Source organism: Ornithodoros turicata, chromosome 3 (assembly GCF_037126465.1).
Source record: "Ornithodoros turicata isolate Travis chromosome 3, ASM3712646v1, whole genome shotgun sequence".
In the NCBI taxonomy this organism is placed as follows: Eukaryota; Metazoa; Arthropoda; class Arachnida; order Ixodida; family Argasidae; genus Ornithodoros; species Ornithodoros turicata.
The window spans coordinates 17,899,685-18,043,863 of NC_088203.1; the positions used below are offsets into that span (position 1 = coordinate 17,899,685).

Sequence of the window (144,179 nt, forward strand, 5' to 3'; positions counted from 1 at the left end):
GTCGGGAAGCTAAAGTAGATGTTAGAGGACGTATTATGCCCCAAAATTTTATGTCGATACTGCCATTTGGTCCGTTCCTCTGCGGATAAATCGTGAAAATTAGAAAACGGCCGCTGCCTAGTGTTTCAGCCTATACCTGTGTTTCAGCTCCTTTCCGGAAGATGGCGAAACGGTCGGACGCGGCATTGCAGACGACATCGAAATCTGAACAAGTGGAACTGAATGCAGAATCGTACTCTGCAACGCCGCGTTCGACCGTTTCGCCATCTGGCGGAAAGAAGCTGAGACACAGGTATAGCCGTTTAGGCAGCAGCGATTTTTTAATTTTCACGATTTATTCGCAGAGAAACAGACCAAGCGCCATTATCGACAAAAAAATTTTGGGGCATAATACGTCTTCTAACATCTACTTTGGCTCTCCGACACTGTTCTAATTTGTTTTATCTTCGTTAAAAACCCCGAAGTTTATCTTGGCGAACCCTGTACATTTTGCACACGATAACTTAATTTGTAACGGGTTCTTTTTCAGGGGCAACTTCTCAATCCATGGTGGTTATAAACAAATCTTTTTGTGAAGGAGAGTAACGAAGAAAGTATCCGTAACAGTGTTGACCCGTGCTGTAGTGTAGCACAACAACAAAAAAATCTGCTTGCAACAGAACCTATCCAGTACCGTACTTCCTAGCTTGAATAACTGCGCCTGTCCTAAGCAAATGCACCAGTCTTGCACTGCGTGATATATAGCGCTTTATGCTGGCGTTTGCAACGCATTAATTTCCCGCTCCCATGCAGCTGGCAGAACAGTTCCGAGAAGGAGCTGCCGATTGTGCGCAACATGCCTTTAAGCGACAAATCGAGAAAATATCTAAGTGTTCGGGTCGGATAATAAACCTCCACCGCGGGTGCCTGCCACCAACAGATGTTAACCAATGTATATGTGTTACGTGCCTCAGTGTAATATGACTCCGCATTCTGCCGCTTTATTCGATGCAGTGTCTGCACATCTCAGTGTCAAGAACTCTCCTCTCGCCGTTTTCGTTTCTCTTGATTTTCCGTTGAAGTTCACAACAATGTTCAAAAAATTCAAAGAAAACAGCCGTCGTTGCACCAGAATGTATATATCAGCAGTAGGGCAAAGTAGATAAGATCAGCCTCTCGTTCGTGGTGGCCCCAAGGTCGTACTGTAGACTGCGGGAGGTGGTGGGTTCAAATCTCACCACCAGGCTGAGCTGTCTGAGGTTTTCTCGCAGACTTTCGAGTCGGATGTAGGCACAGTTCCCCCTGAAGTCGTCCCAGGACGCTTTCTATTCCCTCGTCTCCCCTTTCTTCCTGCTGTCCTCTGTCTGTCCACGCTGTGTGCCGCTCATAGCCACAGTTGCTTCGTGGCGCTAACACGGATTCAAAAAAGAAAAAAAAAACACGTGGAGCACAGGCGCGGAACATCGTTCATGACAATGTCCATAGTCAGTGTTCCATCTAGATCAGGCTATCCTAAAAGATTATCAACCCAAGCAGCACAATGTACTGAAAGTCGAGTGCAATAGGGGTGGAGGGTATGTGTCTTATCAATGTTCTTCATTCTTCATGAGTCTGTTCAAGGCCTTCCACCTACCCGTCCACCCCTACTGCACTCGACTTTCAGTACATTGTGCTGCTTGGGAAGTCTACAGTTCAAACAGCGTCCTTTTATCGCGTAATCGCTTCAACAAAAATGCACACACACGCTGACGTAATGAAAGTGCAGCGGTATCAGGGTGACTGACAGGTTTGGTACTACTGTGATGCTCCATTTTACAGTGCTGTGAATACAAAAAGAAAGCAGACGTGCAACCCGTTCGACATAGGCAATTGACACTTTCAGCATATTGCGCTGCTTGTGTCTCCGAATCAAACCTTGACTTGTGTCTTCTTATGTATATTTGGAAGTAGAATAATTTTCCGGTATGACTTGTGCAAAGTTCCAAGCCAGTGGTCGCTGCTTGTCGACCGGAATAGCTTGAAACCTCAATTATGATATGGATGAAAAGGATTGAGGGGGCGCTACTTTGACCCTAGCAGACACCGCCGCTCCGCACCTCGAGACTGCACTTGAATTTCCTAGGCGTGAAAAAAGTCGTGGGTGGTCGTCTAGCTTAGACTTGTTTAGCCTCTTCGTCACGCGATGACAACACACGCGGTTGGTTCTGAAATGAAGGTAGGTAAGTTAGGTAGCTGGCAGTGTTACGCAGGAGATTGATCGCGGTACTGAACGGAACTTCCACCTCGAGAGGACAAAAAAATGCTGGAAGTATAGTATAAACATTAGTGTGCACAGCGATGACAGTTTGAAATGGAGTGTGTTGAAACTAGTCGTGTGGCGGCAGCAATTGTCCCGTAGGTGTATCGGTCGCTCCTTATAATAAGCAGAACTTCACAAAAGGAATGCGTTTATCTTTCCACTTATTTAATTACACTTCTCATCCGCTTATCTCAGTATCAATGGATTATCATCCCTGCATGAAATAAAACAAGCCTTCGGGATTCTTCAAATAGCCAAGTACTCAAGCAGAAAACAGCTTACAGGTTGGATCTTTTCTCATCGAACTGTTCTTCGCGCATCCAAACGCTTCGGCAAACTCATCAACGTGTCTTAACGGGTCGTTACAGAGTTCCCTGGAGTTGCCGCCGGTACCGCACAAGACATAGCACCATATCACGAAAAAGGTCTTGTCCGGTGATAGTGTGCCTATCCCTTTCGCATGGTTTGTTTTCCTCTTGATGACCGATAAAAGAATATCTATTGCTGCTATTGTAGCGATAGTGTGCATGGTTCGCGTATCGTTTCGAACACCTGTCTCAGAAGATGACTCCTGTCCGGTCAAGCATTGAGCTGTCTGATGAATCCTTTTTCTCGAATTTTCGTGCCATTCTGGATACGTGCTCAGGAGCAGCTTCGTCAGCGACTCTGCAACTGCCGACCCAAACGCAGCGTACTTCACACACAAGGGGACCATCTCGTCGTAGTACGGCAGTTCGAGTACGGTAGGGGCCAGTATAATTTCGCCTTTGATGTGATCAACCACTGCAACTTCACTGTCATCCGCTGTTCTGTAGTGATGAAGTCTGGTGTACTGAGTATACGTGGTTCTCCTGACGCCTTCACAGCTGATCTTGTAGTTACCGACAACTTTGCTAGCCATTGTGCTATAGTTGGCGTAGTACGCTTCGACGTTCTGCACGAGGAAGGTGTCCAGATACGTTAGCACAGAGTCTGTACGCAGATTCGTTGCTCTGAAGGTATCAGTCTGATCAAAGTTCTTTGAATACAGATCCCCCAATGTTGCACGCACGTTATCCATGATGTTACTAATGTCATTTTTAACAAACCGTGTGTATATGCCGGATACGTATGTCGAAAGGAGTGCAAAACCCATTTTTTCTTGAACCATGTGATAGCAGAAAATCCTGTGGTTCAACCTAGCAGCTTCCAAATTACCGTGGTAGTTCATTACGAGCTTCGCGTTGCTGAGCAGGATCAACCTCTGCACGACCGTCCAACTGAGGTACAGATGAAAGTTTTGTTCCCCCATTCTTTCGATCAGTATCGGTATCAGTTGAATAAAACGAACGTGGTTGACGTACACTGCAGGGTTGGACGCAACGAGGTCGTAGAAGTGAGTCTTCAGACCTTTGAACCAGCGCTCACTCGAGATCTGTGGAGCGGTGTAGTTGAACTCACGGACCGTAGTCACAGCCCTGACTTGATCGGAATATATTCTGGCTTCAAACAGAGGAACTGCATCACGTTCGACGGATGTGATTTCCTCAAACGCTGAATTGGCGGTCGTATTGGATGGACTGAATGATTCGTAGATGGTGGCAAAGTAGTCATAATATTTGTTTGCCCTTAGGACGGTGTTTCTTTGCCTGAGTAGAGCCGGTAAATGGGGTGAAGGCCCAACTTCCAACGCTGCGACTACACCAGAGCTGATAGTCCATTGTATTGTAATAAAGGTGTCCCACAGCCAATACGAAGAAAGACGAAGCATGGTGAACAACACATCAGGATTCCTTGAAGGTGATGGCCAAGTTATTCCAACGTCGTGAAGAACGAGCTTTACCAGGGGTAACTGTCCGTCGTCCTCGTAGTTCAAGACGTCTTCGCAGCTCCGAAAGAAAAGGACTGCCTTGTCGACTGCTGTCTGCTTGGACAAATGCGGTACGTGTAACCTGGCCTTCTCGATGATTTCGTCCCTGAAGACTACGACTGTGTCTTCGGCTATCGAATACGTGCGTGATATCTTTCCGCACACATAACCATAAAAGTTATCGCACGGGTTAATGGTCTCATTCATAGTGCCACGTAAGTAAGTTGCGTACTGTCGGCAAGCAGTGGTGACGCAGTTCTCAGCCATTAGGGGTTGGGACTTCAATACTACCTTGAGAAGAAGGGCCAAGAGCATGACCCCCACGATGGCAAGGAAGGCAATGCTTTTGAGCGTGGAAGACAACTTTTTGTGTTTGGTTCTCTTAGAACTGCTCGCGAGGCGCTCGGTGGTAGATATGAGCGGCGATAGCTTCGTGGTCGCGGATGACGGACTCGAAAATTGTGAGGAGCCTTCGCCGAGTACTGTCTTTGACGGTGATATGCCCGGAGAGGACAAGGAGTCACGTGGCGATGTGTCGTGCTTTCCGCTAGGGCGGTGACTGTGGGTTGGTGACAGACGGTGCGGGGAATGAGCCGCAGAGCCGTGCAAATGATGGTACCGACGGCGATGCTTCGCATCCTGTGAGGAGAAGATTCATTGCTGCTATAATTTGGGTTGCAACAGGGACTACAACAGCATTAGAGTACCGGAACTGTGGTATCGTGCAGCATCAGGAGAAATGACCGGAAGAACAGACTCATCTCAACGTCTATAAAGAAAGCTTCCTTCATAAAGGAGGTATTTTTCCCTTTGACTTGTTTTTTTTTAAATCTTTATTATGGAATAGCAAGCAGTCTTTTATGGCTGTCGATCAAACACACCCTAACCCACTCCCCAATAACTTGGGGAGTGGGTTAGGGTGTGTCGGTATGCGTGCTTTGCAAGTTTGAATTTTGTTGCAGTGTGCCAGGTAGCGCTACGTAGTGGACTCAGTACGCCCTGTGCATGTAAATGCGTCAACCTGTCATGCGATTGTGTCAGTATAATGACTCAAATACATCTTTGTTCATTACAACACTTTTCAGAGTTGTTTGGGAATCACGGAATAATTGTACGGCGTGCATGAAAGCTAGTAGACCTAGAAGTCATTGGTTAGCGAGACCGGCCAAGCCAGTATGGCCTACGGCGGTATGGAAAGCAGAAGTCAGGAGAAGTTAGCAAGAGCCAGACCCGGTCAGGCTACGAGCTGGGCGGGAAGACTTCTTATTGGAGGATTCAGGGAGCAATCGCTGCCTTCTCATTGGTCGTGTGCCCAGTGTTGAGAATTTTCTTATACTATGGGCTCTATGAGGAGTTGCGAAGGCCTGGCGCTGCGCCGTTCGGCAGCAGACAGACGAACTTTCGCGACAAACTTTCGCGAACTTTCGCTTCGTCTCCACAGGGTCCTAATCACGTCACTCGTAGGCATCGAGCCGGGACACCAAGGTTGCGCCGCGATACTCGTGGTTGCCTTTTCTTTCTGCATTTGTAAATACCATTGCGCAATGACAAGATAGCGTGCACCGAAAATATTTTACATGGTCGTTCCTCACAGACTCCTTCATGTATGAAGCCGTGATTGCAGAAATGCTAAATGTCACTTCCGTGCTCATTTAACACATCCCTGCGCGGGTCATTGACCTAAGCCATGCACGATGACGTAGAGCGGCATAAAAAGGTTGCGGATACGCGGGTCCCCCCCTCCCCCCCCCACGGGGGGTACTACACTTTCAATTTACCTACTTACCACGGGAAACCCAACATGTTTGAACGCGGGGGAAGCGGTGTGGCTGGTGCGACCCTTCAAGCTCGCCGGAGAGGCGCGTTTCTCCATAATCTTGATAAGTGTTCCCTGAACGTTAGAGAGCTTGTTGGAAGCAGAGCCTCCTCACGGATGCAGAGTGATGACGCTTGACTGTTCGGAAGACGAGGTATGATGGCCTAAACGATGGTCACACACGTGAGGTGCGTGCTGCTTCTTCTGCTTCTTTGAACTGCAGTGCCACAAGAGTGTACGCGCTCGCCACACACCACGCGGATTCCGGTTGAACTATTACAACAATTCAATATGCGGCATATTTGACCATGCTGATGTGAAAAGATTTTAGACATTCAAGTTGTTGGTTTACATACCGTTTATATTCGTTCGGACAGAATTGTGTTTGAGTCACGTGACACGCCGTGTCGTCACGGTAGCCTAGCTAATGATCACGCGAAAGGAACGATATCGGAACAGTGCGAAGCATGTGTGTTCAGATGTGGTGAAAGGGGTCGCGACTGACGGCCCTGGAGGAATGCGCCTCCTGGGCCGACTTCTAAGGGAACTGTGCCCTGTGTCTGAAAGCGTCTGAGGAAAACCCAGGAAAAATCCCAGACAGCACAGCCGGCGCCGGGATTCGAATCCGGGTACCTGCCAGTCTTGACGTGACATGGCCAGCACGCTAACCACTGAGCCACGCGAGCTGGTGTGCTCAGATGTTCTTTATCTTATTCATCGAATAAGGCGACAAGCGCAGTGTACGATAGAAATGAGCACTTTACGGCTCGACTCCCGCCCACCTCGTCTCCCTCTTTTCTTCACTTTTTCGTTTCCGTCTGAGGCGTTGTTTGCTTCACGTGTGTTTTTAAGTTGAAGACTTCAGTTCAAAGATCGAAAGCAACGGACCTGTAATCAGGGCCGGCTTTCTCTGACAAGTTACAACTGTCAGCAGAGGCAGTCTTTTAACAGAGGCAACGTTGAAATAACAAGGAACGTTATTAAATTTTGTTGACTTGACTTTTTTTATCATGCTTGAACCGTACATGGCTGATATAAATGCTAGAAAACGCGCAAACTGAAAAACAGGGATCGAAATTCTAGTGCCTTTGTGTTTTTCACATGCTATTTCCGTGCCGTGAGAAAGCTGCCGTGATGCGGGACAATACTGGGGAGGAACCCGTGCGCGCCGTCCCAAGGAGGCAGTGTAGTACCAGCAACCAAAAGGAAGTAACGGAATACCTTTGCCCGCTAGTAGCGCGTCAAGGTAAGGTCCCACAAAAAAGAAAAAAAAAAGCAGACAGCGCAATACAATACTCGCGCGTCACTACATATTTGAAGAAGTAACGCGGTACCACTACCACTCTCCAATAAGAGTAAGGTAAATATTGTGCAGCTACTTTTCCGCTGTACACTCTATAAAAACTGAGCTTCACCCAGAGTTGTGCCTAACTCGTTACAAGTAACTCGTTACTTGGTAACGGTTACTTTTTTTGGTAACGAAGTAACGATTCAGTTACTTTTTAAAATATGGTAACAGTAACGGAATCAGTTACAAAAATTGGTAACTCGCTACTGACGTTACTCGTTCCTTTTCTTCAGCACGGGGGAGCCCATTTCGGCACTCCGTGTGGCGCAATGCGTGCAAATCTGACCTGCGTGACCCACGACCACGTGTGACTCAAAGTATTATTGCAATCCCTCGCTGGATGTGTTGTTGTATTTTCTCTTGTTTCCATAATCTCTGACCATCACTCCTTCCCAAGAATGGGCACCAATTGTGCATTGGCTACAAACGTTTCGACTTCTAGCCTTTCCTTGTCTTTGCTGAGCTTCTGAGCGCCCTAAATTATGACGCAGCCCCTCGTCTGTTTTCGGGAACCGTTGGTGATCGGTGGCACGAATACCGGTGTCTTTTCTTGTGTTCTCATAGTCTCCAACCACCCCCACTTCGGAAAGAAGGAAGGGTCCAAGCAAGCTGATATAGACTCATGGTAAGGGGCCGCGAGACACGGAACACGAAGGAAGGACGACAAATTATCAGACTCAACAAAAGGTTTATTACAATGACCCATACCTAAGACGCGATGCAGAGGGGCAACAAGACAAAACGAAGGGTCACTATTCACGTTGCCACGTTTGGCGGCATGTTTGTTGGCTCCTTTAACTATGCGGCGGTAACGTAGAAGTAACTCGTTACCTGTGAGTAACGAGAACTCGTTACTTTTGTATGTCGGTAACGAGTAACGTATTTAGTTACTTTTTTCGGAAGTAACGGGTAACGGTATTTAGTTCCTTTCTTTTGGTAACGGGCACAAGTCTGGCTTCACCGCATAGCACGCTCTGTGCCACCCATTGCCACGAATGATAGGGCTATCGCTTCTGATTCGAAAAGAGAGGGAGGCGTACGCCTTTTTGTGTCAGTTATCATATATCCAAATGGACACAAAAAGGCGTACGCCCCTCCTCTCTCTTCGAATCAGAAGCGATAACTCTATCGTTCGTGGCAGTGGTTGGCGCGGAGCGTGCTATGCGGTGAAGTTCAGTTTTTAGAGTGCAGGCATCTCATTGCCGAAGACGTTCCAATATTTATGTTCCCTCTTCGCCTGCAGGAAGGTCATTTCAGGCCAAATGATGCAGGGGTGCCGCTCGCCTCCCCTTAGAATTTTTTTAATGTCGTCCGCAACGTCGAACATATTTTGCGACTGTATCAGTTACTTATCATCTTTACATCGACAATGTTCTCACACAAAGAACGTTGCTCACCAACTCTTAATCGAAATTGTGAAAATGAAGCTTTAATTGACGAGTTATTCCATGAGGACAGCCTAAGCATTCGTCCGCTATAGTCAGGACAACGTCTTCGCTTAACAAAAAATCTATTATTTTATGTATCTAATTCATATTGCTTGACATGCTTTGTAGGACTGGAACTTCACCCACCCAGCTCTGCATATTCGGATAGGAATGAAAGTATAAGACGCCCCATGTAGCAATATTCTCGATTGGTAACACTGAACATTAGTTTTCAATATCAAAATTTGCAAAGTTACATGACCGACCACACTCATTAATTAAAATGTAAAGACAACGTTATCATGCATGATAAGCAAAGTGGGGTGTTAACGAAACGAGCCCACCAACGCTCTGCGCTCAAAGCTCTTTTAACCTTTCTGGACACAATCGGACTTCGATCCTTATTGTGAAGGGGCTCATTATTTCGTTCCCCACAGCACCACCAGCAATGGGGTAGAGTATCGCCACTGGCGACGAAACTCCCCATTCATCATCTTAAAATAAAGATGTTGTTGAACGAAACGAGTGTGATAAGGGAAGGCAGCGCGGGAGTGGAGTGCAGGATGCCCTGAGCACGAAGAGGTACGACTTACAATAATGTTTTGTGGGATCATGTACACCGAGGACCCAGAAACAAATTGATATTATACGTTGTCATTCTTATTATTTTCATTTCCTTGTTTCATCGGATTCATTACTCTACCACCAACTCTGCTATACACTGACCTAGAAAGTCCTATCTACGCTTCTGGTTCAGTGTAGATTCTGTAAGAGAAGCAGCGTAGCGAAAAAACGATATCTGTCTAATGACTCTCTTGAAAGGCTTTCACAGCTCTGCCATGTAGAATCCCAAGGCACATTGCACTTTCCAGAAGTTGGAAGTAGGGCACCTTCATACTAGTCCATTCCTGTCCGCGGAATGGATGCCTTGATGGCCTTCTGCCTCTTATGCGTTCAGCTATTCGTCTTGAGTGACTGATGCTGTTGGGGATAACCACGATAGTTGGAGTCGTGGAGCGGTAATCGTATTCAGTTCAGTCATACGGCTACCTGGCTAATGTGGCAAGGCTCGTTACTAGATCGTTCATCGAAGAACGGGCCTGTAGGCTCATGAGCTTGGGCGACACGGAGGATTAGGACCACAAACACAGAGAGCTCAAAGAATAGGTTGTCGTTTCATTTATCTAAAAACAGTGACTTATCAGGATCCCCCGTACACCTCCCTAAGACGCACCTAAAAATGTGCATGTTGTGACGTCACACACCCCCAGGGACGATTACCAGTGGTATAAAAATATGCCGAAATTGCTTTAAGTCGAGAAAATACTGCACCATTCATGCATTGAGAGATGTTGACATTGGAATGCTGGTTAGTTGGTGGATTCTATTACGGAGCGACCTGCGATGTCCACTTAGAAGGACGGAACCGTTTTATTATAAGCACCGTGTCGAGACACACATGACATGAGTGTGAAGTAGACTCTTGAAACATTTACTTGTATTTGACATCATGATGGGACGACGCATGGAACATTCATTACGTTTTTTTGACCTCTATAACCCCGTATCCACATGTGGTTGCCATGCTTGGCAGACGCCTAGAGTCTCTACTGTGTAGATGCCTACTGCTCCATGCCGCCTATAGGACCGCTGCTGCCATCTGTCCGCATAAAGTTGACTTATTTAAGAAATCGATAAAACGCGGAAGCAGATAAACGCTGATGAGCTCCATAAAGAGAAACTTCGGAACGATTGGAGAAAAAATTGCTGCACGTCGTAGTTGGTGCATAACATCCACTGTATACCTACCATCAACTTTGTTTCTTCCTCATGTGACGAATTATGCCTCAAATAAGAAATCAATCAAATCGAAACAGGAACGTGGAGAGGAGGCCGGCAGAAATTTTTCCCTCTCAAGGCCACCGCGTTGACGTCACACTGCATGAAGCGAAGAAGTAGTAAACCACGCCGGTCGCAGAAGCTTTGTTACATTCCCGAAACAAAACAATGGACCAGGATTCGGAATCAGAATACTCAGACACTGATTGAAAGAAAGAGCGTTTATTCGGCTTCCACGAGTAATGAAACAGTTCATGAATCGTATAATTAATGCACGGTGGCGTTAGCCGTCCAGAGAAAGAAAGAAGTACTTCCGTCGACGCTCGGTGGAAGCCAGACTTTTGCAAATTTCAAAAGACGTTTTTATGATTTCCCCTTCGTTTGCAAGTGAGATATTTCACAAGTGTGTTCTGTTCGTGTAAATGATTGTGAGAATACCACAAGCTTGAAATCCGTTTATTTAGAGACTGTAAATGTACAGCTTACCAGGAACCTGTGCCACGCACGCCGCGTGCCATGGAATCGTTGGTGCACCGCCTTCGACTAGACGTCCCTTTCAGCCGTACCCTATTGTTCAAGATGGGAAAGGTGAACTTGCCCAACTGCCTCACGTATGACGAAGTTGAGAACACTGAGCACATATTAATTAACTGCTCCAGATGCACTGCGCAACGCAATGACATTAGAGCCGCCTTGGAAATACTGGACCACCGTCCTCTAGACTTAGCGAAGCTCCTCGGAGCATGGCCTTATTTTCAAGTGCTTTGCAGGAGCCACCATATTGCCACGAATCATCTTCGAGAAACTTCCAGGGCGGGCACGAAACGGTACATCTCATCCCGGCGCATGCTGAAGAAGAAGAAAGAAGCTTCCAGACACATCGCCTGCTGCACGTGCTGTTTCTACACTTTTCGGCGAGTTTCCATCTAACAAAAGATGGCGGTGGCCCCGGAAACAAAGCTACAACAAAGTAGCTTGAGGGCATCCGGGGGCCGCACTGACACTAGGCAGCTCTATAATTAAGGCACAGAAGTACAGTAAAGATAATCTCACACAATAATAAGCACAAGAATCTAACACACAATAACCTACGCTACATATTCTCATACCCATAAACTTTCTGTAATAAGTAGAAATATGACACAGGAGAATAGTGGAAAGAAAAATTATAAAATAAAAGCACTCAATACAGCTCAATAAGTAAAGAAAAAATCATGCAAAATTTACTGCAATATCCATACACTTTCTGTAGTAAATAGAAAGAGGAGAACATTCAAAAGAAAAAAAAAATGATAAAATAGAAGTACTCAATACAGCTCACTAAGTAGAGAAAAAATCACACAAAATTTACTACAATTATTTTTAGAATTGAATTTCAGAAGGAATTTAATTATATTAAAAAAAAATACCACGACATCGTAACTGTTTACGCTTGCATGTTTTCAACCCAGTATAACCGGAGTCGCCTGTTAGTGATGTTTCTGAACTCCTGGTTGACAAAGATTTCCTCATGCTTGTTTAGGAGGAACGGCAGCTGGTGGCGTAGCATGTGTGACCCATATTGAGTTCGGCAACGGGGTACTTTCCAGGTTTCCCTGGCACGGGTTTGAAGAGTCTTAGTATTTTTCACCAGTTGTGACATAGCGTATAACTGACGAGGAGCTGATCATAACAGAGTTTTAGCAGAGCAATGGCACTATATTCGTATAAGTACTTACCTGATACGATGCCTAGTCGTCGTAACGGCGGCTCTGATTATGCCAGGAAGGTTTCACTGGAAATAGCGCGTACCGCCTTCTTTTGAATTCTAGACAATATATCCTTATTAGTTTTAGTTGTGGTTCCCCACACTAAATGACCATAACAAAGGTGAGAGAAAAAAAGGGCGTTATATAATTTCTGTTTGACAATAGTTGGAAGTGTAGACCTAAACTTCCATGAAATCCCAGACACACGGGATAGCTTAGTGGAAAGTTCACTGACGTGCACGTCCCAGCTCATATGACACGAGAAATGCACACCAAGTATTTTGATGCCATTTACGATTTCAATTTCCGAGTTTCCTATTTTCAAAGGAACGTTCTATGAGATTTGCTTCTTTTTTTTTTTTTTGTCGAAAAAGTACAGCTTTCGTTTTCTTGCTATTTATTTGCAAGCAATTATTGTTGGCCCAGTTATCTAAGGATAAAAACACTCCGTTGGAATGCTTTGGAATCCCAATGAAGGACTTCATTGAGATCTGTCCCGTAAAAAAAAGGCTGCCGTCGTCAGCATAGATGACGTAGTGAACGTTGTAGCTAACCTTAACAATATCATTTATGTAAATATTGAACAGGAGAGGCCCAAGAATGCTGCCCTGAGGTATACCAGAAGATATATGAAGGGGGGAAGATAATTTACTATCGATCTCTACTGACTGTTGTCGAAAAGCGAGATAGGATTTCAATAGGGAAAGAGGTAGTCCACGTATGCCATAACGATAAAGTTTCTGCAACATCGACTGCATGATTTAATGAATCAAAGGCCTTTCGAAAATCAACATAAACCGCTAATGTAATTTTTTATTCTCCAGGTAATTTAATATAATTTATTTTTGTCTAAGAGAGTGCGAGCTCCGTGGAGCGCCCATTTCGAAAGCCGTACTGAAAGTCCGTTATTATAGAGAACTTGGTAATAAAGGAATCGAGCTGTAAAAAAATAACCCGTTTTAGAACGTTTGAGAAAATAGGCAACAACGATATCGGCCTATAATTTCCCAAGCTACCTCGGTCTCCGCCTTTGAACAGGACTATCACTTTTGCTATTTGCATACTACGTGGAAATTCGCAATTTGATAGACATCTGTTAAATATGTGAGTAAGTATGGGTGCGACTAAGTCGGCAACATACTTCACAGGTGCTACCTGGATACCAAAAATGTCGCTGCTTTTGCTATTCAAGCCGCATAATATAGAGTAGACTTCATTGTCATTTACTAGATTCAGAAAAAAAGAGGCATTCAGAGAGTCAACATCAGGTGCAGAGATTGATTGCGACCGAGTATCTGTGGCAATATTTACAAAATGTTGATTGAAATGATCTGCTAGAGCACTTCTATACCACAGCACCATTCACTTCGAGCTCCGTAATCGGTGGCGAGATGTTCCTACGATGCAACACAGAATCGATCATTTCCCATAGAACACGAGAGTTACTTAAACAAGAATCATCAAACAGTTGTCGGTAATATGCGTCCCTAGCGCCGCGAAGCTCAGCATTTAACCTGTTTCGGAACCTTTTGAAATCCCGTAGTTCTTGTGGGTCGTGTGTTTTCACAAACTTCTTATACAGGCAATCTCTCTTACGCATCTTCTGGATATCGGAAGAAGTAATCCAGGGCTTTCTGATTGTACTGGATTTTCTTCTGGCCTTGCACAGAAAGTGGGTAACATCTCATTACGGCCGAAGTCTCATTACGGCCCAAGTCTCATTACGGCCGAAAGTCTCATTACGACCGAAAATCCTTTAATCCCCAAGTGTCTCGTTACGGCCAAAGTCTCAATACGGCCGAAGGTAGTCTCATTACGGCCGAAGATGTCTCATAACGGCCAAAAAGAAAAAAGAAGCATCCACCATATTAGCTGTGTATATACTGTGTTTTATGCTTTCCAAAATGTGTCCGAGGCGGTGTGCCCCCACGGCTTGTGTCACACACAATGGTTCATGCACACAATATTGCGACAGTGTTTCATGCATCCCTCGTGAAAAATGTTTTTATTGTCATATGTGTCACATGATATTTGTATGTGTTACGCCATTTTCTCTCAGTATTCAAGCAACATCCTACTTGTTGGTTCTGTGAGCGAACTGTGTGTGTGTTCTGAAAAGTACTCTACAAGGGAGCCCACTGGGAGCTCCAGGAGCCATATGACCTATGACCATGATCTTCTCCCCCACTAGCTGCCTTATACAATTTACGTCCACCTGAAATTTAAAAAAAAGTACATAAGGCACACAACAAAATGACATATGCTTTTGTTTGATGATGACCATGAGACATATGCTGTCAAGCAGATTTTTTTTTCCATATATTCAAAACATATTCAAGAATTATGGACAACAATGACAATTACGTCATAATGATGAGCTGCATAGCCAGGAAAGTACTTCAGGAGGTGTTTTATGAGGCTTGACATGGGGTGGAGGAGTCGCCCTCGTCAGTGCTTTACCCAGACCCCCCTACACCCCCTAACCTTCTTGCCTGTGCACCCCCTACAGGGGGTGCCCTTGTGATTTCAGCTTCAGATACGTCTGTAATGATATGTTAAGCTGTAACGACGTAACTATAATGATGACCTCCCCCCACAATTTTTTCTAACACCCCTCTCGTGCTTGGGTTTCTGGATAAACCACTGCCCCTTGTTCATTTTCGTGGGGCACTACATTAGGGCTTATGCACTAATGTCACAATGTTATAAGTGTGTGTCACTCTGGGCATTCGGAATTCCTCTAAGCTACAATATGTAAATTCAGAATACCCGAAGGGTAAGCATCAGATGTTACCTGCAGGCTTCATGCTGAAACGCGTGTACGCAAAACACTTCCGCCGTGGTGGGCGACGTCGTTAGTGTAATCATACACGCAAGACAATTGCGGGCACATGGAGTAGTGGCAGCAACCTGAAAACGATACATTTTCTTGTTATATATGAGTAATCAAAAATATACATTCCCACATGTTTCGTTTTGTCGTTTGCAGGAAGCGCTAGTAAGGGAACAGCACTTGATTGGTCACATGCAAGCCACAATGCGAAAGGTGCCGATATTTCGATTACGCGATCCAAAATTAAAAGTCTACAACCATGCACACTTCCCCATGCAACTACTTCCCCAGCATCGTGAGACACGACACCCATGACATGACACCATGTATTCACGTATAATGTAATGTGAAATGATATGCAGGAATGAAAAAGATGCCAACATACCTGTAGTCCAGTGTCCCATAAGCTTGATTCGATTTTCTGGCAGCTACCATGAAGAGCAAATGCACGATTCACAAGTTTCGTTTCGCCATTTTCATTGCTGTTAATTTCGCAAACGCCAAGCAATCCCACGTGACCTCCTTTGGATCAGTGAAAAGTGAAAATTACTCGCGTCATGAACATATATGTTCATCTCAGCGCAAATCACGTTTTGCATGCTATAGAAGGGAGGGGGATAAATACTCTTCCTTTCGTGTTTTGATATCTTGTTGTTTTGCTACTCTCACTTTGGAGTTCGGCGGATGGTGTCTAGCAACGTTGGGTACCTCGTTTCTTGTGTGAGCGAGTGGTTGCTGTTTACGACGTGTTCATATATTGATTTGTAGTGCTGTAATGTGCAAATTAGCGGACTTTATAGCGGCTCTCTATTTTCCGTCGTTGTCTTTCGAGCAGCGCCTGTTGTTCGGTAAAAATCGAGTTGAATGAATCGCCACAGCCCCAACGTATATCGCGCAGTGTTGACCAAGTCCAGCAGGAATTCTGGTGAGTAATGCTTTCGTAGGTTGTCTGGATTAGTAGTGTGCTGTCCACACATAGTTGGATTCTCCTACGAGTAATTTAAATGAATCAAAACAGCCGAAGTGCCTGTAATAGATGTAACTCGGTATCTGTTCGTAGGTTTGCGTTGTTTCTAGTTGGTTGCGCGTTTAGGAACAACAAATTTATTCGAAGACGATAAGATACCGACAATGCATCACCGTACAGCAGCATTTACTCGTATCATTGTGAGCCATATTTAATTTGTTAAAATTTGTCGTCGTATTTCTTCAAAAATAAAAGCGCAAGTCGGCGTACTTGAATTGATCTCCTTGAACTGCTTACGTCGAACGTCTGCAAATGTTGTACTTATGTGCCTTCGCGCACCATACTAGGCACAAAAGCATATCTGATTAGAATAAATACTTCAAGAGGAAGTCATTCAAATACATTGTTATTTATAGCTGGTTTTCCATTCCAGGCATGGTATGTGGCTGCACGGAGGATTCCGAAAAAGAAAAACAACAACATGGCTAATAGGATGTTGCTGCCCAGGGAGTCCTGGCCGAAGAGGTGAGCTGTTAAGATCATCATAAGGTTCTGTTGTGAAGTGAGAAATTTTGTAGTAGTGCACAAATGTTAATTAGTGCACTACCTTTATAAAAAAGAAACCAGAAATGGAAAGTTATGCATGCATCATTTCACGAATTGTAATGTATCACTATTTGATATTCACATGTTTCCATTAAAGGAATGAACTACTGAACCTATATTCATATCATGGTCATGCTCTGTGTTTACCTGGAAGTCACATTTTTAAGGCTTGTCATTCTTTTGTCTAGATGAAGATTTATGTTAACCTTGTATGAAATAACAGACACGTATCAACACATGTGCAGCTTGTGCACATTAAAACCAGCCATGTAGAGACAAATGCTTTTTCTTTTTTTTTTATATATTCTAGTTTATTCATGGTTGCTCTTCGCTTCTTGCAGGTTTGCTCATTCCAGAAGCAAGCATTGTACAATTATAAGGCGAATGGAAATAAACTGACATCGACTGAGATAGGTGTTCCGTCTTGGCCAGTGACTGTAGGATGGCTCCAAAAGCGTCACAACAAAGCCAATATTCATCTAGCTCTCTACAAGTAGCTAACTCCACATAGTAGCCTGCTTCACAGCAACTTCAACACTACCTTGTGGGAGTACACATTACACAATATGTTGCATTGTGCTGTGGTATGATAACATACCTCGCAATATGTGTATATAAATATGATAAGGGCCCTAAGGGCACAGTGCATGCCTTATACCCTGCTGAATATATATCCATACCTGGCTGTGACATTGCATATCAATGCAGGTTACAATACACATTTTCACATTTGGCCGTTATGAGACATCTTCGGCCGTAATCAGACTGCCTTCGGCCGTATTGAGACTTTGGCCGTAATGAGACACTTGGGGATTAAAGGATTATCGGCCGTATTGAGACTTTCGGCCGTAATGAGACTTCGGCCGTAATGAGATACAATCCAGAAAGTGAGCTTTATAGGCATTACTAAATTTGTTTAGAAAAGCACCATATGCAGCGTCTATCGTGACTTCAGAATAAGCGAAATCCCACTTTATATTACTGATAGCTTCTCGAAAACTGTCCAGTGCGCTGTCATTTATGCATTGATATAAAAAGTTATCCTTAGCTACGGGTATGTTACAAGAGTTCTCAACAAACAGGGATATAGGTAAATGATCACTTATGTCAGAGATTATAGCGCCTCCTTTCAAGAGAGACGTATCTTCATTTGTAACAAGAAGATCTAACAGCGCTGATGAAGTTTGCGTTATTCGAGTGGGTGTATTAATGACATTTGAGAAACCATATGAATTGATCAGGGATGGGCAGTATTTAAATACATTGTAATTAAAATACTATTTCAAATATAAATACATATATTTATATTTTGTATTGAAATACAGACTCGAAAAATGTATTTATAATTATATTTAAATACCAATTTTGGGGTATTTATTCTTGTAAATACTTTTTAAATACTCCTAAATACAGTACAAGGGGTGTTTGCTCTAACATATCCAGATATTTTATTTAAAGCGAGCGATAAAAGAGAAACCAGCGCTAGTTTTCAGCTACTTGACTAAGAAACAGGAGCTACTAGTGAAGCAGTATCTGTTTCTTACTCAAGTAGCAAAAAAGTACCACTTGCTTTCCTTTTATCGCTCGCTTTACACATAATTTCTGGACACGTTAGAGCAAACACCCTGTATACTGACTCATATCTTAAAGTCTCCTTGCTTTTGACCTTTCGGGAAGAAGGGCATGTTTGGGGCACAGTTATGCTGTGTTTGCGCTAGCATGCGCATGCGACAAACCATTTTAGATGGCAAGTTTTGCACTGTTGTTGCGGACAACGGTCGCGGCTACGCAATTACCTTGTTGTACGAAGCATCTTCGTCAAATTTAATTCAAGCATTTTTTCATCGGCACTTGTGGCGATGCTGTTCTCCTTTACAAATTTGACTGTACGGCCGAACAGAATATGCCTAAATGATGCTGTCTTCGAGAAACTTCTAACATTAAAATTGCCATGAAAATCTAACAAATAAATGCTATTGTTCGTTGCTGATTTGTCGTTATGATCATTGTTATTTCTGTAATTCCAGATGACATTTTCCTCACAGTATTTATGGTAGTAGTTACGGTATTTAAATACTGTATTTATATTTTGTATTTAGATACTCATGTTGAAAAGTATTTATGAAGAGTATTTAAATACCCCTTTCAACAAAGTATTTTGTATTTATATTTAAATATTGAAAAAATGTATTTATGCCCATCCCTGGAATTGATCATATTCTGGAAACTCAAACTCTGTCTGGTGTCGCCAAAAAGGAATCGAATCACTCAGAAAAGGAATCGATTTTTTCTCCTCTTAAATATGTCCTTGTGAATTATGCTACTCCGCCGCCCCTCTTAGCCTTCCGACCGACACAAAAGACATCGTGCGTTGCAAAAAAACAGCAATTCCTCTCTTTCACCGCACCACGTCTCCGTAACCATGATAACATCGAACCCTTATTCATACTAGAAAACAGTGTTACAATGCGCTCTCCTACGTGCGTCCACCGACGAAGACTTCGAATACGTGACGTGCCGCATGAGACTGAACAACGTCTTCGTTACTGTGACTAGTGCATATATAGTGTCCAACGCAGAAGTCACAGTGGAACAGGTAAGAGACTTGTTGAGTGGTGTTCCTCCTGTCATCGTGTGTGGCGATGTGAACGCCCATAGTGTATTGTGGGGGAGCAGGCACAGTGACGCTCGTGGCAAAATGTTTGAAACACTATTAGAAGAATTACACCTCACCTCCGTGAACGTTGGGTCACCACTTTCTTCCGCGGACCGCGTTGTCACAGCTCAATAGATGTTACGATCTGCTCCACGGACATTGCACGCCACATCGAATGGTCTACGCAGGTTGACTCCTTGGGGAGCGACCATATGCCCATTCTCGTTAGACATCGTATGCTCGGCTCTGAGAAACGACATCACCGCGTCCGTGTAGTGGAGTGTAGGCTTTATAAAACCGAATCAGCTATAGATGTCGCAGATGCAACTACAGGGGAAGAGTTTGTCACTGCTGTGAAGAAAACAGCAGACGGAGCCTCAAAGGTCGTCATAGCTCCTAGCACGCACACGCGCGTGGACGCAGAGTACGAGAGGCTACGAGCGATTCGACGCAGAGCAGAGAGGAGGTTTCGCCGAACAGGAAATCAAGTCGATTATAGGGAAGCATGTCGACTGCAGCGTGTAATACGGCGGCGCTTACAACGATTGTCTCAACTACAGTGGACATCGTTCTGTTCATCACTATCACCATTCACACCTACGACACGCCTATGGCAGATAATGCAGACACTCGGAACAGTAAACACTACGCAATCGTACCCTTTCAGGGCGCTGTCTGTTCACCTCAATACCGACGATAGGTCTATTGCAAATGAGTTTTGTAGCCTACTGGCGAAGCCATCTACCTCCTGTCTGACGCGTGCATACAAGGCATCTGTGGAAAATGCTACAAGGAGCACTGTGCTAACCGATAGCACCCTGTGTACGTCCTTCGACAATGATTTCAGTCTAACAGAGCTGGAGCCAGCTATAGGATCAAGGCGAAGCAAGTCTTCCCCAGGTCCGGATGGTATTAATACAAACACATCGCTGGCTTAGGACCCTCCGCTCTGAAGGCATTGTTAGGTATCATTAATAAGAGTTGGAACGATGGCAAGCTCCCAATTGGCTGGAAAATTTCTAAAGCGGTACCTTTGTTGAAACCAGGAAAATCTCCCAGGAATATAGCATCTTTCAGACCAATTACCTTATCAAGCTGCCTATGTAAGGTCATGGAAAAAATGATCCTAGGTCGAATAGAGTGGGTCCAACAAAGCCAGAAGATGCTTCCGGAATGTATGTCTGGTTTCTGACAGGGCAGGGCCCGTCACTTTTGTTGAACACGAACGCGCCCAAAACCGAACTACTCTGGCAGCTTTCCTTGACATTAAACACGCATATGATACGGTGAGCTACGGCCACGTGCTAGATGATCTGTACATTCGGGAGATAAGGGGTCGGGCTCTGCGGTGGATTGCTGACTATCTTCAAGGAAGATCTGTGTACATACAGACCGAGGACGGGAACAGTGATTATCACGACCTCGGTAGCGGAGTGCCGCATGGTGGGGTCCTGAGCCCTCTGCTGTTTACTGTAATCATGGCAGATTTACCGCACCGTTTACCCAAGAACGTCTACATCAGCATTTACGCTGACGATATATGTATATGGACGTCTGGGGCGCAATTGCTTGCTTTGCAACAGCGAATCCAGAATCCGTTAGATTGCACGGTATCCTTCCTCTCGGACAGAGGCATGGACGTATCTGTAGAGAAGACTGTATTTCTCCCGTTTACTGGGAAAAGAATGGAGAGTCTTCAACTGACTCGCAATGGTGTACCGATTCAGAGGGTGTCTCATCACCGCTTCTTGGGAGTCGTTATTGACGCTCGACTATCATGGTCTGCTCACATAAAACATCTTCAGGAACGGTCTGAGGCACGGGTCAACGTGCTTCGTCGTCTCTCCGGCCCCCGTTGGGGAATGTCAACGAAGTCCCTACTTACAGTACATCGGGCGTTTATTCGGCAAATGGAAGGCTTACCATCTACCTGTACTATATGGGATAAGCAACACAGCAGAGAGGACACAACAGGTCTGAAAATCTGCCTCGGGGTACCTCGAGCCACCTCCAATGTTTTGGCACTAGCAGAAGCTAGAGAACTGCCTGTAGAGGTGCTGAGAACGCAAGAAATAGTGCGCCACTATCTGCGCCTGAATCTGCGCCATGACATGCACCCCCTGGCACGGAAATTTAGATGCCGAAATTCTGATTCTACAAAGCCGTTGCTCCTTACCAGCGCAACTTGCCAAAAACACAGCCCTCAAGAGCGACTCAGCATCCCCCTTGGACTCTAGAGCTACGACGGATTTGCATCTCCGTGCCTGGAGTACACCATCCCAAGTCCACTTTGCCCACGACAGTGCTGAGACAGCATTGTCTATCTATGATGGAGCGTCACTGTAGCAGCATTGCTATTTTCACTGACAGATCGACGACGGCATCAGGCTCAGCATCTGCTTTTGTGGTTCCACTGCACAGGAAAGAGGGAATGGCACGACTGTCGCACAAAACAACTTCAACAACAGCAGAATTGGTGGCCATCCAGCTGGCAATGCAGTGCGTAGTAGCACAACAGTCACCTGCCGAGTGGGTGGTATACAGCGATTCAAAAGCCGGACTCCAAGCCATGCTTTCATTCTTGGGAAATGGCTGTATGACACCAACAGTTCGCCAAATACTCCATGAATACAACAAATGTAGAGTCGCCGGCCACAAAGTAACTCTGCAGTGGATTCCTGGACATGTGGGTATAGGAGGGAATCAAACAGCAGACGAACTAGCGGACATAGCGCACCTATCTTCAACACTACATCCGGTGACGTACTCAAAGTCAGATGTTACATCTTCATTAAGGTCATTGTCGCAGGAAATGCGCAGACAGCGATGGTTGCAATTGCAGAGTGATTCGTGCTACATCGCATAGATCCGGAGCTGAAGTTCTGTGTTCCGTCTACGTTACCGCGCTCTGTTCAGACGTTTTTACACCGGTGTCGCTTGAATGTGCCTTATGGCCGTCATTTTCTTCATAAAGTTGGAAGAGCCGACTCATCGAATTGTTCGGTTTGTGCAACGGTGGAGGATAGTGAGCATATTATAATGCACTGCACTAGGTATGCAGCTGAAAGAGCTACACTGAAAGCTACACTTGCTCGGCTAGACAGCAGGGTCTTCGATATAGTGAAGGTGTTGGGACTTTGGGCACCGAACACGATTGATGCTGCCTTGGCGGCACTTGTGAAATTTTTCTAGAGCTGTGGGATGGATACAACCTTCTAGCATCCTCTGTGCATGATCTTGGGATAATTGTGAATAGTGTTTAATTGTGGACTTCTAGTGAACATGTGGATAGTGGACTTCTGAATAGTGAATAGCGAACTTGCGAGGAGAGCACCTGAGAAGTAGTTTTTTGGGGGTGGGGGTTGGGGTGAGAATTTTTGTAAGGAGCAGAACAAGTCGGGAGACGAGTTCAATTTCTCCTTGTTTTTTTTTTTCTTACAAACAAACAAACAACAAACAGCGCTACAATGTTGTCTTCCTTGTTACGAACAGAGCATACATCGTGATGGAACAATGATAAAGAACTGCCAGCAAGATTGGAAAGTTCAGCCGGAAGATAATGCATAAAAAACTTAGATCAACAAATAATAGCAATAGAAACTAACATATCTTTTCCAAGTCATCACTAAATACAATTTGAACAACTGGCGTGTTTTCTGTTTTGGGTGCAAAAATTTTCCCGTTTTTTGTCCATACATATTTCCATCCGATTTCACGTTTGCGTGCAATCGCAGAACCAAGGAGACGTTTCATTGCTGGACATAGATGTTCGTTAACAAAAACAGGACATGTGGGAAAGATGTCCAGATCACTGGTAGTGAGCCGTTTTTTCTTCGCTTTTTCTAAAACAGTGTCTCGTTCAGTTCGACTTACAAACTGCACCATAATATTGGCTGTTTCCTTATGGTTTTTGATTGGCACTCTGTGACACACCTCGAAGTCTCCGGCGTCTATCACCTCTGTACCGATTTTAGTTACCATGCTTATGATATTTTCATTTGGGAGAGGAGGGATGCCTTTTATTTCAATATTTCGATTTCTGCTATACTGTTCACACTGTACAATCCTTGATTCATTTTCTCTAGTCTGCTTCTTCAGGTAGGCACATTCCTCCTGCAATTTCTTGTTCGCTTTCTTTAGTTCACCGTCTTCCTTTACGGGCTCATTCACAGTGATCTTGAACTCCTCAAATGACTTCTTTATGAACCCCAGACTAACGTTGACTTCACAAATTTCCCTCCTGAAGTCTCTTTCGATTCCATCCCGCAGTTCCTTTAGCTCATTTCTCAAATCTTGCTTAAAATCCGCAAGTAGTTTAGAGACCTCTTCTGTCACAGACATCATTACACATACACACACGGTGGCAGTGCTGGCAGCAATAAGAACAAAAAAAGGAGTAAGAGCCTGCTACGAACCTGCAAGAGTTCAAGAAGAGGAATCAGTCGTGATGCGCAGGCTGCCAGCACTGCCAAGTGACTGCGGTCGAGCTGCAGTGGTTTCTTAAACTGGTTTCGAGCGATGACGTATAATCCTGAATGCAATGTTGTGCGAGACGATAACGCTGTTCTCGCTGCGTACTCTCAGATAGGTAGGACTGGACGTTGACGAATAAGCTTCTGTTCGATGCTGTGCACGACGATAACAATGCTTTCTGCAAGAGTTCAAGAAGAGCAGTCAGTCGCAGTATGTGCAGAAACTTAAAAAAGCCTTTGGGGCTCGAGGAACGAACCGAGGTAGTTGGAAGTGTAATGAAATAAACCAGCTTGCCGCAAACAGGTTCATTCCCCATTTCCGACTACCTGGCGTCGTGCCTCAAATCATAAAACCACAATGGTCTTCTGGGCGGGTGGCACACCAGGTCGGGCCCCACGTTGGGCGCCAGTTTGTGCTGAAACTTAAAAAAGTCTTTGGTGCTCGAGGCACGAAGCGACGTAGTTGGAAATGTAGCGAAATAAACCTGCCGTCTTGGTAAGCTGGGGCGTTGTCTTCTCTTGGTCTGGGTGATACGTGTGGGTCGGTGGGTAGAACCCAGTTGACACGGAAGATTTCCCACACATTTCTAACTTTCATGGTGTGCAAGTCGATAACAAAGCTAGATCTCTTCATCTTGGGGTCAGGCACTTTCTGTTGCTTATTTTTCATGGGACCCCGTATGGGGCTACAAAAGTATGACCGCTCGTCTGGATGCCGGTTCAGATAATGTTTGTTTTTGCGTGCCAATGCGATCAGTTTACACCTCCCCTCGTGCCGGTGGCTGTCACCTGCTGTACCCCTCATCTTCCTCAACATCCTCCCGGGCCGCCAGTGACACGATGTCTGCTTCCAGACGGTGCACAAGTTGTACTGGGCGGACGATTGACGATTCAATGGCTTGCCTTCAATCGCAGGCGAGCCTTGTGCCTTTACATCTTCGAATCAGTCGTATCGCCCAACTACGTCGCCAGAGCATCCGGGTTACACCCCTCTCCTTCATCACAGCAACGTCACCCGGCTTCAGCTGCGAAGCTTGAGCGCTTCGAAGCTGCAGAAGGTACTCTTTTCGCCATCTTGAGCCGAACTGCAGGCGCATCTGCTCCAACATTCCGAAGTACCGCCGAAGCTCCGGCGCATTATGTGGTGCAGCGACCTTCAACGTGTCGCCCGATTAAGAAGTCAGAGGGTGTTAGGGGATCAAGATCGCACACTTCTGAGGAGACATACGTTAATGCCCGGCAGTTGATGATGGATATCAAAAAGACCGATATTATATCTTCTTTTGTTCCATATAAACTCGCCGAACTAGGAGTGGTTAGGATTGTTCTGCAGATGTTGTGCTCTGCAAGACTGTTGAGCGTATTATTAATCGGCGACTTCTTTCCCATATGGAATCCCGTGGCATTCTCGGTGCCCACCAGATAGGCTTTCGCCCTCATTGCTCGATATGGCTCGCCCATACGAACACTGAGAGCTAGATTCGCCTTGCACGGGAGATGAGACGCCTTTCGGCACTTGTTACCCTGGACATTGCCAAAGCTTACGACAGTGTCATACATGCTCTGCTCGTGCAGAGGCTTCTAGACACCGCCACTCCTCCGTATCTGCCCGCTTGGATTGCGAACTTTCTCTCGGGTCGCACCTTTTTCTCTTCGGACGGCCGATTTGTCTCCTCAGCGTAACCCCCAGAGTAGAGGCGTCCCCCAGGGCTTGGTTCTGTCCCCCATTCTGTTTAACATTCTCATGAGCTCTCTCCCTTCTGACCCTGAAGTCCTCACCATAACGTATGCCGACGACATTGCGTTTTTCGCTTCGGCATCATCGTTGCCAGAGTTGTATGCGAAGCTGCAAGCCTATAGGAACACCTTGTCCACGTGGTTAGATTGTGTCCATCTGTCGCTCAATGTGGCTAAGTCGGCTATCCTCGTCTTCCCGCTGGCTACGGCCGTCTCTATCGATCTAAGGGTGGGGCTCCAGTCTGTCCGTCAGTTGCGCCAGCTAAAATACCTGGGTGTGTGGTACGATGACGCCCTGTGCTGGTCCCATCACATCGACTACTTGAGCGTCAAGGCGTCAAAAGCTCTCAGCATACTTCATCGCTGCTGTAGCCCTCGCATTGGTATGCGCAGGACTGCTCTGCTATATATTTATAAAGTGTACATCCGGCCTATATTAGAGTTCGGCTGTGTTCTGTTTTCTTCTCTTCCTGACTGGCGCTTGAGTAAGCTATACCTCTTAGAGAGGCGGGCCCTACGGCTCTGCTTAGGTCTCCCCAAATATACGGCAAACGACGCGTTCCTCTCTGAAGCTCGTCTGCCTCCACTGAAAGAACGCTTTCAGTTTCTTACTATCTGTTGCTACCTCTCACAAAGACAACACACGGTTGCGTTGGGGAATAATGGGTCGATGAGAGACTGTCAGTAAACAACGAGATTTGGCCGAGGCAGACCACACTTAGGGACGACACAAACATGTAAGCCTCATACGCCCGGAAATCAATGAATGCAACCACAGGGGTGACACAAACCCGCCATTGTTGTAACTGCCCTCAAGCGGGTGCTTTTGGCAGAACTGCCATCTTGTCCTGGTCGCACGTCATAGAAAACGTCATTTTCAGGTCATGTGACTTTGTTTATATGTCGTTTTGCCGCTTACCGACATATTTTCGTCGTCATAACACCAAGAGATTATCGCATTTTGCTAGCGTAAACTATGCGGTGCTTCTTCCGCAACATGGTAGCCCATTTCTCCTTAGTTTAAGTACATGGCATCGGCTCGGTAGATCTTAACGCGCAGTCGTCATCACATCTTTGGAAGTCAACAATACGAGGCTTTGTGTGCAAAACTGCGCGTTTTACTGCAAGATTATCGGATAAAAATAATTACCGTGATCGAAAAACATCCAAAACGTCGTCCAGAAACAACAACCGCATTGTTTACAAACGGTTTGGCCGCCGATCACGGGCGCCGCCATCTTTAAGGTCACGTGCGCCTTGACGTTTGCTGTAACGTGCGACCAGGGGGCTTAATCGCTTCATCGTCGTTACGGTCGTTACAAGCTAACGAGTGGCGGGAAATTCAAAAAGGCGGGCGGGAAATTTAAAAAGGTGGGCACGTGATAAAACACGTGCACGGCGCTCTTCGTGCGATACGTGAAGCCCGTGGTACACGTCACGCGCAATGTGTCACGTGCCCACCTTTTTAAATTTCCCGCCACTCGTTAGCTTGTAACGACCGTAACGACGATGAAGCGATTAAGCCCCCAGGACCTGTCCAGGATGCATTGCGTTCGCCCGGCACGCTTTCGTCTACAGAGGAATACATTGGATGCCACCAATGTGAATGCAACAACTCAGGGAGAAGAGGCGCTAACGCCAGGAATCGAACCTGGGTCTTCTGATTTCCGGTCAGATATGCTACCACTACACCACACCAGCACGCCGTTTCCCATTAGTCATTGAGTGCCTCAAGTACGGGGGGGACGGACAACCAACCACGCTATTCCCATTCTCTCTTACATCTTTCTCACTCACTCTCTCATTCATACACGGCCAGGGCGATCTGTAAACGACGTAAACAACGAGATTTGGCCGGGGCAGACCACACTTAGGGACGACACATACATGTAAGCCTCATACGCCCGGAAATCAATGAATGCAACAACTAAGGGAAAAGAGGCGCTGACGCCAGGAATCGAACCTGGGTCTTCTGTTGTGTCGTCCCTAAGTGTGGTCTGCCTCGGCCAAATCTCGTTGTTTACGTCGTTTACAGATCGCCCTGGCCCTGTATGAATGAAAGAGTGAGTGAGAAAGATGTAAGAGAGAATGGGAATAGCGTGGTTGGTTGTCCGTCCCCCCCGTACTTGAGGCACTCAATGACTCATGCGTACTTGATCCTCGCCGGGATGCCCCCTTTTTTCAGGTCGTTGAGATATTTCATGCGGATTCCAAGAGTCTTCCACCGATCACTCTACAGAGGACATTGACGGCCCACCTAAGTCGCTACGCGCAGTACTTGATCGTTGCAACGGACGCGTCGGTTTCTGAGGGGCGCGCTGGAGCTGGCTTGTTTTCCCCACAACTTGGTTCCCAGTTTCCTGTTCGACTTCCTGACTTTACCCCATCCTTTGACAGCGAGTTCTTAGCTATGGCCATTGCCCTTAGGAGGGTTCCTCCTGCCTTCGAAAGGGTTCTCTTGCTGTCGGACTCCCTCTCCGTCACTTCAGCTTTGGCGTCTCCCTCAGGTTTCCTGCCGTCCTCAGAGTCATTGTTGTCCATTTTGGTACATCCTGCCCCGCATTACACTCGCGACGTCATCATTACGTGGATTCTTGGCCACTGTGGACTCAACCTTAACGAAACCGCTGACGCCGTCGCTAAAATGTCCCTCTCCGGGGAGATACTTCCTCTCCTCCCAATACTTGGGCGTACTTATGTTGCGAGGTATAGACGGCTCACAAGTCTGTCTCGAGCTGCCCCCTCCCTCCCACGACCGCCCTATGAACATCTCTTCTTTTCGTAGAACCCTAACGTCTGCAGCTCCAGGCAGACAGAAGTCCGGGTGACGAGGGCTCGATGCCTGGCGCTACCGCTAAATGTTTACCTTCACCGTGCTGGACGGTCTTTGTCACCTGTTTGCTCCCATCGTGGCCAGGATGAAACAACTGAACACTTTTTGCTAATCTGTTCTCATTTTGGCCAATTACGCCAGAGGTATACGTGGACCCCTTTGCGTTTGTTAGGAGCCCCACTCTCATTGGCTTCAGTGCTGTCTCTTGGAGCATCCCACACTGCGCTATGTCATAGGTCTGTGGTAGCGGGTCTTGTATCGTACATCGTGCTCTCCAGTCGCTTCTAGGCACTTCCTTCCTACTCTCATACACTTTCACGAACAAGCACATTCCTACATTCATACTTTTGCCCATGCATATAGTCGTCATACGCATATTCCTACATACATGCATACCCACTTGTTCTTGCATTAGTCGTCATACGTCATATATATGTCATAAGTCCGTGCGTCTGACACTCCCCACCACTACCACACAGACATAGTTTGTCCCTTTTGTCCTGGCCAATCTCCCTTAGTCGCTCACGGCCATCTTCTCATTGGTAGAAGAGGAAGAAGAAAAAGTAGGATCGAAACTGAGGCACAGGAGGGTTAGTTTTACAGACCACAACAAGCTTGAGGTAATCCTCAATCGCCACATTGACCGCTTTCCTGAACACCTGGTGGTAGCAACTGACGCGTCCGTCTCTGGTCAGCGCGCCGGCGTGGGCCTCGTTTTCCCCCGTCTTGATGGTCACTTCCCCATCCGCCTCCCTGATTACATCCCAGTCTTTGAGAGCGAATTCCTCGCTATTGTTCTGGCTCTTAGGATGGTCCCTGCCCGCTATTGCAAGACGCTGCTCCTATCAGACTCCCTATCAGTCATCTCATCTCTGGCGAACCCGTCTAGCCCACTGCTGCAATTGCTTGCCTCCCTCACTCCGCCCCACATCTCCGAAGTCGTGCTAACGTGGATCCCCGGACACAAGGGCCTCACGCTCAATGAAGCAGCCGACAGCCTGGCGAAGATCTCCCTTACTGGGCCCATCATCGATACCTTGCCACCGCTTCCCCAAATCATTAAATCCAGATACCGGAGATTCTTGGAGCTTTCAGCGTGCCGCTCACTTCCCCCCAGATACGACCACCTGTCATCTCCATGGCAGCCCGACTGCTGCTCCTCGCGCCTCATAGAGGTACTCTTAACGCGCGCCCGGTGCCTTGCCCTCCCCCTAAACTTCTACCTGCATCGGGCCGGCGTCCACGATTCGCCATTGTGCCCACACTGTGGACAGGACGAAACAGTGGAACACTTCTTCCTCCACTGTCGCCTCTACGATCGACTTCGCCAGAACTATCTGGTTCGCCCTCTGAAAATGCAAGGCGCCCCCCTCTGCCTAGGCTCTCTTCTATCGTTCGGGTCTTCGCATGCTGGGAGGTGGAACTGGACGGTAGCATCTAGTGTGGCTGCCTTCATGACTCTTAGCCAGCGCTTTTGAGCAGCGAACGTATCTTCGCCTTTTCTCTTGCGCTTAACTTCACGGCTATCCTCCGCGAGTCCCACACCTATCGTTATTCCGACAAGCCTCAACCCCCTCCTCCTCCTCCTCTCATATATAGCTAGCGTTCAGGAAAATCCACGCCTATGACCCCCATCTGGTACTGGCCAATCGCCCTTAGTGGATAACGGCCATTTCCCCGAGAATGAAGAAGAAGAAGGAGGGTTAGTATGAATCGCAGGCTGACCTGAGGAAGAACTGTGCCCTCTGCAAAGTGTGCCTGTGGGAAACCCGTGGGATGCCTCAGGCATAGCATGGGAGCAGCAACTGCCGGTATTCTATCCGATACAACTCCAAACGCACGAGCACCTATATGCCAATGTTTCGCTGTGTTCCAAGTCGCTACGAGCTGAACACTCAAGGTAAAGACGCTCACTCTCCGTATTGTTGCTACCTGTTTAATAACGATGTTCAGACATTCGTTTCGGACAAAGCAAAAACGATCTCTCTAGCAGCAACGCCAGAAAGACGACAAAGATGCAGTTTATTTTATACAAGGTGGGGTGGCACGGTTATATTCTTCATCTAAATGCAAGGCCGCTGAAGAAAGCACTAACTTCACAAGAATGCACCAAGTGTACTGTCCTTAGCGCATCAAATATGTGAGTAGACTGGATTTCTCTGTCCAAGTACAGCGAAGGGAAATCTGTATCTGCTGTTCCGAACATAGTTCTTCTAGACCATGTATTGCAGGTTCTGGGGAAGAAGCACTATTTCCTAACATGATTTGGAGACAAACGAAAGCGGCACACTTCTCTGTTTTGTGGTCCTCCAAACATATCGCGGAATAAAACATCAGCATGTGATCGTCTTGTTTTACCAAGGGCAAGAATGAGTATGCAACAACACCATCTGGATTGAAGAAGGGCTACTCGATACTTCCATCCGGCACGTGCACCAGTAATGTTCGTGTTGTTTGCTACAGCGAATCACCGCGAACGATTCCAACGGCCTAACGATACCTATAGCTACATGAGGCTGCCCGTGCTGCTGAAGCTACTCGTATTCGTGACAACGATCGCTGAATGTGCGATTCTGACTAGAGAGACTACAACAACGTGGAATATCCAGTAGGCCTTGCTTAATCTTGATGGCGACGATACAGGCCTTATGTAATCCAATACACTGTCAAAGCGTACCGTCAGCTTGTCGCATAGTGAAATATCTATGTTCTTGTTTTCGAAGTGTATTCTGTCCCAAACTGTTCCCTGATACCGCGCCCAAACAATGGAATTTAATATATTTGACTAGCCTGTTGTTCCTGCATTGATGATGTGATAATAAGGAACTCGGCTAAAAAGCAGATACGTAGGTAACGAGGGCACGAATTATACCACGTAACCAATTTGTCCACCGTGAATGTTTCCTGCACTTTTTCCCACTTGTAGTCTGGACTGGGCTATCATATTCCGAGCATAGGTGGGGTCCAAACCTGAATGAGTGCGGCACAAACTTGCCAGAGAACTACCCCTGTTTAAAAACACCATACAGGATACTCGAGGTTACCCAAGACAAGGTACGGGACTTCAAATGAAGTTAAAATTAATAAAATATTGTTTGGAAACTGAATTATGTGTTGGAGGACGTGATATACGCTAAAAATTCATATGAAGTTCTCATTTGGTCCTTTGTTTCGTCGTTTCTTTCTCTGTCTTCGTCGACAAATCGTGACAATTAAAACACTGCCGTCTTAAGATTACCCAATGCCATATACCGCTTTTTTTTACGGGTTTGCATAGTTTCGTGGCACTATAAACTTTATTACGATATTTATTTTTCCCGATTTTTACAATTTGGGAGCATAACATGCACTTCTGTTATGAAGGGAAATGCCTGTCGTCCCTTCATACTCGTAGTTCCTTACCGGTTCCCTGGATTTTCTACCCTTCTATGCCCTTCTGTTATTACACACTTCCAATGAATATCCCTTCTAGAAATTAATCTCGAAGAGTCACCGATGCCCCGAGAGCTCTAGAAAATGATGTAATAGGGTATTCACAATGTATAGGAACGAGCGGTTTCTTTTTATTTTTATTATTTATTTTTTGCATAACAAGACTAGGAATCTGGAAATTTTTGACAGGATTTTCGAACACTACATACAGCGTCGACGAGAGTTTCGGCCTCCGCCGTATCCTGCAGCATTTTTTTACGAAAAGGCAAACGGAAGAAAATACGGCACTTTCATTTGGGTAGCCCTGTACTTTGAAGAAAAAAAAAATCTGCTATATATTTATCCTCTACAAAAATTTCTGCTCAACTTTCGACAGGGAGGCGTCGCCGTTGCTCAAAACAAGGAACCGTCCTGTCATTTACACAGTTCTGTCCGTTGCCCCCGAGTCAATCTTTACTCAGCATGCCCCTGTTGTGGTAAAAGCAGCGTGACTTGCAAACATTTTACGCCCTATACCGTTCGCATAGTTCATCCCTCTGCCGTGGATGTCGCTCTATCCTGCAATCCCTACATTCGCTTTGTCTTGAACTACTTGCCGTGCTGGACCTGCGAGCAACTACGATACGAGAATATATTCTAATGGCAAAATATGTCATCGAGCGCAAGCAGAAAAATACTTTTAGACAGCATATATTACAGGGTTGACGATGCAAATGGACAGTTTCCGTCAAACCGTTCAAACATTAGATGTCGAGCTAAAGCTACAAAGGCAACGTCTCTGTAGACTTTTGGGTCCGCATGGAGCTAGGTGATTACTTTGATGACAAAAACACGCGAAATATTTCTGAGGTTTGCACGCAATCTTTCGTGCAATCTCTTTTTCGTGGTATGCAGTGATGACGGGAGTGATTAGTCACTCTGTATGCGTCTTCCTGTCTAGGTTACGCTTTCATGTGGGGCTTGGAATAACAGTAATATGTTGCGAAAATGCCATCGTTTCTAAGTTTCTTTGGCATAGCGGCTGCAATGCCATGTGCCTGCTGAACGAAACAGGCTTCTTCCTGCTGGGTTAGCTTGTAACTCTAAACGTGCTGCGTTTAGTGTGCGAGTAATGATTACACGCTAACCGTTTACGCCTTTTTTTTTAATTTTCTTTTTCTCACGGCAATTAGACTACCGCCTTGTGTGGCGGAGGCTCTCGCTCCTACAGTCGAGTGGCAAGATGTCAGAAGAGGCCACGACAGAAAGTAAGCCGTTTGAAGAAGGCAAGCAAGCGGTTTGACGGATATTTTATAAAATTGTTATCTCCGTAACTTCCGTTTAGCGTGGCTCAAATCTAAGCTGGGTAATAAAAGCTCCGGGTTTTAGTGTGGTGGGTGTAAAGCAAAGCAGCATAGCTGGACTTTGTGTTGCTTGTAGCACCTATGGTACGGTAAGGGTGATGGAGCTCTAGGTAACGTCGCGAGAAATAAAATGTCGAAATGGAGCACCCAACTCTATATAAAAGCTTATTCGATTATCGCACTAGTACCGCACCGTATTGCTCTTAAATAGTGACTTGATAAAGAGTATCGGTGCTGATAGCAAAAATGAGCGCGAACTACGACGACGATCAATAAGTTACCCGGTGACACATTGGTCACAAGGCGCAACTAAAGTTCTGCAGTGTAAATCGCAACACTACACCATATTGCTGAACTGTGAAGCTAGGTTGTAGCGCTTAATCTCCACTCCCTTTTTCCTCGTGACGTTCCCGCAATGCCCCAGCAACAAAGGGAGCCTGATCATTCAATGGTGACTGAATGACCATTGATATCAGTGGTCATTGGACATGCGGTGTGGCGCCATCCGGCGTGTAACGTGTTCACTTCTCGAGCAGCATTGGATCCAGTGATTCCTGGGTGGTTGACACGTTGTACGCTGGGCGGCGCTACGCTCATGTTCAATGCCCGTTGGGGTTAATGATCATTGGGACTCCCCATGTGACCAAGTCACCCTAATAGGTCGACTATCAGGAGTATCATAACCAGTGTACGTTGCCTACCACACCTACTTCCTACTGGAAAGCGTTCATGGCAGTGCTTATTTCGCACACATTTCTGATCTACAGACTTCTCTGATAGTGCTCCACACTTTACAGAAAGCGATTTGATATCTCTACAAATTCCAGGTGAGCTCGACAATAAATAACTTTGAGCCGGGAAAGCTTTCGGAATTCGAGTGGCGGCAGTGACTGAAGCACCTGACCTGTGTCCTTCTGACTAATCCTCTCGGTGTCAATATCCTCTGAGTGAATACCGTACGAGTGTCATTTATGAGGTGCGGTGGTGAAAAATTGTGGCCATACCGCGATAAATATGTCTAATACGTACAAAGCTTGCACGATATAAAACTGTTAGGGGTCAGTTTGCGTTCGCAGTAATGATACTTACGACAGGCTAACCCTAGCTTTGCGAATGCTTTGATTTCGCGCATAAATGTAGTTCGCGGAAAACAGCGTAAAGTGCAAGTTCACTTGGAGTGCATCATTGTAAACCACGCGACAACCCGCAATAAGATTATGAAAACCATGCGAATATCATATTTCCATTTTATCAGTTACCACCAGGAAGCATTGCGTATTAGTTCATAAACATTAAAAAATCCCACTGTCGAACTTCACTTCTAATCAACCTAAGTGAGCATATGAATACTATTGCTTTTTTTTTCTCATCATCCATCCCAGATTTCCATAATTCCTAGCACCAAGCCTCTGTGAGAGGCTTTGTGTATTATCTATTCGACTATATCGAGAAGAATATGTCGACATTTCCTAAAGTTAGATGTGGGCCACATATTTCTTACAGGGCAGTGGATAACAGCAATATATCAACAACGTCTGTGATGGACTCGCTTTGTGTTTCATGCATGCTATCACGGAGGAAGCTCGTGTGAAGAATGTTTGGTCTGAAGGCTTTGGTGTTTGACTAAATCTGTATGCATGTCAGCCAGCCACGTCCACGACTTTCAGGGACGAAACCAGAATGCAGTTCTTCGCTTGTACTTTTTCTTGTCTTGGCAGCGCCTTGGAGCCTCTACACTGCTGCTACGCCTGTGGAAATAAAATAATATTAGGATTACCAATTGTTGGAGCTATTGAAAGCTAATTGAGGATGATGACATGAATCTACATTAGCCGCAGCGGTGTCAACGCCCTACCGCATGGTACATAATTATACATACATTATACATACATTACACATACATTATACATACATTATACATACATAATTATACATACATTACACCTGTACATTGAAGTTTGCTAATACTACTGTCACATTAGCGCCCCAGGCACAGTTGAGTTCAACTGTAGTTGCATCGGTGGACTTTCAAGTGAACCCTTCAATGACATTTGCACATGCACAATGTCTGCCCCCATGAACAGCTGCTCCGGCGATTCATGGTGGTGGTGGTGCCGAAAGAGCTCGCCGTTGTCTGTCTCATAGAGGTGGGAAACGTAACGACTAACGCTCTGGGGGGATGTACGTCTTGGGCCGACTTCTAAGGCAACTGTGCCCACATATGTGTGACAACGTCTTAGGAAAACCCAGGAAAAACCTCAGACACCACAGTCGGCATCCGGATTCGAACGCGGGTACCTCCCAATCTCGACGTGACATGGCGATGACGATTCATAAGCTTCTGCACAATAATACTCCCAGACACTGTGCCGTTGACCAACAAGAGTTAATGTGGGACGATGACGATAACACTTGTAGTCTGAACGCCTAACGGAACTAAAGAGTCAGAAGCAGAAAAGTATCCCTGCATTATCGTATATGGTAGCAGCTTTAACAAAGCGTTGTCACGGTAAGACTTTGGTCCTTACCGTCTGACGTAGGTGTTCCATTCGTTGACGCTAGGGGAGCGAAACTCTTCTTGTTGCCTGGAGATTCTGTTGGGACTGTTTCCATTACGAAGTCTTCAGATTTGTCTGCAGAAGTCAGTAACGTTGGAATATGCATCTCTTTAGTACACAGTGGAACATCAACAACAGATACATGACGATGATCATGACACTGACTCTATCATGACATGATTGTTTCACTGCAGTGGAACAGCAACAACAACAAATAGATTATGGCGAAGACATGGGGCGCTGTACCCTGCCCCAGTGCAAAGTGCAACAGCACCCAATCCAAATTCGATTTTCCACATTATATACCTTAGTGTCAGAAAGCAAAACAAAAATGCACGAGCACATTTTGCTTTCTTTTTATTTTCGTGTTAATTCATAAAGCACAGATGAGAATTAACATGAGAAACCAACACGGCCAAAGGTTCGCTCTACTCAAATTCTTTTTTTGTAGTTATTTTTATACGTGTCGTGGTTCGAGAGATGTAAGCCCCCGAGCACACGCAGTGATTTATCCAGTGCCCCCCCCCCCTTAAATTTTTGGAGTCACCCCCTAACTTTTCCTTTACGACATAGCTATAATGATAACTTCCCCCATTTCTTTTTCTCTCTTGTCTTTTTTTTTTTTTTTTTTTTGCTACACACCCCCATTTTTGCGATTCTGGATGAACTACTGAGCAGACGTACGCTAGCGGGGCGAGAAGTAGGGATATTCCTTATTGGTAGTTTTGAGCATATGACCTCTCCCGCGCTGCCCCACTGGTGTAAACGACAGCAGTGACGTCAGTGGCTAATGAGTATCGCGACACTATGCACGCTTATTACCCTTTTGCTGTGAAACTTGACGCACAGGTCTACAATGATGCAAATATAATTGACTTTTAACATTTATTTGGTATGACTTAGGACGAGTTATCCTAACCCGTTGAAAGGCGTACTATAGAGTGTAAAAATTTCTCCTCGGGGAATGAAAGATGATGTTACCTTGACACCAACACAAAAGGAAAGGGATTCATCGGTTGAGTCGTTCGTGATTTATAATCGATAGAAAAAACGCAATGGACCATTTCTGGGTACGCGTATGCGCATGCCCAGCCACTTCTGGCGGCAGCCGCCATGTTTGATGACATGAAAACATGCTGTAGGTATGGTGAGCTAGAAGGACCTTCTAGCTCACCTTCTAGCTCACCATACTGTAGGCTGTGATGCGAGCTGGCGAAGCTTTTTCTCGCAATGCCTATAATGTGTCAACTGCCGAAACATGAAAGGCATAAATGTCGGCCGTATGGTTCTTCCGTTTCCCACAGTACAAGCACCACCGAAAGAAGCGGGAGCCTTGCATTCGCGCTGTTGGGCGCATGAAGAAAGATGGTTTCGTGTGGATGACGACGAAGCACTCACGTGTCACGCTTTCCGTCCTCAACATCTTTCTCTTTGCCGGTGTTGGCGCATGCGCTTTGAAGCTTCCCCCCAATGCCTGTAATGTGTTCTGTCGAACTGTACGAGCGTCGCCATGATAGTTGGCATGAAAACATGGCGTGTTATGAATATGCCTTATCAAGTTCTCGTGTGTTTTTTGGGGAGCATCACGTCTTGTGTGCTTCCACAGGAGCAGGCTATACCATACAAATGTTATCCTGCTGTATCGTCAAAAAATGCCAGCTACGCCCACGTTGTGTTAATTTGTCGTCGTCTTTTCATCATGTCGTCTCTCGCCGCCAGGAGCGACGCTTACATGGAAATGGCCCATTGAGGCTTTCCCTCTTCCTCTTCTAAGCAAGAGGGCGGAACAATGCTGTGGCGGGCTCTCATTGGTCGCCCCAAACGATCTGTGCAATGGTCGCGGAAGGATCGTTTGAGGAGGCCAATCCGAGGCCTCTCTGCATTGTCGCACTTCTTGAGAAGGACAGGAAGAGGGAAAGTTCCAATTGCGTTTTTAATGCGTTAGCATTAGACTCCTCGGTACGCAAGAATCGCGGCGTGGTCTGTCTGTAGCCGCATGCGCGATGTGTGGAGAAGGAAGGATAGAAGGAGAGGGCGCGTGGAGAATGCACGACGCTTCGCACCGGCTAGGGCAGCTGTGGTGGTCGACAGGTTCGGACGTGTCAGAGTGGTCGCGCCATGGGTTATGAAAGCTGTGCGTAGGAGCACCGGCGAAAAAAGGCAGAGGCTGCGGGACGGCGCCGCCAAGCTGAGTCGGAGGAAGCCCGAAAGGCTCGTTTGGCTGCGGATGCCGTCTTGCGTTAGCGTTGTGAAGAGTCGTTGAAGGGATATGTAGCATTGTGAAGGGGAGCTCCAAAGGGGTTTTCAAGTTTTTTTCTATCGATCATAAACTACGAACGACGCAACCTATGAATCCCGTTGCTTTAGTCTTGACGTCAAGATAATAACATCGTTCATTCCGCGAGGAAAAACTTTTTAACGTTAGTGTCCCTTTAAGTAATAGCAGTAGATCGTTTTCCTTAGCAGACTGAAGACTTACCGAGACTGATGCCTAGAAGAAATATATGTATACAGTGCGGTTCGGGACAAAAGTAACAGGGTAAAACAGCTATATAGCGTAAATACGTATTTGACACTGTTTTCCTCCTGCCAGGTTTGGCTGCTTTATGTGCGTGATAGATACCTGCCGTATATTTTTCATAGTCACATCTCGGTTCATGCTGAAATTCACTTACGGTTTGGAATGTCGTGGGAATATTGCGATCTGCATGCGCTGTACAATGGACAGCGCGCCCAGAAACAGCAGATTATGACGACGAGAGTTAGCACGAAGCACGTCACTGTCACAGAGACTGCGATAATGGTTGCCACCCTGAAAATAGAAGGAACAAACCGAGTTGTATGCTGTTAATGACACGGTTGCATGTAATCTCCAGCTCGTGGCGGAGCGATCCACCGGCGGTGTCGCGCACGATGGACTTACACCAGAGCCGCATATTAAAAGGGAGTCTGGCCATTAATGGGTCATGCCTATACCTGAAGCTCCATCCGCTTTTTCAGCTTTCTGACCAATGACGTCTTGAAATATAGGACACTATCAATCAACCTACCCTCACTATTTGTTTCACTATCCGACATGGGCAGCGCCATTATGGGTGGCAAGTGGATTGTATTGGATTGAAATGGATACCTCTCGCTATCTGCAAAACTCGTGGATATTTGGTGCAAATTTGATGGACGCCACATAGGCTGCGCAAGGCACGTTGGGATTTTCGTCTGCTTCCGTCGTTGTACCGCCGCCGGCAGAGCCACCTGCTGGTACACATCCTGTCGTCGGTACGATTTTTTAACTTATCTACATGAATAGTTAGAATAAAAAAGGCAAGTGTAGCGGCGCTAGTGGGATGGTTGGCGGATACCGAGAGCACGGCCTCAGTGATTCTTCTGACTGATTCGTCTGGAAGCACAGCTTCCAACATGAACTGCTTTGTTCCTATTTCCTTTTATTAGGCTGTTGTTATACCGCGCATATCGGCTCAACTGGCGACGAGGATGGGATTGCTGTCTGGAAATGCGACGAAATGGGGACGAAACTCTAGCGCCTACCACGGGCACAGGTCCCGATGGTGCTGTCCGAAGGTTTCGCAGTCCCGGGAGATTCGATCCAGAGAAGAAGACTGGAAGCTTTATGAGATTCGTTCCCAGGCATCGCTACAAGTAGCAAGGCTCACTCACACAGACGACGCAGGGTCACAGACGAGGCGAAGGGTCACAGACGACGCAGACAAATGTGGACTTCTAATTTCGGCGCTCAGTCCGGATGTCTTCAAACGGCTCTACAACTTGTTGCAGCCTCGAAACATCACAGAGGTATCGTTCTCAGAGATTACTCCGAGTTGTCTGAGCACCTTACGCACGAAAGCTTAAAGGAGTTTGAAAGGTACAAACTCTTCTCCACGCATCAACAAGATGGCGAATCAGTCAGGGACTTCGTTCAGCGATTATCTGCAGTCAGTTCTCGTTTCGAATACGAAAAGGAAACGGATGTCCGAGCATGCTCATTGCTCACTGCGTTCATCATTGGCCTTAATGACACTCGTCTTCGTGTCCTGCTTGTGTTGGAAACGAAATTGACGTTAGAATCGGCGATTAGGCTGGCTGAATGCTGCTTAGCCGCGGAGGCTGAATCCAAGCGACTACATATGTGGAGACGGATGTGCACAAGGTGGCAAATAGGAACGCCAGCAGCGCGGCTTGCTACAGATGTACCCAACCCCCCCCCAACCCAACCCCCCCCTACCCAACCCCCTCCAAGAATCACGTAGGCTCCGCACAGAAGAGTGTCATGCCGGTGGGAAGACGGGCCATATTGCAAAAATGTGTCGTTCTTCTGGACCACAGATGAAACAAAAGAAGGGTAAAAGGGTCACGAAGGTAAAGCTTGTGCCTGATGTGTTCCTCGCTGACGAAGAAGATGGCAAGTTCCTGACTTGCAGCGTCGAGGGCAATGAGGTTGTGTGTTGCAGGTAGATACTGGAACCCGAGCAACACTGCTGGACGACCGCACTTAGAAGAAACTGGGCGAGCCATGGCTACGTTCATCTCCATACTGCTTACGTGCTTTTAACAAGGACGAAATTCCACTTCGTGGAGCGGCGGACCTTAAGGCTCCCATCGGTGGAAAAGAAGAGATACTGCAAGCTCTCTTCACCAGAATGCACCATACCAACCTTCTTGTACGAGAGTGGATTCGTAAGCTTGGCGTAAACCTCAACGAGCTATTTCTATTTCTATTTATCTCATTTCCAAAAATACAGAAATGAGGTCCAAGTACAAAAGGCGGAGCCTGACGAGGTACCTGGACCGACAAACAGGAATGCATACAGACAAACATAAACAGTCGGCGGATATCTGTGCGCCATTACAGTGTCTATTGCAACGTGATTATGCAGTAGTAACATTGATAACATTTTTCACATGTACAGTACAAGTACTCCACTGTTCGTGGATGTTCATCTCTCACCTAGATGGTACACACAAAAGAGAAAAAAGAAATACAGCGCTGTGCAAAGTGTCCTTTAGCCAAAGGCACACGCAACCATACTAAGGTTTACCATTTTAAAATAGCTTAATGTTATAATTGACATCTAAATATGAACGGAAGAGTCCTCTGAACTGTGCCTGTGTGTACTCAGGCTTTACAAAATTTGCAAATTTGTTTAAAAATTGAGGCACTAGATAGGCCATGGATTGATACCCGTAGTTGGTTCGCACACATGGCGTTCTGTAATTTCTGAAGTGCCTTAGCCCATACGTCGTGGTTTTAGTTGTAAGGTTTATGCGATTTTCCTTAACTTCTTTATGAATATGAATTCCGAGTTTTAAAATGAACATTTGTTTAACAGTAAGAATGTGAGCGTCGGAAAAGAGGTCTGGAGAAGGAGTAAAGAAGTCGGCATTTGTTAGAAAACGTATTGCTCTTCTCTGGAGAATGTGTAATTTGCCTAGGTTATTTGCTGATGTGTTGCCCCATACTAACAGGCAGTAGGAGAGTTTGGAATCGACAAGTGCGTAATAAATATTGCTCATGAGCCACCTTGGCAGTGCTCTTCTAATACGACTGATAGCACCGATTACCTTGGATAGTTGTTTTGTAAGGTGATCAACATGCGTATTCCATAATAAATTCTCGTGAAACCATACGCCGAGGAATTTTATCTCAGAAACCTGTTCTAAGGGAATCGCATTAATGCTTAGCGAGAACGTCGGGTCGGAGACCTTGTTGATAGATCGAAATATTATGAATTTCGTCTTGCTGACATTTACCCTTAATCGATTTGCTGCTAGCCATCTGGAAAGGTGTTCTAGATAGCTGTTTATCAACGTGGCAAGGTGTGACAGGCTATGGTGGGAAAAAAAGATGTTAGTATCGTCGGCATACAAAATTATATCTGGTGTGTTAGGAATGGAGACGATGTCATTGATGTAAAGAAGGAATAAGAGTGGACCCAGAATGGATCCCTGGGGTACCCCGTACTTTATTAAAAGCTTATTAGATTCATAACCATGAAGCTTGACGTATTGGAAGCGCTCAGACAGATAGCTTTTTATTAATTCGTGAATCTTCCCGCGTAAACCATAGGAATAACATTTTCGCAGTAAAATATCATGCTGTATCGAGTCAAACGCCTTTCTTAGGTCTAGGAATATGCCTACAGTATACCGGTTATCTTCTATATTTTCCACAATCTGGTCTCTGATTCTCATTAATGCGGTTTCAGTGGATTTCCCTTTCTGAAATCCATATTGTGCGTTTGTTATTATGTTATGTTTCAAAAGGAATCTGGTGAGTCTGTCATTTATTATTCTCTCCACCACTTTTGAAAAGAGTGGCAAAACGGATATTGGGCGGTAGTCATTGAGGTCATTTCCATCTCCTCCTTTGCAAATTAGTGTAACTTTGGCCATTTTTAATGCGTCAGGGAAGGTACCCGTTTCTAAAATATTATTATACAAGTAGCAGAGCTTGTCACTAATAAGTGGCAATATGTGCTTTATTGGCTTTACTTTAAGGTCGTCGACGCCAGCAGCCAGCGAATTATCTAATCCGCACAATATCCCCTCAATCTCGGCAACTGTAGCCGGATAAAGATAGACAGAACTCACAGGGAACCAGCCAACGAAGGTTGTAGAACTGGGATCTGCGCTATCTGTTGCCCCAACATTGACAAAATGGTTATTAACCATGTTAGCTAGTTCTAAGCCCTGATACGATATAGAGTCAATGGTTAGTTCTGTAGGGAGCGGTGGTGGGGTGTTACCAAATGCTAAGCTCTTCACAGTTCTCCAGACTTTCTGTGGGTTGTTCCGCTCATTTGTAAAATACCGCGCGTAGTATTCTTCCTTCGCTCTCTTTGTATCCGTGGCTAACTGGTTACGAATGTGTTTGAATTCCTGCCATATCATGCCATCACGCGTTTTTAGGAACCGTTGAAAGAGCTTGTTCTTTGCGGTGATGCGTGAGTAAAGTTCTCTAGTTATCCAAGGCTTCCTTATTTTTTTGGATCGGTGTCTACGCGTTAGTTATTTGTTGGCAAGATATCTGGAGGAGTGGGAGTTGACAAGATCAGTTCGATGTCGACGTTGGAGAAACCTCTGGCAACGTAGTCCAATTCGCAGTCAGCGGGGAAGATGTACTAAAACGTTAGTTCACCTTCATCTCAAACAGGACGCCCGACCAAGGTTCTTTAAGTTCCGCCCCATTCCATTTGCGACTCGGGAGGCAGTTGCAGCTGATCTGGATCGTCAAGTCAAGAACGGCGCTTTGAAACCTGCCGAAGTCTCGGAATGGGCCACTCTCATTGTAGTCGTTCCGAATCCAAATGGGGCTGTAAGAGTTTGTGTGGATTTAAGTGTTACGATGAGTCCCCTGATCGAGATTACGCAGCATCCCATACTACGGCCAGAGGAACTCTTGGCAACGCTAAACGGGGGCGAGAAATTTTTCAAACTAGATTTGTCCAAGGCGTTCCCCCAGATGCAAATAAACTCTTGGTCATCAACACTTATAAAGGTCTATATCAGTTCAACCAAATGCCGTTCAGAATCGCGTCTGCACCAGCGGTGTTTCAACGTATCATGGAACAGGTGAGTACCTTGACCTTGACAGGTGAGTACCTCTGACACCCGCCGAATCAAGGTACGCCCAGATAGAACGGGAAGCTCTCGCCATAATTTCTGGTGTCAAGAAATTTCACCAATACCTTTGGGGGAGGAGGTTTACGCTCTTCACAGACCGCAAGCCTCTAACAGTGATTTTGGGTCGTCCAAAGGCATCCCCGTTACTACAGCCAGCCGCTTGCAACGCTCGCCTATCATCCTTATGAGTTACACATTTGGCGTCCAGTTCAAGTCGGCATTGAACATCGCAAATGCTGACGGTCTTTCAAGACTTCCAGAAGGGCCTGATCTGCAATTTGATCAGCAAATGCAACATGGTATTTTCAACGTCGAGGATGAAGAAACAAATGCTGTCCAAGATTTTCGGATGTCAACCCTTCCGGTCACCACGAAGCGGATCGCTGAAGCCACACAAGAAGATTCATGTTTAAAAGAAGTAATACAGTTTATTACAAACGGCTGGCATGAGAGAACCGAACCTCACTTCGCACCATATTTTCAACGACGAGCGGAGCTGACGACTCACAGAGGATGCATACTTCTAGGATTACGTACTGTAGTTCCTGACAAGTGTCGCGTGCAGCTACTGAACACTTTTCATGACTGTCATGTCGGGTAGACAAAGATGCTTGCCCGCTCATACATGTGGTGGCCAAGCCTCGATAAAGATACCGAAACCACAGTGAGACGTTGTCATCAGTGTGCAGCCATACCAGCCCAGGAGTCCCCGGTTCCACTTCATCAGTGGGAGCCCCCCGACAAACCCTGGTTTCGACTACATGCAGACTTTGCAGAGATGCATGGGAAACATTACCTCGTAATAACAGACGCATTCAATAAGTGGTGCTGCCTATAGCAGCATCTTGAGCAACGGGGACAATAGATGCAATGAAAGACATTTTCGTGCAGCATGGGCTTCCACAGGTTCTGGCGACAGATAATGGACCTCCCTTCACCAGTCAACAGTTTAATGCCTTCCTTGCTGAACTTGGAGTTCATCACGTTCGGACGCCTCCGTATCATCCTAAGTCCAACGGACAAGCCGAGAACTTCGTACGAACATTCAAGACAGCGCTATCTCGCTCAGCAACGGAGGGGAGAGAAACCTTCAGTAAGTTCCTGTTCAAATACCGAGTAACGCCGCATGCATCTACAGGACGTCCACCGTGCGAGCGGCTCAACAGCATGCACTATTGGTCTGTGTTGAGTGATGTTAGGCCCTGTGATCCTTTCTCGATTCCCAATGCATGGATGCTGGTGCCAGAGAACGAGAAAAGCGTTGTCATGATAAACGGGCACGGGAGCGATCGTTTGCATGCGTGTGGATGTTTGACCTACAGAGAAAAGGTCACTGGAATACCGGAAACATTATTGTAAAGGAAGCGAGAGTGATCCTCCACGTGCGGAATGCTGATGGGAAGGTTCATCGTGTAGATAAAGACCATCTTAAGCTCAGAGAATCTTTGGAATCGTGAGAAAGCGAATTTTCAAAGATAGTGACAGATCGACATCTTGTGCTCGAGGAACCGGAATCTCCTTTACCATTTCCTGAAGTGGAAGACCCGCCATTGGATGACGGAAATCGTCATACGTCCTTGAGTACCAATGGATGGGCAAGCTATCGCACCTTCGAGTGAGGCAACACCGACAGGTGGCAATACACGCCAATACCCCTTGAGAATCCGTCGTCCCGTTGACCGCTATTTCTCGACCTAAAGGGGGAGGTATTGTAGTGGCGCTAGTGGGGTGCTTGGCGGACACCGAAGACGATGCGCGAGAGCACGGTCTCAGTGATTCTTCTGACTGATTCGTCTGGGAGCACAGCTTCCAACATGAATCTTGTTCCTATTTCCTTTTATTAAACTGTTGTTATCGCCGAGACTGGGAGGTGACACGGGTTCGAATCCTGTCACCGGTTGTGCTGTCACAGGTTTTCCCTGGGATTTCCGAAGACTTTCCAGATGAATGTCGGCACAGTCCTCCCTGAAGTCGGCCCAGGACGCATACTAACACCTCTGTCCCCCACTGCTTCCTGCTGTCCTCTCTCCACCTATCCACGTCTATACGCCGCTCATAGCCACAGTTGCTTCGCGGCGCTAACAACGAAAAAAAAAAAGAAACTGTTGTTATACCACGCATATCGGCTATCTCAGCAAAAATGTTCATATCCATCAGCTTCAGTAATTAATTTTAAAATTGTGCAGCACAGTGCCGTTTTTGTTGTGATTTCCTTGTGATCGCCGTGTTCACTAGGCCTAACATTGACGACAAAACCTATTATTTTTGGTTGTACATCGATAGCGGATATCAGTTAAAACTGATTTTCGAGAAACGTATATGATGATTTAGATCTGCAGCGTAAAATCAGAGTAGTCTGTGATTTTTTTTTTTTTTTGCACGAAATTCCCGCATCACCGTTTTTGTTTTCATCGCCATTTTGGGTAGTAGTAAGGTGTCATGGCGACCCCCGTGGTTACATGCAAACCTATCAGAGGCACGGAACTGTGACTGACAGGTCGAGCCTCTTTTTGGGACTCCTCCCAAAGGCCAGACTCGCTTTTAATATGCGGCTCTTACTTACACCAATATCGTCTCCTATATAGGGGAGGCCGCGCGCAGACCCGCACGCCTTAAGGATCGTCTGTTGCGAAGATATATGCTACCATGCATCATCTTTCCAATAGGTGACGATGTGTGGCGCAGGGGTCCGCGCGACCACCTCTCGGAAACTGTATTGGCATAGCTGTAGGCTGTGGCATATACAGTGGCATATATTACTGACATCAGGGATAAATCCTTCAGTTGCAGTGTACCGTCTCTCATGTCTGTACGGAGACCGAGCGGTACCGTTAGAAAAAAAAGCTAATCGTTTTTGCTTCTATCCCGCCAGCTTCAGCGTAATCCCCTCATGTAATATGCACCCCTTATGCCCTCGGGCCTTGAAGGGCCTAATTAAATGAAATGAAAGTCGTGTACTGGAGCTAAAGTTGATTGCAAGGCTTCTCTTACGTAACGCTGTCAATGCATGCAAAAGAAAATCTAGGGGTGCAGACCTTGCGCTGACAGTGCGATGCCTTATATGCGGGATGTTGAAGGCAACGGCAGGGCATCATGTCAAGCCTATGCCTTGCGTAGCCATGGAAGCAGTCGTACACGCTGTCGTATTTACTATGTTCGTCCTGTCAGCGGAGGTGGAAGTTTCAGTAGAACCACCGATGATACAAGTTAAGAATTACAGTCACGCAGGTATATTTCTGCCAGCGGAGAATGAAGTCTGCTCACATTGAGAGTGGGACACACGATAAGATGGCGGAAGCAAAGGAGAAGGGTAGCCAATACACACATTTCCTTAGCACGGATATTTTACGCGTTTCCTTTTAAAGCATGCAAATCTGCTCCAAGTACGTCATCTCCGACGAGTGTTAACGGAACATGAGCAGTGTATACGAGCAGCAGTGACGCGCATTGGCGCCGTCACGAGGGGTGGAGGTGGGGGGCAAAGGGGGACGTTGCACCCCTGGCTTCCAGAAACGTAGGGTTTCTGAGCTAAGACAATGTAGGTGCGGGCGCAGTTGACGCACCACCACTCCAAACATTCTGCCCTACCACCCCTCCCTGAAAAAAATCCTGGCAGCGCTCCTGGTCACGTGCCTCTCTAAGCGAATCACAGACGGCTTTGGATTTGTGGGCGGAGTTGACCTGTAGCAGTTCGCTTGTATAGCAGCAGCTCGAAAATCTCCTACGCAATTTACACGCGAAAGTAGTTTCCCTTTCAGGCGTCCGCACATGCGCGTCTTATTTCTCTCTGTCTCCTCTATGCCTTCCTAACGTGATAATCCCAGGAAGAAACCACAAGCAGGCTCGAAATGAAATGTAATTCACGAATACAAGTTGTCTCGTCCTCCCCGCTTAGGCAAAACAGCACGCACGTGGAAGCTGCACTTAAATTCGTGTTGACAGGAGAGAGCCAGCCTGAGCGTCTATCCAGGAACATCGGACGTACAGAAAACGCTACATAATGCAGGTCCTCACAAAAGAGCCTGTCGAGAGCACAATGTAGATAAAGAGTAGGATTATGAAGTACCTCTCGGCGAAACACGCCACTTTGCATTGTTGACTAGAAAGCGCGCGTAGTTCTCTCAGATAGAAGATCACACATCAAGAGGTTACGATGATAATACAGTGCTCTTGGGTACTGATTTACATTCCTTCTTGCAGAGTTGTTTAGTGCACGAAATACCGTTTGATTCTATGTTGTGTTTAGAGGCTCAGAAGCCTGAGTATGAAGATTTTTTGAGGCAGGTGATATACGTACGTGTTATCAATCTCGTAGAACCACTTGTCTGCAGGGCAGCACATTGTGGGCTGCTCCGGACCACAACATTCTGTATATTCTTCCGGGTGGTATATTCCAGGGCAGTGGTAGTGGTAACGGCGAGGTCCCGTTCCGTTGGAGCCCACGAAGTCTCCTTCCACGTACCTCGTGCAGGTCCGCGCTCCTGACGTGTGGCCAACATGGGGGATGAAGCGATAACAAACGTGAGGAATACGCTTCATACATATCTGAGCGCCATATAGTCAAAGTGGCTGTATAGAGTGAAGAAAGAACACATCAAAATGGCATGAACCCCAACGGAGATTCACTTGAGCAAACAAGACTCTTCGAAGACCTGTTTTTCTTTATTTTCTTACTTAAAGTAGTACAGAAGTCATTTTTAGCATCCTGTTTTCTTTCTACAAAACGGTTAAGTAGGCCTTTAAAAAGCACCATGAGAAGTAATTCACCCCACAGAACCATAATTATCGCAGAATTTGAATTTAGCGTACGCCGCAAAAAACGACCGTGCGCAATGGTGGTGGAGAGCAATACCAGCCTGTGACCTTCCGCTGACGCTACAGGGTCCGGGCTCACTGATTGGTTTAGAGTATCGTCTGCTAGTCAGCTCTTCAGGGCTCTGAAGAAGCATTGCCCACAAGGAAAGGCACGCGCGACAAAATGAAATCCATCCATGCCCATGGTCACCTTTTCAATTCCTAATCCCCCCCCCCCGACGGAGCCCCCCCCCCCCCCAGGTTTACCAACTACAAAAAAGAAAGCCCTCACACACAAAAAGGAAAAGAGACACGCAACCAAGAAAGAGGAGAGACCCCAGTCTTGCTATAGTGAATACCGAGAATCCGCACCTCATTCCTAACAGGAATCCCGAATGGAGACGGACAGGAGGGAGTGACATTAATGAACAGCGCAGCGCTTTTTTCTCTGTTGATTCGCGCATTCGATACTCGACCGTATCTCTCTAAAATAACGAGAACACGACCTATCGAGTCCTCGTTACTGAGGGTTAAGGAGAAGTCATCTGCATACGCGAAAAGAGGGAGGTTCCACGAGCCTGGCAACGGAAACATAACAGGTCGAAGGCAGGTTGCTAAGGTTTCTAGGAGAGGACTAAACACCATGGCATACAACGCCGGGGACAAAAGACAGCCTTGCCGCACACCGGTCATGATGGGGAACCTACCGGAAACGCCCCCGTTCACGCCGACAACGGCAGAGGAATCTCTGTATAGGGCCTTAATCCAGCCCACCACTACGGGAGGAAAGCCAGCCACCTCCAGTACACCGAACATATACCCATGATGCACCCTGTCAAACGCCTTATTCTGGTCAAAAGACACCAGTACCGCGGGTTGCTGACGCCTGTGCGCCCAGTAGATGGCGTCACGCAGGGCCTGTGTGTGCAATTTGATTGACCGACCAGGAACAGCACATACCTGACAGGGGTGAACTACAAGACCCAGGACTAAGGAAATACGCAGAGTTGCGGTCGAAACTATCTTGTAGTCCGTATTAAATATGGAAACAGGCCGATGCGCAATCGGGTCCCGCTTCCTAGACGGGTCTTTGCATAGTAACGTTACCACACCCTCTCGCATGGACGGGCAGAGGAGGCCGTTCGCCAAACAGCCATTGAATAACGCTGTCAGCGGGCCAGAGAGCGTACGCCAGAAGCACTTATAGAATTCGGCGGGGAGACCATCGGAGCAGGGAGACCTTCCAGTTCGCAGGGCCTTAACGGCGGCCGTATACTCGTCCAGTGTAAACGGATCTGCGCTAAGGACGAAGTGCTAGTGTGTCGGCAGAAAGCTTTGCGTTTCGTCATCAGCAGGCACGACTGCGCCGTACAAGGCGGCGAAGTGGTCACGAAAAATTGACCGAACGGCTTCTGGACTAGCCTGAACAGACCCGCCAGACGTCACCAGCTCCGCAACAGCATTTGGAGGGCGACGAAAAAAGCGGCCAAGAAGAAGGCGGGAGCAGCAGGACTCCTGTGACCAGCACTCAGCTGCATGCAACGCCGCAAAGTGTTCCCAGGCACGCATCTTGTATTGTTGACTCTATGAGATGAGCCACAGAAGATTGTGTACTCATCTTCCTAAGCTTTCCCTAACCATTTATCCCGCTTGTTATCCCACTTGTTATTCGTATCTCGCCTATTTCTATCCGTTATCTTTAGAGAGGCAAGACGTCTCAGAACGTCCTGGATAGCATCGTCGTTGCCAGGTCCCCCCGACCCCGGAAACAACACCACTTTTACTAATGGCAGATCGGATCTGTACCATAGTATCCACGGAGCCACCATTACGTCATATATTCGCCGTCGCATACTTTCGACGGTGTGGTGTAATGGTCGCAACCGCGAATGATCAATTCATGGTGCTTGGCTTCCGGAAGACATTCCGCGGACCAGACGATAACTGTAGCGGCTTACTTGCATAGACATTTTACCACAGCTCCTATCAGCTTCTGCGGCCCGGTTGTAAGGTGTACCCCACGTGCGCGGGGTCCAGGGGGTGACTCGGGTTCCAATCGATCAACTGGCTGCCGTTCTTGTCAGAGTGTTTACGCTGGGATTTTTGATAACCGTAGATAAAACTCTTTGTTGCTGTTGTTTTTCGTGTTTTTTTATATTGATGTCACTGTTTCTATCACAAGCAATCGCTAATTAGGTTTCTACTTTTAAGTTTTTTTGATTCGGCAAAAGTCGTGAAGCGTCCACCGGTGCCCTCAATTTTTGGGAAATTTTCGGGAGTTTTCGGGGGTTCTTCAAAAGGTATCTCAATAAAAGTCAAAAGTTTTCAGAAATTGAAAACTCTGCTAAACACTCCCCGACCAAAACACCGAAAAGTCGGAACCCTAAACTAATGTGGGACAAAAAACAAACAAACAAAAATATATGCACACCCGCCTTGGGAACAGCGCCCTGCTCTATTTACGGTTATTTGCTCCTGTATGAAATAACTATCCACCTGGGTAAGCTATATTTATACCCTGAACTCCCCTCTTTACGTTTGCGAACAAATCGCAAAACTTTCCACATGTAACGATGAAGGCAGCACGCCGATCACTAAATGCGGTCTTCAAATCCACCGGATGCGCTCTGACGTTCTCTGGTAACGGCAGTTGAGGAAAGTGCAAGAATAGTCACATTAGGAATCAACCCGAAAATAACGCACGATTCCAATTTGGTTTAATGGTCAGCCCCATCGTTAGCGCTATTCATTAACGATGCGATTTAAAACGCTGGCAAGATTCCATATCCATTCGCCCGAATTTTACGACAGTTTCTTCATTAGCTCGGCCACAGTAATGAAGCCTGGTTTTCTCGGCTTTCGTTTCCCTTAGGTGCTTACGGGCAATTACACCTGCTTGTAGGGTGCGTGTTTGCAACTTTAATATATGCAATGTGCTTGCTTTTGCAGTGAATGTTTTTTTGGCCATGGTATGTTGCGTTTACAACAGGAACTGCAGACATCGTTATAAGTTTTACTACCCATGCAGAGTTATTCTGCATGATATCGTAACATACTCATAAAGAGAAGATTCGATGAGGGCTTCCAAGCACCCGTGTATTGAAGCGATTACTTTATAGGGCCAATCACCACGTGACGGCCTTATATAAGCCCATCACTTTATACACACATTTGAATGAGTTCGGCGCAATGCCTGCCCGAATATGCAGCCACCTTTTATGTGTAGGAACGTCGCGACACTTTTGACACTTACAGTGTATTCACACGAGCGATATTCGCCCAGAAGCGGAAGATGCGAAAACGTCATAGCATCCTGCTGTCACGTGAGCCCGAGCGCTCGACGTCGTGCCTTCACGTACACCGCTAATCGTGGGAAATCTGCTGCGACACAGCCACAAGATATTCCGTAGCAGACGACAGGAAAAGACGCTGACGGTGTCGTCTGCTAAGTGCGCAGTACGCCACTCCCGATATTCCGGCACCGTCTGAATGCTCAACACAACACGAGACGGAACTTCGGCTCAGTGAGCAGCGTTATCGCTTTTTCTTCCAGTAGGATCTTCCGTGAGGATGTCACTCGCGTGAATACAGGTCCGCTCGCCACGAAATATTCCTTACTCGTCTGTTTGCGTCGTCTGCTATAACAGTATCGCTTCGAGCTCTCTCCCTCGCGTTTTCTAACGGATGTTCCATCGTTCCTTCGAGCGTTGTTCGCATACTCTTACCATTTCTTCTGCCACACCACCTTGACGTGGGTTTTCCTCAACACTCTTCTCCTCTGTCATCTCGCCCGATTAAGTATGCAGATACCAGGTCATGAACTAAGTTCTACATTGCTTCGAAGAATGTTCTTGTAACAGACAGGCAGGTGGATCGGGATAGAGTCCCTTTACCGGTCGTGTTTCTCTGTGCTTTCCTAAAACGTCTGGTGGCAAATGTCGGCACAGCATCATTTAAATTCAGCATAGGACACAGGTCCAGGATGCAGCAAAACGTCGCCATGGTTACCAACTCGTTAAGTTTCAATATGACTTTCGAGCGCAATCGAAGGAGAAGACTAGCTCTTTCATCATCAATATCAGTGGCTCCGTAATTTTTGGTTGTGCATTTTATGTTACAAAATTCAGTTACGTGTTCGCTTAAATATTTTATATAATCCTTTATCCCTCCTTTATACTCCTTTATCACTCCTATAGAGGCATTGTGCATTATACAGGGAACCACATTCGTTACCTGAGGTCACACCGCATAGACATTCTATATTCTTTATAAGATTGTATATACAGAAAATTTATTTGCATACGACCGAATATTGCTGGCGATATTTACAACGCATAATGAAACGTACCGAGCCCAATAAACTACACAATGATGTATACGAATATTCCAAACAACAACACTAATTCAACAGTTGGTCAGTTATTTGTACAAAATAACTGTACAGTTATTTGCATGTACGTACGTATACCCATTGGTGTGCAGGGATAAAATCTTCCCGAAGATGTGCGTCTATCGCAACTGGTACATTGGCTGAGCACTCTATACAGCACTTTCTTTTTTTCTTAATAAACATATCCCCCCCCCCCACTCTATGCAATCTCTCACTCGCAGTATATTCTGGTGTTCCACTGTGCACAAATTGTTCGCGAGCAGTTGCACCGTAATGGGATAAACCTTCATATTCTTGCGAACGTGTTACGTTGAGTTCATCCGAGCCGGATAAGCGAACATTTATAACTGCCGACGGTTACTTGTAGATATAATGAGTTTCCGCTCAGCAGTTAAGCTTCGGTGGCGTGCAATGTGCGCTAATCCCTGCATAATGCTTTTTGATAGATGACGCTTCTAACTTGGGCTGATGTGGTTGTAATCTAACGCAATCGTGACTGCTTTGTAATTAAGGCACAGATAACTCAGTGAACTTAAGGAAGGCAAACTGGGTAGTTTGCTTGAGTAATTCGGTGAATTGCAATAAGCACATATATCTTAAATCAATTGCTCTGCTCATGATTCCGTGAAATATACTTGCAAACCTACCCGCGAATTCATATGAAGGCAATTGCCTCAGGACATAGATATGTATCGCGACTTGACTTGCTGCTGCCTTGGGAGAGTGTCAATGCACTTCAGGGACCCGACTCGGCTTGAAGCGTTCTTACGCAGCACTTGACACGTGTGGTGAAAATTTCAAGTCAGCGGTCGGGCTACCTTGAACCCAACCTGGGTAGCGCTCCAGTATTGCAGCTTCTGGAAGCTACATGACACTCAGAATCTTGACTTGTCTTGGCTTTACATGAGCGGATGCGTCATCAATTTGCTTACAGGACCTTTGCAGAAGTGTTGGTGCCAGACGACAGGTGTAACACATATTATGAGTCCTGACGCTGAGAAATGTCGTGTGTTTCATACTGCAAAGCAAGTGCAGAATTGTGCGAAAATCCTCCCAGACGCAGTTACAGTTAATATGCAGCAGGTAATGGGTACAGTAAGTAATTCTCAAATAAATCAGTAAATCAGGGTTCGTGAAACACGCAGACAGTCTTGAGCGAAGGTAGATCTTGGTCCAGACTTGCACAAGTCAAGATGGAGCTTCAAGTCAAGTCACATTTATGAATTCGGGGGTTGCTCTGTGTACATTCACTTGCAGTTTGTAGTGCAATAGTGCACTACAGTTTGCAATCTGGTCTCCTATTTCGATTTTGGTGCATGTTACCTGAAGTAGTGCGTGCAGTTCTGACGCGGGTTTTATTTTATTTCGATATCTTATGATTTACTGACCTCGAACTCAGCTCCTTGGTCCTAAGCGTTGCTAAGCGCTTTGGTTCATTTGAGCTGCGACAGAGTTCAACAACCAGAATATTCTTATTTTTCCACGTGTTCAACGCTCTTCTATGTAGTGACCTAACAGTGCCACTAAACATCTGCCGTATTACAGCATCATCAACCGTCCACATCAAGATCTCGACCTCATGCACGCGCGCGTTCATCAACGTAAGCGACAACCCCAGCCGGCGCCAAATTCCCACGCGGTTATTCAACCTGAGCCTTAACTGCCAACTCGCAGTTCCCTCTAATCAATCAATCGATACGTCACGCGTGACATCATAAGGGTCTACCTTCTGTAAATGGAACGCTACGCTATCTCCTTCGTCGCACATGGACTGTGTGCACTGTACACTTTCCAGACCGTGTACCACGCCCGGTCGGGGGCTTAGGTCTGCCCTGGCGACAGTGCGGCTGGGACGCACTGGCGCCGGGGTGGCGCTCGGCGGTCGTGACTACCGCGTAAGAGACAGAGAGAGAGGGGGAAGTGAAAAAGGGGATATGGAAGTCGCTTGCCATTTGTTGGCTGCTCCGAAGCGCGCGGGTCGGTCTTCCTCTTTTCCGCTTTCCACATCGATTTGTTCCCCATTTCCCCTTTCTTTCTTGTCTATTTTCGAGACGAGTTGTTAGGATCTTCCCCTGGAGGCAATCGTTGAAGAGAGATATTTGCTGACGGCGCTTTTGCGCCAATAACCGTCTCTGAAGTGCAGGTGTTTCGATGCTCGAAAGGAGACTTTCTAATTCTTGGACGGTAAACAGATTTGTTTTGTCACTCCATTAGAGGACGTGCCAGATTGTAACTGCTGGCTTTTCAGACGTTTCTGCTTTCTCTCTTTATTGGCAGGATGGGGGATCTTTTTGGGGGGATGTCGTAAGATCTTTTGGAGGAGGGTGTTAGTGGGTGTGGGAGTTAGTGGGTGTTAGCTTTACCAAACGAAAATTATGTTCCTGCAAGAAGTATGTTGCATCGCGTACTGCCTGATCTCAGCAGTCCCTGCTTGTGTCCCCTGCACCGGGGTTTTATCGCTTTTGATCTCAGCCTTGTACAGATACAGGTATATTGTGCGCTGCTAATTTCAAATGCTGTCATTGCATATTGAGTTATGAATCTTGTTGTTCGAAAGCAAATAATGTCGTAACTTGCAGTACAAATTAAAGCAACGTGGCCGTTCAACTGCGACCAGTTTTTACTAATATTGCCACTTGGTGTTTTATGTCTTCCAATCACACATATACAATCCCACACGAGTCATGCGTAATTTTACGCATTTCGAAACGCATGCGTCTACAGCAAAGGAACGGGAAGTTTGAGAAGTTCAAGATGTCCTGTACATTAACATTGCAATGTAGACGAAGCTATCCCGTCCATCTTTGCATCCGAAGCAGAACAGAAACACAGGTCATGTGTGCTTTTGATCATTGCGCAGCTCCACCATTTCAGTGCCTATGCAATGAGTAATTTCACGTTTAGTGCGCATGCGCTCCACTACCTCATCTTTAAAACCACCAGCACGCACAGAAGGAGCGCTTATCATGAAATGAAAGCTCCAAACGCTATAGCGCCACCAAACGTCGCTGCTTGCAGGAGGGGATCTATGTTTGAGATCTTCCAATAGCCATACCGGAACCGACAACACAGCAACACTACCCGTGATATCAAGGAATTATTTTCTGTACTGAGAAGGCGCGTAGCGTGCAGTGCGTACTTTCTAACAGGCTTCGCAGTGATGAAAAAAGTAGGAAAGTACAACGTTTTTTATTACAAAGTACAGCGTGATTTGGACCATTTATGAAATGTGAACTACCCCTTGCTTTATCAAAATGCCTGCTTGCCTCTTCCTTTTGGTCCTCTTTATCTTGTTTCTTTGTTTTGTTTTTTATGCCCGCATGTTTTACGATCTCTAAGGTAACCCCTGAGGAAGTCGATGTGTAACAGAGCACGCTCTCAAGAGTGATTGTGGGTCGCCGTCTCACCGTTTCCTGCTGAGCGTCATAAAAGTTACCGTGCATAAAACATGGTCCACCTGACCCGCGTAGAACACTGAACAAGCACAGACTGTCGCATACGTATTCACGAGAGATATATTGGCGCGGTTCACTGGGAGTGATCTGTCTTGTTTTTTTTCTCTCTCCCTTGATGCAAAGAAGCGCTGGAATAGCAATACAAGAAGCAGAAGTGTTTGGACATGAGGATTTATAGCGCTGGCGAAGGTAACCGTTCGTTTGCGGAGTTTATGGGGTGTTGCAACCGAAGGTCCAAATGGTTGCGTGCAGGCAGGGAACCAGGCAGAAGAACGTCTCGGGTAACAAACAACGTTTAATCACATGTTGAGGCAATGATGACAGCAGAATGTTCGGGTCCTCTGGATCCCGCGCTTAAATATATTACAATCCGGAAGCTGATGTCACAGTAGCTGATTGTATACAAGTCGAGACGTCAGCTCCGGTCCAAATAGTGCCTGGGAATGGGGCCAAACTTTCGTTGTTTCGTGGCGTCGTGTCCTGAGTCTGTAGGTCACGATGCTACCCCGTTATTGTTGGAGCCTCCAAGGTCCGGCTGGCCGACGGGATGAATAGGTTGGTTATCCGCTCGTGACCCGCTTTCCCTAAATGTTGCGCTGCAGAATGTGGGAACGGGTTCACGTGGCATGGCGAAATCAAGCGAGTCGTAACAGCATCTCCGCCGCCGGGCTGGTCATCGCTAGAGGTGCAGTTCCTGTCGCTGCTCCGCTGAGTCGATGAGTAAGTTCTCTGGAGTATTCTGTTTCCTGCAGTGGCCTTGTCCAGCAGCTCGCACAAGCTGGCCATCTCCGATGAGTTATCTTTGCTGCGGCTGCCCTTCACTGTCTTTCAAACAAACACGAAGCAAACAAAAGGAAGTACAACGACAAGACAAACATTCATCAAAACATAACCCTAGCACAGACGAGTGCCGGTTCTTCCTGTCGTATACCAGACTTCATTGATATGTGGCAGTACTCGCCATATAAAACCCCGCAAATCCCAGAATCGTTAATGAGTTCCTTCAGTGAGAGGTGTAGCCAAACTACAAAATGAAGGATATTTGTCACACAGTTACTCGTGCCATTCTGTTATATGTAAAAATTCATACAATTATGTACATTTTCCTATTTACAAATTTTGGAAGCACAACAATGACTCATCTGTGAGGCTAAAAACAGCGACTGAGCCCGTCTGCGTTTCCGTTTTCGCTCCCTCTTTTGTAGCGGATTTCGAAGCTGTATGACTGGAGTGCTAAGCTCCACCGGAGCAGGCGACCATTCTTTGAAGACATATTTTGCAGCCAGGTTAATGGACAGTGATCGGTTTCCACGACGAATCTCGATCCCGCAAGGTAGCATGCCAGCTTCTGTATTGCCCAGACCAAACAAGCGCATTCCTTTTCTGACGCGCAATACGCCTGCTCCCGACCAGTCAGCTTCCTGCTGATGAACAAGATCGGACGTTCACGGCCTCCTTCGTCGAGTTGGCAGAGTACTGCCCCAATTCCCCGATCACTAGCGTCGCATTGTACAATGAAAGCGCGGTTATAGTCCGGCGCATTCAGAATTGGCTTGTGAGTAAGTGCATCTTTTAACCTACGAAAGGCATTTTCTTTTGTTTCATCCCAATTCACCTTATTGGGTTCAGATTTTCGAAGGGCATCTGTGAGAGGGCTCGCTATATCCGAGAAATTCTTGATATAGTGCTGATAATATCCTGCGAGTCCCATGAATGCCCTTATCTCTCTTTTCGTGGTCGGTCGGGGGTAGTCTGTAATGGCGGCAATTTTGACGTCAGCTGGGCGGCGATGCCCCTGGCCCACAACGTGCCCTAAGTAGCTTACTTCCCCTTTTCCTATTTGGCATTTCTCTGCCCGTACCGTCAGTCCTGCTTCTCTAAGCCTTTCTAAGACCACTCGCAGGTGTCGGACGTGGTCTTCCCAGGTGTCTGAAAAAATCGCGATGTCATCTAAGTATGGAAGCGCGAATTCCCCGAGTCCGCCAAGAACGCGATCCATAAGATTGGAAAAACAGAACGGGGCATTTTTCAACCCGAAACTCAACATCCGTGGGCGGAATGTTCCCAATGGTGAAACAAAAGCAGCGTAACGGCTAGCGCGGTCTGACAGGGGCACTTGCCAGTAGCCGCGAACTAGATCTAGTGTGGAAATGAATTTTGCCTTACTTACTGTCTCCACCCTCTCTTCAATGTTAGGTATAGGATACGTTTGGTCTCGAGTAATGGCATTTAGCTTCCTATAATCGATGCAGGGCCTAGGGTCTTTTCCTGGTACTTCCACCAATATCAGTGGCGAAGTGAAGTCGCTTTCTCCTGGTTCAATTACCCCTAGATCCAGCATTCGCTTTATTTCCGCTTCCATTATTTGCCTTTGCCGGGGAGACACCCGGTACGGTTTAGAACGAATTGGTTCATTACTGGTGACCTCAATATCATGTTTTACCAAGGTAGTCTTTCCAGGTCTGCTCGAGAAAACACTATGAAACTCTCCCAGTACGCGCTTCACATCGCACAACTGTTCCTTTGGCAAACTATGGCAGTTACCCATTTTAATCAGCAGTTCATCAACAGTGAATTCCATGTCGTCCCCTAAAGAGGGTATATCCGTGGCCATTTCTTCAGGCACATTTAACGTCAGGTTCACAATCGCCTCGCGCTCTTTGTACGGTTTCATGAGGTTGCTATGGTAGATAGTGACATCCTTGCGCCTACCCTCCATTTTCACGGCATAATTTGTTTCCGAGAGCTTTTGTATCACCCGTGCTGGCCCTTCCCATCGTACATCGAGCTTATTCTGCTTCGATGGTTTCAAGATCATCACTTTGTCATCGACTTCGAACGTCCTGGCTTTTGCTGATTTATCGTAGTAAGACTTCGATTTCTGTTGAGCGCTCTTCATGTTGGATTCTGCTATTTCCCTAGAGCTATGAATTCGGTTAAGCAGATCCAGTACATACTGCACAACAGTCGGATCCTCCCCTCGTCCTTCCCACGTTTCCCTCAGCATGCGCAACGGCGTCCGCAACGCGCGTCCGTACACTAGCTCAGCGGGGCTGAAGCCGGTAGCCTCGTGAGGAACCGAACGGAGGGCAAACATTGTGGCTGGGAGACACGATTCCCAATCCGACCCATGCTCAAAGCATAAAGCTCGTAGCACTCGCTTTAAAACTGAATGCATCCTTTCCACGCTGTTAGTCTGAGGGTGGTGTACAGAGCTGTGGATTATTTTTATCCCGCACTTTTCAAAGAAAGTCGTAGTCAAATGGCTTGTGAACACGCTGCCGTTATCACTTTGTATTTCCGCGGGGAAGCCTACCCGTGTAAATATCGACAACAACGCGTCCACCACTTGTGTCGAACTAAGCTCCTTGAGCGGCACTGCCTCAGGGAATTTGGTCGCCGGGCAAAGTGTAGTGAGGATGTAACGGTGGCCTCCCTTCGTAGGAGGTAAGGGCCCCACAATATCAATTACCAGCCTCCGGAAGGGTTCTGTGATTACCGGTACGAGGCACATTGGTGCTTTTAGTTTGTCGGTAGACTTCCCTACCCGCTGACAGGTGTCACAGGACTTCACCCAATTTTCTACGTCCTTCCAGCAACCCGGCCAGTAGTACTCGGAAGTTAAACGCGCCTTGGTCTTCCGCACACCGAGGTGTCCCGACCACGAGTTACCGTGTGACAAGTGCAATAGGTCCTCTCGGTACTTCTTCGGAACAACGATTTGCTCAAACAATCTGCCGTTCTTATCGCTGTATCGGCGGTACAGTAGGCCTGATTTCTTATAGAGCAAAATATTCTTTCTGGCAACTCCTTCCTTAACGTATTCTTGAAGGTCCTTCAGCGACGGATCACTGTTCTGCTCTGCTATGAGTGTAGCGCGATTCACATTTGCTAGAGTTTGAAAACTGCTACAGACGGGTGTCAAAATCGCGGGTTCCTCCTCCAGGCTATCTGTGTTACTTCTGTCAAGCAAAGATGTGCTAACGCTCTCGGCATAGTCACTCTCTATCCTCCTATCTTCCGCATTTATCCGTTTCTCTTCAGTGCCTGACACTTCCGCATCTTTAGCTACCTCAGTGACGTTCTCTGTCTGATCATACGTCATCTGTGCAGCGAGCTTGCGTGCCCTGGATCGTGTCAGCGCTTGCACGATTTCAACTGAAAAGCACTGGCCCCTATCTCGCAAAAGCTGATCCGATTTATTGGAGAATAAGTACGGGTAATGCTTAGGTAAATTACGGGAAACCGCTGCCTCTGTCTTAAGGACGCCGAAAGGCCCCTCTATGGACACTCTTGCCACTGGTAGACAGACACTGTTTTCCTCTACTACCTGTCTAATCCAGGCGCAATCACCTGTAAGGTCTTCCGGCCTAACGTATGACGGGTGCACAACGTCCATTGTCGCAGCTGAATCACGAAGTACTCTACATTCTTTGCCATTCACTTTCAAATTTTTCGTGTAAGGCTCCAGCAGCTTCGCGTTATCTTCATGCTCGCTTACGTACGAAAAAACCACCTTTTTCTCGCACTGCGCGGCGAAATGACCCGGCTCCTTGCAGTTGTAACAAACCTTGGGTTTCCTAGCTTCGAATATCCTGTCACTTTCCCGCTTTGGCCTGTCTACAGTTTCCCTTTTTTGGGTCGTCACCTCGCGCGCACTTTCGTCTTTGTTTGCAGGCCTCCGTGGCTCGTCTCTAAGCCGTTCCACTTTCTTGAAGTGTTCCCCTTTGTACTCCCTACCGTTTTTGGGTCGACTGCTTTGGTCCTCTCTTAAACCCCTTCTCGTCGCGTACTCTTCTGCCAGCTCCGCGGCTTTTTGAATATCAAGTTCCTCTAACCTATCCTGAATCCAGAACTTCGCTGGTTCAGAAAGACAACGAAAAAACTGCTCTAGCGCGACGCATTCTATGACCTTTCCGTGGTCCCCATAAGCCTCGGCGCTTTTCAGCCATTCCACTAGATTCGCTTTCAAATTGTAAGCAAACTCAGGGAAGGATTCGTTTACCTTTTTAGACGCGTTACGGAATCGTTGTCTGAAGGCCTCCGTTGACAACCGGTACTTTTTGAGGAGCGCGGCTTTCACCTTCTCATAGTCTTCCGCGTCCCGTTTGCTTAGTCGAGCAATAACATCGGCTGCCTCACACGGGAGGAGCGTTAACAACTTTTGCGACCAAGACTCGCGTGAAAATCCGACTTTTTCACATGTCCTCTCGAAATTTACGAGGAATAGACCTATATCCTCTCCTAACTTGAAAGGCTGCATGAGGTCTTTCATCTTGAATTTTTCTGCCCCTGTCTCACTAGACGGGGTGTGAACACGACTGGCACTCTCAGCTTCGAGTCTCTTCATTTCTAGCTCAAGCCTCTTTACTTCTAGTTCATGTGCCCTTTGTTTGTCTTCTGCCCTTTGTCTCTCTTCCCGTTCGTTCTGTTCTGCCTCCCGTTCCCGCTCCCGCCTTTCCACAATCAACTCCCAACATTCTAGAAGCTCACTGTCCTCTGCATCTGTCTCACGGATGAGTTCTATAATATGGGGTTTTCTTTTTGCCTTTCCTACGCTTATGCCCATTTCCTCGCACACAGCTAACAGATCTGGCACTCGCAACTTGTTTAGATCCATCACGTTCATTGAGTCGGCTACACTCTGCACTGTATTGTTTTCCTCAAGTAACACTAAGCTTCAAAGGAATCAACAATCTCCAACCGCAGCTAAAATTTCACACAGTCCTATATAGCTAACAGTCTGGCAGACGAATGGAAAGAACCAAACACTCACCCAAACCAGAAGTCATGATCCGACGAAGTCGATCCGACCGCTGCCAACCAGTTGTTGCAACCGAAGGTCCAAATGGTTGCGTGCAGGCAGGGAACCAGGCAGAAGAACGTCTCGGGTAACAAACAACGTTTAATCACATGTTGAGGCAATGATGACAGCAGAATGTTCGGGTCCTCTGGATCCCGCGCTTAAATATATTACAATCCGGAAGCTGATGTCACAGTAGCTGATTGTATACAAGTCGAGACGTCAGCTCCGGTCCAAATAGTGCCTGGGAATGGGGCCAAACTTTCGTTGTTTCGTGGCGTCGTGTCCTGAGTCTGTAGGTCACGATGCTACCCCGTTATTGTTGGAGCCTCCAAGGTCCGGCTGGCCGACGGGATGAATAGGTTGGTTATCCGCTCGTGACCCGCTTTCCCTAAATGTTGCGCTGCAGAATGTGGGAACGGGTTCACGTGGCATGGCGAAATCAAGCGAGTCGTAACAGGGGTCACGAGAGAACTGATGTTCTGAGGCTGGAACAACATAGAAGGGACAATCATATACAAGGCCTCAAGTTGCTAAGAAATTAACGATGAAAGATGAAAGTCACTGAAAAGGTTAGCCAGCTGGCTAACCTTTTCAGTGACTTTAATCTTTCATCGTTTATGGGGTCGTTAATAACTTATACGGTGGTATAATATTTCAAGTTTGCTTCTCTTTCTTTATTATGTCTGTACACGAAGGGCTAGCGTATAAAGCTCACGGTTTGGTTCAACAAAAGGGACTGATAGTACCGTTGCGGCTATGACGAGGAATGATACACAGTATTGGCAGAGGCAGCTCAACATACTATGAGGGCTACCTTCGGATAGTCACGAATGCAAGCGTATAGATACAGGACACAGGTTTCGCATGTACTTTCACACGTGTAATTTTTTTTCTTATGAGTATATTTTAGCTCAGAAACTATTGTCTCGTGTTTCTTCGGCATGGGAAGCATATATCATCGTCACGGAGACTGTGTGACCTTTGAAGTTTTCAATGAACTTTGAAGAAGGCGTGACTACTTGAAGAGTGTCGCTAAGCGGCAAATTCTAGCACGAAGCACGAATGATAAAAAAAAAAAAACAGCAGCATGTGATGAGAGCCAGCATGATCTAGACTAAGCAAGGTCGACTCAGTGGTGGTGGTGGTGATGGTGAATGGGCTCGCCGTTGTCGGCCACACAGATGTGGGCAACGTCACGACTGACGCCCTGGGGAATGTGAGTCCTGGGCCGACTTCTAAGGGAACTGTGCCGACATATGTCTGAAAGCGGCTGTGGAAAACCCAGGAAAGACCCCAGACAGCACAGCCGGCACCGGGGTCGGCCGGCGGTAGACTCAGGAATTGGAGCAAACGTCGGACTCTAGCCAATCATAATTATGTCTCCAGCACCTGCAGCTTGGTCACGATCCGCCATCAGCTGCGTATACGCAGCCGGTCGTAGCCACAGGATTGGCGTCTGTTCTGTGCCTTCTCTAGAGCAATTCGCATTTAAAAATAAAAAAAATCGGGAGAGGGGGATATGTTTATTGAGAAAAAGAAAGGAAAGGTCAGCCAGACGAAGGTCGGCTTGCTATTCCAAACAAAAAAAGGCAAAAGAAGGGGAAGGGGAAGGAAAGAAAAGGGGACGAAACGAAAAATAAGAGAAGAAAAGGGGAAGAAAGAAGGAGAAAAGGGAAGAAAAGAAGAAGAAAAGAAGAATAAGAAGGGGAGGGACATCTATCGTGTATTCGCAGAGCGACGTTAACCAAAATATTCCGGAATGGAAGATGCGCAAAACGTCACAACTTTGTGCTGCCACGTGAATGCGGGCGGTCAACGTCATGCCTTTCGTGCTCTTCTAACCATGGGTCTTGCGGCCCAGCCGCAAGATATCAGACGACAGTACCGTACCAGACGACAGGGCTGATGGCGTCGTCTGCTATGCGTGCCGTGCCCCCCCCCCTCTCTGCCCCCATATTTCGACGTCGTGTGAACGCTCAACACATGACATGAGGCAGCGGAACTTCCGCTTAGTGATAAGTTTTTTTTTCTTCTTCTTCTTTCGTTCTTTCTTCCATTGGAATATTCCGTGAGGATATCGCTCGTGTGAAAACCCAGGATTGCTCCAAATGAAATACTTCATTCATCAAGCATTCTATCGTGACGGACCATGAAAATTATTCTTGCTGAACGGTGTCTCATCACCTTTGTGTGACCTTTGAGCCGTAGGTCGAGCTACTGCCGTGGCGTAGCAGCAGCATATCGAACGTGGTTGTGAGCTCACATTTCCCTCTGAAAAGTCGTCCTTTTTGCTCTAGCTACCTGCCATTTAATGTTCATCGTGCATCTATTGTAAAGTTTTGTATGCTTCTGCAAGGAATGCGCTTCATCACGCGACCTCCAACAATTGGCAGTGGGCAAAGAAAGACAGTATCTCAGAATCTCAGCAACGTTAATTTTGAGATTTATCCGCTTCGTGGAACAGGCAAGAAAGAAAAATATTGGACGAATGAAATGATTGCTTACTGTAGGATACTTACTACTCGTACATCTACGAATCTGGTAGATGCTCGCAACATCACCCTACTTCCTTTCATATTTGCGTGTTCTGAAGTAGCCTCACATCTTGATATTTTAATTATTTTAATCAGAGAACGCACAACGCGTGTCGGACCGGCTCAGTGTGTGCCCTAATGCGTCCCTCCCAGCTGCCACCACTCTAACGGAGTCCAATTTCACTCAACATGGCCCCTAAAGCACGCAATCCACAAACCGAAACCGAAACCAGAAACAACGACATCAACAGATACATGAAATAAGGTTAAAATCCGGGCGTGTTGGTGGCACATTCTAAAATCGATAACATCCTAAATATAAAATCCTTCCACTCGTGGTTTTATCAATATATAACACATGCATGAAGTCAGGATGGGTGATATGATTGGCATTGCAAAACTCAAACAAGCTTCGCAGGCTACCCGATACCCTTGCTATTCCCTGTGCAAGCGATATCCTAGTCATAACATGTCCCGTTTTGCATGCATTCTAGTATTTCCCCATCTCCCTGAAGGCGTTCCCCGCCCTCTCCTCTCCCTTCTTTCCGCATTTTCATTCCCCTTCCGGAACCCAAAGTGTGCGATCTCTTCCGCCATCCAGTATAGTCTTACAGTAATCGATATGTATCGCCGATCTTACTTTTGTGTGTTTGTATCCATGAGGCAGAAACGTACGTCCCTTCCAGTGGCAGCCCTGAACTATTGTTTGATGCCCTTTCAATGGGCGCCGGCCGGCCATTTCCTTTCTGGGTCATGGAACGAGGGTCTCAATTTGTACGTGTTTTGCTGGCGTGTGAAAATATATACGAGAGATGTGTCCATTGAATACGGTTTCACTTGATACGGAGACTACAGCTTCTGATGTTTTGTTTTCTCCTTAGGCTCCAGATAGATGCGGGGGGAGATTCAAAAGGCAGGAAAAATCATTTGGGCGTAGACGGAATGGCACTTTCATGAATGGACGTGCGAAGATTTTGTCATGAATATTTCGCCGAGAGAGTGTGGTTCTGTCGGTGCCAGAGGTCTCCAATAGAAATAGAATACGGCAGTGCATCTTGAAAAGTTTGCTCATCGGTGAGATTTGTTCTTGACAGAGAAGGGAGGCAAGTCCGTTGGCCGTGTTGTTCTCATAAAATGAGAAAGCATGGAGCTAACATCTAGTAACTAGCTAAGAGCCAGTAAACTACGTAGTTACATTGCCTCAGCTACACTGTTAAAATAGCACCTTCACCGAATATCACCATCCCCAAGGACATCACGGTCTCCCCTGTTTTGTTGAAAACGAGAGGCGCGCGCTTTTCTTTTCTTTATCCTTTTTTTTTTGTGACACGTATGTAGCCATATCAATTGTCACAAAAGGGTCAGAAGTGATAACGGTATCATTCTATGCAACAATTGCCCTTCAACGTGTTGTTCGGTGAAGATGTCATTCAACATATTTCTGGCTTCGGCTGGAGCTGTGATCAACGCTCCCGCTTAGCCGTTGACGCGGCTTTGGTGAGGGCGACTGTGCTTTACAGCCTTCCAGTCTTGCATAGGGTTTCTACAACATCGTTCAATACCCTTAGGTCCCTGTTCGCCCGAAGCCTTCGTCGCTGCCTTGGCGTTCCAAGAATGGCTGAAACACGGCAAGTCCTAGCTGAAGCTGGAGAGCTCCCGGCGGAGGTCCTCCGTGAGCGGGAAACGGCTCGACACTTCCTACGTTTGCGTGCGAACGTTCCCCGTCACCCACTCCTCAGGAGAATTCGACACCGTCCTGAAAGTGATTTCCATCGCGTGGCGCAGAGGACATGCCACGCTCTCACCGGCTTCACACCTAAGACTGTCACACCGCCGAACGCCCCCTGGTCTCTTCCTGTGCCACCCACCTTCCCACGTCTTCCTGACCTCCAGGTCCGCAGAGCTCAGGTTCCCCCTCAAGTCCTTCGAGCCCATTTTTATGTTCTCGTCGACGCGAAGTTTTCCACCTCACCACCGCTTACACCGATGACGCATCTCGAAATGGCAAGTCCGCGTCAGCATTTGTCATCCCCGACGAAAGCGTAGTTCAAGGGCGTCGCCTTTGGCATTGTACATCATCCACAGCTGCGGAACTCTACGCCATACTTTTCTTTTTGGAGCACATCGTTCCATTCCCACCCCGAAATTGGGTGGTCTTTACTGACTAAGCATCTGCGCTGCAAGCAATTGAAAATTCTGGCATCCGAGGCTACTCCGCCCCGTTGGTTATGGATGTGTTAACCGCTTACAAACTTGTCTACGAAGCAGGACATTGGCTCGCTCTCCAATGGGTTTCCGCCCATTGCGGTGTCGAAGGTAATGAACTGGCGGACAGCGCCGCCGAAGCAGCTCTCTCGTCTCGGACACGGACGCGTCTTGCACTGCTGAGAGGCGATCGGCGGTCCATACTTCGAAGCCTTGTGACTGGCTACCCGCCAACAGACCGCCGACATACTACCCCCCGCCATGCTGAGCAGAGTTGACCCAGCGCTCGCTTTCCGCATGCCAGCACATATCTCTCGTCAAGACACCGCATTAGTTCATCGAATGCGCCTCAACGTGGCCTTCACAGCACAGTGGCGCTACCGCTTGCGACAAGTTAACTCTCTCCACTGCCGTCACTTCGGTGCTGTTGAAGATCTCGAGCACATTCTTCTCTATTGCCCACACTACCACCCTTCCCGCTCCGTACTCTCCGCCTCCCTCAACGAGCTCGACTCCCGTCCCCTCTCCCTCACCAAATTGCTTGGCCCCTGGCCGCATCCAGCTCACCAACGCTCTGTCCTCAAGGCTCTCTTCGCCTTTTTGGACGCCACAGGACTTCGATCCTCATTGTAACGGGACCCATTCCTTCATTCCCTGCTTCACCTCCAGCAATGGGGTAGAGTATCGCCCCCGGCGATGAAACTCTCCACTCATGATCATGAAACAAAGTTGTCGTTGTTGTTGTTCTTAGTGAAGATGCTTCAAGAGTGCATGACAGGTATGCTTCGTAGGTCCCTTTCATTATCAAATGCTTTGTGTTTTTGCGACAGACATATATACACCAATTATAAGAAAACATTGGCTAAGTGCCAATTACCGAGTTGCCGCTTTCCATGTTACACTGCAAGTGTTCAGACACATGGCTCGATTAAAAACATGATTATACAAGTTCTTCCCGTAAGTTTGCTACAGTTGCTCGTTGCATTTTCGTACAAGTCAGGCGCAGCCGCGCACGCGTGGCTGCGCTACCTGGTGTGCGTAGAGCAGACGACGCCCTAACTTGCCATCCCTTGAGCCCTGACCAGAAGCCAAAGGCCTCCTCGACGACATATCATGCAGCCGTCGTCAGGCCTCTCAAAGAAACACTAGGTGCATTCCTTTCGCTTGAACTCCTTGCACCCGGTGTGACAGGGAAGCACTTTTGCATTCTTGTTGCAGAGTCCAACTTACGCTCCTGCACTTTCGCGTTCGTTTCACGGTGCAAATTGCTCCGTTTCTGCACCGAACCCGAAAACCACATTCGGTAGAGTAGGTGCACGGGTGCAGGGCAGAACGAGCAGACAACACACACAGCAACGTGGATGTGCAAAGTGCACGCATATTCGGTGTCTTTATGAAAATGGGAAAACCAGCGGCATGGCCGAGCGGGTTAAGGCGTCCCACTCGTTGGTGGCAGCCAAGGTCGTGCTGAAGACTGGGATGTGCTGGGTTTGAGTCCTACTACCGGCTGTGCTATCTGAGGTTTTCCCTGGGTTTTCCGAAGACTGCCCAGACAAATGTCGGCACAGTTCCCCCTGAAGTCGGCCCAGGACGGTTACTAAGCCCCCGTCCCCCACTCCTTCCTGATGTCCTCTCTCCAGTTGTCAGCATCTGTACGCCGCTCATACCCACAGTTTCTTCGCGGCGCTAACGCTGAATCAAAAAAAAATGGGAAAGCCGAGGATGACCAAAGGCTGTTACAAGTTTGTACCGTCGATCTTCAATTCAATTCAATTGTTTATTTTCATTCAGCTTCTTCGTGTGTCCCCGCTAGTTAGTGCAGTTTCTCCATGTTGCTTTTTGCTGCAGTTCCATTGTCTTCGCTGAGAACATTGTTGGGATTAACCGTTAGGCAAGGTGGCAAACGAAGCGTGCGCTTGTATTCGGTTAGAGTACTGTGGAGCCGTACCTTCGTAGTATGTTCCGGAACCGTTCGCGAAGCGCTACGACTGCAGTTGCTGCCTTTGCCAAACCTGTATATCAAGGAGCCGAAGCACGACAGCTCCAGTACATGCTCTCATAGCGACTGTGAACAGCGTGCAAACAACGTGTGAGCTGCAGTTCACCCGTGCTCAATGGCAGACGACGCAGCAAACTGCACCACTTGAGCTCTCGCATTCTTTTCAGGCCGATAGGTGGCTGCACGGGCCGAAACCGTTCCGTCATTTCTGTTGAACACTTAGTGAAACGGGCAGCACCTCTTGGGAGAATGGCCCACCACATCATCATCCCATTTATGTGTGTGTGTGTGTATGGGCGGCAAGATGCTCGAACGGAAAAGACGAGATAGGAAAGCAACAAAAGAAGAAGAAGATGAAAAAAACTATGGACGTTCGTTAAAGTTTGATTACGATTAACCTGGCAAAAGTTGTTCTATGTTCATGTTCATGTTCATATGTTCATGTGGCACATCAAGAGGGAGAAAAAGATGCTAATGAATAGGGGGACTCCAGGCAAAATGCATATTTTGAGAATGCGTCCTAATGGGAATCTTAACTTTTCTCCACTCCACAACGGCCCAAATCTACAATCTCTCGTGTGCCATATAATTGCATATTGCGGCACATTTCTTCCTGATCGTCATATAATATGCCTGCTGCATATTACGTCATGCGCTATTTGGTTCCATATCATGCCATATTTCGGAGCCATTTGAATGATTTTTTACGCATGCCGTTCCCTTCGTTTCAGCCATTGCCCACGCTATTTAAGACAGGAGGTCATCGGCCAAAACCCGTGTTCCAGCGACACATCTAAGCTACTACGTTGTTTTTATTCTGCGTCGTGCTACGCAACCAATGGGCTCGTCTACCACCACTAGCAACCAGAAACAGAATACATGGCACGACAACTAGACAGCGATTTTAAAAAAAAAACGATGAAAAAAAGAAAAAGAAACGATGTCATGCTAATATTTAGGGCGTCTCCAGGCACATTGCTGTCTCTCTCGCGGGCGACTCTCTCTCATTCCTCTAGGGCGCAAATTTCTCCGACGCCGTCTCCAGGAAGGGTGACTTCAAGTGGTGTAGCCAGTGCTCCGGCACGCAGGTAAATGGCAACTCCGGCCGCTCGGTTGCCTTTGCCACTGCGACGCGCCCCACAGCAGCACTTGAAGCCGTCGACTTGTATCCGTCTCTCCGTCTTCATCCACGTCTCGACAATACACAGAAGTGATGTCTTACGGAGGACATAGTCGTGTGCAAAGTCTTCTGCGTGGAGCTGTACGGAGCGTACATTTTGAGCTGCGAGCGTCAACGAGCGGGGCTTGTCTAGTTGCTCCACGCACAGCGTAGTGATGGTGCGTAGGCGGTGCTTTTGCAGTCGATTGGATTCGTCCGCCGAAGTTCTGTCCATATTCGTCTCTCCGTGATAGAAGTTGAAGTCATTGCCAGCTCAGTCAGCTATCTCACTTTCCATCGATAGCAGTTGTAAACTGGCGGGATTCTCCTCCTTACTCCCAACGCCGAGCGCACATGCGATAAGAGTTTTGTGCGGACATGCGAATGTCGACGACGACGACGACGCGATCTCGGGAAAGTCTCCGCTAACAGCTGACGCTGTAAAATCACCGAGCGAGTGACCGAGCTGACTTTCTTGAGAGATTCGGGTCTTATGAACAGCCTGTGAACTCAGTCGTGCAATCTCATTCTTCTGTGCCCCACTCTCATCCTCAACGCATTAACCTCATGCTTTCCTTTTAAAGTCATCTTTTGTGATCCATCTCATCATTCTTTCACCGTTTGTTAGTCATCTTTTTTTTGTCATCTTTGTCTTTAATCTACCTCATCCTTCTTTCATCATTTGTTAGTTTATCCTTTATTTCCTAATTCCTTTTCTTTATTTATTTATTTCTTATTACTTCCTCTTTCTTTCTCTCTTTAATTATTTTCTTTTCTTTATTTATTTATTTATTTCTGGAATAGCAAGCCGACGTCCCGTTTTGCTGACCTTTCCCTCGTTTTTTCTCATTTACGTCTAATAAATATATCCCCCCCTCCCCCGAGCGAGTGTTGCAGAGGTGGTGGACATCCCAGGGAAAGAGTAAGGAAGAAGAGGCCTGGATTGTGAATAAAAAAAAAAAACTCGTGGGCTCTCCACTATGACAATGCGCCAGCTCACAATGCACTGTCGATGAAGCAGTTTCTTTCCGACAAGAAGGTTCCAGTGCTGGACCACCCTCCTTATTCGCCACTCCTTGCGACTTTTACCTGTTTGAAAAGGTGAAGTCCGCATTGAAGAGGGCCCATTTCCAAACTTTCCCCGAATAGAAGGCCAGAACGGCAAACACTACTGACGTGGATGGCACATGATTATCTGGAGCCGTGCTTCCATCCATATCCATCGCTACATAGATAGGGGAGGAGAGTATGTTGAAGTATGTTATGTAGCTGTTAATTTGGAATGATGTAATAGTCAACACGGTTTTTGCCTCCAGTCTCGTTGTTTAATAGCCACACCTCGTATGTATGTGTGTACATAACACATATGTGTGCTTCCGAAAGAGCTCGCAGTTGTCGGCGCCACAGAGGTAAACAACGTCACGACTAACGCTCTGGGGGAATGTGGGCGCTGGGCTGACTTCTAGTGTCGCCATATGTCTGAAAGTATTCGAGGAAAACCCACGAAAAACCCCAAATAGCACAGCCGGCACGGGGTTTCGAACCTGGGTAACCCCCAGCCTCGACGTGACACGACCAGCGCGCTAACCACTGAGCCACGCGAGCTGGTTTCGAAACCGTCAGAGTAAAAATGAGAATCCAGAGAGCCTGCGAATCACCTTACACAAACTTTGATTTATTGCATGATTCTGCCTGCTCGATGTCACAGAATGGACTACCCCTCGAAAGCCTTCGAGTGGCCCAGCACTCTTCTCCGAGAGCCGTCGTTCGTCCCTTGGCGATGGGGCTACCGAGGCCAAGAACGGAAACCGTAACAGAACCGAGAACCGCTTGGAACCCAATTTTTTTGAAGAACCGTAACCGGAACGTAAACCGCAATTCACCATTGGCAATTAAACGAAACCGTAACCTGGACCGAAAAATGTGATTTCGGTTACCGGTTCATATGAATCGGTTCAAGCGTGAACGCGAACTTAATTAGATGCGATATTTGTATCACTTTACAGCTCTTATTATAGTGGTGCAGTATGTGCTTCTATTCAACAACAACAACAACAACAAATAAGTAATGATGATGTAGTGTGATCTTTCGCCGCTGAGGCGGCACCCTATCCCATTGCTTAAGGGAGAGAAGCTGGTGAGTGATGAAGATGAACGTTCAGAGTTCACGCAGGAGCCCCGTTGCTGCTAAGAAGGAGATGAGGGCTTGAAGAGCTCGTAGCTGATGCTCCGGATTGATCGAAGCCCCAAGCAGTTGAGGAAGGGCAAGTGAGGGTGTCCTAGTGGATTCATGTTGGCGCTGAAGGACGCGTCGCTCAGTTGAATACTGCTGACAGTCGATGAGAATGTGCTTGACAATACTTGGAGTGTTACAGCAAGGGCATAGCATTGTGTTACTATAACCCAGCTTGTGGCGAAAGTATGGGGTGAATGCGACGTTCAAGCGAGATCAACCGATGATAGATGTAATGATGCGACGAAGGGTAGAAGGGCTTCTGTTCAAGTAAATCTCTTTGCCATGCGTTTTTCATTCAGAAGTTGTGTACTCGACATACCATCTTAAGCGCTTGGACCCATTATGGGATGACATGCGCTTCGTATGACATGTATTGCGTACGTCCCTTATCAGTTATGAACCCCATTATTGTGATAATTCCGATAATTGTGATAAGATTCCAAGCGTTGCACGGTGTTTGTTTCCACATCTGTCTGCTTAAGGGCTGAACGCGCGCAGTTTTTCTGACCTTGTAGCTTGTTACATCACGAGCGAAATGCACGAGATAATAGAGACCGCAACAAATTATTTTACGGGGAATGTCGCCAATGGCCAAACTGCGTACAAGAAAGAAATCACTCTTTCTTCGACCTTGCAGATAGCACTGCACCACCCTTTCGGAGCGCAACAGATAAATATGTTCGTGTTTACCCGTTTGCGTTTTGTAGCTCATTTGGCGACATCCACGCAGCATGGAGATACGTCGCAGAGAAAACCGAAAAAAATAATACCGGTTCAACTGTATACCGGTAACCGCAAATATTTAAGCAGCGCGTCCCGTAACCGTAACCGAAACCGCGTTCAGAGTTCTGACACAAAACCGTAACCGTAACTCCAATATTCGTTTCGGTTTCAGTCCCTGACCGTGGCACCGTTACCACTCACACCACAAGTTCGTTAGTATACCGACAGAGGCATCTAACGTACGACACCAAGATCCGTCCACACAGTTGTGCAGACGTCTGAATAAAGAGTTAAACACCACGAAAGCACTGCAAAGCAAAGCACAGAGTGAAACCAAACCCCCAAAGACTGTAGAGGAGCACACAAGCCAGAGACAACCAGAACCTCTCGCCCACCCAAGATGCACAGTCACACATAAACCCTGCCGGTGCAATCCCAACCTGTATTATACAACTATTATTATACGTCACACAACATTATACAACAATTAGCGAAGGCTTCTTTTTATAACGCGTGTGGTTCTTTTTGCTCTCCACTTTCTTGTCAACATAACATTTCTTCTCCAGGGAGTCTAAGTTCGTTCACTGTAGAGGTAACTGGATGCGTCGAGAAAATCAATCAGAACGCGTCTATTGGACAGCGGGGAGCACCATGCGCAACGCTGTCCAATAGGCCATTGTCAACAACCTGAAACAATTGAGCATATAATGCGAGACTGCCGAGCATACTATTCTGCGCGCGAAGCCCATCTCCCTCACTCCCTCACTCTGCCGAACGTTGCGCTAAAGCAAGAAACCATATTTTCTTTCTGCAGAACGCAGGTCTTGCTCAACGACCCCTCTAACACTTTACTCTCCCCGACGAACTCATGCACCCTCTAAGCATCTCCACCCTTCATCCTCTATCCTCCATCCGTCTTCCTGTTTTTTTTTGTTTGTTTTTTCCTATAGTTGTGACGACGCCCACTTCTGTGTGGCCAACAACATCGAGACGATCCTGCCATTAGCCCCCCCCCCCCTGTCTAATAGGCGCTTTCCAATTACTTATCTCGACGCATCAAGTTATCTCTACCATGAACCAACTTAGCTTCCCAGGCGCTTCGCCCTCTGCCCTCGATTTCGGAAAATAGATACTTGCACTCTCTCGCAGAGCAGAGCCTTCGTTGCAATACTTGTTATTGGTGGCTGCCGGCGTAATCGCCCTGTTGCCCTCATCCTCTTGATCATCTCACCACGATAGGCTTCAGTATCGTTGCCCACTTGAAGGACGACACGGATCTTCTCCATCTTCTGGATTCGTGCTGCCAGGGAGAGCGTCACCTTACGATGCGTAAAACAATCTGTCGGCTGAGGTCTGAGACTGAGCTTCTTCATGGGGATTGCCTGTCTGATGAACAAGTAGTTGTAGTCATCCTGCATCAGTGACAGCTTGTGGGCGTCAAATATCTCAGAACCCAAGTGAACAGATGTGCTTCCGTCCGACCACCTGATGATGCTGGCATTGCCCTGCCGACTTCGATTTCCCATCATGTAGTAGTCGTCACGCCACCGTACCGTATTTTCAAGCTTGAGCCTAGCTTGTCCCTCGTCCAGTAGTTCGTACTCTTCAACATCATCGACGTATCCTGTCACTGAGAGCCAATGCTTACCGTTCCACAAAGATGAAATGGGGACGTGACAACGTCGAAGCCGCACGAATCAGGGAAAAAGGGTCATTGTGTGTCAGCTTCCCGTCCATTGAGTTGACCAAGAACGAGTGGGAGTTTCAAGGCCAAGTTCCGACGACAGCGCCCCTCTACGTCCGCCCAAACCTATACGATGTTTAAAGAAACCTATGTCTTTAGAAGGCGGTTGTACGCGTTGCGTTCGCCTGTCGTTTTTGTCTTCGGCCATGTCCGTCAATGCGTTAAAGCTGCATCTCAATATTTTTCTCTGACTCTCTGTGATCACGATACGGATGTTTCTTTTTCTACTGTACCACCGACTACATTAGAAGAAATGCTGTTTTACATATTTTGTTCTTGGAGAAAAAGATGTCAGGACCGCAGCAAGCAAATTTGTTGCGCGAAATTTCCGCTTGGTGACGCCGAGCGCCGAATTTTTTAAAAATTTCAACCTTTCTCGCGTCGTGTTGCACCGTTAAGTTAGTCGAAGAAAAATAAGAGACACGGTATGCGAGCGTCTTTATCCACGTACGCGACACTGTCCACCTACACTTGCACATAACTGAATAACTGAATTTCATTTGGCTCCGGTGACAGAAACCACAGGGAATGAACATCAACCTCTAAAGCGTCCTTCACCTACTAAAGGGTATTGATGCGGCAAAGCCAAAGTGTGAAGAATAATTTCACTTTGAGATGAGCAGGATTTCCCTAATGGACACGATAAAAGCTTACTCTTTTTCTTTTCTTTTTTCTTGTTACAGGTACATATTTTTATTCTATGTTATCTTTTTGTTGGCTTTACTGTCCCCTTACTTTATCAATAGAGAGATGCAGAGAATTATAAAGTGGAAACTTCGTCCATCACTGTCCTGTTCCACAAAAATAAGCGTGGAAACGAAAATTCACTTTAGCGCTTGAAATGAAATGCAGTCACACTTCAAGGTGCGTGGATTAAGCAATAAGAAGACGGTGGTAGGTCGCTGCTACTTTAGTTCCGGGAACCGTGGAGATTATAATTTTCCTGTTTTTGTTAACTTTGTTTTGTTAATTTGTTTTTGTTCGAACTTGTTATTCGATTATTTCGCACGCGATGACACGCATTTATTGTAAAACAAAATTTGTTATACATCTATGCGTAGAAAATAGACAAAATAAAAACATAGACATCGCAACGATCTCAGATTAAAAAGTCATGCGTTTACACATAACCAACATATATGTGCAAAATGGTATTGTGGGAAGATGGGCTGTGTGCATGCCTGTTGCGGTATGTGTAAGTAAATCATTTGCTGGTTTCTGCTGTCTGTGAGCTTGTATGTGCCTACCCTGAGGTTGATTGATAGGGAGCCGCTCCTCCAGTTCGTTCAGCATATATTTTTATGTTCAGTACGCTTCAAGATGATCGTTTACCGTCTTACAGGGGGCACACACCGACGAGGAGCATTTGTGTGACGTCGTGTATTAGCATATTCGCATGTGCATCTGATAGGAAGTGCAAAAACGAAACTGTATTTCCGCTTCCACATGAGCCATGTAATAGAGCTACTGGAATATATTACTGAACTTCCTTTGGAGTAATTCGCCCTATAATTGAATACTTACAGGAAATAACGGTATAAGTGCAATGCAGTCTCAATACAACGTGTACGATTATGCCCCGCACCATTAACTCCTTGCACTCCTTGCGTCCTTGTGGACACCGTAGGACTTCGATCCATTCTCCATTTATCATCTTGAAATAAAGTTATTGTTGTAGTATTAACTCATTCGTCCCGTAAGTCTTTCAATTGACCCTAATTCACCTGTAGAGGAACAGTCTCTGTTCGAAATACTCGTCTCGCGTACTGAGGTTCTTCCCTCAGCGTCAACTCTATAATTGACCTTTGTCTTTTTGTAGCTCGACACAGAAAGCACTAATAATACCGTTTGTTGCTGTAATACAGTGTACGTAACTCGCGTTTCTCTCTTACTTTTTCAACTTATTAGGCTACCACATGAATATAATATGCACCCTCGCTAAAGAATTAAAGATATATACTACAATGAATCTTCACTATCAACGTCTCTTATGACACCTTAATGGAACACAGATGGCCAGTTCCTATATCTCACAAAACCCTTGTTCATAGCTTCTTTTCGTCTGTCCCTCGTCGTCACATTTTATTGAAACTGAACAAGCGTAAGGACAACCCTGAACCATTCTGCAATGCAACGACACGTTTGCAACATCACACGGCATTGCCGGCAAGGCATCGCATTATACACCAACACATCCCTAAAACGTGAAATCACCACCTACTCTGTGATTCAAACCGGCCCCCTTAAACGCGGGCAATCTCCCACCAGTGAATCACCGCAAGCACAGTTTGAACACCCCTCGCTTCCCACACTGTGACCGTTAGACCAGCTGATTCTAACCGAGCGGGTTGCTTATAGCCACGACCGCTACGTTGCTACTGAAAGACTCGTGCACCCTAACAAACGCTGCACTTCACCAAACGCTAACGACCTCACCTGCAAGTTGAAGAAGGCAGAAAGGTAGGATAATTTCCTGGAGCCTAAAACACGACCACTGTGGTATCCAAGTGGAGGACATCTTGAATGAACGGACCCACCCAACTAGCACGTGTTGTGCCACCTGGTGTTCGCCCTTCCAACTTGCGTCCCGAGCGCCCGTGGGGAGTTTTCCCCCTCGTTTCTTTCCCTACTTTTTTTCCGCCGTGTGGCGCTTGCGTTCTCCTCTCCCGTCCTCTCTTTATTTTCGTTTGTGCTTGGCGGAGTGCGGTTGCACAAGTTGTTGTCCTGCTTTTCATGGTATATTGGTTACGCTGTGCCCTATTCATCCCTGGCGCTACTTTTTGCGGTGTGTCAACCTTGTGTAATAGGTAGTGTCTGGCAATTCGTTGGGCAAAATTGCTTGCCGTGTTCGACAGGTTCTCCAACACGTGTGGTTTTGCATTTGATGTAAGCTCGTTCAATCTAACACTATCTGCGGTGGGAGAGGGGAGGCGAAGAGGGGAGGAATGCAATTCTGTGTGCTGTAGCGCTTTCTACCTATTGTTGTGCTGTCTGAGCACGCTTGAAAACGCGGCCTATGCATATAGCTCAACTGTAACGCCCTATAGGCGTTAGTACCACACGCTCTTCGACATTATTTTCTCGAAGTGCCCAACATGAGTTGTGTAACGTATGTTTTTTCGTGAGGTGGGAAAGGTTTTGATCTGTATAATAGCGTTAGTGAAACAACTCGTGCCAGCGTCTGTCTGCTTCCGGTTTATTTTCCTGTCGGCGACATTCTGCGCTTACAGTGGCGCCTCTAACGCACAAATTCGGAAACGCGTCTGACACGTATTCGAGCCTGTCAGGGGTTGGGAAGCCATACGCCAACCAGAAGATGTGTGCTCACTTTCATGCGTTGTAGTCCATGGATTCGACACACAAAGTCCCATATTACTCGTTTGAACAGTTTTTGTACAGTTGTTGAACTGTTGTTTGAACAGCTTTTAACTGTTGGGGTTTTTAAAACTGTACAGATTTTTTAAAGCAACCGTTGACGGTGGCGTCAGGCTGCACTCAGAGGCGTCGAGAGATAAACAGGAAGTGTTGTCTCATCCGTGCACGCTTGCCCGAAGCACCCGAAGATCCGACGGTCATCCGTCTTCGCCAATCTCTCCTCAATCCCCTAAACAAACAAACACCATATACCGAAGGCCTTTCTCCTGTTGCCGGCTCCCTGTTTACAACCGTTTCAAATGGAGTTTTGAAACTGCTTCACAACCTCCTCAATCCTTGTGTTTCTTCGTGTGACTGCTGTTGTGTGTTTTGTCGTCAAACAGGGGAACTGTTACCTATGCGCGGACACCACACCTGTTCATATAAGGAACGCGTTAGTCGGTAACGCGTTACTCTTTTTGGTAGCTAAGTATCGACTTGGTTACTTTCTAAAAATATCACTAATAACGTACTTAGTTTTAAAAAATTGGTAACGCGTTACTGCAACTTACTCGTTCCTTTTCTTTTTGCTCACTGCCGCCAGCCACGACCGCCAGTTGTGGTTTTTCCGGCTCCATTCCACAAGGCTGAAGCACGCGGAAAAACCCCCGCCCAAAAGAAAAGGATACCGGATTGATTGATTGATTGATTTTAAAAGAAAAAAATGGAGATGGTAGTCTCGAGCCACTCGGGACTGGCTACTCCAGGACGCATTATTAATAAAAGAAAGGGAAACTACACTAACCTCGACGCTTTGAAACGCTTTGAAAGAATAAATGAGAACATCATCACCGAGCTTGTCACCAAAAGCGAAGTCTCAAGGCACTAAAAACAAAGAGTGTCACAATGTGTCAAACAGGTCCGTCGAGACGAGAAATTGCACAAGGGCGCGCATGGCAGGTATGAGCTGATTTGCTTGCCAGCACCCAAGAACCTTTTCGGTGGAGTATGGCCGATTATCCAGGCGAGACAGGGACGACACAAGGGTACATTGGTGTGCACTGTACCTCGGGCAGTCTTGGAGTATATGATCCACGTCCTCAACTACATCACACAGACTGCAGTTGGGGGACGGGACCATGCCGAGCTTAAACAAAAGTCGTCCACTGTATGGCACATTGAGGCGAAGCCTGTAGATGAGCGACGTGATGGGTCGAGGAAGCGCTGACGGCATATAAAAACGGAGATCTGGGTCCACCCTGCGCAGGAACGACGTAGAAGGGACACTTCTGCGGCAGTGTTCACTGCACAGACGTCCCATGAGAGTACCAATTGCTTGCTTCGCGTCCGCTTGAGTGAAATACGTAGGGTGCGTCGGTACGCCTCGTGCCACATGAGCCCGTCTCGCAAGTAGGTCGGCAGCCTCATTCCCAGGGACGCCACAATGACCTGGGATCCACTGCAAGGTGATGTTATGTGTCTGTGTGACAGCACATGAATACTCCCTGAGGACGTCACACACCAGTGGAGCGAGGGAGCTCGAGCCCAGGGTGCACTGCAGAGCTTGGAGGGCGGTTTTGGAGTCACTGTATATGGTCCAGTGCATCGGTGGTTGACGGGACACAATGAAGGAAAGCGCCATAAGAATGGAATGCAGCTCGGCCACAGCAGCCGACGTCGGGTGCGACAGCTTAGCGCTTCGTTCAATCGACAGCTCAGGGATTACGAATGCACAGATAGAGCCGGTCTGTGTCGATGAGCCATCAGTAAAGATTTTAATTCTGCCTTCATCGCGATGAAGCAGACTCAGGGTGAGTTGGCGAAGAACAATTGTTGTAGCCGATTTTCTGGAAGTCAAGCCAGGGACATTGACATGCACAGATGGTTCCTGAAGGGCCCATGGAGGGACTGCGGGTAGAACCAGTTTTTTATGCTTTGGAATGAGGCTGCGGTGAGCTAAAACGGCTTGGCAGTACCCGGACGCTGGTCGCCGAAGAATGTCGCGCACTAATGTGTGACGGTAGTGGCGAGTGGAGAGCCTCATGTAGTGCCCAAGAGATTGTGCCGTCCGCATAAAGACCTGCGAAGGCTCCTTGGCTTCAGCCTTGACAGGGGCAGTTGGCGTTGATTTGTGGACACCAAGGCACTGTTTCATGCTCTTTGCAAGGACGGTTTCCAACACTTGTTCAGACGAAGGACAAAGACTATGCAACACTGGAAGATGGTACATTAACAATTGTCGTATGAGGGACCGGTGCAGACCAAGCAATGCCCTTGTAGAAAGCCCCCAGCGGGCACCACAGAGGTATCGCAGGACACTCAGTCGAGACTCAGCTCTACCTCTCAGACAACGAACCTCCGCTCTCCAGGACAGACAGCGGTCAAGAACCACACCAAGAAACTTATGGTGTGTAACACGCCGCACGACATTCCCACCTATATGAAGCTGAAAGTTCTTCAAATGACGGCGAGTAAAAGGCAAAAAAACAGTCTTCTCATGACAGAGGTCCATGCCTCTGTTTTCCAGGAAAGCAGCTACAACATCAAGGGCACACTGTAAGCGGCGCTGTAGCGCTGGCCACTGCTTGCCGGATGTCCATATGCATATATCGTCAGCATACAAGCTGATGTTGACGCCCCGTGGCAAGAGAGCTGGTAGAGCAGCCATCACGACATTGAAAAGGATACCGGAGAGCAACGCCTTTCTCATTGCTCTAGTGTCCACAGTGTTTCAGCACACGCAATGTGTTCCTCCTTTCAAGTATTCACTGCGCTCAGGGCGTTTAATGCTTTGTCTCTCTGTCCCTTACTGGGAAACTCATGTCAATGACCGCGTGAAGGCCTCGTTGTGAATGAACGCCGTTTATTTTCGTGAAAATCCCCCTTACGGCTCACCGCCTTCAACCCTGTTCTTTGTACATGAGACAATCAGGTATGTAGGCGATATAGATTGGCGATGCTTTCGTATTTCTGCTGTTTGGTATGCAAATGTAACTTATAGAAGTAACTCGTCACTTCCAAGTAACGAGAACGCGTTCCTTTTATTTGTGAGTAACGGGTAATATATCTAGTTACTATTTTTTCGAAGGAACGAGTAACGTATTTAGTTTCTTGTTTGGGGTAACCTGTACAGCTCTGACGGACACCAACTCTACCTCTACTCTACGGGGCACATTGATGCAGGCAATTGCTTCGCGTTTCTAATAGTGCATTTTAAGGTTGCTAAAATTAAAGCGATAGTCCTGACTAGAGCCCTGCACGGGCCGACTTTTCCGGGCCCGACCCGGCCCGGGCGCATCGAAAAATGGCCCGGCCCGACCCGGGCCCGGACCTTCATATTTTTATGCGGCCCGGCCCGGCCCGATGACCCAGTGACTAGAGCCCGGCCCGGCGTCTAAGCAAATAGAGCCCGGCCCGGTGACCCGGCGAGTAGATCCCGGCCTAGTATTTCCAGCCGCGACGTACGCGTTTCTGGCGATTATCAAACAAATTTATAAGTAAATTTATAAGGAGAGAAGACAAACATACAAGTGATAGCGGTTTAACACAGTAACCGCACGAGACCAAATTAAATCCAGAACGCACACGGGCATGGGCGTTATGTTACACTGTCAAGATTTTGCAGAGGTAGAGCGTGCTGTCGACAAACTGCTTCTCCCAGTCCTTACCCCTCTCACCAAGCTTTGCCAAAGTGATTGTGAAATATGTGAGGAGTGAGGAGCAATGTAAAGTGGCTTGGAGAATGTTCTAGAGGGTCGAATTATATGCATAATACAGTATCCTTTGCTTGTCTTTGCAAAATATGCACAAGAATGACGCAAGCGCATGATGATATGAACTAATGCATCTCCATTGTGTGGAATTAGCTGCGTGGCCCGGCCGGGCCTGACTCTCGGGAACATATTTGTCGGCCCGGGCCCGGCCCGGCCCGCGGTGCTGGAGTATTTGGTCGGCCCGGGCTCGGCCCGGCCCGGAGCACACAGCCAATAACAAGCCCGGCCCGGTCCGCGGGCCGAGTCGGGGGCCCGGGCCCGTGCAGGGCTCTAGTCCTGACCCAAAGCAAAGCTAAGCAAACGCTGTCATGTGCTGTTTTCTTTTTTTACCACGCTCAGACTCAACCACAGGATATTTTATTAAAGGTATGTCATAGGATGGCATTAAAGAGCAGGTTTGCACTAGGTTAACGTAAGTCTCTCTCCTAAAATCGAAATGACAGCGCTCCAATGCAACAACGAATCCAGAAGCACTCTTACCTTGCTTGCATTCTCTTTTGAACCCTTCGTCTCACCATGTGAATAACATAGTGAAACAGCACATGTGTGAGGCAAGACGCGCGATAGAACAGCTGGACGTGAGTCGTGTGAATGACTCGGGTCGGGGAGAGAGCCTCAGACGACCAGACGAGCCGCGCACGGAATTCCGAAGGTTTCCGTGCGCGCTACGAGAGGGCGCTGCGTTTTGCATATCGTCTATTGAATTTTATTGCTTCCATGACCGTCACTGTCGGTAACTTTCGGTTTCTGTTGTGCCAGGTAATCAAGCCACCGAGACAAAGCTTCCTGGTTACGTATCTCAAAACAGATATCAATCACCTCCACATCGGTCACGGTCACATTCACTTGCTACGTCTACCAAGGCAACGCCACCTACACGCAGAGGGCAGCTTCCCAGTTAGAAAATTCTGTTCCATGGATGTCCATCGGATATACTTACGGGAAGTACGAAAATACGGGTATCCATAGGGTAAAGGGATTTCTCCAGCGGAGATCCGTGGGTCATCCAAGTGGCCGCGAGAGGTACTTCATTACCAACATCCATTTCATGAACGCATCCAGGACATACGGACGTAAGCAGGAGCTCTCCGGGATGCTGCATGTATCTCCAGCGAATGTTACTTTGTTACTTTTTAGAAGTCGGTGTACGTTTTCTAGTAGAATAATTTGTGTATTTTTTCCATTTTTTAAACCTCTGTCACCTTCGCCGGTCGTTTTTTTTTTTTTTTTTTTGTTACTCCGCTTGGTCTCTAATGACGTAAATGACCGCGGCGATTGTTTAAACAAAAAGAGAAAACAAGAGATTGGGCCACTCGGCCAGGAAGCTTTAGAAAGTTCCAAACAGAAAACAGACACTATACATTGGTATTCTCGTGAACTTCCACAGATTCGAGAGCCCTGTTTGCCTGTGAGTCGAAATGAAGGGTGAGATGTCTAAGTTTAATTCGAGCGCGTGCACGAACAACATTGAAATGCGGAATTGCTTGGCGCCTTAAGTCACCGTGGAGATAACGTCTGTGTCGCTTACTGCTTTGGTTTGAGAAATTGAGTTGGTCCATGGGAAGATGAATTTGTGCAGCGCTACATCGCCCCGCGTTTCTCTCTCTTGCAGTACATAATCCATACAGCATCCCATCACGGATCTGATTCGGACAATCTGTGAAATAGCCGCGACAGCGGCTACGAATATCCTTACATGAATATCCCAGGGAAGTCCAGCGGAAGTCCATTTCCGCATATGGACATTGAGATCTATTTCGGACGTCCGTGGGAGATGGCGTTCTCTCTGGGTTAATGCCTCCTCTCACCCCTTCGCAAGAGATCGCCGTTGCCGGCCTGACAGAGATGTGCGACGTCGCGACTATCGGTCTGGGGGATTGTGCGTCCTGTGCAGACTTCTAAGGGAACTGTGCCGACATGTGTCTGACAGTGTTTGAGGAAAACCCAGGAAAATCCCCAAACAGCACAGCCGGCGCCGGGATTCGAACCCTGGTACGATTCTCACGTGACGATTCTCACCCCGATCACCGATCACCCCTATCACCGACGATCCCGATTCTCACGTGACGAAGACTGGGACTGGTACCTCCCAGTCCCAGTCTTCGTCACGTGAGAATCGGGATGTCCCCTGCTTCTGCCAGTCGCCATAGACGATCTCAAACTTTGGTCTTTCTGCGGCCACCAGTGGTCACCCATGCGGCTGGTGGCCTTCGTCTCCAAAGCTACGGCCACCGAAATCACGGTCGTGATTGGCGGACTCTTTCATTGTTACATCACGTTTAAGCGATCAGGCTTTGCTTCAGGCTTGTGTTGGCCAGAGGTGCGGTGGCTCACCGTTGCGTCGCCGGGAAACCGAAACAATATCTGGACATGGTGTTCGTTTGGTGTTCGACATAGTTTCCCATTGGCATTCTAAACGTAACATACACGTGATATACAACTCTAATATCAAAATCAATCGGCTGTCTAGACTGTCCCAATACGGGGCATGTACTGCAGCAGCGGCTTCCTCGCTGACCCGACTTTCAAGTGATGATAACATCGATAGACCTGTAAGGAGCCGTCTGTTAGATTATCTGAAGTACTTCAAATTAAACACGCGTGATGTATTACAACATAGAGGTTCTTACTACATAAGAAAGTTTATTCCTTTGCGGAGGCTAAAACCGGGTTGTCATGTACAAGATAACCCATATATTCGTGTTTGCTGTTCACACGCACATTAATGATAACAGTATACTGTAAAACCCTTAATGTTGACGGCTCTTCATGAGCTTCGGGAATTTACTTAGGGCAAATATTTCGGACAAAAATATGGAGAAAGAATTCACGCTTAAAAAGACGTCTCTATGCTCTAGTCCAATTATTATTATTTCCACGGTTGGTTGCTCAGGTTACTAATTTGGGTTTCTCTGCAGCACAGTGGTTAAGGTCAATCCCGAACTTATCGCGAACCAAGCCAATCAAGTGACGAATTTTAGGATCCCCAGTTCGCAAAATTTAGTGGCCCGGAACACGGATCCTGTGCCCGATTCGAAAAGAAACAAAAAGGGGGCTCCAAACTGAAGAGTTTTACAGTAACCGATATGGAACTAAGGTGCCATTGTCCATGTTGAATATTGTTGTCACGTCGTTAGGTCTTGTACCGGATGTTGAACCTTCACGGTGCTGAAGGATGCTGTCGTCCGGCTGCACGGGTTGCTAGTGGTGACCACGGTGATGATCATGGTGGTGATCACCGAGGGGGTTACCATGATGGCCGTGGTGTTGACCGTGGTGACCGTGGTGTTGACCATGATGATGCAACGAGGCATGGTCATGTGCGTGATCTGAACCCACTGGCTCTAAAAACAAACATGAGTTCTGTTCGCAAGGTTGTGAAGTACGTAATATAGTGAAAAACACAATAGATGCTCAATGTAAATTGCAGAGGCTGAAATCAACAGTTTGGACAAGAGCAACATTTAAGCCTCACCAATGCCCGAGCAATGTTCTCAAACACAACATTGACTTCCCGCGGGGGCGGAAAATGCTTGGTGACACTGACACTCGTTGACTTTCCGTCAATCGCTGTTCTTGAGATCAATAAGTGATTAAGACATGATGCACTTAACCCCGCCAAAATGACGTCAACTGAGAATTTATTATTTCTGAAATTTGTTTGCGCAAGCTTTCGCATCAGAACCACTGCATTCTCATGATGACTATAACGGCCTAAGCTGTTGAATGAACGTGCTTTTTGAGTGACTCAAGCGAGATCAATGCTCCGGTTACCTGTGATTCCGTGGCGGTCTTCGATTTTGCTAATTTCTTCGTCATGTTCCTTGAGCTGACGTTCCAAGATCTCCAATGTCTTCTTGAGGTTTACGAAGTCGATCAGCAGAGTCCGCAGGCTACCTTCTCCGCAATGCGAGTAGAAGACATCAGCCATGGTTTGACGCTCTGAAGATGACGTAGAAGACCAGTTAACAAGAACGACGGCGAAGAGAAGAGGTCGGGATTACGAGATGCCAAGTGAAATGTGTTCATATGCTTCTCGACAACTCCCGGGACGCCGGTCTCATTCTCTACTCTATGATGTGTCTGCGTATATGTGTGCTGTCTGTGTTTTTGTGTGTCGTGTTTCAGCCTAGCGTTCTGTTGATGTTGTCTCATTGACTTCACTGACTGCCGACCCCTATTCAGCTTCGTTCATCGTCTCATCATCAGGACACAGCTCATCCCGTCCATTGTGCCTTGGGGTAGTGGACCGCACCTCGTGTGGCCAATTTCCCCATTCATCGTCATTAATTTATCTGTTGTTGTTGTTGTTGTTGTTAATAGCTGCAGTCTAAAGAAGTGTTGCTGACGCGGTATAGGCTTTCATCAATGATTTCACGGGATCGTTGCTACTTACCACTTTGAGGATTGCAAACACATCGCTCACACTTGCGATGCTCCGTGTATTCAGGATGGCAACCATCTCCACACACAATTTCAGGACACACGTCAGGGCAGTCGCACGCGAGGCATCCATGGGGTCCGGGCTTTGTAGTGCAGTATGCCTCGCAGACAGGTGGCGTACACTGGACTTGCCCTGCAAATGCCACTACCGCAAATGCCGCTTTTACTTTATATGTTCCATAAAACTGCTTTTATCAGGAAATGCGCGGCTAATAGCGTACCGCTGTTGTCTGCATTGACGTTTTTAGCGGTCAGGTACTCACTTTAGCGAGAGAAAGGAGAAATGGATGAAGCGTCGTAGACCTGCTACTTTCTGTTCCTAAAATATCTTTTTTCACACGCGCAGTGCCAGCAAGATACACTTAAAGGAAGCTTAATAAGATGGACAGCGTTACATAGACGACGGTACTTGCCGGCAGACTGCATTCGCAGCGTGAATCGATCTGAAACCGTACTGAAGCATGTCGAAAATAAGCCTGCCAGCCTTACTCAGTCCGAGCTCACAGCAGTGTACTAGTTAATCCACAACACAAATGCAAAGGCAAGACAAAGGCAAAGGGAACGACACAACTGCACTACCAATAAGCAGAACTGCATTTACTTTCAAAACCACGACCAATCAAACAGGCACTGTTCTGCGTACGCTACTTCTCCGCTTCTCATGTTTCTAACTTGTTTAATTTTTACTGCTCACGTGTAAAGGGAAATGTTGGGAGCTTACTTAATCACATATTCGTCCTATAGAGCTACATAACCGACCTACTCCATTCCTGTTTCATTCGTCCGCTTGGCGCCTCGTATTTGAAGAGTAGACGCCGCTGCGCGTGCGTGGGTCGTCCCTCCTCTGTCCCTTTCTCGGGTTCCAATTTTTTCACCTAGGACAACTGCGCCTCAGCGTGTTAAAAAGACGCTGAGAGTATACTTACTATATATCCTCGGTTGTCTGCTAGGTGAAAATTCGGATGTGGACGCGTGATGATGATACCAATGTGTCTTCGTTCTGGGATTGAGAGGAACTCTTATGCTGACTTCTTTTATGTCCGAACCGTTTTGTTGCGAACCGGTTACCGCTATTATTTTTTACGGTTCTGCTCCGGTTCGGGTTCAACAGTGTCATGAAAATTTCGGTTCGGGTTCGGGTACGGTTCCGGCAAAATTAACGGTTCGGGTACGGTTTTCGGTTCGGGTTCGGTTCGACACCCTGCCTTTAAGTAAAACAAATGTGTGTTTCGGACGGTATAAGAGATGGAGCGTGAAAACTCATAGGACGATGGGATCAATACAGATTTCGTTTACAATGTTATGAATACATAAACACTCACACAAAAAAAAAAAAAAAAGAACGAAAGAAGTTATGACTTAATATCCAGTTACGCAAGTCAGTAAGACGGAACCGGAGATTAAGATGTGATTTTTTTTCCTTTCGGAGTCCTAATTTTGGTAATTAATTCGAATTACTTTCTCGTATTGCCTCCACCACCCTTGCTACTAAGAGATGGGTGATAGACATTCTCTATATGCTCCTGTAGAAACTGACACTGAAACAGGCACTGACTTTCAGTTGAGCTTTGGGACGCTGGCGGCTTCATATTTCTGGCCCGCTTGAAATCTTCGCTTCTACTGAAAATTGTCGTCTGTCAAATAAACTTCTCAGCTGTCTCTGACAACTCAGGCTTCTTTTGTTATAGATCTATCCCGACATTTCGCTCGCACTTTAACCGCTATTCCAGTATTTCACAACTGTTCTTGCGAACGCAAGTTCAGTGAGGAAATCACTCTGACATCGACATATACGCAAAAAGATAACATATCAGCAATGATTTCTGGGGAAGTATTTGACAGGAAGTGAGAACGATGAATTTTTTATTCATTTTATTATTTTTATTTTTATTTTATTTTTTGTTTCTCGTCTGACGTCCGATGAATTTATGATAACGGTCAACTCCAGGGAGCTATGGATGTGTAAGGTTTATTTAGAGGCTCGGTGGAACGCGCAACTATGTATAGTTCGTTATTTGCCGAGAGAGAGGGAAAGGACATGCACCACAAGCGGACGAATAAAGTGGTATTCGCTTCGGAGCTGGAGCTATAGTCCTTTCAAAAAGTCTTCATAGAAGTCACCAAGCTTAAAATCAGACGTATACAGTGAAAACTCAAGAACGTGAAGACGGACATCAAATGGACTACGGCCAGGACGCCGCTTCAGGTCTCAACATCCTGCTCATGATAATTTAATATTGTCATCTTTATCTTGCTCAAGTGGAGATGTTACCCACCGACGAGGCAAATGTCAGCGACTAAGCGCAACGTCACCACCACCACCATCTCGTAAGTTTGTCGTTATGTCACCGGAGGAGCAGTCAGCATTAGTAATCTACCATAGTTCAGAGTAGCAGCGGTGTGGTGTCTGTTTGCTTTTACTTTTTATGTTTGTGAGTGTGTGTGCCCATGTGCATGTGCGTATGTATGTGTGTCGGCTGACCACGAACTACTCGTATGAGTGTTTTAGTAATGCGTTACACTGACATTCGGTGTCGCATTATCATGAACTATTTCTTCGAGTGCGAGGTGTGTAAGGTAAAAAATTTCCAAGTTGCCAGTTGCTGTTGTTAACAGCCGCTTGTTTGAGAGTTTCACTGTATAACAACTATCTGCTTCTACAAATTTTATCTGCTCCCAGTTATTAACTACTTGTGGAAATCTTATGGAAATCCCTCTATTCAGTTTTCACATATCATGCCGATGATTATCTGGACTTAAAGGGGCCCCCAAAGTGCGGAACTTGCTCCTGGCGGAATGAAACACACCACTTACCTTCAGAATCACTCCCAATCCGAGTCCTCCCCGCATTGCTTCTTGAGAAGGAGAGCGAGAGGGAAAGCGAGCTTTCCTTTCGCTCATAAATCACGGACGACACAACGGATGAGTATGGTTCCTTTTGTGTTGGTGTTAAGGTAACGGCATACACTCTTAAATTTTATACACCTTCTTGGCTGTAATTGGATGATACCATAACTGATTACTTTTTTTGGTGTAAGTCAACACCTTAAGATGGAAGTACGCCCTCCAGGAGAGGTGCTAATTGGACACCATCTGGGGTGTAACTGAGTGATACCGTAACTGATTCCATGTTCGGTGCCAATCAACACCCTGAAACAATGGCGTAACGTGTGCAGCTTTTTTCCATAGTGAGTGTATCATGCATACCAGCCAAAGTAAATGCATAACATGGAAATGTAGTGCATTGTGGACAAATATTCTCCCGATATAGCAATTCCGAACTGGTGCCATATTGGACCAATATACGGTCTGGTATACAGATAAAGATGTACACGCTTAAAGTTAGTGATAAATTTGGAACATCATATAAATGGCATAACGAACCAAAAGCTCGCTTAGAAAGGCATTTCCTTTCTAAGAAAAAAAAGACACTATATACATTGCTGGTCTTGCGAGCGACTGCAAATTTGATAGCCCTGCTCGCCTTCCGGTCAAAACGAAGGGTGAGGTGTCTAAGTTTAATTTGATTATACACACACACACAAAAAAAAAAAACACAAGTGAAGAATTCCTTGGAGTATCAACTCACCATCAAGATAACGTCTGTGTTTCTTACTGGTTTTGGTATGGAGGGAAAACTAAGACTCAGCGAACACGGCATTCATATTCCACGACAATGTTAAACATTCTCGTGAGTTACACCATTTTCACACCAGTAGCCTCAGATACACCCTCAAGATCAGGCTCTGTAACTATTACACCCATATAACGCCCCCCATGCAAAATTCCTTCTTTTTCTTCTTTTTTTTTTACCCAGAAGGGTGTAACAGGGGTGTGCAAAACGATTTACACCCAAAATTGCACTCCATTTGCACCGAAAAGGGTGTGCAGAATTTTAGAGTGTATTTCAGCGAGGTGAGGTTTTCGCACTTTACCGCCCCTTTAAGCGTGGGACACCTCACACATAGACAGAAATATGCCAAAAGTTCCTTCCCAATTCACGAGCCGGCCGAGCAAATGAATTTCCATAATCCTCTCTTTTGTGAGCTCTATACGCTCCCGTCCAATGCGTGCACTCCAAGTTAAGGGTCGGTTGCGTAAGGCGCAGAGTCATTGGGAAGTGGATAAGTGCACAAGTTTCGAACCTCTATACGCCTTTCCTGTCTGTACTAATCGCATTCTTAAACGTGACAGCGCAAAAACAAACCCAGCAGGATTGTCTGCAGAGCTGTAAATGCACTTCAATGCACGCCAGAGTCGCGCATGACTGTTTGTATGTGTCAGTCTGCCTGAGCATGCCACTACTATCAGCGTTTCATAGTGTGAGTGTGAGCATGAGTGTGAATGACTTAGATGATCATGTAGGAAATGCTTAGCCTCAGGCGTAATTTCAATGCGGATATGGTCTATCGTGGAATGCATTTAAGTTTTGCAGAAATCTATTTAGCATGTTTGAGCTGTTTAGCAATGTCTGTTGAAGCAGGGAGTGCCAAACTCATTTCGTATTGAGGACCGAAGTGCACTTATGATATGGCCGACTTATCGACTTTCAAAAATGTGACTGATAAATGTTATTTAATATACCGAAAAAAGTTAAAAGCGGTATCAATGCGGACTATTCCGAAAACGAAGTCCTGCCAATATAATCAACAACGCCACACTATGAAACACCCAAGTATCATCATCGAAATAAAATTGTTATTGTTTGTGATCAACAAATCACACACAAAAAAAAACAGACTACTACTGTGTCCTCTGTTGCTAATAAAGAACAACAGGAACAACAAACACATGACGACCCTCTGATGGGATAACACGAAACCTGATACATCTTCTGAACCTGGAGCTGGCTATTCTACATTATTCTAGTATAATATTAGACCCCTCCAGTGTGTTCACAATTATTTGTATAATTCGGGAAATAAGTGAACGCATAGATAAGATCTTGAGCGCATGAGTTTCCGAACTCGGTACTCGAGGAGTCTGTTGTAGGGGAAGAAGTATTGTGTCGGTGCTCTCTGGAATCGATGTCTGACAGCACAAAACTTGCTACGACCGCGGTTTTACATCTTAAACAGAAACAGGGAGGGGGGGGGGGGGAGAGAGACAGAGGAACTACGTGAACGACGGAAACGTTGCGCATTCTTAAGGTAGTCCCATTGCGTCTATAATTGAAGTGAATTGAACCGGAAAGGTGCAAATAAATGAAGCGTTGAAAGTGGATCTTAGATGAAGTATTGGAAATGGAAATGGTTTCAGGTTCTCACTGTGTGTCCTTGGAGGACCGCAAGGTTGAAATATTGACAAGTCTGACTTCGACAGGTCTGCGTCATATGGACCGTACAGCAGTCTCCAGGAGAACACATCAGGCCCTAAGGCCTTCACTTCGGCACCCCTGACTTAGAGCGTGGAGTTTTCAGCTGTGTTCATGATAACACGAGACTCTATAGGTGGTATACTTACCCGGCTGGTGATGGACGGAAGTGTTGTGTTTCTTCCTCAGAGCTCCAAAATGATGATGTCGCTTCGAACGGTAGGTGCGCAGTGGTCGCGTGCGGATTTCTTCCGAGCTGTCCCTGCTTCTCTCTTTGTGTACTGCGTGCAGACGTCGCATGGACAATTACCCTCAGACGCAGGTTGTAAATTTTATTGTAACAACACTGTCGGAAGCAGATGATGAATACCGCGCATGCGCTCTCAGGCAGTGAGCGGTGTCAGCTGGAGCCGGTGTCGGCACGAGGAGTATCAAAAGCAGTCGGCGAACCGCGAGCTGCTGTTCGTGTGCGCAGTTGGACAGGGAGGTGAACAAGGGTGTTCGGTGCCGCACTAATACATTTTTACGAAGGTGGAAAAGCGATTGCGGATCGCAATCCAGGTGACCTGGTGGAAAAGATGCAGGGGAATGTCCTCGAGGCTTATACGTGAAGCCAGTTGCAACGATGCGTTACCGTATCGGACGGGTGCACGATGGGTTTCTTGCGTTTCGTGGCGATCAGGATGTGTCAGTAGATTTACTTCTCACACTGCTCCGTCCTATCCATCACTGTCAATCAATCGAGACCTACCTCGCTGACGGCGTTCAACGGATTCCCCACATTTCGCAAAAGGTCTAGTGCTTCAACGGTGATTACATTGAAGTTGTGTAACGGTATTTTGCGTGCAAGTCCAATATAACAATAACATCGCGTTGGGCCAGATATGTTGCCACTATTTTGTTTACAACCCGTACATCGAGAATTGGGATAACATTAGGCAGACAAACCATGTCTTCGAAATAAGGGAGGATGTAAGGCCAACATCAAGCGTCAGCAGAGTTAAGAGCCTCGCGAAAAGCAAAAGTTCTTAGTTTGTTAGCTGTCGTGATGCCCATGGGGCTGTCTCGTCTGGAACGTGATTATTGGTTTTCTTTCCGTCTTATATTCAGCTGCAAGCTCTCAACGCGTATCCGCTCCTTCTTCTTCGTCGACCCTATCGCTTCCGCAGCTTATCATGCCCGATGGTGAGTACTGCCAAGCAACCGTTTAGAAGCTGATATACTGACATTAGCAGATACTGGCGTAATCTCACGTCCCTTGTCGTACATCGATGCCGTTTCTTATCATGGTTTCAAGGTTACTTTTTAATGTTACGACTGCAAGTGCGCAATCACCCCGTCGAAAGGTTAGAGGAACTTGGACACTGAGTGCAGAAGCTGAAGCAATCGAGCAATATTCGGAAGCACGGTTATGTCGAGGCGAGCCAAAAGAGAGCGCTGTTTGGATACAGCGCACGTGCTGTAGCAGTACACGAGACATCCTTCAATTTCTCACCATGGTTATCTTCTGAGCTTTCTTCAGAACTTTCTTCCGAGCTGTCATCGCCTCTCCTCTTGGGCGTATCTCTCTTCTGCCTGCTCTGAGTTGTTCCTGAATGTGATAACAGATCCAGCATTGCCATTTTATTGGTCACTGACGCCCAAATATGCCCAACCATGCCCTAACTATGTCCTAAATATGCGCTAATTATGCATATTTATGCCTCGGTGCACCTCTCTCTTGCCCTGAGATTGGGGAAGACCTGCTAAACTACCGAGAAAAAAGAAAAATACGAAAGTAACCAGTTGGTGAATGGGGTAGAGTATCGACTCTTGCGATGAAACTCCCCTTTCATCATCTTAAAATAAAGTTGCTGTTGTTGTTTGTCATGGCTTGGTTTACAGAGCACTCCCTTCTACTCTACTCTTCTCTACCTCTTTCTCTCTCCCTGTCTCACTCTCTCTCTCTCTCACTAAACTACCAGCACGTGCAGTGCAGTAAGGTAGAGCGAGTCGATCCCTTGTGCATGCTCACTTCTGGGAAGTGCTTAATGAACAAGACTGTACAATACTATACAAGGCTTCATCGGTTTGACCCACCTGTTTTCTCCTCCGAGCTCTCTTCCGAACTGTCGTCCTCATCCCTTTTAGGTCTACCGTGAAGCTCTGATGGAGTGACTTCAGCTCCAGCATCACCTACCGCACCCGTTTGTACATCGTTCACATTGCGATATATATTCCGGGACCATGTACACAGAACAACGTAACGCCAGCTACCGTAGCATTCCTGCACAGAACTGATTTCGGCATAATAGTCGTGTTCAACTTAAGAAGGAAAATAAATCTAGTCTGTCAGTTCTCAAAAAATATTACTGCGCCGCAGATAGGACGGCACCAACGGCGTGGCCGAACAGGTTAATGCGTCCCGCTCGTTGGTGGTAGCCAAGGTCGTGCTGAAGACTGGGAGGTGGTGGGTTCGAATCCTACTTCGGTTGTGTTCTTTGAGGTTTTCCCTGGGTTTTCCGAAGACTTTCCCGAATAGCGGTACAGTTCCCCCTAAAGTCGGCATAGCATACTAACCCCCCTGTCCCCCACTCGTTCCTGCTGTCCTCTCTCCATCTGTCCACATCTGTACGCCACTCATGGCCACAGTTGCTTCGCGGCGCTAACACGGAATGAAAAAACATAGGATGGTTGGACTCAGAGGGAAAAAATAATAATAATGGCTCCGTGATGTTACAGGTAATTGCTTTGTCTGCCTATGGAACACAGAGAGGTCATGCTCCTTTCTGCGCCGGATAATGTATTCCATCATGCCCACGCTGCTTCCGTACAGTCTTTTAAGACTGGCCACATGACACCACGCTGCGGTAGAAGGTGCGCTCCCCTACTCATGGCGCGTTATTGCGCCTCCTTATCTCCAGCGGCGCGTATCTAGTTGTAACTAGATTTCTTTCCTTTCTTAAAGGAGCTCTGAAAGCCATCTCAAAAATTTTTTGTTCCGAACGCGTTGTGGAAGCAGGTAACTTAACTTGATGATTAACACGAAAATTTTCTCTGTGCGCGATGTTTTTCGTAGAAAAAAAGACACTTGTACATCGCCGCGCGTGTTCCCACACGACTCGCTCCTCCGGGTCAAACGAGGAGTAGAAAGAAAAAAACGTCATTGGTGACGTAATAAAAGTTGAAAGCGGCGACCGCGCTTCTATCCGGGTCAGTGCTGACTGGTTTTCCTTTCTTTCTTTCCGTTTCCTTTCACCCTGCTTTCTCTCTGTCTAGGGATGAATAAGGGAGGTCTCGATATTCATGGTCGTGAAACCCCCGTTCTCGAAATTCATGTTCTGGAAACAAGGAAAAGGGGAAATGCTGCTTCGTAAGATGTTATGCCGCGATTAAGAACATAACATCACTATTTAACCACTCAAATTCAGGAGTTTTCTATATGTGTTCAAGTCACCTTAGCGAACGAAAGACAGATTTAGAAGCCATTTGGCTTAGCAGGGCGGCATGTTGGTTGGTTAGTTGTGTGCTTGCAATATTATGGGTGGGTTAGTCACAGTTTGCCGTTGGCAGTTTTCCGCGCGCAACATGTGCATTTTATAGTCAGCTAAAATTTACGCTAGTCGCGTGTTGTTTCAGTGCACGCTGATATGTCGTCGGACGCAAACTTACCGGCGTTGTCGGTCACTATATGGTGGATAAAACTGATGCACTATATGGTGACAAAACAAATGGCGCCGAGCACGGATGAACTCAAACTTGCGTGTCTGCGTCGTCCACATTTGTAGTCTGCATCGGTCAATTCTCGTTTAGCTCGATGGTTGGTAAGTTGACCATAAATTGTGGTGGTCTTATGACACTGCTTGGCTATGTTGGTGTGTAACTCAGGCAATGAATGTTCAACTCCTGATGCCATCATGTGCCACCGAGGCCTATTGCGATAGATTTCACTGGATTGTATCTGACAGCGTATGGACAAGAACACTCCTCCAGCTGAATAAGGAATTAACTGAATGGCTAACAAAGTTGCTAGTGAAAGTGACGGGCACTAATGATCATAGCGAATTAGTGATATAGCGTATATTGATATAATGACATAGCGGACGGAATTAGTGGTCATAGCCATGCAGTGATCATTTCGAGGCGTGAAGTGAAGCAGCGCTTAGTGCCGCACTGTGTTTATACGTATTGCCACCAACAACACAACAAGAAAAGTCACCACGATAACGAACCGCATACAAAACACAGACACGGACAGAACAGCGTTCAACTGGCACCTGAAGTTTATTTTCATAATCCACCTACTCCGGAAGGTCCCTTTAGGGAAAGCAAGGTCAAGCGGGGAGAGGTTGACCGATTTTTGGTTGACTTCGCTCGTGGAGTTCAATGAGGAGGCCTCTACAATCTCAAGGTCTAACCTTGAACAGTGTCTGTAGACCTGTCTTCGATTACTGTATTTGATAAACCAAAGAAAAAGCAAAGGAAACTTCTTCCACCGTTGCAGCGGGGTTCCGAGTGAAAAATAGCAGACGACGTTCTTCGAAACCAATCAGGGGATCCACCTTTCTGACGTCAAAATGACGCAAGCGGCTCGACGGCTCGTTCCGGGTATTGCCACCGTTGCGCACGGTCGCGATTTTCAAAACCGAATTCTGCGATATTTATGTACCTGTTGATAGTATTACTTCGCATGGTGCATTTTAATATGCTTATTAAACAGTTGGTTCAAAAAATGCTAGTGAGAAGTGCTTTCCTAGCTTCTAGCTTTCCTAGCTGAACACGACTATAGTTCCAACCACGTGCACAGTGATGGGCCAAGTTCTGAAGAAGTGTCATAGAGCTGACGTTAGGCTGTGCTCAGCATATGTTGGCTTCTGGGAGGATAGCAGAAATTACATATACGTACCATCGCAAACACATTCTGGACACCGATTTCCTGTAACCCTTGTCTCTCTGTGGCAGTTCTGTGGACATCTTTTCCGTGGACAGTGTGTAGGCGGGCACTCACAGTCCGGACATCCGTGGTCACCGGTAACCAGGGTGCAGTTCGGTGCGCACATCGGAGTCGCGCATTGCAGTGGATGCACCGTTTGCGTGTCCGCTAGTTTGGATGTGCAAGGAATACGGTATAATACAAATAGCGAACGTGTAAAACGATGTTCTCGTATACTTGCCTTCGCACACGCATTCAGGGCATCGGTCATGGAGGATACCCGTTGCTCTGTGACATCCCGGAGGACATTTCTTCCTCGGGCAATGAGTCGGTGGACACTCACAGTCCGGACATCCGTGGTCACCGGTAACCAGAGTGCAGTTCCGTGCGCACATCGGAGTCGCGCATTGCAGTGGATGCACCCTTTGCATTTCCGCTAGTTTAGATGTGCGAGGTATACGGTATAATACGAATAGCGAACGTGTAAAACGAGGTTCTCGTATACTTGCCTTCGCACGCGCATTCTGGGCATCGGTCATGGAGGATGCCCGTTTCTCTGTGACATCCCGGAGGACATTTCTTCCTCGGGCAGTGAGTCGGTGGACACTCACAGTCCGGACATCCGTGGTCACCGGTAACCAGGGTGCAGTTCGGTGCGCACATCGGAGTCGCGCATTGCAGTGGATGCACCGTTTGCGTGTCCGCTAGTTTGGATGTGCAAGGAATACGGTATAATACAAATAGCGAACGTGTAAAACGATGTTCTCGTATACTTGCCTTCGCACACGCATTCAGGGCATCGGTCATGGAGGATACCCGTTTCTCTGTGACATCCCGGAGGACATTTCTTCCTCGGGCAGTGAGTCGGTGGACACTCACAGTCCGGACATCCGTGGTCACCGGTAACCAGGGTGCAGTTCGGTGCGCACATCGGAGTCGCGCATTGCAGTGGATGCACCCTTTGCATTTCCGCTAGTTTGGATGTGCGAGGTATACGATATAATACGAATAGCGAACGTGTAAAACGAGGTTCTCGTATACTTGCCTTCGCACACGCATTCTGGGCATCGGTCATGGAGGATACCCGTTTCTCTGTGACATCCCGGAGGACATTTCTTCCTCGGGCAGTGAGTCGGTGGACACTCACAGTCCGGACATCCGTGGTCACCGGTAACCAGAATGCAGTTCCGTGCGCACATCGGAGTCGCGCATTGCAGTGGATGCACCCTTTGCATTTCCGCTAGTTTGGATGTGCGAGGTATACGGTATAATACGAATAGCGAACGTGTAAAACGAGGTTCTCGTATACTTGCCTTCGCACACGCATTCAGGGCATCGGTCATGGAGGATGCCCGTTTCTCTGTGACATCCCGGAGGACATTTCTTCCTCGGGCAGTGAGTCGGTGGACACTCACAGTCCGGACATCCGTGGTCACCGGTAACCAGAATGCAGTTCCGTGCGCACATCGGAGTCGCGCATTGCAGTGGATGCACCCTTTGCATTTCCGCTAGTTTGGATGTGCGAGGTATACGGTATAATACGAATAGCGAACGTGTAAAACGAGGTTCTCGTATACTTGCCTTCGCACACGCATTCAGGGCATCGGTCATGGAGGATGCCCGTTTCTCTGTGACATCCCGGAGGACATTTCTTCCTCGGGCAGTGAGTCGGTGGACACTCACAGTCCGGACATCCGTGGTCACCGGTAACCAGGGTGCAGTTCGGTGCGCACAGCGGAGTCGCGCATTGCAGTGCATGCACCACTTGCATTTCCGCTAGTTTGGATGTGCAAGGAATACGGTATAACACAAATAGCGAACGTGTAAAACGATGTTTTCGTATACTTGCCTTCGCACACGCATTCTGGGCATCGGTCATGGAGGATGCCCGTTTCTCTGTGACATCCCGGAGGACATTTCTTCCTCGGGCAGTGAGTTGGTGGACACTCACAGTCCGGACATCCGTGGTCACCGGTGACCAGAGTGCAGTTGGTATTGCAGATCGGGGTGGGACACTGCTTCCTGCCCGTGGTAGGGATTTCTGCTGCAGACGATTAACAGTTTAGTGGAATGAGGAAATGACTGGTATGCTGCAAGGGCATTTCTGTGCTATTTGTGTGAAACAAACGGACAGGGCACTACGGAAGTAGTTCCTGTAGGATCTTTCGAAAGATACATGGAAAAATTCATTGCGATCCTGTCAAGTGTGTGAAGCGATTACGGTGAGGTGTCTGTCTCTCATGTTAGCATCAGATACGACGCAGTGTACGAAAACAGAAAAAAAAGAACACACACATAGGAAAACAAGCAGGACGGGAGCGGACAAAAGCTCAGCTTGCGTAGAGCCCTGTATTATTGCCCCGTGCAATATGTCGTAGGGCTTGCTGTACGGTGCTCGTTAGCTCCTACATGGCATTTTTACCACCTTATCTTTACGAACGTCATGAAATTTCGATTGATACAACCTATTAAACAGGAGACTTGGCTTATACGATTAGAGGGCTCCTGTCTTTCTAACAACATTCTAAGCGTGATACCTCTCCCATGTAACATTGGCAATACGTTCAGGTCGTCGAAAATTCTTGCCGGCGCTTTCTACTCGTGTAGTTTCCGCGACGCGTAAATATCTTCTGTTGTTTTTTTTTCTCTCTCGTTCATTTTGAGTACGTTGACCGACCAATAACCGATTCCATTTCCCATATGACGCTCCTCGAGAGTGGGAGCAAGCGGCAGCATAATTTCTGTTCTAAGAATCGATTACCAAAATCGATGGCGCGATCGACCTACGCGTTATTCCTCACGCTGTGGTATCTACATGCACGCTCTCGAAACAGAGGGGGGTGTCGAGGTAGCTTGCCGTTGTTGACCGCACTCAAGTGGGCATCGTCACGACTATAGCAAAAAAAAAAAGAAAAAAAAAGAACGGAAAGTGAGAGAGGGGAGTTGATGACTTCAAAGTGATGCATAGGCAGGATGACCGATACTGATGGGACGGAGGCACACAGTAGGTGAGAGGTGCACTAGAGTGGTCTTTCCGCTAGGCCCGTTTCTTGAAGAAAGCGCAGGAGACCGCGAGTTTTTGAAAGTCGTTCCGCCTAAGAACATTCGGGGAAGAGGACGTCCGTCAGTATACCAGGCCTGGCGTGGGGAAGATGAGTTTACCGCATAGCATGGTATGCACGGCATTCTGTCAGGATATGCGCGATAGTCTCCGGATGATTACAGTGTCTGGAACTGGAGTCCTCCCTGGAGCAGATCTTGAACAGTTGCGAGTTCGTGAACGCAGATCCCGTGCGTAATCGATGCAGCATTGTCTGCATGACACCGGGAATATATTTCGTGGGAAGAGAGGGTCGGTGATTCTGTATGATGTCCTGTATGCCAGGATGACGCACCTCAACTAACTGTTTGACTCTCGAAACAGAACTCCACGGCATGACGCGGCCCGAGCCAACCATCGCCCGAATGAAACGGGGGGCGTACGCCTTTTTTTGTGTGTGTGACACTTGCGTATTTATATTCGCCGTCACAAGAAGGCCGTATTCCCTGCTCATTCTGTCAAAGAGGAGTGATGACTATTCTGTTCGAGGGACTGAACATTTTGTTCGAGGCCCCAGATGAGTTATGTGGTGATGTTCTACTTCGAGGGGAGTGACACCTCCGTCATATACACTCTGAAAACAGAACTTCGCCGCATATCACACTGTGCACCAACCACTGCCACGAATGTTAGGTTTATCGCTAATGATTGGAAGACAAAGAGGGCGTACGCCTTTTTGTGGCACTTTGGATATATTAAAATTTTCACAAAAAGCGTATGCCTCTCCCTCTTCGAATCGATACCCTATCATCCGTGGCAATGATTGGCGCAAGCGTCCTACGCGATGAATTTAGAGTGTGTCGGCAGTTTCCAATCATCATTGACACCAATGGCCATTGCATATGCGCGCTGCGCCACCTAGCGTGTAACGTGTTAACCTGTCAGGGGACATGGGACCCAATGCCCTTTGAGACGTTGACGCGTTGCACGCTAGGTGGTGCTACGCGCATGTTCAATTGCCATCGGTTTCAATGGTCATTCATGACTGCACGTATGACAGAGGTATTAAGAATACGTGCAGTCCACGTTTCTCCGGTTGTCAGCAAAGCGTCTACATTCTTAAAACGTAAATCATCACGTGACACGCTGAAAGCAAACCATTGCACTCAATGATAGCATTATCACTTCTCATTCGTGGAAAACACAGGGCGAACGCCGTTTTTGTGACAATTAGCGTAACTACATAAATTTTAAAAAAGGGCGTACGCATAGCGTTTTGATCGAGAAGAAAACGGGAGACAACGACGTCATCCGGGAGGATGGTCGGCTAGGGGCGTGTTTTGTGGTGAAGTTCTGTTTTAAAAGAATATAGAGACTGCGCCGTACTCAGGTGCGCTCCACAATTGGTGAGGGCGAAAACCCTGCTCCGACAGCACCACGGCACACAAGAAAAGAAAAGGCGAGAAATAGCTTGGGGACACCTACGTGGGACGTGCAATTTTCCAAAGTTCTTCAGCAAAACTTTCTGTTGCCGTACAGTGTCGGAAAGCTTGAAGACGTGCTCCTTGAGATGTCCGCTCTGTGTCTTGACGAATTCCACCAGTTCCTTCGGACAATGGCGTTGCTCGAATTTCTCCAGTGTCTTCCTGGCTGGAATTAATGGCAAACTACGATTATTTCCATTGTTTTGGATTTTGTTTAGGTACACTCATTTCGATCTGGAACAACAAACATTTGGCGATCCGATGAGTGTGGGTTGAGGGAAAAGTCACATCGCTACCCTCTGAACATTATAGTAATTTTCCATTTTAAAAGTAATGTAACGAAGAAACAAGCGATCGTTAATTTGCTTTCAAAAATTGTTCTTAATTGCTGCAGTGTGCTGACAGCAGGGGCCCTATATTCTCGTCAAAGTAATCGACGTCTATTACTTTGTGTCTCGCCTGTCATTGGGCGTTACGTGAAGAAGGCATGAATGTCACGCGCCCTCAACCGATAGTCAAGCTCTTGATCCTGCAGTCTTCGTGATAACGTATAGATAAAGCATGAAGAGTGCAGGACCAAGTGCTCGATTATTGGTTGAGGGCCGGTGGCATTCACGTCTGTTTATCACGCCTTCTTCACATAACGACAACTGACAGGCGAGACACAAAGTAATCGAGGTCGATTACGAGGGCGCGGCACAGAACTGAGCATGGGCTCAATATCGCGCTCCAGTAGAGAGGACTCCCAAAACTACAGCGGTGTTCACGTCTATATGATCTTGTCCGATGCTTGGTGGAACCTCAGTGTCAGCCACACCCTTTAGTGTGCACATTTTGCACACTCTTAAAAATGAACTTCACTGCATAGCATGCTCGTAGCCAACCATAATCTCGAATGATATCGTTATCTGCGCCGATTTGTTGAAAACGGGAGGCGTACGCCTTTTTTGTGACACTTATGCTGTTCATAATTGTCACAAAAAAGGCGTACGCCTCCCGTTTTCAACAAATAAGGGAAGATAACGATATCATTTGAGATTATGGTTGGCTACGAGCGTGCTATGCGGTGAAGTTCATTTCTAAGAGTGCAGTGCAGTGTTATTTCACTGCGCAGTCCTTTTCTGCGTTCAGAAACGACTTCCATGTCCGCAAGTGCACAACTGAATGGGTGATAGATTCCGAGCGCCTTGAAGCTACTGAACAGATGCATTAGTGAATACAGACGTAACTAAAGCCCACAATATTGACATGTAACTAAAGGCAAAACGTTGACATGTGACTAAAGGCTACAATACTGACATGTAACTAAATCCCACAATATAGACATGTAACTAAAACCCAAAATATTGACATGTAACTGAAGGCCAAAACGTTGACATGTAACTAAAGCCCAAAACATTGTCATGTAACTAAAGCTCACATAACTGACATGTAACTAAAACCCAAAATATTGACATGTAACTAAAGCCCACAATATTGACATGCAACGAAAGCCCGCAATACTGACATGTAACTAAAACCCAAAATATTGACGTGTAGCTAAAGCCCAAAATATTCAGTCATCTGAAATCACTTCGCTGCTGTCAAAGCGACGTCAAATTGCACGAACAATTGCACATGTGTTTTCATGTATCCATAAGGCAGCAAAGATCCCCTGGAAAAACTAATGGTTTCATAGCGTGCACAAGAAAAAGACATTTGTATGAAAGTCCAGCCTCGGTATGACCGTGTCCCTTCGCGTCGATGTACTCGGTACTGCAACTCGACAAGCTGAGACCAGCCCACCTCGGAGTGTGGTGGCGTGCCTGGCGGACGGCGCGGTAGCGGGGGAAGACTTTCGGAACGCTGCCACACTGCTGGATGGAGTAACACGAAGGACTGTAATGCAGGACGAGTGACGAAGGTGTTCCTGGCCACAGCGCAGGTAATGAGACAACGGAGTCCGCGAGTTGGCACTGAAGAGTACCACGCTTGTTGGTGCGGACGTGGCACTCTGGGAGGTTACGCCCGAGGACATACTACTCATTATTGAGCGCAAAACGAGCCGCTGACACGGCGAAACCGCCGGTAAGGAGGGAGTAGAAACAACGTTCAGTTGGTTCAGCAATGGTTTGACAACATGACGTAGATCTGAAGGTAGGAGGTGTAAGAGAAAAACGGTGAGGTCTCCCAGCCAAGTCAGCGGTATGTTTCACGTTTCACACGCTTGTGAAAGGGGTGTGGGAAGCTGCCGTGGAAAGCAGAGAGACAGGAGGAACGGGTCTTGTAGAGGCAAGGGCAGCTGCCATGGCAATGGTCACTGTGTCCAGGTCAGGGGGAACTTCTTTCGCGAAGGTGGGAGCGGTTGTGGGCTCCTGGGCTCAGCGGCGGTGTCGCCTTCCGCGCTTAGAGGAGCCGTGGTTCAGGTGGTGACTGGGTGGCGGCCAGGGAAGGAGGAGGAGGTTGGCTCCTGCGGGGTTGTCTTGTAGCCATTGGTTCATTCAGGTGTTCTAATCTTTGCTTCATCGTGCGAGCAACTACACATGTATAACTTTCTGAGGTACCACTAAGGTATTACTGGCATCATATGCTCACGTTCATCAGTGTCCGCCCTGACGCCCTCATTGTGTAACGGTGTGAGGAAGACGGCACTGTGGGTTTGCCGTGCCGCCGGTTTTTGACGCTTCTGCCAACCCAGTGCTCATGACGACGTAACGCTGAGATTCATTTCCCAATCTGAGGGAGCCAACATTTCTATCCATTTATTTACCGTACTTCGACCTGGGTCCCAAGTGCTCCGATTTCATTTCAGCTTCCATTCTGATTCAACTTCGATCCTGAATAACTTTTCTCAGCCGGAGCATATCTGCACACTTGCCCATCAAATTGTCCGCTGTACTTTATTGTACACTAAACGATATGGACGTGTCTGAAATCTGCCCCAACCAGGTCCATCCGCCGCCCGAAATTCCAAATGCTTACAGTCTAAGAGACCGCACTTGATCCGCGCTCCTAACCACTACATCGGACGAGGGGATACCCAGTGCGGTTCAAATAACTATTGTAAAGTTGCCCCATGAAACAACAGACCCCCCTTCCCGTTGTCATCCTACTGGATGAGTGCTAAAAGCGCTGCCAGGTTCCCGGCATCCAGTGTAAAAGAAAAGATTTCACTGTATAACCTATCCTGCACCACTATTTTTTTGCAAGCATGATCCTTCGACATTTTTGTGGCTGCGAGACAAAGTTTCATCTGCTGTTCCCCCGAGAAAATGAGCATCGTTGAACAAACAATAAACAAAATTTGGGGCTGGGCTACGCTGCCCGTGCTCGTGCTCCCGAGTCGGTCAACGTCGGCCTCGTCGTCCTCCGGCCACGTGCAGCGGTATATCATTTCCAGCGGTCAAATTGTTGTTGCTTGTGACGACACACTCGATGAGATATGGCAGCACTGCGCTGCCCATTCTGAACCGGCGTACTCCACGGATTACCCTACCTGACAAAAACTCGTGTGCCGAGTCAACGGCTTAACATAGATGAAAACATTTTGTTGATATTGGTTCTTGATATGTTTTTCTAGTGCGTGATCGAGCCAGATTTTCGATTTTGGGCGACTCTATTTTGTAAGCGAGCGGAACCTCGAAATATAGCTTTTCCCAACCCTTTCGACGACGATATAAAAATTTCTGAGTGTAAAACGCAAAATCTGCTTCGATCAGGCACTAGATCTAAGCATCCTCTTCCATTTAAAAGCAGTTGCACGGAGATCAACCAAATTTTCGCGGCGCTACGGGAGTTGAAAAATGTATGGGGATTCCCATAGAGCGTCAGTGGTGATGCACCGCCTTAGGGAGACACCAAGATGCGACAATTTCTGCTTGCGGAAGGACAGGAGCAGTTACCTGAAGAGCAATAAAAAAGGAACGGGCATCATCCGTTCTGCCATTCCTGATTTATACCCAGTGTTGTACATATCGCCGTTACAAGTAACGCCGTTACTGTAATCGATACTTTTTCAGTATCGGAGTGCGTATCGCGATACTTTTTAAAATTGGTATCGGAAGAGTATTTCCGTTACAAATTTATGGTAACGCGGTCTCCGTATCGTTACCGATACCGATACTTTTTAGTGCCCCACCCTTTCTTCACCGACGACATTTCTCACTCTTGTTCATTGTCAATGGTTCGCCTAGCCCTCGACAAGAAGCCTGTGGACATGTCCAAGTGCTCCGTAACCGGAATTATAGAATTACTATACCAAACACATGTTCACTGCTTTTCTTAGAAACTGGAGAAAATAACCACAACAAAAGAGTTGAGGTCAACGAACAGAGGTCAAGTCATTGACAGTACGCTCTGGATTCCACTGCTTAGCTGCCGTGTCGCACTGAGTCACGCTCACGTGTACTGTGGTATTGTTAACTTCGGATAGGATTCCTTGGTAATCGGACTCCAGGGTGTGTGGGCCTGACACTAACGTAATTGTCATACTGGTCTCTGCCAACTGCCGGAGAGACCACGGCCTGAAAGGATGGCAGAAGACGAGTTGCAGAACGAGCTATTGATAAAAGTCTGCTGTCTTTTTACTGCAAAACTGTTTACGTAAGCGATACAGTATTTCTATGTTGCATCATCTTCGTGTTTCAAACAAAAGTATCGGGCAAAGTATCGCGTTACTTTTTTTTAGTAACGGTAGCGGTATTCGTTACTTTAAAAAAGAAGTATCGTTATCGGTATTTCGATACTTTTTACTCAAGTAACGAGTATCGGTATCGCGATACCATTTTCGGTAACGGGTACAACACTGTATACCCGAACGAAACCGCTTTCTCTTTTCCCTCCTTCTCAAGATGGGCGGCAATGCGGCATGCCCTCTCATTGGTCGCCTCAAAACAGATTTGCCCAGTCATCGCGGGAGGGCCTTTGAGGAAGTCAATGACAGGCCGCTCAGCACTGCCGGAAGAGGGAAAGTATAAATTGCTTTTTTTTCTATTGATCATAAATCACGGACAACGCAACGAATGACACCCGTCCCTTCTGTATTGCTCTCAAGGTAACAGCATTCTTGATTTCGCGAGGATAAATTTTTGTACTTTAATACCCCGCTAAGTGCCCAATGATTTGGAAGGCACTGGCAACTGATTCTGTCGTTTCATTCAATTATATTTTTTCCTCTGACTGGGGGTAACATATCACGCTGCATAATGAAAATAGGTGATGACAATTTGGCATGGTGCATAATTTGACAGCTGAGAAACATGAAACACTTCTGGAGCAGTGCGGAATAACATGCGTGAACAGTGAAAATAAACTAACCAAAAGTAGCATCACCCAAAGCCAGGCTAGCCGCTTAATATTGCCCAAGCAGCACAATATTAGTTCAATATTAGAAACCAATATTGCCAATATTGTCCCAATATGGCAACTGCGACATGCCCTATATTGGACCGATAATGGGAACCAATATTGGCCAGCCAGTTTTTCCAATGCCTTGCCACTGTATCTGCTCATAAGTCTGCGGCCGAATACCACAACTCCGCTTGTGAACCGCTTGCAGCGCCACTCAGAGGTTTATAAACGATATCAAGCCCTTCAGCAGCAAGCTAAAGGGCTTGCTAGCGTTTGTAAGCCTCCGAGTTCTTGGCAATATTGGGTGGCTCAGTTGACTCATCAGCTATCCAGGGTAAACGTAAATTAGTTACCGTCACTCTATCTAACATGTTTAGTCCCAGACTTAAAGAGGCACTAAAATGCAAAAACAAGTTCACTTCAAATCACGTTCCACGCTATGTTAATTCCGTACTTGTTGTCATAATTCAAAACTTTGATTCCGTTACGAAGCTACAATCAAAAAATATACGGGACACTTTCTTGCTTCGGCGGTAAGCAGTGAACGTCGTTTCAACTCGTGCATCGGTGTTTTTAGTCCATGCTGCGCGTGCCACGCCATGGAGCAGTGCCGACGAAAAACATAGTGCGCGTTGCGAAGCCGAATGGGCTCACTATCCGAAGGACGTGAAAATAAATGTTGTCAATGGAACATTTGCGAGAACTGTTGTAGCCTACAACTCAGTGAGTCTGTATTGAAAGTGAAGCAGTGCGCATCATGCTCCGCATATAAGGAACACTATGATCGGACCCGTTCCAAATCCCCACGGCTACGATAGGTAAGCGCGTGCCTGTCCTGCTGTCTCATTGGATGCCGCCAATCGTCGCTTCTTGTGGATACCATTTGTTGCAGCCAAAGACGGCTCTGTTTTCGCTGCGTTTTTCTTCTAAACGGTAGCGCTGTGTGAACCAATTTTCCTTGTGTTATACTAATTCGAACACGGAATTTCATTTGAGAGCAAGTAGTTTTTGCATTTTAGTGGCCCCTTTAAGCAGTATTACAGAATCATTGTTATTTACCGAATGAAAAAAGCCGTGGTGTTCGCGTGTTCCCCGTTGTCTTTACTTCGTTTTGGCAGCGCGTCACTGATGGAAGTTTGTATGCAACGTATTGACAAACGGCCGTTCAACCTCGCGATGATCCTCGGACCGTGGTCGAACGATGCCCACCAGATGCAAGGCCTTCGCCTTCTTGCGGAGTACTTGCGCTCCACCGATCTGGTGACGGATCTCTGAAAGTGCCCCCCACCCCCCATCATAATCCCCTCATCCGTTCCCTATGTGCAATAGGGCAGTGTACCGCCTCAGCGGCGCTCAATCGCCCACCTCATCATCATCCACTGTATGTGCGTGTATGAGTTGGCAGCGCGTGTGGGTATATTCATTAGGTTTTGCAAGTATTCTCTCAATCTTCTTCCTTTGAACATTGTACCACCACCACCTCCACCACCACCGCGATCAGGTATTCTCTTCGGTTTGGAAAACGACTGTTCGCGCATGTCTACTGGACAGTCTCCGTAGCGGGCATGTAGATTAGGATCTGCTCATACTCTAAACCCTGCTACAGTAGCGTTTATGAAGCATGAACAAAAAATGAAAAAGAAACGAAATGGAATATCGATGTCGGGGGTTTATCCCAGGATGGAGTGTGCCCTACCTGCAATCGGATGACAAACGCACCACGGGCATCTGTGCTGTTGAGCTCCTGTCTCGCGTTCGCAACCATCTGGACAGGTCACTTCCGGACAAGAGTCGAGAGCTGTGAGAGTTATTATGAGTAAGATACTGTTGAATTACTTATAACAAGAATAGAAAACACACAAATACAAGGGGTGTTCAAGTCAAACCGGGAATTTCTGTCTCCTGAGCGTACAAATGGCTCGCGCTACTTCTGTTTCGTTATTTTCACACGCGACAGGCATTCGCGTTCACCACGTGGTGGTCCAAAGTTTGTGCAAAACAAAGAACACGTGTGGACAGACAGCGAGGTGAGCGCGCACATCGAACAGCGATTTGTCATGAAGTTTCTCGTGAATAAAGGCGTAAAGTCATCTGAAATTCACAGAAGACTTCAAGGCTCTATATGGTCACGATACACTTAGCCGCAGCAAAGCGTTTGAGTAGTGCAAACGGTTCCGAGACGGCCGTACATCAGTGCCAGCTCCCCAAGAAGTTCCGAAGCACCCCGTCTGCGGGTAAGGTCATGGCCACGGTTTTCTGGGACAAGGCTGGCGTTGTTCATGTTGATTTTCTGCCCAGTGGTACCACCATCAATAGTGCATATTACTGCCAGGTTCTCAGGAATGTGCATATGGCGCTGAAGCAAAAGTGGCCGGGGCCTCATCACCAAAGGAGTCCTCCTCCTACAGGACAATGCACGCCCGCATATACCGCGCATCTCACGACACGCACCTTACAGGAACTTGGCTGGGAGTTGCTGCCACATCCTTCTTACAGTCCAGACGTCGCCCCCAGCGGTTCCTTGGGGGCCGCCACTTCAGCTGCGACGCCGAGATCAAGAATGCGGTTCGATCATGGCTACGCGCCGGTAAGGATTTCTACGCTGCTGGCATCCAAGCCCTCGTGAAACACTGGGACAAGTGCATTAGTGCCGCTGAAGATTACGTTGAAAACTAAAGCTATTTTCTCGCCTGTAAATTCATTTTACTCTTACGAAAAATGAAAAGTCTCGGTTTGACTTGAACACCCCTCGTATAACTAGGCAAAATGAGTCAGTTCTGCGGGAATTCAGTTATGTATTGATGCAGGAAGCGTTCCCGCTATCACTAGCCAGTTGATTCACTTGTGGATCAATGTTGCTTAACAGTCTAAGTGACGCTGCCGATGTTATGTTGCTGAATGTTAACAGCTGTCTATGTCTGATGTGACGAAGAAGCAGTGAGGACGATCTATTGCACTGCTTTGACTTAGTGAAATTTGACTGGCTAATACTTCCTCTTTCACACTAAAGACATTGAGTCACATCGAGTCACCAACCAAAGCATACTGTTTCTACAAAGGTCGAGAACATCTTCTGCGCTGTACACTGATAGGCGCCTGGAGCTAATAAATACGACGAAATGTTGAGACATTAGAAGTGGTTTCCGTAAATGGTCGTAACCGCGAGATCTTTGTCATCGATTCAATTTCAAAGGGCGTTATCTAAGAAATATTGCACAAGCGCAGCCCTGAACAGCCTCAGCTTTATTTTTTTATGTCGAAAAATATTGGCATTCTTTGTAATATATCATATGCATTATGCTGCGTATGAAGGCCCGCAGATATTCCCTGCATGAGAACTATCATGAGCCCCATACATATCTCGAAGGCTTTCCTTTGGCGATAAGCGCATTGCTCACCACAATACTTGAGCTTGACGGTAGTAGGTGTACTTCAAATGACTGCATTACGGCTTTGAATACATAACCCACGCTCACTGCTACATGCTAGATTATCGTATGTTGCAGATACACACTTGATTACAGGTTTTGGAGCCTAAGGCGTTTCAGCCTTTTGTGTTACTCATGCATATTTTACAGTTTGACCTCCTGTATACGGAAACAACAGTCAGATAACCGATCCTCCTTGAACATACAAGATGGGCAACGAGCGAGCTGGTGTAGATTCGATGTGGGAAGCATAATACTTTGAGTGTGAGGGAAACTTGCCCAAGAGACAAAAAAATTCGAACAGGGTGGGCAACTCTGTCCGGTTTGTCTTTGTCTATTGTGCAAATTTCCCTCGGACTCAAGGAATGATCGTGGTTTACGTTTACCCCTTGTTTACGTACCTGGCGTACACATCACCCCCCCCCCCATTCGACGAAACTATAACCTAAATTGCAGAGGCTTAATGAACCTGAGAGCTTGCTGAACTTGAATGAACCTGATCAAATTATGCCTGCACTGAAAGCTGCCCACATATACCTGCCGTCTATATATGGTATGATGCAAATTCAAGAGAAGACATATCATCATCGTCTTTAAAAAAAATAATGTTATGTGCGTAGCACACCACAACACATCGCATTGTAGAATACACACTGCTGAACAGATCTGTCTTTCTTTCAACTAGTCTTAAGAAGGACAATGCTTACCATTTAGTTGAACAACAATCGTCATCACCACGACGAGTATTTCAAAGGGTCGCTTCATCGTTGCAACGAATAAGCTGCCGAGAGTGATGTAGTCCTAACTTCCGAGAATAACTTCTCGTACGTTGGAGTTTGTAATGCCGCCAAGACAGGCAACATGAGAGTTACGTATCAAGGAGATAACGTCGAGATACGAGCACTTGTGTTGAGGCGAAAGCGCCCGTAGTTTTCTTTCATATCTGTGTGGGCATAGCGGCGGCTCGGCGTCGCAATGGTTGGAGTGGTACCATGATCTTGAACCCGTGAAAGTTCAGGGACTTGTTTTTGAGCAGCGGAAGTTTCCTCTTTTTACTTCTTCTTCTTCTTCTTTTCTTTTTTGTCAACTATAGGGTTGTTTGCCTCATGTATACGTGTGTTTTCGTGTTTACGTTGAACGTGACTTGAGGTTATCCACGCGTGATCATTTAACTAACATACGGCGATTTTTATCGGCACTGGAATATTGTTACTGAATTTAGTTGATTCTGATCTGAGTCAACAACGATAGAAAGCAACACGCCTAATAATTATTTGAAGTGAGAAGAAAAAACAAAAAGGCTACATCTGTCGGCGTTACGCCAAGCGCATTTCAGTGCGCTAGCTTTACTGGGCCATCACGTGGTCGTATCACGTGACCATGTCACGTGGTCGTAGGGAGTCACGTGGGTGTCAGCTTGTAGTTGGACTCATATAACCGCTGACGTACCCGCACAGTGATTGCCCTATACAAAGCTATCGCGTTGGAAGAATAAATTTTGAAAGGAGATAACCAACTGAGCTTAGCATCGCCGACCACTCTAACGTCAAGTTCTCACATGATGACGCGACGTCGCTTGCGGGCGCGAAAACGGACGTTAATATCTGGTGTTGTCAGAGAAGGCCAAAGAATGTGACGCGCCAAGCTTCCTCCACGGAGTTCGCAATAGCCTGCGGGATCGAAGTTCTCTTCACCATCAGAGAGGTGACGTTATCCAAGCCATACCTTGACGTTTTCCAACCGCAAACACTTGCCTTCGTCGCTACTGCTCCTTCGTATTCTCTTTTTTCCCTGACTCTTGAACTTTTCAAAGCATTAAAAATACATAACGCGATGGGCAGCAGGAGTTTCCAAGTGACAGGAAATGTGCTCCACTACAGGTGATATGACGCTCATTGAAAGGAACGCAGACAAAGGAAACACCCTGACAGTTCATGTCAAATGTGAGCCAGGGCGTCGACGGAGCCCTCCTGTGCAGAGAGGGCACGAGAAACGTGCTCACTGCATGCTGACGTGTCTCGACGTCACCACTCGGGCAGTGACGTCACGACTGACGTCATCAAGTATTAGCCAGGCATAAGGCACGTTACATTTCCTCGCTCTTTAATGCCAAATTGCAAGATTAAAATACATAGCGAGCCAGATGACATTATGATTGCACCTAGATGTCGTGTTCTTTGCACGCGCAGACTGTAGGTGTGTACTAGCGTACACTCTTAAAAATGATGGTGGTGGTGGAGGTGACGGTGAAAATGAACTTCACCGCATAGCACGCTCCTAGCCAACCATCATCTCCAATGATATCGTTATCTGCCCTGATTTGTTGAAAATGGGGGCGTACGCCTCTTTTGTGACAATTATGAACAGCATAAATGTCACAAAAAAGGCGTACGCCTCCCGTTTTCAACATATCAGGACGGATAACGATATCATTCGAGATAATGGTTGCCTAGGAGCGTGCTATGCGGCGAAGTTCATTTTTAAGAGTGTACGCGCGTACACACCTACAGTCTGCGCGTGCAAAGTACACGGCATCTAGGTTTGTGGGTCTGTAGGCCTACAGTGTGCAGGTTGTGTAGATGGCGTCTCCAGGCACAGCACACAACAGGGTACTGTATGCATATAACGAAACCCTGCAACTGTAGTGACGGCAAAAGAAAAGAAAAAGAATACGCACACGAAAAAGGTTTTATTCGGGTCAGTTTTTCTTGTCCCCATATTCTCGAGTTTCCGTTATGGGTCTTTGACACCAGCTCACTTGGTTGCTAACCGTTCTTTCATAAGACAATATGTTAAACAAGCGGAGTAACGTAAACTGCAGAGGCTGGACCATGGACCAACAGTCAGTATAAATACAACATTTAGATAACAAGCAGAGAAGGTTTCAAGAGAGAAGACTGTGGTCCCTAGTTGTTCACTAAAACTTGAAGTTGAACACTACTTCGTACTAAAACCCGAATTCGTAGATGTGACTTGGTCTCGACTTGACTTGCAGGTGCCTCGGAAGAGCGCCAATGCACTTCAGCAACCCTGCTCGGCTTGAAGCGTTCCTCCCAGCAAGCTCGACTTGACAGGTGTGGTGGAAATGTCAAGTTAGCGCTCGGGCTATACCTTCAACCCGACTTGGATAACGCTCCAGTACGGCATCTTCGGGAAGCCACATGCAGACCTGTAAAAATTGCTTTTCCAAAGTAATTGAATTGCGATTACAATTACATGTTCACAAAGGTAATTAAATTACAGTTACAATTACTCATTTTCTATTGTAATTCAATTACGATTACAATTACTGAAAAAAGTAATTGCAGTACACTGAATTACATTCACAAAGTTGACTGCAACGGGCAAACGACGTGCAAACTGCAAGATTTGATGTACACATTTATTGCACATGTTCTGAAAGATGGTGGTAGTTGTGCTTGTAGTAGAAAAACAAGTTAGAGAAGTCTTACACAAGGACAAGTCTCTTGTCATGTTAAAGAAACACCGAACATCACAGTCAAAAGGCTTTCTTTCTTCAGGTATGTGAACAAAGTGCGGATCATGAGTGCAGCTTGTAACGTCCATTGGCTTTCAAGAGTAAGGTATTCTCAAAGTTCTTGTCTGTAAGGCTGCCACGTCTCGTTGTCATAACAAGACCACCAACCGAAAACAGACGCTCCACTGGTGCACTGCTGGGCAGACCAACACTGTACTTCATGAACACCTTGAGCACACAAGGAAGATCTTTCAAGCACTCTAACGACTCTGAAGTGCGGGTCGATACCCACAATTCGTACACCTTTTCCCAAGGTGCAAGAGTTTTTCTCCTTCCACATTCAAATGTAAAAAAATCTGTACCGAAAAATGTATCGATCTGAATCGAGTCTTTGGGTAATTACTGTGAAAAAAAAGGAAAAAAAAAACGGTGTGGAACTGACCCAAACTTTAAACATTGGGCCTTCCCAGATAGCGTTCAAAGTAATTCAAAATGCGTTACGCGTTACTTGTAAAAGTAATTCAATTACAGCTACAATTACATAAAGCCTAATGTAATTCAGGAAGTAATTAATTACAGTAATTCAGTTACTTGTAATTAATTACTTTACAGGTCTGGCCACATGACACTCAGAATCTTGCCTTAGCTTGGCTTTCCATGAGCTGATGCGTCATCAATTTGTTTACAGGGCATTTGCACAAGTGCTGGCGCCAGATGACAGGTGTGCACTGTTAAAAATAAATCCGTAGAAAAACGGGAATTTTACTCGATATGATATTGCCATACATTTTTCCGTTCCCTGATCAACGGAGCACAGTTTCTTTACAAACAAATGCTCCGTTGCAAGATGTTACGAAAGTGCCGTAGAAAAACGGACATTTTTACCGATGCTGTACTTGCAGAGATCTGTCCGTTCTACAGTGTACGGCGCGCTGTTTCTTTACCGCACATTTTCCGTTATAAAATATTAAGGTGTGCCGTTTTTCTACTAGTGATTGTTGCTTTATGATGAAGTGTACCAGCTCTTTCTACAGCTCCACGCGTTTGCAGTAGCTCCTGTACGACGCACATTCCAGTGGTACTTATGACGAGCTACTGCTATTCAATCCATACACAATCGTACTAACGGAGACCGCATATAAATGCTTCACAGGAATAAAGATGTGTAGACAAATAGAAGAAGGGCACCGCAGCCTCTGACTGATATACGGTACGATGTACTTGTGCTCTGGAGTGGTGATAAGTCTCTTCTAAGCTGGAAAGCCTACTTGAATACATCCACAATGTAACATTCGCTGCTCAGATTACTTGTCACCAACACAACAGGTGTAGGCACTGCGACTTATAAAAATATTTATTTAACAAGTTGGTATTGTTGGAAGGCTCACTTCGTATTTGACACAACAGCTCAATCACCTTGAGTGCCTTTCTTGAATGTGTCTTCCTGGCTTGTTTTGTGCCCCGCTCCTCTGGCTGGTTCATGATATGTCTAAAGGAAGAAACACGAAGCATTTAAGTAAGGTACAAATGTCTTATGTAAGACTCATAAACGTTCGTCGGTTAGTGAATTGTAGTTTCAGTGGCCAACTAGCCAATGATATGTACATTGGCTTAACAGTATAATATGTATACCAGTCTACATGAGGGATGTGAATTTGACCAAACAAATTGGAGGTTATTTGAAAGGATGCAGCAAATCAAATCAAAATCAAGTATGGGGAAAATTCCAATGAATTTAAATATAAACTTCATTTTAGAAGCAAATTTAGCTTCAGAATGAATAGTGCATCTAATAAAGGATTCAAAATTTGATTGCATTCTACTTCTGTGGAAGTATAAGGATATAGATTGGCTAGCTGGGCTTGTTCTTCCAGGAATTTTTTTTATGTTGCCAGCCTTCTGGATTTGGCAATGAATGTAATAAATGAATGGAATGATATGATAAATAAATAAAGTGGGATTCGATTTCATTCAGATCTAAATCGTGGCAGGATTTAAACTTTCACTACACTCGCAGTGCAGAATTTTGTTGACAGGTATCAGCTAACCATGGCCTGCACATGTTGCTTTTCGTTATCGTTAATGAATTAGTGTATCATATGTATAAGTAGTGTCATTCATACGCTGGCTTTGTAGGACGTTGTCAGAAACAATGCCGCTTAGCTGGTGAACAAAAAGTGGACAAGTATTACATTCATTTGCCCTTGAACGCACCTTTCAATAATGAATTCCAGTGAAGCTCGCATGCATCATAGGTGTTTCATGTTCAGGGCGAAGTATGCAGAGAACATAAGCATCGCAGCATCAAGGAACTTCCGAACAGCTTCAAAGGGCATCGCTCGTTTCACTTCAAGAAAAAAGTGCTCTGACTGAAAATGTCACCACCAGAAACGAGAATGTATGAACCTGAACTTAATGGTTGCGGCACCACATTCCCCAGAAATAGAAAAGGTGTTCTACTTAAAATCTGGAACTTCTATCCAAGTCTGCAGAAAGAAGAAAAGGTCACGTCAATCAGACGGTAACAATCATTTAGGCAGACAAAGCCTTGCTGTTAACAAAACTGACATGCAAATGAGACGCTGACTAATGCTGCCGAGTTGTGCAATGCGTAATTGTTATTACATTCGGTCTTTCATTTTTTGCCAATTAGGAAAATACACAAACTTCTGAACATACCTACACTGCAGCGGGTTGTGAGTGCAGGATATAACAACGCGCATGAGACGAACCACAGCCTGGGGAATAAGAAGTCTGGGCTTATGTTGATTTTAGCCGGCATGTTTTTGCGATACACATTCATGAGCACTGTGCTATTTAAGTAACAATGAGTATAGGGTCAGTTACTTACCTTCGGTGGCGCAAGCACTGAAGAAATTCAAGGGCCCAAGTTACTAGGGTCTGGCAGAAGAAAAAAAGACCGATACGCGTCTGTCTCTGTCGACGCCATTGGAAATTTGAAAAGGAAAACAGGTCAACGGTCAACGGCACAACCGTGGTGTTCTCTAGTGGGAGGATTTCGAAGATAATACCCCTCTCTGTAACGCAAAGAGCACTGGGCGAATACGGACGTTCTACCCGTTTCGGAAGCATACGGACGAACGTGCTATAAAGATACAGATGATTACACCGTCACAAAACTGCTTCTAACACTGTTCCAGTGGAAACGGACGTTATGCACCGCTCGTACGAAGCGGTCGAGCGTCCGTCAGTTTTAACGGACAACCACACGTATTAATACATTTTTTCCAGCAGTGTGGCACGTATTATATCACCCTTAAAAATGAACTTCACCGCGTAGCACGCTCCTAGCCAACCATCATCTCGAATGGTATCGTTATCAACCCTGACTGGTTGAAAACAGGAGGCGTACCCCTTTTTTGTGACACTTATGCTGTTCATAATTGTCACAGAAATGGCGTACGCCTCCCGTTTTCAACAAATCAGAGCAGATAACGATATCATTCGTGGCAATGGTTGGCGCAGAGCGTGCTATGCGGTGAAGTTCACTTTTAAGAGTGTAAGTGGTGACGCGAAGAAATGTCGAGTTTTCTTGCCGCAAAGCAAATTGTAAGTGGAAACTTGAGTGAAAATCTCGCAGATTAGCAGGCTGCAACTTGACGAAGTAAGCCAGCGGGAGGGTTCATGAAAGACGCAAACCGTCTTGAGCGAGGACAGGTCCTGGTGTGGACTTGTACAAGTCAAGATGTGGCTTCAAGTCAAGTCACATCTATGAATTCTGGGTAAGAGTACTCCCTTCGTACTTCCATAACACAATGTAGCGTTCAACGTATAGCAACAACAACACCTTAATTTGATTATGGAGTGTGCAATCGCGACAAATTGGCGAGTTCAACGTATCAGGTTTTAATATACAGATATACAGAGTGTACCAGAAAACGCGTCATCGAATTATAATACAAAAACTACACCACCTAGAATCATGCGGTCAACGGCATTTGTTCTTACTACATTTTGGCCCCCTCCTGATGCGAATGTCATGTAACGTAAGTTTAATTATGTAAATTTTTGCGAACTGAACTCGGAAATTTGCCAAGTAAATGACACTTTTTTACCTCACCACTGTGAAGAGCGCGCCGAATTTACTCTAATTCACGATAATAGACAGGGATATTGAGGAACTATCCCATCGGAAAAAAGGGGCGGAACATCATGCTTTACGCAGCACCTCGAACATAGCGCGCCACGAATTTTTCAGCGCAATCGTTGTCAGTTCGACTAAAAGGAGGTTGGAAACCCTGCCCACGCCGGGATAGTAGAAAGAGATAACACAGGCATGGCTTACCGCATCTGGCTTCCGCTGGGATCATGCCTTCCCTTCCCCAATTTCAGGAACGTTCACTTTTTCTACTATCACGCTGTGGGCTGGGTTTCCAACCTCCTTTCGTAAGACTGACAGCGATTGCGCTCAAAAGGTCGTCGCGCGCTCACTCTTAAAAATGAACTTCACCACATAGCACGCTCCTAGGCAACCATCATCCCGAATGACATCGTTCTTTCCCCTGATTTGCTGAAAACTGGAGGCCTACGCCTTTTTGTGACACCTATGCACAAATGTTAATTGTCACAAAAAAAAGGCGAACGCCCCGAGCTTTTCACAAATCAAGAGTGATAGAGGTATTACTCTGTACAATGGCTGGCCCTCAGCGTGCTATGTGGTGAAGCTTTGTTTTAAGAGTCTATGCTCGGGGTGGGGCTCCGAAGAGCGTAATGTTCGGCTATTTGTTCCGATGGTATAGCTCCTCAATGTCGCTGTCAAATATCATGAATTTGAGTAAATTCGGCGCGCTCTTCACATTGGTGGGGTAAAAAAGTGACATTTACTAGGCATATTTCGTTTCAGCTCGCAAAAATTCACATAATTAAGCTTACGTTACATGATATTCACATCAGAAGGTGGCAAAAACCTAGTAAGAACAAATGCCGTTGACTGCATCATTCTAGGATTTTTTTTTATTATTATTATAATTCCATGACACGTTTTTCTGGGACACCCTGTAGATTACGGTGTCCGTAACGTTTATTTGCAAGTTCCGGTGTGTTTGTCTTTTCCAACGCGCAGACTGAGCAGAGTGGGCTTCCCACGGGGTTGAGGGCCACTTGCAGCATAACGTGGTTACGTTCGGCAACAGTCATTGGAAGTGATTGGGATGTGTGCAAAAATGACGGGACGCCAACTGACACACTTTTGCGAGAATCATGCGAACTGTCAGGTGCAGGCGTTAGTGAATGGTGAATAGTAAACTGTTAGTATAGTAGCGAATGGTGCATTATTGTAATATGCGTTAACGACATGGAACATTATGATGTTTACCACGCGTCGTTACAACTACTGCTATTTACTATAAAGCATGAAATGTGTATGTTGTGCGAGTTCCTAAGGATGGAAGGAAGGGCAGGGAGGCTGTCTCCATCACCAACATCGTAGATATCGTTTATTCCATGGAAGACACGAACACGGATCACGCCTTGGTTCTGATGCTTTATTACTCAATTATCAATTTTATTAGTCTTTCCGCTATGCTGTCCTATATTGCTACGCGCTATTTTGATGCCCCTGTTGTCCTATTTCTTGTACGTTCTCTACTCGCCACTACTCTTTTATTATGCACTGTTTGCTCTACCACACATGCGGAGTGCTGACGATGTCAACAAAACACATTCTTGAGTTCCAATGAAGAATACAGCGCGTGATTTGTGCTTAAAACTCCAGACGTACGCATACGGCGTTCACGCACTACTTTACTAGCTTCTGGTTCAAGGTTGTCATGTCTGACCAGTTGAGGTGGATGTGCACTTCACTTTCAGCCGTAATAATTGCTGATCGATGTTTCACCGTCAAAGTCACGTTCAATACACATTTTATTAACAATATTGTTACAGACACGTAGAGTAGCCAAAAGTATACAAAAAGTTTATTGATGCTTCCAAGGCAACCGACAAGGTTGGTACAACTTTATCGATCATAAACCTCAATAAGATAAAAGCTTCGGTACAGCTGCTCCTGCTACATCGAGGCTAGCTTCTAGAATAATTATTCTTACATCGTAACGTAATCAAAGACAGCTTTCCGCCTTTTACTCGATAGTTTCGTGCAAGGGCTGGATGATTTCTCGTAACATCCTCTTTGCAGCCCTGGTTGCCAGCTGCGGGAGTTTACTGACTTTTTCGATGATGCAACACCCGACGCGGGGACCAGAGTTGCCAGTCCGTGCACTGGCCGGGATATCTGGGTTCTTTCCCAAGTCGTCCATGTGCGCATGAACCTGCATGTTAAATGGCATTTTTTAGAAGAAAAAGTTTTCTTTATACTGAAGTATATAGTAGAAACAGCACCAGCAACAGGCACCGGAGAAACGCAGTTGCGTTCGGACATCTGCCCACTTAAAACGGAACATCACCTCATGACAGGCTTCTATGGCTAACCATCATCCCAAATGACATCCCTGATTCGTTGAAAATGGGAGACGTACGGTTTTAGTATGTTTTCTTGTGTTTTTTTTTTTACACTTTTGCAGCTAGTTAATTGTCTCAAAAGGGCATACGCCGAGAGGCGTGACAGGAGTGGACATCTTGGTTTGGTGGTATAAAAAAGAAAAGTATGAAGACGCTGGCCCAACTCTATACATTAGGCCGGCTACTATACAGTACGCTTATGGCGGCGAGATTGGTTTGTAGTGGGACAAGTGATGGTCTCGTTACGCGTACGTTTTCTTGTGACTATTAACATAAAGAACTGCAGAAGTGTAAAAAAAAAGGCTTATGTCTCCCGCCTCAACGAATGAGGGGAGTCAACCTTGCCTTTCGGGATTATTATTGTCTGGGAGCGTGCTATACATATATTCGGTGACAGCAGCCGACAGACAGCGAGACAGCACAGCCAGTGCCGGCAGTGCTGTCTGTGGTTTTTCCTGGGTATTCCTCAGACCCCACAGACCTCAGAGAGGTCCGACACATGGCTTTCAGTCATATGTCGACACAGTTCTCTTAGAAGTCGGCCCATGACGCACATTCCCCAAGGGCGTCACTCGTGACGTGGCCCACCTCGGTGAGGCCGACAACGGCGAGCCCTTTCACCAGCACCACCACCATCTGTCTATCCTACATCCATTATTTTTCTTTTGTTCTTTTTTTTTCTTTTTTTTTTATAGTCGTGATGATGCCCACTTCTGTGTGGCCAACAACAGCGAGCCATTTCACCAGCACCACCACCATCTGTCTATCCTACATCCATTATTTTTATTTTGTTCTTTTTTCTTTCTCTTTTCTTTTTTTTTATAGTCGTGACGATGCCCACTTCTGTGTGGCCAACAACGGCGTGCCGATTGAGACATTAGAGAGTTTTCGTGCATCGTACACGCTTCAAAAAAGAACTTCACCGCACAGCACGCTCTGCGCCAACCATGGCCACGAACGATAGCCTTATCGCTTATCATTCGAAGAGAAGGAGGGCGTACGTCTTTTTGTGTCAATTATCATGTATGATACAAAAAGGTAAAACGCCCGCCTCTGTCCTCGAATCAAAAGCGACAACCCTATCATTATTACTCGATCATGTATTATTCGAATGTACGTATTTTTCTTTTCATTAATGGTTTTTCTTTCTTTTTTTTTAATGTTCTCAAGAAAGTTCGGCTTCCAGGGTTCGTCACCAACCAGCCAAAAGGATTACCGTTCGCCCTCGTTCCCTTTTTGTCTTAGCTATAGTTGGTTCATTTTTGCAGTTTCTATTATTGATTACATTTATTGTTTTATATTTAGAAAAAATGATAGCACGTCGTGTTTCGCAACATTTGATAATTGGATGAATATTTTTACATACAGAACACGTTCTGAGCATTTAACAAAATTACGAAATAATAGAGCTATACCTATTACAGAACTTTGTTGATAGCCCGCTAAACACGCGTTCTGTGCGTCCAATTAGTCAATCCATTACTGTTCGGAGAAGAAACTAATTCAGAATCCTAGTAACAAATTGCACTACGCGTAACTTTCAGATTATTAGGTTATCTGCCACGCTCGTTTCAGCCTACCATAGCAACGCTCCCGTTGTCTCGGAGATCTCCCGCATAAACGTGATGGTCACGTGACCCATCAATGAGTGCTCCCGGAAAAACCCGATGCATAATTGAGTCGGACTTCGCTACAACGTGCTGGCGGTTTCTTGATGTGCCAGCGATCGTCCTACGCACGGATAAATAGACGGACGTCGAACGTGTAAGGAAATCAATATTAGAAATGTTGCTTCGATAACATAATATATCATCCGACATGATATTCTATGGTGTTAGAAACGTTGTATTATAGAAACGATGTTTTCGAATATGTCACGACATTATTAGTGGAGATTCCGACCTCAATATGCGTGATGTGTCAACTGTAATAACGCGAAAGTAAATACGTATAGTACTACACCATTGCATGTACTGTCGTCTTGCACGTACTCATCGTCGTAAATTTCGCTCATTATACCGTGTTTTTCAAAAAACGTGTCATTCGGACTTGATAAAAAAAAACGGGACGACGGAAAAATACGGGGTAAACGGCATTTGTGTGGCAACTGAATTTGCCAACTTTCAAAAATATTTTCATTTGATTTTAATTAAAAGAAATTGAATTTCTTTAATTGAACTCCAAAATTTCCCAAGTCAACCTATCGTTTTTTGTTTTTTTTTACAGAATTAGAGAGCCCGTAGCGAACGTAGTCAGATCGACCAAGAAATTCGCTCGATATTGCAAATAGAACTGCCCAAAAAAAGTCACGAAATTGAAACTTCAGAGTTTCGGGTATTCAACGGCGCACAAAATCAGTCGCAAAGATGCGCGGAGAGCCTGACATGCTCCTCGTCAGGGAATATTCCTTCGTCCTGAGGGAATATTTTTCCCTCAAGGTCCCGATACGTAAAACAGAGGTTCCACAAGCGTGCGAAGTAAAATTTAAAATTTAGGATGTTTATTTAATTAGTGAGCGTATGCAAATGACCCGCTCACTACTCCGTTCATGGCCGATGTCCCAATGACCTTTACCAAAAACAAATTTCTTCGATGGCGCACCTGTTCCGAATAATTCAGCCGAGGGACCTTCGTGAAACACCTTAACTTACTGTCAGTCTCTATGGGGTCAAAACAGGAGAGGAATGGAAACAAAGAAACAAATTGAAAAACACATTTACATTTACATTTCGTCGTGACTTACGTCCCCATTTTTCTTTCTTCCTCTATCACATCACATCACACATTTACAACACATGCTTGTGTCGAGGCACTCACAAATTCGCAGTAACCCTGTTGTACTTTTAATTGCAGTAGCAGACAACGAATTCCACCTGACAATAGTTTCAGGAAAGATGGAACACGTAAAACACTCAATTCGTGCACTTGAGGATTTCACCATTTTCGAGTGATTATGTCCTGGAAATATATTTATCAGTGTTGACGCTTGGGAATCTACTATACAAAAAAAAAAATCAATTTAACAGAGGTACTCAGCGAATGAGGCAGTGAACTTTCAACCAAGCGAATTTTGGACTGGTTCAATACGTGGGGAACAAAGCTCTCTCTAGTGTTCATTTGCATTCCTTCTTCCTTGTGACGCCAACAGACTCAATCAACAAATGTTGCCCCATTACACACTCAGGCAGACACCTGGGCCTACATCAAGGTAACCTAATCCGGAGTCTACGTCTGAGAAACAAACAAAAATATCCTGATCCACTTACGTTGATGGAGCGACCCACGATGGACCACTCGCCCGTTAGGGACGCAACTGTGTCCGTGAAAACGACATTAACTTCACCGTGTTTGTCGCAGACGATGTTGCCCCAGTCTCCGACGTGTCTGTGTAGAAACAGGGAACACGTAAACTGCGAGAGTGCTACGACATCAGGGGGACGTAAGTCCCGAATAGCATTTTAGACATCAGATAGCCTTTTACCGGGTCTTCTTTCCTTTATCTCTCTGATATAAACAATAGATGAGTGTGTCACTTTGCGCAGAGCGTTGCGCTGCGAGCGTTTTCGCCATTATGCAGACTGCATTATGTCGTAGCCTGAGGTAAACACATTACCAACAGAGAGATGCCCCGCACCCGTCATTTCTGTGACTGCCACTAGGCGGCACTTGTTTGCGGGAAAAACTAGGGTGCCTGAATACTAGCTCCCTTTTTGTATGGTGGAGCCACCCTATGTAGAAGCGAATGCCGCAAATCCGCCATATCGACGCCCACGCTTACCGTGCATGAATGATGTGTCCTGATTTCACCAACTTTTTCAAACCTCCTCTGCTATGTATTTACTCAACTCTAAAATGCTACTGTGTCGGTAAGCGTAATAGCTACACTTTTGTGAGCGCATCGCGAAGTGTGCATGGGAGTCAAGATGGCGGATATTTCTAGCAGACGACGCGATTGTCTTCGCCCTATGCAGAGGGAACTACGTAGTATTGAGGCATCCTAGAAAAAAACACCATTTTGTCCTGGTCCCGCATCATAGGCAACATCATTTTGAATTCGAGTGACTTTGTTTATATACCGTGTTAGCGCTGGCCAACATTTTCTACCCAGTATAAAACAGAGAGATGAAAAGGTTAGATGCTAAGCGCACACAGTATAGTTTATTCCTCTGAAGCATGAGTGCATCTCAGCTACTACACCAGCGCCGGTCTGGTTATCACGTATCTGGGAGTGCATGGCCAGCACTGCCAGACGACATTTTCAATTATGGGCGTTCTAACTGCCAGGATATCGGATAAAATTAAATACAGGTGGCCGAAAGAAGTTTGAAAATGGCGCACAGGAACAGTAGTCGCGTTCTTTACCAACAGTCTGGCCGCTAATCATGGCCGCGGCCATGTTTATGTTCATGTATATGTGTGCAATCACCTACACTGTTAAAACAGAACTTCACCACATAGCACGCTCCTGGCCAATCATCATACCGAATGATATCATTCTGTGTCATGATATGTTCAAAACAGGGGGAGGCGCCTATCTGGGACAAGATAATCTGTCCCAGATAGGCGCCTCCTTCCCCTTTTCAACAAATCAATGCACAGAATGATATCATTCGGAACGATGGTTGGCTAGGAGCGTGCTATGTGGTGAAGTTCTGTTTTAACAGTGTATGTGACCAGGGCCTGTCCATAGTGCATTGTGTCCACCTGGCAAGCTATAGTGGATGGACCGACGTACCGTAGGGTACCCTTTTGATTCGCATGACTAAAACTGAACGGCGGGTGCTCTTGGAAAAAAGTTTTGAACCGTTTTATTACTTTTCCTCGTTCCTATGTGCGTCGATCGCTTACACGACCGAAGCGTCTCGCCAACGCCTCTTAAAGAAGGCCTGCTCGGCCTTTCCCTCTGCTCATGCGTCTGATGGCGACTCATCTATATGGCAAAAGCCTCTGAAAGAATGTCTGTCTCTGGGAGGACTACTATTCATGCATCATATTGAATAGCCATCAGACCCCCACACTCATAATGCCACATAATTCATAATTCAATGTTCATAATTGTCACAAAAAAAGGCGTACGCCTCCCGTTTTCAACAAACCAGGGAAGATAACGATATCATTCGAGATGGTGGTTGGCTAGGAGCGTGCTATGCGATGAAGTTCATGATGAACCTAAGAAGTTCATTTCTAAGAGTGCAGGTGGAGCTGGTCTACCACACCATACCACCGCCCCCAGTGAGGTTTTTCTAATACTTGAAAATACTAATACAATGAAAACAAGTCTAACAGATGGCTACTAGACACTTAAAAATGAGCTTCACTGCATAGCACGCTCCTAGCCAACCATCACCTCTAATGATATTGTTATCTGCTCAGATTTGTTGAAAACGGGAGGCGTACGCCTTTTCTGTGACACTTATGCTGTTCATAATTGTCACAAAAATGGCGTACGCTCCCCGTTTTCAGCAAATCAGGGTAGATAACGATATCATTCGAGATGATGGTTGGCTCAGAGCGTGCTATGCGGTGAAGTTCATTTTTAAGAGTGTAGTTACAAAAACACACCGTCGCTGCAAGCAAATACGTATTCCTAAGATAACACACAGTAATCTATTGCAGGCCCCAGAGAAATATTTGTCTTTTACCGCAATTGAAGGTCTCACTGCAACTTCAATCAGCGTACCTTGGACTCCCTTTACGCGCTCCATGCTTAGTCCCCATCGGGTTATAGTGACTTCCCGTAGACTGACAGCTTTCAGTCAGGTTGCCGTCAGTGTGAACGTGCATTCCGTGCATGTAAGCTCGATGGTCGTGCACATGTCCACCAATTTTGTTGTGCTGGTGCGTTTTGAAGCCAGTTAGTTGAACGAGGACGTTCAGGATTTTAGTACCTTTCTGTAACGAAAGACGAAAGTCATGGAGTTTTTTGATATCTGTAAGGAAGGTTCCTTTACCTGTTGCCAGAGGCTGATGAGTCCGTGAACAGGCTGTTGCTCGTGTTCAGGGATCGCGGTGTTCGGCGTCATTCTGCATATGGCGAAGTCGTACTCGGTTTCTGACACTGCAATCGGTACCACGGGTGAGCTGCTTTTACGGAAAGCCATAAATCAGCACACTGGTCAACCACAATGCCCAGGATGATGCCGTTTTCAATCCTGATCTGTGGAAGGCTATTTTGTGACAATTAGCATAGCTGCACAAGTGTCATAAAAAGACGTGCGCCTCCCGTTTTCAACTGATCAGGAAGACAACGATGCCATTCGGTGAAATGGTTAACTGGGAGCGTGTGTGTGAGAGCTCCCAAAGCTCCCAAAAGGAGGTCTGGATTGGATATAAGGAAAAATATGGGGGGGAAAAGTAGGGAAGTGTACGTTGTACGTCAATGCTGATATGCGGTACGAAATACAAAGGTAAACGAAATCAAGAAGAAGAAACAAAAACAAGCACGAGGAGGGTGGGCTGGGGTCAGAAGACAACACGATATCCTAAACATCGAAAAAGACAAAACAACAAAATGTGTAATTCATGGAAGATAGTCTAGACTATTAATAAATCGTCTTGCTGGCTATCTATAACTCCCCTGAAGAGGATGTGTAAGCAAATAATAAACTGTTACGTTATAATTGCTGCGTTGTTGTAAAAAAGTCTGAACAGCTCTTACACTTTGGCTCTGCAAATGCTTCGGCCTTGCGTTCGCTAAAACTATCCTGGTCTTCATGCAAGTGGTGAGAGTGATGATGACTGTCGTGCTGACCATGATGCCCATGATGAGGATGATGCCCATGACCAAAGTGGTCGTGGTGATCACCCTGGTCTCTCTGCGGATGATGGTGATGTGTCCCGTCAGATGTTCCATTGGTGTCCTCGTGTCTGGCTGCAGTGCCGGGAAGCAGGATCATTGCATTGAGTTTGAGTTTGAAGGTTAAAGAGAGAGAGAGAGAGAGAGAGATAAAAATTGAATTCGTCACCCGACGAATTCTGCTGCTCCCATAATGAACCTCTAAATGAATGAACCCTACAAATTACTTTGTTACATGGTGAGTGCATTGGGGTATGAATTTTTTTTTGGCAGCAAATAAGATGTGCTGCATTCCAGAACCACGGCTTATTAGGGCCGACTAATATGTTCATTATAACTATTTACCAGTATGGTACACCACCAAAGGACATGTGCTGTAGCGAGAAACTGTTCGCTATTTCTTTTGCTTCTGCTTTCAGATCATTAGCAGAGAACCCGAATAGCTTTTTGAGTCAGTCCAAACTTCTAGAATAATATAATTGACGGATAAAACGTGAAAAGGGTATATTGGTCGCAAACAGAGGCCCTGAACTCTTAGAGATGAACTTCACCACATAGCACGTTCCTAGCCAACCATCATCTCGAATGACAACGTTCTCGCCCCTGATTTGTTGAAAACGGGAGGCGGAGCCTATTCTGTGTCGTGTATAATGACACAAAATAGGCTCCGCCTCTCGTTTTCAACCATTCAGGGGTGAGAACGTTGTCATTCGGGATGATCGTTGGCTAGGAACGTGCTATGTGGTGAAGTTCATTTTTAAGAGTGTGAGACCACACTCTTAGAAAAGAACTTCACCGCATAGCACGCTCCTAGCCAACCAAGATCTCTAATGATATCGTTATCTGCCCTGATTTGTTGAAAGCGGGAGGCGTACGCCATTTTTGTGACAATTATGAACACTGTCACAAAAGAGGCGTACGCCTCCCGTTTTCAACAAATCAGGGCAAATAACGATGTCATTCGAAATGATGGTACGCTAGGAGTGTGCTATGCGGTGAAGTTCATTTTTAGGAGTGCACGATCATACGATTTGTAGTGCTGTTCACATCCGTCTGAACGAATACATCACAATGAAATGAATGACAACAGATATTAGTCATCGATTTCTTAGCGCTTTTTAGTATTCCAAATTAGTGCTGCATCGTCCGTTCAGAGCCGTTCACAACCTATATGCGAACCTCACTGTGAAAGGCGTGAAGTACCGTTAGAGATGCTTGGCTTGAGAAAGGGAGCATGAAAATCGGTGACCGAAGGTGAAGTGCACTGTCCATATCGATTCTATTCGAAACCATGCTGTTTTCTGCTACGAAATTCTGTACGCCACATCGCACATCTGTACATACTAAAAACTGAACTTCACGGCATATAGTATACGCTCTGCGCCAACCATTGGCACGAATGATAGGGTTATCGCTTCTGATTAGAGGAGAGAGGAAGGCGTATGCCTTTTCGTGTCAATTATCATGTATCCAAATTGACACCAAAATGGCGTACGCCCCCTCTCTCTTCTAGTCAGAAGTGATAACCCTATCATTCTTGGCAGTGGTTGGCGCAGAGCGTGCTATGCGGTGAAGTTCAGTGTTTAGAGTGTATGCTAACTTGTTTCACGAAATGGTCAAACTATAGGTCTTACACGCTTAGAAATGAACTTCACCGCATAGCACGCTCCTAACCAACCATCAGCGCGAATGATATCGTTATCTGCCCCGATTTGTTAAAAACGGGAAGCGTACGCCTTTTTTGTGACACTTATGCTGTTCATAATTGTCACAAAAAAGGCGTACGCCTCCCGTTTTCAACAAATCAGGGCAGATAACGATATCATTCGAGATGAAGGTTGCCTAGGACCGTGCTATGCGGTGAAGTTCATTTTTAAGAGTGTACGGTCACTATAGGTGGCGAAGAAGTGCATTTGTCCTATTATCTTGCACACGCGACATGCTATCGCTTTTGAACCCTTCCCGACATGCGTCTCGTGATAGCTGGTCAAAGACATACCGAGTTGCATGTTCGAAAGTCTCTCCAACCTTGCCGACTGATGCAGTACGGATGTGTGTAGAGCCTTGAGCTTGTTTTCCAGTTGTGCCAGACGACGAAGGGTCTTGCGTAGAAGCGGTGTAAAGCAAGGCTCGTCATCGGGTTCGTCTACAGTCCCATCTAGTGTGAAAATATGCAATTAAAGAAGAGCATGTGTAAGGACGTGATTCATTGCACTGTATCGATAAATGGATGAAGCAATCCTTATACGAGTACGATCCTCCAAAATATTGTTTCGTTGTCGGCTCTTGGCTAATACACATACGTACTCTGAAAACGGAACCTCGCCGCATTGCATGCTCTGCGCCAACAGTAGCGCCAGAGCCTCTGAGTACCGCCGACTGATGGCGCCACCAGCGGCATGGTCGAAAGTGTAAAATCGTCTTTGGCTGTCTGAGGGTTTCCCTGGGTTTTCCTGCAGATTTTCCAGACGAATGTCGGCACAGTTCTCTTTGAAGTCAGCCCAGGACGCAGTCTAACCCCCTGTCTCCCCCTCTCTGTCTCTGTCTCCTTCTTTCTGTCCTCTCTCCATCTGTCCACGTCTATACGCCGCTCATAGCCACAGTTGCTTCTTGCGGCACTAACACGCAATTATATATATATATGGGTCCAAGTTATCGCTTCTGGTTTGAATATGGAGAGGGATGTACACCTTTCTGCTTAACACACATCCAAATTGCCACGAAAAAGCGTACGATTCCTATTCTCCACAATCAGGAAAGAGGATGACATCATTCTGCACGACGATTGGCTTTGAGCGCGTTATGCGGTGAAATTTTCTTTTCCAACACCCCCGCCCCCCTCTCTTTTTAAAGTTATATCGAAGCACAGATATCGCATATGTATCGCGGGTCCAGGGCAATGCATGCACTCTAAGAAACAAAGGTTGAAAATGAAGGTTGAATTTTCTAGCCATCTCGGTAGAGCTGCATTGCAACCACATTTCTACTCAAACAAGTTTTACCTTTTGGGCATTACTGCAGAGTAGAAACAAACTACAGAGTAGAAGCTGTCGTTCTACCAGCTTGGGTAAGAAATTCTACCATTTTTTCCTTAGAGCAAGCGTTAGGGAGAGGAGCAAGGGAAAGGGAAGGGAACAACAACAACAATTTTTTTTAGGCTTTGGAGAGTGGGGAGGTTCATTGCCACAGGCGATACTCTTGCTGGTGGTAATGTGGGGAATCCCTTCACAATAACGATCGAAATCCGATGGTGTCCAGAAATGTCATAAGAGCTTTGAGCGCAGAGCGTTGCTGGGCTGGATTAGGCCAGGGACCAAGTAATTTCGATAGGGAGAAGGGGCGAGAGTCCAGCTGACGAAGAGACTCGTCCTTCTTCACGTCCTACGTCCTTGCGTCCGCTATGTCCTTGCGGAGGGGAGGAACAACCAAGGACGGAATTCAAAAGTTCCTGACGCAGTACCGCGTCACCCCACATGCAACGACAGGCAAATCTCCATCTATGCTCCTCATGGGAAGACAAATCAGAAAGGCTATTGACCTCTTGCGACCCGCCTTAGACATACACCGCCTACATGCTGCGACCAGGCAGAAACGGAATTACGACCGGGGTGCGCAGGACAGACTTTTTGAGGTTGGCCAACCAGTTTGGGATGCTGATCCGATGGACAGGCGACACTGGGTTAAGGGATCCATAACCGGTAAAGTGGGCACGGTCATCTACGAGGTCTAATTCGCTGGTGGCCGGCGACGCAGAGTTCATGCCGACCACTTGAAGACTCGCCTGACAGCCGATAGCTCCGAACCGTCACAGACCCTTCCCTGGCCGGAGCCAGAGACGTCATTGGCACCAGCCCCACCTACACAAGAGCACGGCGACCCTCCCAGACCACCTCCGGCCCACTATCCCAAAAGAGACCGGAGGCATCCGTCCCGCTACGTTCCGTCTTGAGGGGAGGAATGTAGTGGATGACGTATCGACAAAGAGCACGCGCCATGCGCATCAGCTGTGCCCCAGCTGATAGAACAGCTGACCGTGCAGTCGTGGCCTAGCCATGACAGAATAAACATGTTCCAACCCGGACTTTGGTACACTCTTACAATTTGGCGACGAGGATGGGCGCGCATGCATTGGCCCGAGATGGTAGAATTACTGTCGTTCTACTGGCTTGGGTAAGAAATTCTACCTTTTTTTCTTACAGTGATGGTCTTATACTGAGCTTAGAGGAAGTCCGCGACATGATTGTTAGCATCCTCTATTATTATTTTTTTCTTTTTTTTTCAGATTTCTTGGAGACACTCAATAGGTACGGTTAAATTGAGTCCCTGCTTACGCTAAGTACAGAAAAAATAAGGACGCGTTAAGTAGCGACTCTAGAGATCGCGTTCCGTCCACTCTGTCCCTCTCGCTCCGGAGCCTCTGCTAAATGGGTTTTTAAGCAAAGAGAGCGTTGCTTGTGCATGCGATTTGTTCACGTTGGGTGTGCAAAGCACCCCTGGGTGTCACTGAATGTACTTTTTTTTTTTGGTAGAGCCGTCTTCCGATCCGGCTGTCTGCAGCCTTAAAAATATTAATTAAGGTGAGGTGGGACCAACCGGAGAGGAGGGTAGAGAGCGCGCGAGAAGCACTCCGACTTGTCGGTTGGAGCGCGGGAGCGGCATACTCCGCAAAAGGAGATGTCCCGTGTATGTTGAATTCCAATGGCAAATTTGGAGCAGTACGGTCGACTCCACGGGGGAGCGCCCCGCTCCAGCCAAGAGCAATGCCGTGTATTAAAATGGAGTCTGGCCATTAGGAGGAGCCTAAAGAACAGGCTCGACCTGCCAATCAAACTTGGCCGCATTTCATTGGTTGCCGCCATGACACCAAAATTTCTCCAAAATGCAGGATGGTGCTTGGAACGGATTTCGTGAAAAAATTTTGTTCACAGACTACCATAATTTCATACTGTGAGTATACAGGGTGTCCCACCGAAATCCCCCGGCTAAATGATTCGTGAACAAGTGGCGCCATCGAAGAAATTTCTGTTTGGTAAAGATCCTTGGGACATCGGCCATGAACTCAGTAGTGAGCGGCTCATCTGCATACGCTCACTAATTAAATAAACATCCTAACTTTTAACTTTTACTTCGCACGCTTACGGAACTTCTGTTTTACGCATCGGTACCTTCAGCGAAAAATATTGCAAGAAAAAAACCTCGTCGACATTTAGTGATTTTTCCGAGTAATTAACCGGTTTCGGTTTACATATTTCTTGCGCGGAGCAGTGCACCAATGCGCTCTTTGGATCAGCTATCCGGCTGCCAATTTCGTGTTCATCCGCCTGGTTAACACACGGGGGTGACGGAAGATAAGGAACAGCCGCCAGACCGCAGGAGATGCTTTGATGTTCCTTCTCCTTCTCTACACTCTTGAAAATGAACTTCACCACTTAGCACCATCCTAGTCAACCATCATCCCGGATGACAACGTTCTCTCCCTTGATTTGATGAATATGGGAGGCGTGCGCTTCTTCTTTCTTTCTTTCTTTTTTTTTTTTTTTTTTGTACAGATAATGCCGTACATAAGGACAAAAAGAAAATGCTCCGCCTCCCCTTTTTAACAAATCGGGCGAGATCGTTGTAATTCGGGATGGTGGTTGGCTAGGAGCGTGCTATGTGGTGTAGTTAATTTTTACCAGTGTACACTGTTAAAACAGAACTTCACCACATAGCACGCTCTTAGCCAACCACCGTACCGAATGATATCATTCTGTGTAATAATTCGTTCAAAACAGGGGGAGGAGCCTATCTGGGACAAGCATAATGTGTCCCAGATAGGCGCCTCCTCCCATTTTCAGCAAATAAGGACACAGAATGATATCATTCGGAATGACGGTTGGCTAGGAGCGTGCTATGTGGTGAAGTTCTGTTTTAACAGTGTATCCCACTAGTTCACAGCGCTCGCGGCGCATTCGTCATCATCAATGGTAAGAGAACGCTATCTCACCTACGGAACGACAGAATCGCCAGCGCTGTTTACCAGTCGCTTTGGAAAGGAATACCAAAGCCTCTCTTGCGGCTGTTCCTAATCTTCCGTCGCCCCCGTGCGTGAACCAGGCGGATGAAAACGAAATTGATAGCCGGTTAGCTGATCCAAAGAGCGCATTGGTGCACTGCTCCGCGCAAGAAATATGTAAAACGAAACCGATTAATTACTCGGAATTCGATAATTACTCGGATTTCGATGGGACACCCGGTATATCCTCGTGTACGCATCTGTAAAATCAGCTTCAACTTTCGCTCCGCCATCATTATTTACGCGAAAATGAGATGTTTCGTCGCTAACGTTAGGCCTAGTTAAGACCGCGGTCCCAGGAAAATAGCAAGAAAGTCGCACCTGATACGTAAGATTTTGCATTATATCGTTGAATTTTATTTATACATACATCTTTGCGCATTTTTGATTCAATCTACTTACGTTACGTGATTTAAAAGTTAATACCGGCAGCCGTCTCCTACGAAGAAGTGGTTCAACCCCTCTCCTGGCTAATCACTTCTCCCAGCAACTATTTCTGCAATTCTGAGTCTTCCCAACATGCCTCTCTCCGTGCAGATGGCGTTGATAAAAGTGGGCGCAAAATTCGTCGTTTTGGTCTGTCACGAGTGATATCCGTTTCAATCCAAATCCATCAATTTTCTCCAAAATGGTGGCACCCAGTAAATAAGGGTGAGGTATAAGTACTGGATGGATGTAATAATAGACAACTGTATTGCGACCTGTGATTGGCTAGATACCTCAAAAAGTGGGTGGAGCCTCAGGTATAGGCAGGTCCCATTAATAGCCAGACTCCCTTTTAACACACGGCTCTGGCCAAGAGCGCACGATCTGTATCTGCGATTGGAACATTCGACGCACCCGTTACAGCCAGCAGGGGGCGCTGGGGGTCTGAGTGTCCGGTCGTGCTCGCGCACGACCGGACACAGCTTTGACTCGATAAGAACGTGGAAAGAAGGGAAACCTTACATTAAACCACTTTTCGGGATTAAGAATGGAAGGATATAACTCTCTCTTTTATTTATCGCGTAGACCGCAACCGAGGATTTCGTTTTCCTTGCGCGCCACAAAAGTGAAGTAGTCGCCCAGTGTCGTCATCATCGTTGATTCGCTCTCATCGAGGAGTAACAACAACAACTTTATTTTAATGATGATGATCGAGAAGTAAAAGCGGTAGCATGCGAGGCGAAATACCAATCAGGCATATTGCAGTAGCGTAGCCAGAAAAATATTTCGGGAGGGGGTTCTACGGGAACTTTACATAGGTGGGGGGGGGGGGAGAGGATTTACCTTCAGTTCCCTAGTCCCAAATGCACTACCAAAGGTATAATTTCGGGGGGCTTGAGCCCCTGAAACCTGCCTCTGGCTACGCCACTGCGTGGGTGCAACACCTGCAGCCGGAAACTTTCTCCCATGTTAGCGAAAGCGAAGGGAGGGAGACGGCAATAACCGGAAGCACAAACCACATACCACGTGACGCGGAAGTTTCGCTCGAATCTGCAGATTTAGGCGGAGCAGTCGGCGTTGCTCCGTGGAGCGATCTTTGCTCCAAGGCCGCGCGAGAATTGCCATTGGAAGACTCGGACTCTGCTCCTAATCTGCCAATAGAACAGAATTGCTCCAGACAGAGCAGCCATACGTGCTACGGAAGTGCTCCCGATCAGTCGTTGGAATCATTAGTAGAAACATTAGTAAAAATCATTAGAAATCGTTGGAAAACATTAGTAAAAAGGAGCGCGCTCCATGCGCTCCGGAGCAGCTACTTCACGCGCCCTAAGAGTGCTACCTTTCAGGTCATGCGGAATGCCTCCATAATCCGGGTATTAGGTTATGTTCGACTGCAATAAACATATCCTCGATGTATCAGTCTCCCTGAAACCCTTGTCTCATCTGTCAAGCTGTCCATCCGGAGTCACCATGAAAAATATTTTCGCTCTGCGGTGTACTATTCTGTCACTGCGCAATGAAATTTACGAAAACAGCCGGAGAAAGCAGCCGCAGTCAGCTGACACAATCCCCGCGTGACGTACAAAGGTCCCCGTGCCTTTCTTCTTCGTCTCTTTCTTTTGAGCTCACGCGCTGCTTACACCCGCTTGAGCCGCGCCGGTGTCCGTCACGAGTCAATTGCCAGGGGACCACGCTACGTCACGACGTTCCCTCATTTTTCCGATACGCTCTTTCCGAGAGTGGATGATTTTTCAAAGGTGTGCGGAACAGAGGTCTCGCGCGCGTACTGCGGGTAATATAGCAGAGGCAACGCGGAGAGGCCTCTGACTGGTCTCCTCAAACGACCTCACGCGATGATTGGACAAATGGTTTGAGAAGACCAATGAGAGCCCGCTCGACATTGTTGGCCTTCATGAGAAGGAGAGGAGAGGGAAAGCAGAAATTGCGTTTTTTTCTATCGATCATAAATCACGAACGACGCCACGGATGAATCTCGTTCCTTTTATGTTGGTGTCAAGGTAACGGCCTCTTACATTCCACGAGGAGAAATTTTTGCGCCTTAATGGCCCCTTAAAAAGGACTGTCTTTCGTGTAATTCCGTTTTCTTGCTTGCCTTACGTAATGCAGATATATACTGTACCTTTGCAAATGCATCGTGCACACCGCCCATGGGAAGTATGTTCCTCTGGATGGCAGCCAGGATGGCAACTCGTTGGCGGACAATTAACGTCGCAACGGCATGTAGGGCACCCATGGTCGCCTTCGACCACACGGCATCCGGGGTCATCACATTTAGGAGGGGTACACTGGACGCCTGTACGTGCGTCGTGACTGGCACCACCTGTCACCGCCTCTGCAGGAAGGAATAGGCAACGTCAATGCAGGCCCGTTGCAATACATATTCCATCGACGCTGCAGCAACGCAAGAAAAAGTCCAGGGAACATAAGAAATACCTTATGCTGGTTTCTGAGATGGCTAAAGTAGCCTAACAAGAATATTCCAAAGCGCTCATAGCAGTAAAGAAAAACCACGTTGCCACTTCTGAGGTTCATGTTATCCGCTTCTGAGATTCTGCAGAGTTGTGATTCTTATCGCTAGGTACATGCTCCAAAAAGGCCCTCCACACAGCAGAGTTATGCACCTTAACTGATGTCTTATGCATTCATTCCCTGCTTTTATTACACAACGTATTTATTTTTAGCTAGTTGCATCCTAACCAATGTTTTGGCGCATTATGACCTTTGTTGTCGATGCGCCACAAAACGCGAATAATAATCATCATCAACCTTAACTTATAAGCAGACTATCGAACTAGACGTGTCGGCGAACTGATGAACCGTTGTCGTCGGACCGTTATCCTCGGGTATACTTTGCTTGATATGCCTATAGCGGCAATAGTCTTTGAACCGGCTCCGAGATGAATACCAATCTGGATCCCAATACTTTCCTTCCTCGTATTATTCTGTGTGGCTCTGCTGCGAATCTTATGTCTCAATGTAAAATATACATCGATGCTCAGATTTTCTTACCAGTTTCATCCGTCATACATTTATCCGTGACTTTCGGCGGCTAAAAGGTAGCCCGTGATCAACAGAGAGATCCTCCGCCATATTCACGCTCTGCCCTCGCGGATCCTGAGAACACTGCTGATAGTCTTGGCAGCGCTTCCAGTATGTGCAGCCAGGGGGTGCTCAATGCACTTACCGAGGGGGCCCGTTTCACTGCACTATGCTCTAGGGGTTCCTCAGGACGGGGGGAAGAGGATGGTGGCCAGAGCGCTCGTCGCAGACAATGCCAGCTCAGTGAAGAAGGGTCTAAGAAACAGGCGAACTGGGCACATAGTAACTAAACTTGTCGTCTTGTCCTTCCTGTTTCCTTGTCACGGGTTCTGCGTTTGGTTGCCAACTTAGTACCTCGCTCGTGGCTACCTTCAGTATGATCGCGGCCATACCGCGTGTTGAAGAGCAATAGCGTGGGTAGCATTTACATATCCACTCTTGCCGCTTGATTTCGCGTAGTCAAACGTATTTGATGACAGTAGCGTTCTTACCCGGACACACGCAACGTGGGCATGCTCCAGGACTATGCACGTCTTCACGAGCGCATCCTGGTGGACATGCGGTGCAGTTACCGTTGCACTCGCATTTCAAGCATCCGTGATCCCCCGGCACTAATCGACAGTTGGCTCCGTCGCACTTCGGCGGGAGGCATTCCACTTTAGGTGCGTCTGCGTAAAAGACGCACTTTGAAGGAATTACATGTACGTGATGCTGAACAAGCGCACTTTGGCATTATATGCGAAACATGTAAATTCGAAAGCGTGACGTCACTGTCGCGGAAATTCGGAGGAAAAAGTTACACGTATTATAATCATGCGATGTATTTTTTTCTATTATTTTGACGTAATAGTCAATCATTAAAATAGATGTACCACAAGCACATGTGACCTTAAGTGACGTTGCACTTATTCTGCGCTATTCCACATTAACAGTCAGCCCTTCAAATGAATACAATACCTCCTCTTGTACGCCTCGAGTAGATACAGTGTTATTTTATGATTTTTTCATGAGCATGCCCTTCTCTTCGAATTCAGTGCTGCGGAATATATAACAATCCACGCGGAATGCGTCGATACTGTTGAGACATATTCGAATCCTTGTGAAAGCAAGTCTCGCAAAACTGGACTGGGACGTTGTTAGAAGTTTTAGCAGAATATTGGTAAGGTCCACGTGAGGGTATCGTAAATACTGGAACCAGCCGCATCCTTGAGTGACTCAGACTTATCCGTTGATTGGTTGGGGTAGATACGGTTCTTCGAAGGCGCCGCTATCTATACGCCCGTGCCAGAACCAATCGCAGCGTGCGTGACACGGAGTCCTATTCGATTATTGGGTGCGGTAGACATCAAAGACCACGCTATCGACTGTCTTCTAGCACTTTCTGTCACCTCCGTCGCTACAGAGTCAGTGGCGTACCCAGAGGGGGATTGTTCGCAGGATCAACCCCTCCCCCCCCCAAAAAAAAAAGTCAAACCTTTAGTAATGCATTTGGGAGAGGGGCAAATGATGGTAAAATCCTCCTCCTCCGTGTAAAGTTCCCGTAGTATCCCTCCCGAAATACTTTTCGGGCTATACTACACAGCTAAACCGGGTTTCGTGCACAATCGTGCACAACATACCTGTACAGACGCAGGGAGGACATCCTCCTTCTTGCAATGACGCGTCCCGAACGCATCCTGGCGCGCACTCGGCGCAGTCCTTGGTGCATTTGCAGACAGGACAGCCACGGTCGTCCACTTCCAAATGACAGTCCTCTCCGTCGCATTTCGGCGGGGAGCATGGTGCAGGCGCATGGTGTTCCCCTGCGAAAACACGGTACGTTCTTGTTCTCTCCACTTGGTTATCCTTGAGGTACCAGCCGTTTAATTGATTTCGATATAGCACTGTACAAGACCGATATCTGACAATCTACCGTGTATGTCTATCGCACAGTGTGAAATTCAAATGCGGTAAGCGTTTTCCCTTTGCTGCGGAACGCGCGAGACAAGATGCGTCAGCAGAAGCGACCTAAACCAAGTCACAAAAAGATAACAAGCAAAAACAAAGGTCGCTTCTTTTAGCCATCTACATCGTGCATTCGTGTTGTTCCTTTTGCCTTGGGGTGGCGGGCCGCACCTGACGTCGTGAATTTCCCCATTCATCATCATTAATTTGTCTTTTGTTGTTTGTCGTACATATGCCTTTGAGGCCATTACTTACAGTAATAGTATGCAAAAACCACCGCCTGCATGTAAATGCTCAACGGGTACAAGAACTTCCTAAAAGCAATTGTACCTTTGCAAATGCATCGCGGACAGTGTCCTGGTCCTGAGTCACTCTCGGCCTTGCAGTCCGCGCCACAGGTGGGACATCGGATATCGCAGCGACACACCAGGCAATCGTGGTCTCCTAACACGTAGATGCAGTCCTCTCGCTCACACTTCGGCGGCAAACAGCGAATCTTATGAGGATCTACAGCGCCCACGGTCGGACTGTCTTGTTGCTCTGCGAAGTGAACGATATGAAAGCCCCGTTGCAAAAACCCTGCATTAGAGCCTGCATTTGACTTCACCAAATCACGGCGTTCAATTGGGTAGTGTACCGCCTTGCATGGCTATGAAATACTCCAATCATTATAACCAAAATAAGTTGTTGCCATGGTCAGTAGTAGGTGAGTATATCACCTACCACCATGGACAGGACGTTCATCCTGTTCCTGTGTGTCCCTATTATGGCACAATGTATACAACAAGAGTACCTTGTCGAACGTGTAAGACTTGTCATACCATCACAAATGCACTCTGGGCATTTTCCCTCGTGGACGTCCTCCTGTTGACGACAATGAGGGCCACAGACGAGCAGCGGACAGTCGCAGTCGCACATGAGGCATCCATCGGCGTCCAATTTCGTCCTGCAGTTCTTGCCGGGGCAATTCGGCTCTGGGCAATGCTTTTTCTCACTGGGCAATGCTGTCGATAACGTACATTATATGAGTATGTACCCTGATAGATATGGCGTCTATGCAGGATAGGTGGTGTTGAAACGACATACTAATACACGCGTAAATACGTGTAGCAATAGACCTCTACCCAAGTATACGTCACCGTGACGTTATCATGACGTTGGTAGACATAATGAAACCGAAACGGCGCGGACGGTGAACACCGCCGTTTCACTAAAGCCGTATACCTTCCAGGGATCGAAACCGAAACTGAACCAGAATTTGTTGTTCTTCTTCCTTTTGGCAGTTGTAGGCTTTCTTGTACGCTATTTTGTCGTCCAACAACCCCAAGTCTTTATTTTGGGCTGCGAAAATAACGGCCAGTCCCTGAGCAGGATGTAACAGTGTGATGAGCGAACATAGAGAGTACAGTATGCTACCGTAACATTACACCTGAAATGCAAGTATGTAACACGCAGTGTTGCTGTGAACCACTCCTGTGTCGGCAACAACGACAACAAAAGTACATTTGTGCTATTGGAGGTGGTGGTGAAAGGGCTTGCGTCCTGGGCCGACTTCTAAGGGAACAGTGCCGACGTATGTCTGAAAGCGTCTGAGGAAAACCCCGGGAAAAACCCAGACAGCACAGCCGGCGCCGGGATTCGAACCGGGTACCCAATGGCAATCCGCTCAAAATTCACTTCGAACCGATATTTTGCACTGCGTCGAAGCTGAACCCGAACCAAACCAATATGGCTGAACCTGAACCGAAGCGAAAAAAAATAATAATAATAACAACGGTTCCGATTCCTGATTCCTTCACGAAGGTCAAGGGTCGCTTCTTTGTATTAATGGAACACACAAACGAGGTCACGTTTTTAGTCACTTTGCTGTGCGGAATGCTCGCGCTTGCTTTGTATAGAGACACCACGTGCACTTAGGGTTGCCACCTGGCCGGTATTATACCGGCACGGCCGATTATTTGCTCGCTGTGCCGGTTGCCGGTTGGAAAGTGATACCGGCAGCCTTTTGCCGGTATTTGAGGCTCAAGGCCTTTCATAGGGGCTTTTGCGAGGTTTTCCCTTCAACATTCAACTACAGCTTGAATAAATCTGGAGCACAGACCCAACTCCGCAGTCACCAGTAGTCGTTTTTTAGTTATTCATTATTATTACTATTATCACTGTTATTCATTAAGTATTGTGTTCGGAGGGGACAAGATCAGTGTAGTGCAAAGCTGTTGATGGCTGTGCCGAGCCAGCTAGAACTTAGGCCGTATACAACCATCATGAGATCTCCGCCTGCAAAGAAGGGTTTGTCTGTGTCGATGCGTTTTTTAAGGTAAGTGGCAGTCCAATCCGGTTGCTCCAATACGATCCAGTGTGGCGTTCATGCCTGTTTCTAGCAATTTCTAACATCAATGATCCAGCCACGAACAGGAACATATGTTTCCTCGTTTCCTCGCACGCTGTCTCTTTCTCTCTGTGCTCGTCCACCCCTCACTCACTTTCCCTTTCCCGCGAGCCTTTCCTCCTTTCCTTCTATTTCACCTCCTCTCCCTCAGCCGGTATTTTTCACTACGAAAGGTGGCAACCCTACGTGCACTCCCAGAGAAACTCGTGCCCTTCAGGTTCCTGAAGACGGAATAGCCCCGGTAGCCGTCTTTAGAAAGGGCTTCCGAAAAGATAAGGCAATACTGGTAGAACGGAGCAGAACAAGGTCATACAAATAGTAATATGTAAGGAACCACATAAAAATCTTACAATATTAAAAGCTATGCTTCAACGTGGCTTCCTCGTGACTTATTGATTTTCAGATGGGACGAATCCGGAATTATCCGAATCCGAATCCGAATTCAAGGAAGGTTCTGCGAATCTACGAATCATACGATTATCGAATCTTTCGAATCCTTTCTCTTGAAAAAATAGTTGAAAACGCCAGGAAAAATAACACTTCTACTGAAAAGTGTTTTGAAGCAGAATTCTATATTTTTGTTTAATGAAAAACAAATTAAATAATACTTCACTTTCAGGAGAAAATGTACCCTACACTTCTTCTTAAATGCAGTTTATTTAACATGTTCATCGACTACAGGAAATACATAAATTCTCGAGTCTTCCCATCTTCGAGTGAGTTCTTCCCATAAAACTAAGATACAATCAAAAGCAAGACCATGTTACTTTTAAACTTGTAATGTAAGAATTCCTGCTTGAACTCTTTCAGTCCAGAGCAATGTAAACAAAGAAACAAGAAAACACAGCTGAAAGTTTTAAATTAATGAGCCCGGGGCCCACCGGCCAACCAGGCTTTCGGCTTACTCCGGAGGCGCCAATTTTAAAATGAAACAAACAAACGTGGTTGGTGGATTCGAAAGATTCAATTCGCCGTTTTCAATTCGCCGTGCACAAGCATTCGAATTCCCGAATCTCGAGCCCCTTCCTGCACTCTTAAAAATGAACTTCACCGCATAGCACGCTCCTAGCCAACCATCATCTCGAATGATATCGTTATCTGCCCTGATTTGTTGAAAACGGGAGGCGTACGCCTTTTCTGTGACACTTATGCTGTTCATAATTGTCACAGAAAAGGCTTACGCCTCCCGTTTTCAACAAATCAGGGCAGATAACGATATCATTCGAGATGATGGCTGGCTAGGAGTGTGCTATGCGGTGAAGTTCATTTTTAAGAGTGTAGGATCCGAAGATTTGCGGATTCAGTTGGTCAATCCCCTAATTTTTTTTCTACAGTGGACTCTTAAAAATTGGACTCTTAAAGCGGCAGGCGTACGCCTTTTTTGTGACACTTATGCTGTTCATAATTGTCACAAAAAAGGCGTACGCCTCCCGTTTTCAACAAATCAGGGCAGATAACGATGTCACTCGAGATGGTGGTTGGCTAGGAGCGTGGTTTCAGTCTACCAAGTTCGCGGCGCTGTTGTACCATCTGACGTCATTTGTATGTCAACAGGGTGCGACTGATTTGGTGCGCTGTTCAATACCCGAAACTCTGAAGCCTCAACTTCGGGACTTTTTTTGGGCAGTTCCCTTTGCAATATCGTGCGGATTTCTTGGTGGATCTGACTAAGTTCGCTACGGGCTCTCTAAATCTGTAAAAAAAAAAACGTGAGGCTGACTTGGGAAATTTTGAAGTTCAATTAAAGAAATTCAATTTATTTTAATTAAAATCAAATGAAAACAGTTTTGCAAGATGGCAAATTTAGTTGCCACACAAGTGCCCTTTACCCCGTATTTTTACGTCGCCCCGTTTTTTTTATAAAGTCCGAATGACACGTTTTTTGAAACACCCTGTATATAAGAAAATAAAAAGGGACATTGTGCGCTCGTACGAATTCTTTACATAGCAATAGAAGGTCACGGTGTGGGAACCAGCGCCTCCTCACCATTCGATTTTGCGTTTTCCTTAAACTTTGTCGGCCCAGGACGCATACTAACCCCTCTATCCCCCACTCCTTCCTGCCGTCCTCTCTCCATCTGTCCACGTCTGTACGCCGCTCATAGCCACAGTTGCTTCGCGGCGCTAACACGGAATAAAAAAAAAATAAAAACTCCTTACACTTTAATTTATCATCTTACTGCTGCCAGGAATACTGCAGGAAGGTACATAATACAGTGACATAATATATGTTCGTATCACGGAAAGTAATATTGTACTACACACCGCCCAATTCGAAGTCCTGGACGCATTGGGCTTCAAAATGCATGCCTACAGGGTACCCAGCGAAGACCTCATAGCTGTCCCCACACATTTTAAACTGTTCATATTTCTGCGATTATACGGCGTGTGGATGTTGTAATTTTTAACGTCTTTTACGTGCATTTTTAACTTTCTCTCCCCTTCAATCAAATCTGGAACCTCAGCATGTCTATAGTCACAAATGCATAGATTGAAAAGTTACCCGTCAAAAAGAACTCGTTACGAGTTAAGTTACCGTGTGAAAAATGTAACTAAGTTACCAACGAAGTTCTTCAGCCTGAAATGTAACTCGCAGTTATTGAGTTACTTAAAAAAAGAACGAGTTACTTCCAAGTTACTTCGAACACGAATTAGCATTACGCACGTATAGCGTGCGTGAGGAGTTGAGTTACACTTGAGTTACCTGCGGAGGGATGCGACACGCTTAGATCGTTTTCGTCCAACATTGGACCGTCATCCGTCATTGGAACGTCATATCCAACAATGGACCTCTCCCTGTTTGTAAACAAATGGCGTCATAGTGTTCGACAGCGCCACAAATTTGGTAGAGTTGAACTACGCTCGAAGCTAGAGGTGAACAAGATCGCGCCCGAAAGCCACGGTCACGAGGGGATTCGATGGTCCCTGAAAGGGACGCGACCTTCGGTCCAATTTTCTTTCAATAGGAGACAGCGAACAAGTGCCCGTTCGTGGAACCCAGCCCTCTCCTTCCGATTTGTTTCGGTTTCAGTGTGTCTACCAACGTCATGATGACGTTCCTCTGGTAGAGTTGTCTATTCGAACGCTTTGCATCTTACTCCCTATGGCCGCACAGTGGTTCTGCTTCATTTCAATGGCAGCGGTCCTTACTTCCTGAATCAAATACTGTCATTGATTGAATATCACGTTTTATGGCAAAAAATGGCAAGAAGGAACCGGAGAGAAAGCAAGAAAATATGCGCACGTGAGTGAAAAGCGAATTAAACGTAACTTGGAGCTGAACTTAACTTACTTTGGCAAAGTTACCTGAAAAAGGAACGAGTTCCTCTGAAAGTTACCACGGCGCAAAAGTAGCGAGTTAAGTTACAAATTACCAAAAAAAAAGGAACTTAGTTAAAGTAACGAGTTACTTGAAACGAGTTACCTCGAACTCTGCACAAATGTGATATAAGTCATGTCTCGCTTATCCGGTGTTCAGATATTCGGAAAACTCGTTATCCGGACTACATTACCCGGAACGAACCTGGTACCATTGGATTTTGTCTCGGTTATCCGGAATTCGTTATCCGTATCCGCACAGCAAGTACGGGGAACAATCTTCAAGGACCTATAGGTCATTCTGATTCGGTTATCCGGAAAAGTGTCGACGTCCTCTGTCCCTGGCATGTGCTGTGTTCGCATTATTCCGGAAAAGGGTCACGTCTCACTGGGGTATTCTGCAATCTCTGTTTGACTCCTCTTTATTCAGAGGTCACTCCTTTTTGGTGTGTGCGGGCACACGGTAGAGGTGGTAGACGACAAGCGGAAGAGGTGCCCTGTAACCACCTGGTTCGATAAATCCACATGTGAACGTCAATGTCCAGGCCGTCCGAAAACATCGCCTGTCTTTTAACCTGTGCCAAAGGCATTTGCAAAAAGACCGAAACATGCGCGTGGGACCAACTTTAAAGAGACATTACCCTTCTTCGAACAGCAGAGTGACCCAGCGTTTCCCGTGGCTGTGACCAAAACTCTGTCACACGCCTGCCTATACTAATTTCACGCAGCCCACTT

The 144,179-nt window shown here is 46.5% G+C and overlaps 4 protein-coding genes, 1 long non-coding RNA gene and 1 other non-coding gene across 12 annotated transcripts in view; 1 reads left to right on the forward strand and 5 right to left on the reverse strand.

Moving 5' to 3' along the window:
- Positions 1 to 2,422: 2,422 nt before the first annotated feature.
- Positions 2,423 to 6,142, reverse strand: LOC135389983 (endothelin-converting enzyme 1-like). Its single transcript, XM_064620014.1, has 2 exons — positions 5,914 to 6,142; positions 2,423 to 4,766 (listed from the first exon to the last, which is right to left on the reverse strand). The coding sequence occupies exons 1-2, from the start codon at positions 5,998 to 6,000 to the stop codon at positions 2,541 to 2,543; spliced, it is 2,313 nt and encodes a 770-aa protein (XP_064476084.1). The 5' UTR covers positions 6,001 to 6,142; the 3' UTR covers positions 2,423 to 2,540.
- A 21,064-nt stretch (positions 6,143 to 27,206) lies between these two features.
- On the reverse strand, positions 27,207 to 27,277 carry Trnas-gga (transfer RNA serine (anticodon GGA)). The gene has a single exon. It is a non-coding gene; the product is annotated as a tRNA-Ser (tRNA).
- Positions 27,278 to 30,050: 2,773 nt separating this feature from the next.
- Positions 30,051 to 34,960, forward strand: LOC135388243 (uncharacterized). 4 transcript variants are annotated; one of them, XR_010421314.1, is made up of 3 exons: positions 30,051 to 30,309; positions 30,400 to 30,549; positions 34,688 to 34,960. It is a non-coding gene; the product is annotated as an uncharacterized LOC135388243 (long non-coding RNA). The 4 variants fall into 4 exon arrangements; XR_010421315.1 differs by lacking the exon at positions 34,688 to 34,960 and adding an exon at positions 31,336 to 31,543; XR_010421312.1 differs by lacking the exon at positions 34,688 to 34,960 and adding an exon at positions 30,641 to 30,753.
- LOC135388242 (uncharacterized) lies at positions 34,418 to 76,948 on the reverse strand. The gene is made up of 5 exons (XM_064617656.1): positions 76,862 to 76,948; positions 47,678 to 47,861; positions 38,418 to 38,554; positions 35,713 to 35,817; positions 34,418 to 34,932 (listed from the first exon to the last, which is right to left on the reverse strand). The coding sequence occupies exons 1-5, from the start codon at positions 76,941 to 76,943 to the stop codon at positions 34,916 to 34,918; spliced, it is 525 nt and encodes a 174-aa protein (XP_064473726.1). The 5' UTR covers positions 76,944 to 76,948; the 3' UTR covers positions 34,418 to 34,915.
- Positions 76,949 to 84,169: 7,221 nt separating this feature from the next.
- Positions 84,170 to 110,369, reverse strand: LOC135388244 (kielin/chordin-like protein). Of its 4 annotated transcripts, none has more exons than XM_064617659.1 (17): positions 110,209 to 110,369; positions 107,770 to 107,871; positions 100,747 to 100,911; positions 98,071 to 98,262; positions 97,803 to 97,997; positions 97,535 to 97,729; positions 97,267 to 97,461; positions 96,999 to 97,193; positions 96,731 to 96,925; positions 96,463 to 96,657; positions 96,195 to 96,389; positions 93,389 to 93,484; positions 92,805 to 92,900; positions 91,459 to 91,590; positions 85,949 to 86,140; positions 85,327 to 85,494; positions 84,170 to 84,896 (listed from the first exon to the last, which is right to left on the reverse strand). In XM_064617659.1, exons 1-17 carry the CDS (start codon positions 110,264 to 110,266, stop codon positions 84,754 to 84,756), a joined length of 2,709 nt encoding a protein of 902 aa, XP_064473729.1. In that variant the 5' UTR covers positions 110,267 to 110,369; the 3' UTR covers positions 84,170 to 84,753. The 4 variants fall into 4 exon arrangements, with proteins under 4 accessions (XP_064473729.1, XP_064473730.1, XP_064473728.1 ...); XM_064617660.1 differs by having other exon boundaries at positions 85,949 to 86,128; positions 98,071 to 98,265; XM_064617658.1 differs by having other exon boundaries at positions 98,071 to 98,265.
- Positions 110,370 to 118,844: 8,475 nt separating this feature from the next.
- The window catches only part of LOC135388245 (laminin subunit alpha-1-like), a 25,723-nt gene continuing 388 nt past the window's right edge, over positions 118,845 to 144,179 (reverse strand). The window contains exons 2-12 of the mRNA XM_064617662.1: positions 138,559 to 138,741; positions 138,068 to 138,277; positions 137,413 to 137,595; positions 136,285 to 136,461; positions 134,874 to 135,086; positions 128,252 to 128,410; positions 126,115 to 126,327; positions 125,408 to 125,514; positions 125,137 to 125,348; positions 122,723 to 122,840; positions 118,845 to 119,266 (exon numbers count right to left, since the gene is read on the reverse strand). Of these exons, the coding sequence (XP_064473732.1) occupies positions 119,078 to 119,266; positions 122,723 to 122,840; positions 125,137 to 125,348; positions 125,408 to 125,514; positions 126,115 to 126,327; positions 128,252 to 128,410; positions 134,874 to 135,086; positions 136,285 to 136,461; positions 137,413 to 137,595; positions 138,068 to 138,277; positions 138,559 to 138,741 (1,964 nt within the window). The 3' untranslated portion in view covers positions 118,845 to 119,077. The remainder of the gene's footprint in view (positions 119,267 to 122,722; positions 122,841 to 125,136; positions 125,349 to 125,407; positions 125,515 to 126,114; positions 126,328 to 128,251; positions 128,411 to 134,873; positions 135,087 to 136,284; positions 136,462 to 137,412; positions 137,596 to 138,067; positions 138,278 to 138,558; positions 138,742 to 144,179) is intronic.

Coding starts and splice junctions, on each gene's coding strand:
- LOC135389983 (XM_064620014.1), bottom strand. CDS start 6,000: ATGGAGAAACGCGCCTCTCCGGCGAGCTTGAAGGGTCGCACCAGCCAC. Junction 4,767..5,913: donor AACATGTTGGGTTTCCCGTG/GTAAGTAGGTAA, acceptor TTCTCCTCACAG/GATGCGAAGCATCGCCGTCG.
- LOC135388244 (XM_064617658.1), bottom strand. CDS start 110,266: ATGAAGCGACCCTTTGAAATACTCGTCGTGGTGATGACGATTGTTGTT. Junction 97,730..97,802: donor CCCTGAATGCGTGTGCGAAG/GCAAGTATACGA, acceptor CATCCAAACTAG/CGGAAATGCAAAGGGTGCAT. Junction 97,462..97,534: donor CCCTGAATGCGTGTGCGAAG/GCAAGTATACGA, acceptor CATCCAAACTAG/CGGAAATGCAAAGGGTGCAT.
- LOC135388242 (XM_064617656.1), bottom strand. CDS start 76,943: ATGTCCTCCACTTGGATACCACAGTGGTCGTGTTTTAGGCTCCAGGAA. Junction 47,862..76,861: donor CTGCCTTCTTCAACTTGCAG/GTGAGGTCGTTA, acceptor GCCACACGTCAG/GAGCGCGGACCTGCACGAGG. Junction 38,555..47,677: donor TTCTACGAGATTGATAACAC/GTACGTATATCA, acceptor TTCTATTTTCAG/GGTGGCAACCATTATCGCAG.